Consider the following 144,179-nt stretch of genomic DNA (forward strand, 5'->3'; position numbering starts at 1 on the left):
TATTTGTCTTTGATGCACTGTGGTGTACGTCGTGTTGTCATTTGTGGAGATTGAGAAATTGGTGCCTTGATATAAGAGTGTCTTGACTTCAGAATTTTTCGAGATATAAACCGTCGTTAGGCCGATTTAAATTTCTTTGCTTTGCCTTGCACGCACAAGCTTGAGATTCGAGTCAGTAAACAACTCACTTCACAACACAGAGGACTAATGAAAAATTCTTCAAAATGGAGGCTTCAAGCTGTTTATTGACAAACTAAATGTAAAACAAAGCATTACGCATCTTTAAAAACAACCACACAGCTTTGTCCGCTCGCTTAATGCTGATTTAATGCGCAATGCAAACTCCATTGACTAATGCTAATGGTAGTGCTAAATACTATAGCATCTATGTTGCGGTGTTACAACCCTTCAAACAACTATTTGAACACATGGAGACAGTCAAGGGGTGCACATAAGTGGTGCGCCTGTGCACAGAAAATATTAAGTGTGCACCCAATTTGATTGTATCAGTGCATTTAGTTGAGTCCTTGTAAGAATTGTGCCCCTTACTCATCTGCGGTGCACATAGCAGCCCTTCACCTCTTTTGTTAGTTTGATTTTTGACTGTGTTGGTTGTGTGAACAGAAATAATTATATACGTTTGATATTTTTTTTAATTGTATAAATCATTTTAGCGATTGGTGCTGTTTATTTTTTTTCTTGGCTTGAGCACCTGCTAAGTTATATTTTCCTTATCCTCTGTGAAGAACAACTAATATTAATAGCGTATTGAGGAGCTCACACGTCCATGTCGACGACAGTACTGTACAGCTACATCTGTTTGTCTGGCTTGTACTGCCCGTAGATGCCTGAGGCAGGTTTACCAGAGCAGCAGCGCAATGGCCAAACAATTGAGCGGGAGTGAGACAAAAATGGTTCATTTCTTTGTAATTACTGTAGATATAATTTATTACTTTGGGTGGGGGGGGTGGCTGAAGAACGTTATTGGCATTTGCATGTAATTCAGTGGGGAAAGCGCTTTTGAAATACAAGTGTTTTGAGTTACGGGCTTTGTCAAGTAGTGAATTAAACTTGTATTTCAAGGCATCAGTGTATCTGTTATTTATAGTAGGTGGAAAAGTAAAAAGTTGTCAAAAAAATAAATACTCTAGCGAAGTACGGAATGAAACCTGAATCTATTTCGGACAGTGATGAAGCATTTGTACTTCGTTACTCCTCACAACCAGTGACAAAGCAATACTTTTATGACAGACGTAGCAGGCTCTAAAAACAAAAAGCACTTTGCAGGTAGTGTCCTTTGGACCCCTCCTCCATTGAGCCCACACCCTCCCCCGCTGCCTCTCACCGATCTCACCTTACAGCCGCCCTACTGACACATGACACTGCACGCTGACATGGAACCAGCGTACCGGGGTCTGGGTCGCTGTGTCTGTTGTTTCTGGCTCGCCGTGGCCTTCGACATCGTAGGACTGCTCGTCCTTCTCATCGGGGTGTTCGTCAACGTATTTTTCTACGACCTGCTCATCTACGCCGGTGCCATTGTCATCTTCCTCAGCCTCGTGTGGTGGGTGTTTTGGTACTCCGGCAATATCGAGGTGCTCTCCGTGGAACTTGAGGATGACGTGGGCCTGGTGAAGAAGGACAAGGGCGCTCTGGGTGGCATCGGCGGGGCGGTCCGGCGCCTGTCCAACCGCGTGTCCAGCGGCATCAGGAATTCGTTGCGCAGGAACGGAGGCGCGGCACCCGGCAGCCGGCAGGGAGGCGCGCAGAGGTCTTCTGCGGATCAGACTGTGGGCCCGGTGGTCGTTGCCATGGCAACCTTGACGCCAAATGAGCCAACTTTTCAGACTTGTGCCTCTTCGGTGGAGTGCTATGATGCGGAGATGCCTCCCACAGCAACAGAGACCTCCCCTACATAATGGAAGACCAGTGGTGAGGTCTTTACCATGACTGCATTATCAATCAATTATCTTGTATTATAAATCAGAACATGACTATAGTAAAAAAAAAAATAAACTGGAGTAATATTTTGTGTTTGTATATATAATTTACAATAATGTTAATAATATGGATGGTCGAGTATTGATGGGCGATACCAGGCTTATTACAAACAAATTCTGACATTAAGTCAGCCCTCCTCGCCAGTAGTTGATTTGCTGGCGTGTCAAAGCGCCATGTGCATCAGAAAGAAAAGTTTTGTTCACAATCACTGTACATATTGTTTGAATTGAAATTTGATGTATCAAAACTACTAGTCAGTGTTCTGTATCGGTATTGGTATAGCTGGTCACGCAACCCCACCGCAACTTTTTATCGTTTTCAGTTCAAGTCCGGTAATCAATCACTTTCCGCCACCCGGAAATACACCGGTGCCTATTGCTTACAAACATTATGGAAGGCTCGATACTGTACAATACTCATTGCCCCATAATTGATTAAGATGAACAATATCTCATCCCTCAAATATGTATTCTGATAAAATGAATGTTAATAATGTGTTATTTTTATTTTGTGTTGTTGTCCCTGTTACTGTGGCCAGCAGCACACTTTGCATCAAGTTCAGATTCATTAATATGTCCAGTAACTCTCATTGATACCAAATACATTAGCTTCACTAATTTATTACACAATACAGTATGGATTAAAAAAAAAAAAAAAAGATTCCATCCTTGTAGTAAAGGCAATATTCCAATCTATTAACCAATCCTTTTTTTAAAATTTATTTTTGCTATTCCCACCAGTGTATTTTTGAGTAGTTTCCCCCATATTTTAATGGATCTCAAATGTAAAGCTAAATGCTCCAAGCGCTTTCTAGATCACAAACCACAAAGTATTATCAGTAGCTAATTATTAACCTTAGTTCGTTACTGACTGAAAGAACACACCAGTTCAAATAATGGAAACCTGATATGTACTTCCTTACAATAGAAATCAGATACACTCTGGTGCAAAAGTCATGTGTCAACAACTTTTCCAAGTCCCTGATGCGATTTCATATTTGTTTCACTTGCAGAGACTCTTGTGCATTAAATGCTGGCCCAAGGAGCGCCTGCATGTGCTTTCTTCAACTTAGCTCATTGAGTTTTGTTTGGATTACAACATCTGTGTTGAATCAAGAAACTGGAAAGCTGGATATTCATGTACAATTGTAGTTATAATGATCATGAATGATTTCTATTTTCAATAAACATGTATTTACAGTACCTTGGAAACATGAATTTAGTATGATTGCGAGTTACCACCAAGCTTTCAGCCTTGAAGCCCCTCTTCCTTGGATCTCACTCCCTTAAACAATCTAAAATATTGACGCTCACAATTTTTAGATTTGCATGCTCCATCTGACTCTAGTAACCAATACAGCATGGTGGATGACTAGTTTGCCTCACAAGTCTGAGGACCCGGTTTCAAATCCGGCCTCACCTGTATGGAGTTTGCATGACGTGCTAAATTGCACCTAAATAAAATTTTGTCTTTGATTTGATTTATTTTACAGACATACAAGTGAAGTCACACTTTCTTGACCGTCTTTCGTGTGAGGAAATATTTTTGCCGTGTCTTTGAAGATTTTAAAATTAAAAGGTGATACAGTGGTTACGGAAAGTATTCAGACCCCCTTAAATTTTTCACTTTTTTTTTTTTTGTATTGCAGCCATTTGCTAAAATCATTTGTTCATTTTTTCCACAATGTACACACAGCACCGCATATTGACAGAAAAAATAATTGATATTTTTGCAGATTTATTAAAAAAAGAAAAACTGTCATATCACACAACCATAAGTATTCAGACCCTTTGCTCAGTAGTTTGTAGAAGGACCCTTTTGAGCTAATACAGCCATGAGTCTTTTTGGGAATGATTGAACAAGTTTCTCACACCTGGATTTGGGGATCATCTACCATTCCTCCTTGCAGATCCTCTCCAGTTCTGTCAGGTTGGATGGCGAACTTTGCTGGGCAGCCATTTTCAGGTCTTTACAGAGATGCTCAATTGGGTTTAAATCAGGGGTCTGGCTGGGCTATTCAAAAACAGTCACGGCGTTGTTCTGAAGCCACTCTTTCGGTATTTTAGCTTTGTGCTTAGGGTCATTGTATTTTTTTAAGGTGAATCTTCGGCCCAGTGAGGTTCTGAGCACTCTGGAGAAGGTTTTCGTCCAGGATATCCCTGTACTTGGCCGCATTCATCTTTCCTTCAATTGCAACCAATCGTCCTATCCCTGCAGCTGAAAAACACCTCCACAACATGATGCTGCCACCACCATGCTCCACTGTTGGGATTGTATTGGACAGGTGATGAGCAGTGCCTGGTTTTCTCCACACATGCTACTTAGAATGAAGGCCAACAATTTCAAGCTTGGTCTCATCAGACCAGAGAATCATATTTCTCACCATCTTGGAGTCCTTCAGGTGTTTGTTTTTTATAAACAAACTCCTTGCGGACTTTCATTTGTCTTGCACTGAGGAGAGGCTTCCATCGAGCTACTCTGCCATAAAGCCCCGACTGGTGGAGGGTTGCAGTGATGGTTGACCTTCTAGAACTTTCTCCCATGTCCCGACTGCATCTCTGGAGCTCAGCCACAGTGATCTTTGGGTTCTTCTTTACCTCTCTCACATAGACTCTTCTCCCCCGATTGTTCAGTTTGGTTGGACGCCCAGCTCTAGGAAGGGTTCTGGTCGTCCCAAACGTCTTAAGGGTTATGGAGGCCACTGTGCTCTTAGGAACCTTAAGTTCAGCAGATTTTTTTTGTACCCTTGCTCAGATCTGTGCCTTGCTACAATTCTGTCTCTGAGCTCTTCAGGCAGCTCCTTTGACCTCATGATTCTCATTTGCACTGACATGCACTGTGAGTTGTAAGGTCTTATATAGACAGGGGTGTGGCTTTCCTAATCAAGTCCAATCAGTATAATCAAACACAGCTGGACTCCAATGAAGGTGTAGAACCATCTCAAGGATGATCAGAAGAAATGGACAACACCCGAGTTAAATAGATGTCACAGCAAAGGGTCTGAATACTTATTTATGGCTGTGTGATATTTCATTTTTTCTTTTTTAATAAATCTGCAAAGATTTAAACAATTATGTTTTTTTTTCTGTCAATATGGGGTGCTGTGTGTACATTGTGGAAAAAAAATAAATGATTTTAGCAAATGGCTGCAACATAAAGAGAAAAATGTAAGGGGATCTGAAAACTTTCCGTACCCACTGTATTTATGAATTTTAAGGTTGATCCCAACTGTACAACTACAGTGTTAGTGTTTAACATGCAGCAGGCGCACCTTGACTTCTTTCGAAGTTCAAACCAGCATTTTAAAATCCATATGCATTTCCTTCTTTAAATTTTACGACAGTGATAATTAGGCTTGAAATAAATGACAAATGGGGCATACGCAGCAAATATTCACTAATAAGTAATCAGTACTGATGCATTATATAATAAGTACTGATATATCATATAGTACTAAATATGCCTTGCAGATGAATAAACTATTTAAATATATATTATTTTAATTTCAATCATTATTACAAACACAGAGTCATGTGCAGAGGTTTTAATTATTTTCTTCTGAAGCTACCAAAGCTAACAAATCTATCCATCCATCGATCTATTAAAAAACTATTTATTACAAAAATAGTCATTCTTAGGTTGCTGTCTACTGCTCCAAAGGCTACACTGTACAAGTCGCTGAAATACTCAACATATGCACTCACTACTGGTTGTTTGTGTGAGAACTGACTGGACAAAAGTACAATATCTTTAAATACAGCATTATGTATGGTAATACACACGCACTGGATAGAATACTGCTGTGAAAAATGTCGAAATTGCAGCAGCTTCCTTGTTCCCACCCAGAGTGATAACAAATGTCAGTGAGTAACCTTTGGAATGGGTAGGCTTTATTGCGCTGCTTCAGTATGCATCCGAGTACTTCTACATCATTGCAAACTACAATTACAACAATAAACAGTACAGTAGACAGAAACAGGTTCCTGAAACAATTAATATAATTACTGTACAGTGGGCTATATGTAAAGCATTGTTTATTATTGTAGTTGGAGTCCATTTTTTGTCACATTAAAATTATGTAAAGGTCTCATTGTTAGCTCATCAGAGTGTGGTGGCCGGTTACACAGGTTTACGTAATGTTGTGGTTAATTATTTGTATACATTTGATACACACACACACACCTTTATGCGGTGCAATTTTTCTAGACTAATTTCAAGAACTCCATTTAAGAGAGTAAAACACACAGAGATCACTAATCTTGACTAGCAGTGCAACAAGAGTATGCTAGCACAAGTTATTTTTAGTCGCTGATGGTGTAGGGCAGGGGGTCAAACTAATTTTGGTCGCGGGTCACATTGTAGTTACGGTTTCCCTCAGAGGGCAGTTATGACTGTGAAACCATAAAAACCTTTAATCGCCTCATTGTATTTACACACGAAGTGTATGAACTAGTTTTGGAATCAGAAATCAAGGGTAATGGGTTTTTCAACTATTATGAATGTTTGGTAACACAAAAATGCTTAAAATCTCAACATTATCATTTATGATATATGACGATTTGAAATTTTGGTACAGATTTTAACAAGATTCATGGAAGTTGACATGTTTTTTGCCTCTGGGGTCAACATAAAATCATGTGGTGGCCCGGAACTGGCCCCCGGGCCTTGAGTTTGACATCTGTGGTGTAGCGGTACACTCGCCTGACTTTGGTGCAGGCAGCGTGGGTTCAGCTCCCACTGAGTGATGGTGTGAATGGTTGTCCATGTCTATAGGTGCCCTGCGACTGACTGGCTACCAGTTCAGGGTGTAGTCCGCCTTTTGCCCGAAGTCAGCTGGGATAGGCTCCAGTGCCCCGTGACCCTAACCAGGATAAGCGGTGTTGAAAATGGATGGAAGTTATTCGTACGGTGGCCCTGAAGTTCAAAACACAACAGTAAATAACTAAACAACATCAACTCAAAAATCACAACAGAAAATAAAACAAAATGAAATTAAGTTACCGGAAAAGGTAGGTAGTGGTGGGGGCTAAGACTCATCGCTGATAGGACGAGAGAGACGACTTGATTGGACAAAGCCGTCTGTGCAGCCCAACCTCTTTTAAATGCGTTGTCGGCGTCCACATACTTATTTGAATGTCGTGATTAGTCTTCAGCATATCTATCCAGTGTCACCTCATAAGTACGTGTAACGGGAGCAAGCTAGGCTGTGCGGATGTACGTTAAGAAACCCCACTCCCCAATCACTTCAAGAGCGTCACAGGACCCCTGCTGGACCTCCTGCAGTTTGTCTACCGAGCAAACAGGTCTGTGGATGACGCAGTCAAATGGGACTGCACTTCATCCTAGAACGCCTCGATGGCGCAGGGACCTACGCGAGGACCCTGTTCGTGGACTTCAGCTCTGCATTCAAGACCATTATCCCCGAACTCCTTTCCTCCGAACATCTCCAGCTCAGCGTCTCGCCTGCCATCTGCCAGTGGATTTACAGCTTCCTGATGGGCAGGACACAGCAGGTGAGGCTGGAGAACACCACCTCATCGACCCGCACCATCAGCACCGGGGCCACCCAAGGATCTGTCCTTTCAGAATCCTCCTTTAGAATCCTCTTTATTTGCCAAGTATGTCAAAAACACACAAGGAATTTGTCTCCGGGAATTGGAGCCACTCTAGTATGACAATAGACACACATTTTGACAATAAATACTTGAGACATAAAAACACACTCTCTCCATAGTGTGTTTACCCCCTAGCAATTAAATGGCAAGAGGAAAGAAGCTGTTGGAATGTCAGCTGGTTTTAGTTTGCTTTGATCGATAGAGTCTACCTGAGGGGAGAAGCTGGAAGAGGTGGTGACCAGGATGTGGAGTGTCCAAGGGGATTTTGCATGCTCTTGTCTTAGTTCTGGCAGCGTGCAAGTCCTCAAGGGCGGGTAGGAGGGTACCGACAATCTTTGCGGCAGTCGGAGTTTGTCCTTTTTTTTGGCACCACCAAACCAGACTTTGATGGATGAACACAGGAGTGAATCGATGATTGCTGTATAGAACTGCCTGAACAGTGCTTGTGGCAGGCCATGCTTCCTCAGAAGTCGCAGGAAGTACATCTGGTGCTGCCACAAAAAAAGCACAAACTCCATCTGCAACAGACAGTCAGGACTGTAGGCGCTATCAATCGATGCAAACTAGAACTAGCAGACAGTCCAACACCTTCTTCCATCTTGCCATTAACTTGTCTCGTCACTCTGCACTATTTGAATATTTGTTGTTGACCAATACTGGCCACTCATGTGCTTGAGAACTATGTACACCATTTACACAATTGTCACTGTTCCACATTATCGGACTACTAGTCACTTTAAACTGTTGACATTTCTTGAAAACTCTGCATCATTTGCACAATTGTCACTGTACCAGATTATCAGTCTATTAGTGATTTCAAACTGCTCTAAATTGCTATAGGACTCTGCATCAGTTGCACAATTGTCATTGTATCAGCATTACCACATCGCCATCGCTGGAGTCATAGGCTGTTTCGTACTCCTTGAACGCTGGCAGCTAGAGCCATTCCAGACACAGATATAATTGCGATTATTACTCTGCGGCGGACTAATATGCGAGCGCATTGGCCTGAGGTTCCGCCTGTGCGCTCGGTACCTACTTTGGATAAGTCACAGGAGTTGATGTGACCAGGAAAAAAAAACACTTCCGCCGCTTCTGCTGTTAAGAAGTAACGGTACTTTTACTCCATTACAATGATCTAAATGTCGCTCGCTACTTTTATTTGTCAATTATTGCTTATCTATCAACTATTTAGTGCGAGTTACAAGGACTCCGACCTCCGCTTTGGGCGCAGTTTGCTCCAATCCAATTTAAGCACTAGTAACATTTAAGTCCAATTCACCAATCAAATGACACTAGAAAGTCACATGACATCACACGTCTTCTATTGGGCCTCCCGGGCATGGGTATTAACACTAGATGAGTCAGCCCGGCTGATCGTCGTGCCTACATGCCCACCATGTTGGGAAGGTGGTCTGTACCATGAAAGCAACGGCACGCTACTCGTGTATACATTTAGACGAACAAAAACAACAGCTTTTATGTATTGTAGTATTTGTCTGGCACTGTCTTCCCAAATGTGGATATTTCAGCCCACTTATAACTTGAGAAAACACCTTGCAGTAAATTGCAGCTGTAGTTTTGGCTGTATACACACACACACACACAGTAATAATCAGAGTTTGCACATTCACATTTTATTTGGTCATTTTTATTTTAGTGATGTTCATGCTGTGGTTAAAAAAACAAACAAAAAAAAAAAAGAATCAAGATACTCAATATTTACTCTACTTGAGTAATTATTTCCCTGTGTACTTTTTACTCTAACTCGAGTAATTTTTTGAAGGACTACTTTTTAGTTTTACTTGAGTCACATTATTGTCAAGTAACAGTACTCTTACTTGAGTACAATATTTGGCTACTCTACCGATCTCTGGAGCGGGTATCCTCGATTGCTACTCTTACGTTTAAGCAACATTTTTGCTCATCAGAGTAGCCAGTGTTGTATTTGTTGCACTGGTCTTTTGTATTTTTGCATTGAGGTGCTGCGGGTCGTGGCCCTGGTTGTGGTCCCAGCAGAACCGCGAAGCACACGCAACATCAGTGACAAGAGCTCATCCGCTAGTACACCTTGTATTAATTAGGAAACCATCCATCCATCCATCCATCCATTCTCTACCGCTTATCCGGGTCGGGTCGCGGGGGCAGTAGCTTCTGCAGCTTCCCTCTCCCAGCCACTTCATCCAGCTCTTCCGGGGGGATCCCGAGGCGTTCCCAGGCCAGCCGAAGGATGTAGTCTCTCCAGCGTGTCCTGGGTCGTCCCCGGGGTCTCCTCCCGGTGGGACATGCCCGGAACACCTCACCAGGGAGGCGTCCGGGAGGCATCCGAATCAGATGCCCCAGCCACCTCATCTGGGTCCTCTCAATGCGGAGGAGCAGCGGCTCTACTCTGAGATCCTTCCGTATGACAGAGCTTCTCACCCTATCTCTAAGGGAGAGCCCGGACACCCTGCGGAGGAAACTCATTTCGGCCGCTTGTATCCGGGATCTTGTTCTTTCGGTCACGACCCACAGCTCATGACCATAGGTGAGGGTAGGAACGAAGATCGACCGGTGAATTGAGAGCTTCGCCTTTCGTCTTAGCTCTTTCTTTACCACAACGGACCGATACAAAGTCCGCATCACTGCAGACGCTGCACCGATCCGCCTGTCGATCTCCCGTTCCATTCTTCCCTCACTCGTGAACAAGACCCCAAGATACTTGAATTCCTCCACTTGGGGCAGGATCTCATCCCCGACCAGGAGATGGCATGCCACGCTTTTCCGACTGAGGACCATGGTCTCAAATTAGGAAAACACTCCTACAATTATCTAATCAGTTTACAGATGTGAATGTTCAATGTATTAAGCAACGCAGCGATGTTCGGGATCATGTCACAACACCGAATGAACAAACTTCAAATTCACAAATGGCCAACAAAAACCTATTATACTTAATATTTTCCTGCATTTGGGATTAGCCTTTGAAGGTGGGAATAGTGAAAAATGAAGTTAAACAGAATGATTTTAGTCAATTCTTTATCAGAATGAGAGTGTGTAAAGAGGAGGATGCTATTCATGTGGCACAGTTTGAAGGAGGCATCAGGTGCATGTGGCGATGGGCCTGGCTTGAGTCGGAGGCCAAAACAAAAAAAAAGCAAAGAAATCAGGCAAATTGAATTATAATCTTAAATTTGTACATGTACTTGAGCAGTGTAAATGTTTATATGTAAATCATTTGTTTATTTTGCCTTATTGTATTTTCCAGATTCTCTGAACCTTTTGATGATATTATGGACCGTAGATGATGAAATCCATAAATTCCTTGCAATTGTACGTTGAGGAACATTGTCCTTAAACTATTTGTCTATTTTCTCACGCACTTGTTCAGAAAGAGGTGAACCTCGCCCCAGCTTTGCTTGTGAATGAATGAGCAATCCAGGGAAGCTCCTTTTATACCCAATCATGGCACCCACCAATTAGCCTGTACCCCTGTGGGATGTCCCAAACAGGTGTTTGATGAGCATTCCTCAACTTTCTCAGTCTTTTTTGCCACCTGAACATTAAATATCTCATCTTTGTAGTGTATTCAATTAAATATTGGTTAAAGATGATTTGCAAATCCTTGTATTCTGTTTTTATTTATGTTTCACACAACGCTGGGATAGGCTTCAGTACTCCCGTGACCAGAAACTGGATGGACAACGTCCCAACTTCATTGGAATTGGGGTCCACTTCAATGCCCTGAGAATGTAACATCACCCAAATAACTTCAGGGGAAACAGACTGTTTTGTTTGCATTGTTATTCTTTGCAAACCAGACATATAGAAATTACATAAAATAAACTGTTAATATAGCATTCCACGAATCAAAAAGTACGCTAACAGCTATGTATGAAACTGACAAAATATTAGTATAGTAAAGAAAACTTTTAATATTGAGCTTAGCAGCCGGCTAAGTGACAGCGACGTTAGCATGAGTTGCATCTGAGGGACCTCACAGACACTCCGCGTTTGTATTTCATTAAAAGGCACCTTCCCGCGGACATTCAGGCAAGACGAAAGTACAAAAAGTGGTTCGGGGAAACGCTGACTTACCTTGTGAGACAGTACAACAAAAACTGTCGCTGAAGAAGTTGCTGTTAGCAAGTCCTGCGGTGAGGGGGGAGGGGGGAGAACAAACACCTTCTTCCTAGCTGCATATAAATAGGCAGGTGGTGGCGGGATGCCGACGGGTGAGGAATCTCTCGTGATTGGTCCGTTTTAGTCAAATGCTGTGATGACGTACCAGTGTGCACCTGCGGTTCTACATACAATCTATGTCGCCGCCTTCGCGATCGATTTTGCAGCATAATTAAACGTATCATCTGGTCACCTAGGTCCATTTGTTCTGTCGCGGTCGCCATTGTTGTTGCTTTGTTCCTTGTTACTGAAAGGAAAGTTAAAAAAACGGCTACCGGAAATGGCAAAAAAAAAGGAAATGCAGAGGAAACTCCACTCTGTGGTGTCCTATCCAATACCAGCTGTGGCGACACCCCCGACGTGGAGAAGAACTGCAACACACTTTCAAAACAGCGCGCGTGGATTGCGTTCGAAAGTTTTATCTTTGGGGTGACCAAGGCTATTTCAGGGGGTCCCAGACTATGACAGTGAATTTGTTTCTCGACCAATGAATTGCAATCCGAGTCTCAAAATGTTGCAATGTACATACTAAGCACACAGAAGATGAGGTTTGTACTCAAATTTATTTCACAAAGAAATAGCCCAGTAATACAAAAGCCTATATGCACTGTTGAAAACATGAAAATAGTTCACGTGTGTGTGTACATAACAAATACGAAATAAAAAGGCACACTTTTTATGAAGTAAATAAAAAGGCAGACTTCCTTTTTGTAGTTGAAAAAGGCAAGCTTCTTGAATCAAATATAATAAAACGGACAAAATACTTAAATAAAAAGGCAGAATTCACTTGAACTACAGTTAGGCTATACCTATTTTAAACAAGCTAAACCGGTGATACTGGTGAAATTGCAGAAATCAAACTCTGAAATATAAAGGCAGAACTACAGCATTAACTTGAACTACAGCATTTATGCTTTTTAAACAAGTTACACTTGTGATGCTCATTAACAGCACTTTTGTGATGCCCTCAACTCCTGTGAAGTTTGTCTTAAATGTGTTTTCAGCTGGCCGGTTGTGCAGTACAGTACCTTCCGCATGAAATAAGATGGTGCCTCGAAGATGGGGGGGGGGGGGGGAAGCAACAACAATACTTTAGACACTGTAGCGGTGTCGGCTTTAAAGCTTTTATACAAACATATCAGGATACCAACAGTTTAGAGACAGAACAAAGGGCAAAACGTTAAGGATAATCCCGCACCCGGTTAGATTTCATGTAAACCACAGGTGACAAACTGGTGGCCCGGGGGCCAGATCCGGCCCGCCACTTCATTTTATGTGGCCCGCGAGAGTGTGCATCGACTTTGTGTTTCTTGCTAAAATACCAAAATTCCAAATTAGGTTCACTTTTAAAAATATTGAGATAATGCAAACTTTTTTTTTTTTTTTTTTTTTTTACCAACACGACTTTTAAAATGAAATTGATTCATACTGTAGTTGAACAGTTTTTACTGGCTTTTGATTTCAAAACTAATTATCCATAAATTTGCATATATGTAATATGAGGCAATCATGCATTCATATGAGATGCTGTCCTCCTCCTGCTTTTCTTAAATCCACTTCTACTTTTCTGTTCCATTTATCTGCTAATCCTATGTTCCTTTCCTCTTCATTTTCTTATCTTCTCTACAATTCTCTCTTTTTCTGTTTTGTTTCACTCCTCTTAATGCACACAGTAGAGCTGTCCAAATAATGATTATGATTTGAATATTTAAATGTGGGCGCGGACAGCGAGACGTCAGCTACTCCAACATGTGCGCTCATTTCCACGTTGATGGGAATGTACGAAGGAAATGTGCTTGGATTCACGTGTACGCACAGATCCATACATCTGGATATTTTTGCGCGCACGACTTTTTTCTGGATTTGAGCGTACGCCATGTTTCAGTAGGAAATCCACGCAAGTCTTTCTACATGAGGCCCCAGATGTATGAATCTGTGCGTACGCATGATTCCAATCAACATGGAAATGAGCGCACATGTTGGAAGAGCGACCCCTCCCTCTCCACATTTAAAGAAGCAAATCATATTTAAATGAACTCTTCTCCTTAAAAAATAATAACTAACAGATTTTAATCATATGTAACCAATGTAAATGTTCAAATTAAACTCAAATGATTATTTTTTACAGTGCTGGCGTCACTGGTGTCACTGACGCGGAGGATTTGTCCCACGTTCCTGGCATCTCCTCCGCCATCCCCAGCGTCCGCCCGACTGGTTGTGTCCTCACCCATGCGGTGCTGGTGTCACGAGATTGTGAGGGCTATAGGCGGCATAAATGATTGCCTTCATCAATTAATAGGGGTCTTCAAAAACAAAAAACAAAACAAAAAGTGATTCATTAAATACACTGGTTAACAAGTGAATTCTGAGTCCTTGCCTCGTTTACATTGCTGAAATCAAATGTTGCCGAGCATTACTTAAGTCATCAATGCAAATTGTTTGTGTCTCTGATATGCAGATTTATTATAACGGTTTCCCATCATCACCGCGAAGTGACCCCAAAGTGAAGCCAACAGCTGCAGAAATGTGCGTCCGCCAACCATGAAGTTGCCGTGACGCACCGCACATTTCCACGGTCATTTCACTCTTGGTACATCTGAACTTTGCCGTGAAAAAGAACGGACGCCACGTTTTTGTGCGTAGGCAAGCTATTTTATATTTGCCTGACTGACAGAGGGGGCTGTGATAAAAAGTGAAGAGTCACAAAATGCATATTTTCCATTATAGGCATGAGGTTGCCCTTTTGCTCGAGCCCAGACTACCATGAAAACGCCAGATCTCGTTCGATCTCTGAAGCTAAGAATCACAAAATGCTTCTCCATTTCAGGCATGAGGTATCCTATAAAGCAGTCGTCCATGTTGTTGTTTTTTTGTTTCTGATCCCTTTTTGTTTGCGACTTTTGCCTCCTCCCAGCTTTCCCGCTGTGGAGGAGTGTTTTTTTGTTCTCTCCCCTTCAGGACAAATTTGTTGCTGATCAGGACAGGCTAAAGGACAAGAGGCAGGACAACGGCATGGATCTGGGGCGAGGAAAAGGTTTGACGGATTGCAGTAGTATACGGAATAAGAGCGTACAGACGACAAGGTATGAGACAGATTTGACTTTGGTTCTTGAACTTATGCCAATGATGTTCATTAAGGGAACAGCTGGAGTACGTGGGAGCATTAAAGCATGCAGAGTAATTACAAAAGACAAATGTGAAATGACTGGTAATTCTGTTCACGCCAAGGAAAGACTGTTGGATGGATTCCGCATTGGGAAGACCAGGGTTCACGGCAGCGCAATTGCTAAGGATGAGCTGGTCGTCTCTTTTTTGGGCCTGCCAGCTTGCTTGGAGGATCGCGATATCCTGGAGAAACTCCAGGCCTGGGGGGGGGGGGGTCTCAGCGGTCTCAGAGGTGAGGAGGAGAATAAGGCCGGGGACGGACATCGCAGACGGGACGAGGCTTGTGAAGGAGTACCCGGAGTACTTCCGAGTTATTTACGACCGGCACGTGTAGGAAGTGTGGTGTCCAGGGGCATCGTGCGCGTTAGTGTCCTGTGCCGGCGTCACAAAAGTGCGCTACATGCAGGCAACACATTCATTATGGTCTGTGAAAAGGGGGACCCAAATGAGGAGACAGAGGGGATGCCTAGCGCTCAAGTCTGCTGCTGCAACGCCCTCCATCCTCCCAGATGAGGTAAGTTTAATAGTGGAGGCGCCTGTGAAGGAGTGAGCTGGAGGGGGTGGTCCTCGTCCTGCTATCAACGGCGCCCAGGAGAAGTGAACCCTATCCCTGGGGCCTTGGTGACAGAGGCTGAAACCTGAGAGGGGGTGAGCGCTGGGCTGTCTCCACTCTCTGCCCCTGAACAGGAGCCGGGCGACTGCTGAGTTTTTATGTCCTGAGCGGGGGAGGAAACAAGTACGATCTTTAGTTTTTCCTCAAGGTACAGATACCTTGTAGGCCTGTGGGGGAAGAAGCTCGGACTGTGCATGCAGGAAGGGATGTCTCGACCGACCAGTTGGCACGTGTCGCAGCGACAACTCCCTTTTGCATTAGCCTTAAAGACATTGCGATAAAAAGGGAAGAATTACGAAATACATTTTTCCCAAGGCATTTAGGTGATGTGGTCACCTGTAACGTTTTAGGCCTCCTGGACAGTTGTAAATTGTAGCATCAGTCATAGTTCCAAGGGATTTACTCCAAAATAGTAGTGATCATAGATTTGGTTTGGTCATGAGACATAGACAATTTGCTCATTTTTTTATTGTACAGTCACAAAATGTCCTCATTTTTATACATTTCTAAGTAAACTAACACTTACTGGAATGGTGTTATTCATGAAAAGCCATTATCTCAGAGACCATTTTCAAACTGCAGGTTGAACAAAAGTGGAACTGTAAAGATCTACTGTCGGGTTCTTTGATGGGATGGATGGGACTTGAGAAACCATTTAAAAGTATTTGATCAATGACCCCCATGACCTCCCTGAAGTGATATGTCCAAATGGCAGCTGAGACAACAGGCTATTAGTGTTCGGGTTCAAAAGGAATCAACGTGCAAAACATTTAAATACATATATGCATGATTGATTAGCTTATTTGAACAAATGGAATGTGATGAATTACACCCAATCAGGCAATTAACAACAACAACAAAAAAGGCATACATTGATATTAATGCTATGTTAGCGTTTGTATTCACACACAACTTTCAAAAGACTTTCACCACTAACCACGTTTTTTTAAAGCGATTAAAACGGATACACCAGTGAATCCGTACAGATATGCGTTACTCTTAAACAAAGCATTTAAAAAGGTTCTAAAGATTCTTTCTATGCGTTTTGCACAATATACTGCATTGGTGGTGCATGCCGACCCGATTAATGGCCGCATGACTCATGAACCATTATTCCATTTTAGTGCACACTTTAGTCTAAATGTAAATATTAAGCTGGACATTGATTGCTGCCAAAGCACAGGGACCCACAGCAAAAAGTGCAACTTAATTAATCCAGGGAAAACACGGAAAGAGGACTTTAGCTACCCCTTAGCATTATAGAACAGAACACACCAAGTGTTCCAAGAGTCTCAGGTTACACACAGATAATAGCAAGAGATGCGCAACTTCGTACAAATGAAAATAAAACATAAGATTTACAACTTTCCATGGTGTAGCTGAGAAAGTTTGGAAACATCCTGTTGGTTAGTCCGATGGCAATTCAGGAGAATGAAGTGAAATCTGGGGGTGATTGATGCAAAATACCAGAACATTTTTGATTTTGTCAAAAGACATGCAGCAAACTAAAATGAGTACTGTGTAAAAAAATTTAACCGAGATTAAGCTTCAAAATATGTGTATGGGTTTCCTGTAATAGACTAACCTGCCAATTTGCAAATTGTTTCGTTTTTGGTCCAGTTTGTACCCATGAATTGCTGTAAAATTCCTATAATTCTCATGGAAAGTTAGCCATTTTGAAAATGTCCCAAATTTTGCAACCGCTACAAGCGAGGGAATACATTAACCTTTAAACTCATGTCTGCCAATGGAAATTAAAATAACTCCATAATATATTTCCCTTTCCACTATGCATTTCCCTTTCCGTTATTTTCACCTGAGTCCAGAGATTAGCATTCACCACCAAAGATGATAAATAGACGAAACATTGCTTGAACATAAAAAAAAAAAAAAAATAGCTTTCAAACAAAAAAAAAATTAACCATACATTCATGGAGAGGTATTAGTCAGTATTGTGAAATGCAAAACACATCAGAGGAATGTCGACCCGCTGCAAAGCCCGACAGGGAACTGGCAAACCCGTCTGCCGCTTCTAACTGGCGCCTTCTGACGACCATGCAACACTGACTGGCTTATGAATATCTACAAATAAATAAGAGCATGTCCTTCACACTTGTGGTTTGTTTGGGTCTGATGTTGACTGATTAGAAAGGTCTGTAGTTCCAGAAACTGGAGAAGACAGATATCTGCAGGTACAGGAGGACAATCTGTTAGTCACACCTCTCGGTTTGTCCATAAATTAAACACATCATATTGAAACTCATGTTGTATAGGCTCACTACATACACTATATTGCCAAAGGTATTCGCTCACCCATTCAAATAATCGGAATCGGGTGTTCCAATCATGGCCACAGGTGTATAAAAAATCAAGCACCCGGGCATGCAGACTTGTTTTTACAAACATTTGTGAAATAATTGGTCAGTCTCATGAGCTCAGTGAATTCCAGTGTGGAACTGCGATAGAATGTCACCTGTGCACGAGTCCAATTGTGAAATTTACTCACTCCTAAATATTCCCCAGTCGACTCTCAGCTTTATGATTAGAGCGTGGAAGGGTTTGGGAATGACAGCAACTCGGACACAAATTACCACTTTGGATACCACTGGCGAAGTGGTAACCGACTTTCTGCCGAGTCAGTCGCCACAGACCTCCAAACTTCATGTTGCCTTCAGATTAGCTCAAGAACAGTGCACAGAGAGCTTCATGGAATGGGTTCCCATGGCCGAGCAGCTGCATCCGAGCCATGCATCACCAATCCCTAGCTATATGCATTCACTACACGCTCATTCTACCAATCTCACATCACAAGTCAGTTTCCTTTGCCAATGTTCGTATGTACTTTGTTTGTTTTGTGTTTTTCTGTCTTCTTTCCCTAAAGATTCCCCAAGTTAGATCATAAGATTTTCCATAAAATTCACTACCTGCATTGTTGTGTGTTTTTGAGTTGAGGAAAAAAAAAAACCTCTGGACGTCTAGAACTCTTAAAGTTTCCTAAAGTGTAGCAACCTTCAGATTACGAGACTGATAAAAAGGTTTCTCGTTGTTTTCCCTAAATTTTATCCACATAAAAAGCGACGTGGTGCCCCTCTTATATATAAAATAGCTTGATTTATAACGCTGCAATTTAAAATTACGATAAACCGAAAGTGACCCTAAATTAATTACATTTTTATTTAACCCAAATACGCGACACTGGTGTGGACGAACTTAACTGGCCTGCACAGAGTCCTGACCTTAACCCGATAGAACACCTTTGGGGTGAATTAGAGTGGGGACTGAAAGCCAGGACTTCTCGTCCAGCATCAATGTATGACCTCACAAATGTGTTTCAGGAAGAATGGTCAGAAATTCCCATTAAAAACACTCCTAAACCTTGTGGAGAGTTGACGCTGGTATAGCTGCAAAGGGTGGACTGACGTTAAATTGAACCCTATGGATTAGGAATGGGATGTCACAATTCACATGTGAGTCAAGGCAGGTGAGCGAATACTTTTGGCAATATAGTGTAGCTACCAACAATTCAACTGGCAGAAAAATTCAAAATAAAGTTCATCTGATTCCCTGGGCATTTGTCAACTTTTTACAACATTTTGTCCCACAATGAGGTTTGGTGACATCTTGGTTAGGGCTCTTTTTGTTGTAGTTTGAAACGGGAGATCAGTTGAGGGTCAAATACTGTACCCGTCAGCACAAAACCTTTGGAAATAATGAAATTCTGAATCCACTTTTACAGCATGATATTGATGGCAACACTAACTTGGGGTTGTTTTACAGGAGCTGGGCTTGGTCCCGAATGCCTACATCAGATTACAGGATTTAAGCTTCAATGTTGGCCAGATTAGGTGTCGCGGGGAATTTCCCAGACCTATCATCACTCCGTCGCTTAACACATTTAAGATTAACATCCGTAAACTAATTGGGTAATTGTAGGCGCGTTTCCTAATTAATACAAAATGTACTAGCGGATCAGCTCGTCGGCGATGTTACGTGTGCTTCCGCTGGGACCACAACCAGGGCCATGACCCGCAGGATCTCAACGCGAAAATACAAAAGACCAGTGCAACAAATACGACGCAGGCTGATCCAAAATAAAAGATTGGCTAAAGTGACGAAATGGATAGATGCTATGATATATGATGATGACACTGCCTTGACAGGTAATTGCACATCAGTAACATTCGGGTTGATCAAAGACACTTTAAATAGTGTGTGTTGACTCCCATTTAACATGAATTCCAATGAGATTGGTAAATGCTGAACACAGCCATATTCCCAATTATAAGAGGGTGTGAAAACTTGTTCAACCACATTGTATCAGTTATTTTTACTCCCCCCTTGAAATGTTTTTTTTTTGCCAATTGAGTTGTACAAGTTATAGATCACATTAATGACCGAAAAAGTTTGGAAATGATTTAGATTTGTCTTGGTCTCATTTTTTACATCACAAATAGCTGGTATTTGAATAGGGGTGTGGACGTTTTATATGCAGTGTATGTGAAGTACAGTATAACATAGTAGCGGCTATGTGAGGTATATCATGTTTTTTAGGCGTAAACTGAATAGCGAATGCTCACAATAAGAGACACACACCTTGTCTTTGAGCTGCTGACAGAGCTGCAGTGAGATGGTGAAAAACACCAGTGTATCATTTAGCCAAGGGACGACACACTCCACCTTGTGGACATGGCTCACCTCAAACCGGTTGTTGTTGAGTTCACTGTGGAGGGAGGAAGAAGCAACACAGAAGATTAATTCACAATAAATACATTACAAATTACCGTAATTTCTCATGTATAATGCGCACCCATGTATAATACGCACCCCCAAAGTTGACCTCAAAATTCTGGAAAACCCTTCTACCCATGTATAATGCATTTTTACAATGCATGATTTTGCTTCTACCCATATGATTAAAACAAAGTATGTCATATTGGAACGAACGTGTAGGCTACACCTTTTTCATAACCTATAGGGGGCTGTGGCATATTGGAATGAAAGTGTACAGCTTTTTCCTAACCTCTAGATGGCGGCATACATTTATAAAATGTGAAACTTTTTTTTTTTTTTTGTTTTGTTTTTTATTTCCCTCAGAAGCCAGCCAAATTCTGCCTGGCTTCTGTCCATATAACGCGAATCACACACAAAGCACCTCCCACTGGCCAGGAGGTGAATCAAGTCAGAGGATTTACAGAATTGGTATTGAATTGGGGTTGGAAGTATTGCACAGACATGCAAACACCAAGGGATGAAAAAGGTGACCGAAAAAATTATATTTTTCCTTTACGCAGAAAAACATTTATTTACACCGCTCAAGTACATGTTCATATACAAATTTAAGATTAAAATTAAAATTGCCTCATTTCTTTGCTTTTTTTGCTTTGGGCTCCAACTTGAGCCAGGCCCATCTCCACCTGCCTGCTTCAAACTGTGCCATATGAACAGCATCATCCTCTTTATGCACTCTCATTCTGTAAAATAATTGACTAAAATCATTGTCTGTTTCACTTCATTTTTCACTATTACCAAATTCAAAGGCTAATCCCAAATGCATCCTCAAGGAAAATATTAAGTATAATATTTTTCAGTTTTTATTGGCCATTTGTGAATTTGAAGTTAGTTCATTCTGTGTTGTGACATAATCCCTAACATCGCTCCCTAACATTTACCATTAACATCCGTAAGCTAATTAGATAATTGAAGGCGCGTTTCCTAATTAATACAAAATGTACTAGCGGATCAGCTCTTGTCGCCGATGTTACGTGTGCGTCGCGGTTCTGCTGGGACCACAACCAGGGCCACGACCCGCAGCACCTCAAGGCGAAAATACAACAGACCAGTGCAACAAATACGACACGGGCTGATCTGATGAGCAAAAATGTTGCTTAAACTTAAGAGTAGCAATAGAGGATGTCCGCTCCAGAGGTGGGTAGAGCAGCCAAATATTGTACTCAAGTAAGAGTACGGTTACTTGACAATAATGTGACTACTCAAAAAGAAGTCCTCCAAAAAAATACTTGAGTAAGAGTAAAAAGTACACATAAATAAATAATCAAGTACTGAGTAAATGGCACACGAAAAGAAAAAAACATTTGCAATTTGTGTGTGTGTCTGTGTTTTCTCAAGTAATAAGTGAGCTGAAATATCCACGCTTGATAATAATTGATAAATAAAAGAAGCGACCGATATTTAGATCATAGTAACGGAGCAAAAGTACCGTTACCGCTAGATGCCAGCGTTCAAGGAGTACGAAACAGCCTATGACGACAGAATGGAATGACTTGCTACAAGATACAACAGACAAACTGATAGGTTTCATCTTACAACATGGCCCCAGGATTGTGCAGCACAGAGCTTCCAGATGGCTTGAAATTCTATCAGGAGGCAAGAACATACAAGCACAACAACCAACATTATAGTTTACACAACTTCATGTGGTAGAGTGATTAAATGCATCATGTGTTCAAACCTTGGTGGTATTTGGCGGCAGCACGTGAAGCTGGTAGACTGTGAGACACAGTTTGCTTAAGTTGATGTAAAAATTCACCATCACATCACCAGGCATGGGAGGAGTGAACATTTTCTGATGAAAAGGGTATCTTGTTAGGGGCTGTTTATCTTGTGCTTCATGGAAAACAATTGCACATTGTAGAGGCAAACATATTTGGCATTCTGTTTTCAGTCAATTAGGATTACCAAAATAATTTCAATTTGCTAAATGCCAGAAGGATTTTTTTTCCCCCAGACAATTTTTCATTACCTTCTTCAAAGTCTTAAGTTTATATATAGTAAGATCACTATGCCTTTAACAATTTGTGAAAACCCAGATGATCTCATGTCTTTGGAAGCTTCTGATAGGTTAATTGACAATATTTGAGTTAATTAGACACACACCAGTGCATGTATTTGAACTCGGCCCACCTGAAACACACCGATTCCTTTTGTAACATCATGGAAAAGTCAAAAGAAATCAGCCAAGATATCAGTAAGAGAACTCTGGACAAGTCTGGTTCCTCCTTGGGTGCAATTTCCAGATGCCTGAAGGTGCCAAGTTCATCTGCTCAAACAATTATACGCAAGTATAACTGTGTCTATATATAAAGTGTATGTAAACATCTGGTTTCAACTATACTTAAATTATTAGAATATATATAATATGCACTGAGGAGGAAAATAAGTTATTATAAAGACAATATAAGAGACACTGCAGATGGCCGCTGTGCCATCTGCTATCACATGAATGTGAAGACAAAGCCCCATTTTTGTTGTACTGCCCCTTTACACAGATCAGTCGTCCTGGTCCCTTTACAGAAAAACAGCCCCAAAGCATGATGTTTCCACCCCCGTGCTTCACATTAGGTCTGATGTTCTTTGGATGCAACTCAGCATTCTTTCTCCTCCAAACACGACAAGTTGAGTTTTTACCAAAAAGTTATATTTTGGGTTCATCTGACTCTATGACATTCTCCCAATCCTCTTCTGGACCATCCAAATGCTCTCTACCAAACTTTAGACGGGCCTGGACATGTACTGGCTTAAGCAGGGGGACGCTTCTGGCACTGCAGGATTTGAGTCCCTGGCGGCATAGTGTGTTACTGATGGTAGCCTTTGTTCCTTTGGTCCCAGCTTTCTGCAGGTCATTCACAAAGTCCCACAGTGTGGTTCTGGGATTTTTGTTCACCGTTCTTGTGATCATTTTGACCCCACGGGGTGAGATATTGAGTGGAGGCCCAGATCGAGGGAGAAGATCAGTGGTCTTGTATGGCTTCCATTTTCTAATAATTGCTCCCACAGTTGATTTCTTCACACCAAGCTGCAAACCGATTGCATATTCAGTCTTCACAGTCTGGTGCAGGTCTACAATTTAGTTTCTGGTGTCCTTTGACAGCTCTTTAGACTTGAGCATAGTGGAGTTTGGAGTGTGACTGTTTGAGGTTGTGGACAGGTGTCTTTTATACTGATAACGAGTTCAAACAGGTGCAATTAGTACAGGTAACGAGTGGAGGACAGAGAAGCCTCTTAAAGAGGGAGTTACAGGTCTGTGAGAAATCTGCCAGAAATCTTCCTTGTTTGTAAGTGATCACCATCATTTGCTAACAAATTCTTTAAAAATCAGACAATGTGATTTTCTGGATTTTTTTCCCCACTCATTTTGTCTCTCATAGGTGAGTACACCTATGTGATGCATACTCTGTATCGGTCTGTCGTGGTAAACAAGGAGCTGGGTAAATGGCCAATCTCTCAATTTACCGGACAACCTACAATCCTATCCTCATCTATAGCCACGAGCTGTCGGTAGAGACCCAAGGAACAAGAGCATATGGAAGTGGCCGTAATGAGTCGCTCTCTGTCTCGCTCTGGGTAGAACCACTGAGGGAGGAGCCAGAATTCAGATAAGATGGCTAAGGCATCTGGTCAGGATTCCTCCTGGCCACCTCCCTTGAAAGGTGTTTTCAGCACATCCCACTGAGAAGAACCAGGACACACTGGAGAGACTACATCTATCAGCTGGCATGGGAACGCCTCAAGATCCCCAAGGAAGAGCTGGACGAAGTGGCTAGAGAAACCCAAGTCTGGATTTCCCTGCTTAGGCTACTGCCGCTGCTACCCGACCCCGGATAAGTAGAAGAGGATGGATGGATGTATTATGATTATTGTTAATATTAGTAGCAGCCTCAATTCATAATTACAATTAAGCTTGAGGACACCATGAGAGAGATAATAAATAGTTTGTACCATCAGCCCACTGGTGGCCAATTCAGGCAGTGTCATTGACGCTGGGGTGGTGAGGCGGTTTCGTGCGCGTATTAGCTGGAGCATCACAGCATCCATTAACTACAACAACAACAGAAAAGTGAGGTTAGTATCACCACATAATGCATGATACATTGATACGTTGTTATTGACGGAAAACCTTGTTAACTTCTGCCCCTGTCTTGAAGTCATAGTTCTCATCATGGCTGCTCAGCAACTGAAGCGCTTGAGTCACATGGTTTCTTGCATCCTGGATCTAACAGAAGACATGCAAAAAGTGGAGAGGGATTTTTGTTATGTGGGAATAAGCTGTACTACCTGGAGAAAAACAATGCAAACACAGGGAGAACATGCAAACTCCACACAGGCAGGCCAAGAAGAACAAAGAAGGATGTTTTACTGAATTTTCATGTTCAGTGTTGCCTTTGGGCATATAATTATCTGGCTACTGATTCTTTACTCTCGTTGAGTTTTAACACAACCAGAGTTTGACAGTTCACCCACACTTCTGAAATTAAGAGCTTTGTCCAAAAATCCCTGGTGTCTTCAAACATTCATCATTTTGCTTTGAAATAAAAAGGACTATCTGTTAGGATTTGATAATTTGTAGTACTTAATAATTATCCTGTGGAAACCTTATGACTCTAGCCATTTACTTGCAGGTGAAATCCAAATGAATTACTTGGCCAGATACTGTGTATGCCGACTACAAAGTATTTTGAAACCAAAAAAAAGTCTTGTTAGATCGTAGTGGGGGTGAGTACAAAAAAAAAGTGTTGGCGATCCCCGAACAAATGGCAGGTACAAAGAGAAATGTGACAACGACCAAGGGTGTCGAGCTGCCACTACGCGCTCCACAGCCAATGCTGAGTGGACCACCATGCGAAGCGTTCTTTCTTGATGGTTTTGGGTGGCAGCTGCTGGACTTACCCCATAGATTTCCCGGGCTGACAGGCTATATATACACCATTATGTGCCCGCAGGCCCCCACGTCACATAATGCTCTAATGCCTGTGTTATACACTCTTCTAACTACAGCATGTTGAGCTTTTTCTGGATGTATGCAAATGCTGTTACACGAGTCTACAATGCTTTCTGCTTTGTGTACTTTGACAATAACGCTGTCTTTAGAAAGCGCTTCAGGAGCGTAACTACAGTATGAAACCGGAAGCTTGCTGCATCTAAAAAAAAAAAAGCCACAGCTATGACCAGGACTCTATGAACACTTACGATAATTTAAACATCTTCGAAAACAATCTTGGCATTTTCCCATGGGTGAGGTGGCAGTGGAATAAAACTTGTCTGACTGATTGTCCATGTTGCTCGACCTGTTCATTTAAGAGACATTGAGGACAATGTCATCAGAGCTGTTAGTTTCAAATGACAGTTTGACGTCTCCAAGAGCAATGTTCAGCAAATACATTAATATGAGATCAACCAAAATTTATAAGCAAACAATTTTTTATGACATACTCAAATTGATACAACTTATTATTATAATATTTAATATTTTTGTACAAGTAGTTTCATTAAAAAAGTTAAACTAAACAGATTCATTTCACACTGGTTGACATATTTATAGCTTGCAGCTAACCAAAACCCCAAATTCACTCCCTGAATTTTTACAAGCAAAAAAAATACAGTAAGAGCACTACTACTACTACTACATCTGAAAGAAAATCTGATTTTATGCATTTTTTGTTTTGTTTTTTAGTAAATACCCAAAATGTGCAACTTTGCTGGGAGCAAAACAGTGGAATGATGTTACTTGAGCCATGTAGACTGGTGGTACCTAGAGATACAACACAAAATTTTAACGGTCTCGTAATTTACAAAACCAACTTTTTTCTAGTATTTGGGATGTAATATTGGGTCTATGATGCCTCAGTGAACATGAAATATGAATTAAAATCGTCCAAGAATTCCTGAGTTCTAGACGTTTTTCTGCTGAGAGGCCTGAAATCAGGTCAGTCGAATTTCTCCAGCTTATCTACGTCACTAGCGAAGATCTCCACTTATCTCTCAAATCCGAGCCAGTGCTGTCAACATAAACACGTACTCTTAACAAGTAGTGAGGTTTGGGTCTTCTACATGGAGGCAACCAATCAGAAGAAAAAAGCCGATACAAACCTGGGTCAAACAGAAGTCAGAGGGGCCTTTTCTGGACATTTGTATGACAAAACCAAGGTGTTTTGTAAATGAAATTGACACTTATATGCTCAGTCCATGTTAGCGATTCACTCTGTGGAGGTCTAATAGCCAAAATATGGGAGCTTTAATCAGTGGACAAGAGATCCATGTGTGAGTGAGAGAGTGAGAGAGAGAGAGAGAGAGAGAGAAACAACATTTACAGGCACAGCATGCAAATGTATTACAGTGTGTGTGTGTGTGTGTGTGCATCAGAATTTTGGCTTGAATACACTTGGTAGGTGTGAATGTGAGTGCTTGTCTGTTTATATGTGCCCTGCGATTGGCTGGCGACCAGTTCAGGGTGTACTCGGCCTCTTGCCCGAAGATAGCTGGGATAGGCTATAGCACGCCCGCGACCCTAGCGACGATAAGCGGTACAGAAAAAGGATGGATATCTTTACATTCTCTACTATTGTGTTTTCATTACTATTTTACACAGAACATTTGCTTGATGATTACACTTCACAAAACAAGTTAATATCGTTGCGTTCTCGTCTACTGTGTTTTTATAACTATTTAAAAATATACTGCTAATTTTCTTAATTAAAAAAACGTAAAATAAATATTGTGGTGACGTTTGGCGGACTCGAACGGATTAATTGCATTTCCAGGAATTTTAATCGAGAAATCTGTTTTGAGTGCATTGCGATAAGAGCTTGGTCAAAGAACAAATTAAACTCGTATCGCCAATACTTTTGAAACGTGAAGACATTGAGAAAAACAGTCGCTGAGCAATAAAAGGTTGCTAGTAATCTGGTAATGCCGGTACAATAATTTATTTTATTCTTTTTTGACAATGGTGCAAAAAGATGCAGAGGCCTCTAGCACTTAGAGCAGTTTGATTGACTAATATAGGAATACTCCGGTGCAATGACCATTGTGCAAAGGGCGCAGAGACTTCAAGGAAGACTTCAAGTTTAAAGTGACTAGTAGTGCGATAATCTGGGACACTGTCTATTGTGCAAATGTTGCAGATACTCCTTAGTCAGTGTGTAAGTGGTACAGATGCTACTCTGGCATGATTGGCCAGTATTGGTCAACAACAGATATGCAAATAGTGCAGCGTGTCGAGACTACTACAGTGAGAGCACGAGAAATGTCTAATTGGCCCGACAGAAATGTGACAACAAACTCAAGATAAAAAATTGGCAGCATGTTGCAATGGAATACATTAGCTGTTTAAAAAGTTGATGGTTATAACTAGAAGTTAGTTATAGTTGATCCGCTGTAGTTTAATCCAGCCAGACATACCTGCTGTAGTTTCCATTGCTTGTCCTCCCTGAACTGGAAGTGTAGCACTTGACTACTCTTTGCAACCTTCAGATTGATGTCCTTTTCAAAGTAAAAACAAACTATTAGGTGAAACAAACTGCTCTTTCATTTTCACAGACGGAGAAAACCGCTACTTTAAGAGCAGCTGACACTCACTGCCTGAGTCAGAGCCTCTCCCTGTAGTGTCAGCACTCCTTTCACCTGATCCATGCTGCAAAACAACAGGATTTTTTTGTTTTTTTAAATTTCAACACAAAAGCAACATCAGATATATTTGTTCACCATGACCTCCACAGACAGAATACTGTCCATAACACACGAATACTAATTAAGAGGAATTTTAGATGGCATTACGTTGAGCTGCCCAGGATGAAGTTTTCCTGTTTGAGCGGACTCTCCAGGCCTGGTGTGGGCATTGTGAAACGTCTGGAAGCCTCCTGTCAAGAGCAAAACCAAAACAAAATGGAGACATCAGGAGAGAGATATGGGTTGTAGATAAAAACACCCGGGCGGCACGGTGGACAACTGGTTAGCACATATGCCTCACAGTTCTGATGACCTTGGGTTCAAATCCAGCCTCTCCCCGTGCCTATGTGGGTTTTCTCCAGGTAACCCGGATTCCTCCCACCTCCCAAAAACATGCATGGTCGCTTAACTCCCCATTATTATTTGCACCCGTAGGTGTGAATGGGAGTGCGAATGGTTGTTTGTTTATATCTGCCCTGCAAACGGCTGGCGACCACTACAGGGTTTACCCCGCCTCTCGCCCAGAGTCAGCTGGGATAGGCTCCAGCACGCCCGTGACCCTAGTGAGGATAAGCGGTAGGGAAAATGGATGGATGGATAGAAACACCCACCGTAGGCCCAGTCCCCTTTTTTTCCTCAAACATTTACCAGAAAATGTACGTGGGGGTAACGTAGTCAATTTTTTTGATAGTTGTACTCAAAATTATTCAACCAACATTCCAAATCATATTTACAAAAGCAAAACACACAACCTGAGTTCATCTTGTTATGCTAACTGAACTGATGTCTCACAAGTCTTGCATGATGCCGATTCAAACTTGATTTGTGCAACATTAGAGTGACACGTTTTCCCCCAAATTGGGTAACTTGTTCAAAATAAGAGAAACTAAAGTCACCAGTTGGTATAATGCAAGTAAAAACTCTTTGTACCTGTTAATAAATGTTTTGTCCTTCAAAATCCCTTTTCTTGTTTTTGGTTTCCAATTTCAAGCGCAACACTGACGTAGTCAAATTCTGCCATTCTTGCATACAATGCCTAAAAAAAAACCTGCCAAGGCACCCTTATATGGGCAACAGTGTCGTAAACATAAACAAAGCTTTCCAAAGACAATTGCCCTCTATGACTACAGTCTCCAGAGTAATTTGTGCCATGAGATTGGATTTGCCTGCAAATGAATCAACTGTCCATCATACAAAAAGCCTTTAAAAACGTCTCTCAAAACAACAAGATCTTGGTATTAAATCTCTCTGTGCTGGATGAACTTTTCTAAAACAAGAGTACATCATGATCATGTGAAACTGCATCCTACAACTAGTGTATGCTGTAAGATGATGATTCTTAGGAGAAAAATGAGACCGTAGCAAAGGGAGGGGAAAAATATAATTAGAGAATGGTAGTTACTTCATGACTAATGACTCAAGTTTCTGTGATGATTTTTGTGATGTAATGTCTGCAATTAAGGCTGTTTTGGAGTTGCTGCACAGGAGATTTGTTGCAACGTATACTCTCAGTCTGTTAAGGAAAATGGGAGCGAGCAGCCACTCCCTCCAGCATGTTTTTAAGACCAGCAACTGGCTCTGGATAAGATGCAACGACAACTGGGCACCAAGATAACAACAGATGTACGGTGGCAGACTGGGGCGAATGCGCTGCAAATGGCCATATGCTGCAAATACAGGAATGTCGCAATAAACACACAAGCACATAAAACAACAGCAAAATAAAAATTCTGCAATCAAAAAACAAAAAGAACAATGAATGCTGGAATCACAGAAAACAACTGCAAAATAAAAAAAATTGACAAACACTGACACACACACACACACACACACACACGCACACATTCAGTGGGTACGGAAAGTTTCTTTATCGTAATTCTGGGCCGTTTGACGCAACCGTATGCAACACAATGTACCGGCATCCTTGGTCTTTTGGTTTTTCTTGCCGTCCACACACGTGGAATGCGCTGAGGACTTTGACCTCCTAGCTCAGTGTCGCCGTTGGAATGGAGCTCAAAAATGTTCGTGTCATATCTACCTATACTGTACATATCTGTGGTGCCTCTGGTCTCACAGGACTGGTCCTTCCTGGGGGTCGCGCCCCCTAGTGGCCTAATGGACTTCTGTAGTGCAGCGTGAACACTCTCGCAGTTGTTTTAGGATTTGTGTGGGGTTTTTTTTGTTTGCAGCATTTCTCTTGTAGTTGCTTTCAGAGTTGTGTTTTTTTTTTGTTTCCGCAGCATTTTCTATTGCTGTTGAGTTGACATTACTTATTATATACACATATATATATATATATATATATACACTTAGTAGTTATCGCTTTTTGTTTATATCATGTAAATAGCTCTTTGTATCAAAAATAAAAAGGCAGGATTGGCTCCTCAATTATTCTACAAAAGAGAAATTTCCACCACACTGTTGTTTTTTTGTGATTGCAGCATTTTTCTTTTGCTGCTGTTTTCTGTGATTGCAGCATTTTCATCTTGCACTGTTTTTCTTTTGAAAGTTGTTTTATGTCCTTGTGTGTTTTCGCCGTTTGCAGCACGTTTGTCCCTGTCGGCCACCGACAAGGGAAAAGTATGCCCTTGCCAATGCAGAATCCGTAGGGGCACAAAGAGGTTATGGCATTGAGAGGGGTGTACCTGGGATGCTGGGTACATTGTTGAGCCCCTTAGAGACGTGGGCTTCAATCAACAAAACCTCAATCAAGCAGGATGTCCACCTGATGACTCCTATGATTTACTTAAACTCCCTTTCACCATTCCATGCCTACAGCTATCTTCAAGAAATATGTACTTATCTAAAGTATTGAAAAATCTAGTCCTGTTAGCTTCACAAGTCACCCTAAAAATAATTGTTTCTACTTCCATTATGTCCTCTGGTTTAAGCCACAGGTGTCAAACTGGTGGCCCGGGTGGCAGATCCGGCCCGCCACATCATTTTATGTGGCCCGCGAAAACAAATCAAAATTGCTCATTGTGTTCTGGTGTCATACCATTGAGATATTTGCAAGCATTTTTTTTTGTTACCAATACCACTTTGAAAAGAGATGTAATAGTCGAAAAACATTTTTTTATAGGCTTCTGATTTCAAAACTGGTTATTCATCAATGTGTTGTGTATACTGTATGTAATTACAGGTAGGTAATCTTTCATTTATATGGGTTCACAGTTGTAGCGGCCCTCCAAGGGAAGTCATAACTACAATGTGGCCCGTGACAAAAAATTAGTTTGACACCTTTGGTTTAAGCGGTTTCTAAATTCAAACAAAATGTCGGTCAGCCAGCATCCCATCATGGACATATTTGGTTCCATTACTTACATATACTTTTTATTTCAGTCTTAAATATGTCAGTACCCACAGTCAGCCTTAAGATGAGATGAGAACGAACTTAACATTGTTAGCTTATCAACTCTTACCTTGAGAACATCCTGCAGCTGCTTAAGAACAGCGTGAACTTCTTCTTTAAGAAGCCAGTTGAACTCTTCCTCCTGGCATACATTTTATGAAACAAAAGGCAATGTGATCGATTCAACAACATCATCATCATCATCATCATACCATTGGTATTTGTCAGCAGAAACAATCACAAAGAGCACTGTTAGGGATGGATGAGCTATTGTTTTTTTTATCTTTGTGAAAGCAATCGTCATGTGGCAATGACATGACCAAGCCTGGAAAACAGATTAGTAGACTTCCCAAGTATGCTGCGCTAAGGCTAATAACGATGCATTAATGACATGATGGTTTGAAGCTGAATTTGCTAAAATTTTGTTTTCTTTATGGCTGGTGTCTTCAGACAAAAGTTAAAAATACATGTATATCCTTTATTAATAATATACAGTTAAATAATATTTCTTCGCCAAAGTAGATTGTTGTGATTTTTAGCTGTGCTGTTTTGAATTAAACTAAGTAGTAAAATTTGAGTGTATTTAAGCGGATATATAGTTGATTGAGTTCGATGACTAATTCTGATTGCCTTCTTTTGTAGCTTCAAGATTGGATGCGTGTTGATTTTAGACGTGTTGCTCCGTATTTCCACGCAATAAGTCGTATATGGCAGCAGTGTATATAATGACTTTTTATTTCAATTACTTTGCGTTTGTATTAATGAGTCACGACGAATAAAGACAATCATCTTTTTCTCCTTGGTAAGTTCTGATGCAAATACTGTAGGCGTCCCTAACAGTGACAGAAATACGATTTTAAAAATAATAATAATAATAATAAAAATGAAATAAATACATTTTAAAAAACGCCGACTCGGGTTATTGGCTGCTTGGCGTGTCGCATGTCGCACTTTTCACGGCGCCTCTCGCTCCATTCAACGGATTGTTAGATTCGGTCGGGCCCGCCGCAACGCAGAATTGCCACCGCAAACGTTGCCAATACAGCACCTGCCCGCTATCGCCATATGAGAGCCGACTACGTCCTCCAGGCGAGCCTGCCAACGTAGCAACGCATCACTCATTAGGGGCCAAACTGCTGCGACGTCGCAATTTAGGTTGAGACCGTGACTGCTAGCTTCCCAGCAGACAAGAAACAAGAAACATCAGCTTACCAGCACTGTTCTCTCCACTTGACTTGCCGCCGACATCTTTGGTAGCTCCGACAGAGATCTCTGATGGTTGAGCATTCTGAGCAGGAAACGAGAACAACCTTAAGACACGTATTTAAGTGTCCGCTCTCGTGTATATACGTTTGCCTCCTAGCATAGCAGATGAGCTGCTGCATTGATGGCCAGTGAGGACTCGCGGGTGTCAAGGGGGGGAAAACACACACACACGCGCACACAATACAAATGGGAAAAATGAACGCCTTGACTCACGACAACAGCACATAGCATAACTGTAACAAAGTGGAAACATTACAACAGGACATACCTACATGGATATACAGTTTACACCTGCATATCAATTGCGATTTGAACTTGATAAGGTTTACTAATTTACTTTATTCGACCTCTCTCCGGAAACAAGCTGTTGTTTTAAAGCTTACAATACAAAATAATTTATCTGTAAGAAAACTGTTCAATGAATCGGCACGACGTAAATGTCGGTAGTGAAATTGCGGAGAGCCGTGAATGCAACGTATCTTGGTCACTCGTTCGGAATTAAGTGACCCCGCCCACTGAGACTTATTAGGATGACTTCCGTAGTCGTCTTTGTCTTGTTATGAGTAGCATTTTTTTATTATTTAAATTGTGTCTGCATATTTATATATGGTTCATGCCAAGACTTCTAAAAACATAGATACATGCTTTTTTTTTGTCTTGCAGCATACAAGTTTTGTTTCTTGAGTAGTGATCTAAAGCTAAATTAAAAAAAAAAAAAAAAAAAATGGTAAGAGAGAACTTGTAATTCATTTATTTGAAGCTAATATATCCTCCAGAAAGGGCATGATACACCATATGTGAAGCAAAACAAGACAGGCAGTAAAATAAAGGCGAGAACTGAGCTAAGACTACTGTAGTTTGTATACATGCATCCCCTTCCACCACTAAACCCAGAAGTCCTCATATTCAAACATACAGCAGTTGTGGCCACTTAAGCACTTAAGCAGCACCAGTTGGGCCCGAACAGTACTGACGATTGGGTCCCACTGGTTGCTGATGTATTATGCTAAGATCATGCAACCAACCTCTCGCCAGTGAAGCAAAGTGTTCAGCCCATTCTGCAACCAAGTTAGGGAAGTCCCCAGGACACAGAAGCAAAGGAATTACTGGCACCCCGGCACACTGAAACTGCTGGGAGCCCAAGAACCCGTCCCATCTGGCGCAGCTATAGCACTCAGGCACAACATAAGTACCGGGCACATCGCCTGAGTATCCCCCCCCCCCCCCCCCCCCCCCCCCAATCCCAATTTTTGACTCACCCCGAATGCTGGTAACCCACATGACACAACTAGGTAGATCTTCAGTCATATGCAGTCATTTTCAGTTCCATGCCCATCTCATAAAAGTACAATAAAGTCTGTGTACAATAAATCCTGTTTTTAGTATTCTTGAGTTACATATTCACACCGAATCATAAAGTTGCAACATACAGTGTGTATGGAAAGTATTCTGACCGGAGCGAAAAACATGTTGCATCATTCCCAAAAAGACACATGGCTGTATTAGCTCAAAAGGGTGCTTCTACTAAATACTGAGCAAAGGGTCTGAACACTTATGGCTGTGTGATATTGCAGTTTCTCTTTTTTAATAAATCTGCAAAAATTTCAGCAAATTTTTTTTTCTGTCAATATGGGGTGCTGTCTACACTTTACATTTGAAAATGTCGAATGGATGTGTAGGCAGCCATTTGGTGCGTCCAGACTCTTCCGGCTATACTTGTGACTATTAATGAGAGCATTTTTTTTTAATTCTGTATGGAATAAATTCAATACAAGTAATTTAATCAGAGTACTGTGCTTATGACTCTGCATGTTTGGAGGTCTATCAATAAAAAAGGGCGCATGCATGCCATTCTCTACAATAACCGTCCATCTTTTCTCCACCACCGACTGGTTTCACAGACATTTGACACACTGGCATACAAACAAAACAAATTTAAAACTTACCATAATGACGTTATGATGATGTCATTGTGTTTACTGGGTGTCCTGCGCATGTTTCCCTTCAACAAGCCAGTCCCATCTAAAGAAAACTCCAAAGGCTTGTCTTTAAATGCCGGCCGGAAACCTGTTTGAAGCGGAGTCGTTCCTCACATTTGTAGGTGAACGTCATAAACAAAAGTAAAAAAAACTTAAAAGTCCGCTAGAGCTGATGTTCTCCACCAATAAGCATCACTTCTATCTAAAATGCTGTAATCACAGACTCACATGGAGAGCCTCTTTGATCAACTCAAGATAGCTTTTTGTTCAGTAGCTCTGTGCAAGTTGAGGACCCTCATTCAAAATGATTGAAATCACAAGCACCAATCAGTGGGTGAATTGTATATATTGGCCAACATTGGCATACTGCTGCTGTAGAAAAGTTCACACCCAAGGAGCAGCTCTGGGAGGTTATTTCTAGCATTCCGCAAAGAAATTGAAGCAAAAACTCTCCAAAAGCTCACAAACTAAATAGATCATGGTGTAGAGTTGTGAAGCTGCTTTCAAATATGCAGCCATATGTTAAAATGAAACTTGTCCTATGAAGCTATGATTTCTGTAAATGACCTAAAGATGCAAATGCAACAAATGATTATTTTCAGTTCTTGACAAGCTATACAATGTTTAGAAACTGTTGTAACAATTGGAACAGTGCATTCTAAATTTTGTAATTTATGGGTCAATGTTGAAATGTTTAACAGCTTAGAGGCACATTCTCTTTTCTCACCCCAAGCTTCAGCTTCACAGATACCATACTTGCTGGGAAAGTGGTGCGTGCTGTGGTAATGATGTGTACCGCAGGGTAAACAGATGTTATAGTGAAGGTAATTCGATTAGTTCTTTTATATTCTTTTCATAATAAATGTGGAGTCCAGTTCAAGTGCGGCGGCACGGTGGGCGACTGGTTAGAGCGTCAGCCTCACAGTTCTGAGGACCTGGGTTCAATCCCCGGCCCCGCCTGTGTGGAGTTTGCATGTTCTCCCCGTGCCTGCGTGGGTTTTCTCCGGGCACTCCGGTTTCCTCCCACATCCCAAAAACATGCATGAATTGGAGACTCTAAATTGCCCGTAGGCATGACTGTGAGTGCGAATGGTTGTTTGTTCCTATGTGCCCTGCGATTGGCTGGCAACCAGTTCAGGGTGTACCCCGCCTCCTGCCCGATGACAGCTGGGATAGGCTCCAGCACGCCCGCGACCCTAGTGAGGAGAAGCGGCTCAGAAAATGGATGGATGGATGGATAGTTCAAGTGCACTACACAAACAGCATTTACATGGAGCTCTGCATCCAACTGGTGTAAAGGCCACCATTTGAGGGAATAGTTTTCCAGTAGTGAGTGGTGTGGAACATCCAAGTGCTCTTTGGCAAACTTCAAACATACAGCAGTTTTTTTTTGTTTTTTAAAGACAGCAACAGCTTCCTCCTTGGGGTTTTCCCATGAACCCCATTCTTTTTTAATGTTTTACGTATGGTGGATTGTCATCAAAGATGTTGGCATTTTCCAATGATTTCTGTTTAATGTTTTATGTATGGTGGATTTGTCAACAGCGATATTGGCATTTGCCAATGATTTCTGTCAGTCTTCAGCTAATACTAAGGTTCAGCTAATACTAAGGTTCTTTTGAGCGAGGCATGGTACACATCAGGCAATGCTTCTAGACAGGAGAAGATTCTAACCTGGAGTGTGTTTTCTAGTGGCCAGAGCAGCTTTAAGCCACCCTTTCAATGTTGTCTCATTGATTGGACTCCAGGTTGGCTCACATCAGACTGATTAGCTCTTGTTTTCTTTTGTAAGAATCAGAATCAAAGAGAAAACAATTCTGTCAGTAATGAGGAGAGGATTTATTAAACAGCACAAAAGCCTTGATAATTCCACATGTACACAAAATCATAAATATCCCCAGTCTCCATAAATTGCCTTCTTCCTTAAACGGTTTCCAAATTATTGGCGTGTGATTAGATAAACCAGATTAAATAATTATCAATTTACACTTCTAAAGTATTATGACAAAACTGTTAGCTAGTTGCTTTGAAGGGTCAAAATAGTTTATGCCAATACTTGAAGATATAAAATATTTTGTAGTCAAACTCATGGTGCTATTTACATTGTGGTTTTTTTTTGTTTGTTTTTTTGTTTTGTTTTTAAACTTCTTCAAACTGTGTGGGGGAACTAAAATGTAAAACCCTCGATAGTTGAAAACTTACTGAATGATATGATGGACTGTTAAGCATGCGCCTCAATTCTGTTTTGACATTCACAGCTAAACCAAATTCATAAAAAAGGCATTTTATAACAATGTTTTTCCTGCAAGAAAGCAATTCATTAAGCTATTCTGATTAAGTCTTTCTGCCATCTCTGATTTGTGTGTGATTATTTAACTGTCGTGAAATATCTAGCACTCCATCTGTCCTTTTGTTTCTCATATCATTAGCAGTAACCCACACTATAGTTAACCATTACCTAAGTGCCTGGTTCTAGGCCCTGATCTGCAAAATAACAAAATGTACTAAACTAGTGAGCTTCAGCAATGTGTGTGCTTTGCGTAGGGTGCCAGTGACTAAACAATGACGTTATATAACAAAAATTGGATGCTGAGAATTCTCCATTTATTCTTCAGCTTTCAGTCACTTACACATTTCTCAGCCATACTAAACTAATTCCTAAGGTTTTCCTTTCATTTTTCCAATTTGAGCAAGGTCCAATGTTGCCTTGCAGAACACAGACCATACTACCCCCCCGAAAATAAATGGAGCGAGAAGAGAAAAAAAATAAAAATAACATGCCTGACTGACAATGGGGCCATCTCATTTAACTCAGTTAAAATATAACTCAAACGTGGATTCCCCTTGCGCCAGGATTATATATATATATATATATATATATATATATATATATATATTAAAAAGACAAATAAATGAGAACTAAAAAATTAAGCGAATGTGGAAATCTCACATCTTAATGAGAACATCTAATTCTTACTGCATTTTAAGGCTGCTGTCCTTATTGTGGTCAGGAAATACAATAAACCCCCATTTAAAAGCTGCAATTGCCTTTGTCAAATGCAGAAATATGCCAAGAGCGAACTGCACAGAAGACCTCACAAATAAATAAATTCACTTAAAGATTTGAGGGAGTACTATATTAAGGCAATGCAGTGGCATGTTCTCTGTATTTCCCTCTTGGAATTTTAGATATTTAAAGAAAGGAGTAGAAGTGTAGACAAATTTAAATTAGCTCATTTGCACATAAAAAAATATTTGGGGTTACGCATTCAGAACCTGACAGCAATCCATGTGGCTGGGACTGGACAACCTGCTCTTCAATGGGTCTGGACTCCACAATCTTGCCCTCACAAAACAACCTACATTACTTTTACCACTAGTCTGATAAGATGCCTCCATTTGCAGTAGTAAAACCTTGTTTAGAGCAGTAATCACACATCTTCCCCTTCATTAAGTCAGTGCAATGTTCAATGTTTCCTACAATGAAGAAATTGCAATCCCATCAGTAGTGGGCATATAACCAAGCAGGTGCAAAAATGGAATAACTGCATGAAAAAAAAGAAGAATTAAAAATATAAAACTTGTTACATCAAGAGGTGGGAATAATGAGGGCTTAACGACTGTGTGGTCCAGACAGTTAAATCACACCTCGATCTAATGAATGTAGGCTCTGTAGACTGCAGAAATATCATTGTCTGACTGGTCCAGTGCCTTGGCCCTCTTGTACACCTGTAGAGGAAACAAAGATGAGCTTTTTAAGCATATGATAACAACATACAAGAGGAATGATTCTAGAGTGGCTCCATGGAAATTAGACCCATAAATTAAGATTCATTCTCCATCTCTTCTCTTGCCTTGCCACCCAATGTAGAAAGTAAGTAGAAAAATGCAGGCGGTGTCAATTTTTATTTGTATTTTTTTTTTTTTATTTTTTTTTTTTTTTAATATGCCGTGGGCTAGTGATGTGCGATATAGACAATTTCCTATCCCAATATAGGTTATTTTATATCTCGAGAATAGCATTTATTAATAATACATTACATACAGACAGCTGTGGCTCAGTAGGGAGAGCGGCTTGGCCAGTGACCGAAGGGTCACTGGTTCAAATCCCGGCTATGACTGTCCACATGTCAAAGTGTCCTTGGGCAAGACACTCATTTGCTCCCAGTGGGCCTGGCAGCGCCTTGCATGGCAGCAGTCACTCATTGGTGTATGAATATGTGGGTGCATGTGAGGCTTTGTAAAGCGCTTAGGGCACTGTGATGGGGTAGCTAAAGCGCTATATACTGTAAATGCAGTCCATTTACCATTAATATTAGATTAAATGAATGGCAATCCTTCTCTTATCTGTGTTTTATACAGTCGGTGGAAAAAATATGAACCCTTTAGAATTTCTTAACTTTCTGCATAAATTGGTCATAAAATACAGTATATAGTCTGATCAACTAAATCACAAGAATAAACAGATACTTTTTAAATTAATAGCACATAAACAACAATATGTTGTAATATTTTTTATAGAGCATAAATAGAGGACCCTTGGATTTATAACTAGTTGACCCTCCTTTGGCAGCAATAATAACCACATTTTTCCTGTAGTTTAGAAAATTCCTGAGATGTCTGGTGTGAATAGCTGTCTTAAGGTCATGTCAGAGCATCTCAATATGGTTGAGGTGAGAACTTTTGTCTAGGCCACTCCAAAATAGATATTTTCTTCTACTGAAGCCATTCTGTTGTTGATTTGCTTCTGTGTTTTGAATCAACCCCTTTTAGCTTCAACTGTTAGACAGATGGCCTCAAGTTCTTCTGCAAAATATCTTGGTAAATTTGTGAATTTATTTCTCAATTGTTGATAAATTTGTGAATTTATTTCTCAATTGATGACAGCAAGCTCTCCAGGCCCTAATGCAGGGAAGCCATGAATACACTGAAGCGCCCTCCACCATGCTTCACAGGTAAAAGGTTTTGATATTGGTGTGCCGTGACATTTTTTTCCTCCATACATGGCACTGTGAGTTTCTCCCGAACAACACAACTTTGGTTTTAGCAGTCCAGGAATTTTTTTTCCAGTAGTGGTGTGGAACATCCAAGTGCTCTTTAGCAAACTTCAAACATACAGCAGTTGTTTTTTTGTAAGACAGCAACAGCTTCCTCGTTGGGGTTTTCCCATGAACCCCATTCTTGTTTAATGTTTTGCGTATGGTGGATTGTCATTAAAGATATTGTCATTTGCCATTGATTTCTGTCAGCCTTTAGCTAGCACGCTCAGCAAACACTAAGGTTTTTTTGAGCGAGGCATGGTACACATCAGGCAATGCTCCTAGATAGGAGACAATTCTAACCTGGTGTGTTTTCTAGTGGCCAGAGCAGCTTTAAGCCACACTTTCAATGTTGTCTCATTGATTGGACTCCAGGTTGGCTCACATCAGACTGATTAGCTCTTGGAGAATCCGTAGCCTAGAGACTCACTTATTTTTTTCCTCCCTTTCCTGTGAATGTTTACAATACAAATATGAAAACAACTTTTTGTGGGGTATTAGTTTAAGCAGACCGATTATAATTGTGATTTTGATGAAGATCAGACCACATTTTATGTAGAAATTGAAGAAATTCGAAAGGGTTCACATACCTTTTCCTCTCACTGTAAATGAGAGCCTTTACATCATACGGTAGACGTTTTTATATTGCCACAACCATATATGTCGTTATATCGCACAGCTCTACCATGTGCCGCTAAAAGTGGACAGTGGGCTGCAAATGGCCCCCGGGCTGTAGTTTGGGCACCACTGTCCTAGCACAATCTCTGGAAGTTTGAAGATTAGACTGTCTACCTTTAATCGAACTTAATTTAGGATAAATACTGATCTTTCAGGGACTGGGTCAGTGAAGTCATGTTTGGGAACAATTATGAATACTGTCCAATTAATTAGAAAACAGCAACTTGTGTTTTCTCTTTTTTTAAGGTATAACAAGAGAATAAACTGGAATACAGATCAAATGAAGTCCATGCATCATGCAGACACCTCAAGTAAAAGTACCTCATTGGCAGCTGCAGCCATCGGGGTTGGATGGTTGGCCATATCACCCATGGAGATGGCTAGCCTTAAATCTTTCTGAATGTGCTTCAAATAGTAGTCCGGCTTAAAGTTGCCTTGTAGAATATCTAGATAAAGCAACAGGAAAAATCATGATCCAAATAATAACATCCTGTTATACAGTTTAAAAAAGAATTGTCATGTAAAATATTTCAGCAGTTGTACCAACGGCATTAAACATTTTTTATTTTATTATTATTATTTTTTTATATATAAATAAAATTCATGCCATGTGTCAGGAATATGCAGAGACAGAGTTGTGTTTGATGTCTCATGTACTTTACTTACTTTGGCATTTCTGGTCCACAAAGGTGCTCGCCATCTGGCCCTGGCATAGGATGTCCAGAAAGGTCTGTTGTGATTGGCCAGTAGCCTGAGCCAGAGTGAGTCCTTCTGCAATGGTGGCCATGAAGCTGCCCTGCACCATGTTGAGGATGAGCATCATTCTTGCTGCGTTCCCTGCTTCACCTATTAAATAAACAATAAAACAACACTTTTAAGGGGGGGGGGAAACACAATTTAAATAAATTCACTTTACAGATGTTGGGCTTTTAAGCAAATGTGCTTGTGATAATTACAGATTGAATGAACTTCAATCAATCAGCAATGTGGATAACTAACGCTTCTGTTTTTGTGCTATTTTTGTTTCTTTGGGTGAATTTTGAGAATCACCCACTTAAAATGTTCTTCCAGCCAAAAACAACAAGACATCTTACTCAAAAAAACAAAACAAAAAAACTGTAATGGGCCCCAAAATGATTTCACTAATTTCACCTTTAATTTTCTCTTTAAAATTAGTGAGACTGATGTGGCAAAAACACGTCATCAACTATTTATAAAGCAGCTGTAACAAAGTGAAGTACATACGACCCAATAAATAATCATAATTAAATAAAAGATAAATACATACATATATTTTCTAACTCAGCTCCCTTCACATTAGCATTTGGTATACAGGAGGTCCAGAGTTTTATTCCCACCAGTTGCATATTCTACATGCTGTGTGAAGTTGTTCGTTCATATGAGAGAGGAACGTCCCCACTGACTAGTATGAGAGCAACAGGATGCTGAAATCATACTCTTGCAATCGCAGTGTGCATGATGCCCCACGGGTTTTATGCAGACACTAAAGTTTCAATCTAAACAGCCAAGGCAGGCACGCTTTATTTTTTATTTTTTTAAAACAGCCATTAGTTAGCCCTACAGATGAAGTCCTCTTCCTCACGTTACTGTAAGTCATTTTAGCACCAGCTCTCCTCCCTCTCCGTACCACTTCTGGGATGCATTAGCTGCTGGCTAAATCCATGCTGGAGTGAAGCTCCTTGTGGTTGTAACATTGTAAGCGGTGGGGTGGGGGGCGGGGGGAGAATAAAAATTACAAAATATATAAAAATCCAATAGAGCCGATATTCTCCTCTAAAGCAGTATTACAGCTAAAACACTCATGGTGGAAACGGTTTAGCACAATGCTAAAATAATACTATATGGTAATAGAGGCTGAAAGATCAAATAAAGGAGAAAGTTAACGGCGCTGCTCTAATGAGAACACGCAAAACAACAACAACAAATATATTCTGTGGCAAATAAATTTCACGGCTAGAACGCAGTAAATAGTAAACGGTAAAATACAATAGGGATGACACAGAATTAATGATATCATGGCATTAAAAGCACCTCGATATCACCGTGGTCTTGTCACAGTAAAATAATGAGCAGTTATGCTGAAACTTTATTTTTTGGTTGGCTATAGCAACCTGTAGCAAAATAAACTATAAGAACCACGATCAAACTTCACTATCCAGCAGAAGTTAAAGTCATAAAAAGGTTTCCATAGGTAAATCTGCGGAAGGATCATTACCGAGATGCGGCGTTAGTTGCAGCCGACAGGCAACCGCCCCACCCAACCTACTCAGCCTGGTCCTGGCTCAGCCACGGCCGGTGGCTCCTCCCCATTATAGGCACCATTTTATTGAATAACTTGTATATCATCTTCAGAAATAAATGGAAATGTACCGGGGTTACATCATCGGGATCTTTTAATTGGAGGGCCAAAGCATTTTAAATAAAAAAATTTCTCCAACTCGGATTATGTAATTTCAAAGGGGAAAAAAACAAGAAAACAGCGTGTATATATTATATAATATTTTGTTGCACACCCTTTGGGAGCAATGACAGACTCCAAACATTTATTGTATCCATCTATAAGCTTTCTGCACTTATCAGGTGCTATTTTCTCCCACTCTTCCTTTGCCATTTGTTCAAGCATGTTTTCTTTCACTGGATAAAACATTTCGCTCTTCTTGATGTTCTGATTTCATGATGCCTGTGATACAGTCAAAGCCTCCAGTACCAGATGCAGCCCCACAGAATTATGGATCCTCCACCATGCTTTACGGTTGCCATGGTGTTCTTTTCCTTCAAGGCGTCATTGTAAACATGTTTGTGTGAATTGGCAAAAAGCTCAATTTTTGTTTCATCTGTCCATAACATGTCGTTTATCATTTGCTCTGTTGTATGAAACAAGTTTTTTTTTTTTTTTTAATAGAAAAATGGTTCACTTGATTTGTTTTCTTCAGGAGATATTTCACATTTAGTACTTAAACTTCGTGGGTGCCAATAATGGTGAGAAGGACTGTATAGTGGTGCAGCCCATAGACCAAATTTTATGGTATTCATATTCAACAGTAAAATTGAGACAAAGGGAACCACAAGATGGCTGGTATCAATACATCCTACATACCCAAGAAGAAGGAAGTCTTGCCCATGGCCTGAAAGCAGCTGCTGCAATCCTCATAAACTGTTCGGTCACCGGCTGCCAAGATGACCAACATCCCGTCATTAGAGAGCTGCTGACTTCCTGCCACTGGTGCCTCCAGGAAACGTCCACCCCTTGAGGTGATGACCTGATTAAAAAAAAAAAATGTTTTCAAAATTTAATAAAAAATGCAAAGGAACAAATTAAATGCTACAATTTTAAAGGTAATATAAACTTCATTGCCACTGGGGTGGTATGGTAAACCCAAAGTAAACTATTCTGTATATTAACGCTAAGACTTGACACACCTGTGAGAGTTCTGTAATGGTCTCTGGATCAACAGTACTGATCTCGACATAACACTTCCCCGGCCTGATTCCTTGCAGCACTCCACTGGGACCCAAAACCAACTGTATCAAAACACACAAAGACAATTCTATCAGCGAAACTGAGACATCGTTCAATCATCAATCCAGGAAGATATATACTGTTAAACTCACATCTCTGGCAGCTTTTGGGTCAGAAACACAAGAAAATGTAATGTCACACATTGAAGCCACTTCTGCAGGAGTCCGACCCAACCTGGCACCTTCTTGGATGAACAGGTCACACTGGAACATAACAGAAAAGGACTAGTTCTAAACTGCATCGTCAACTTAATGTTATAGGCGAACTTTTTTTGCAAGAATACGCTGTATGTTCCCCCACTAGTCTAAACACTGTATTCCGATGAATATTGATTGTGTTCATGTAATAAGAATGAAACTGATTAATTCATCCATTTGCATCCGTCTCAGGGGGCTGCCATGTTGGGCAATATCGCCTTCTGCTGTTGACCGAAATTAACGTCACAAGTGCTCTTTGCACTTGCGTTGTGAACATTATGTGACCAAACTTGGAAAACAAAACTACATTTTAGAAAGCCTGTGTTAAAACCATCATGTCATCAACCCGGAGTTATGCTAGTTATCGCAGCATAAACGGGGAGTCTGCTTTTTTTCCTCTAGGTTTGGTCATGTAACTTTCACAATGCAAAAACAGTTGTGACGAATTTTGGTCGCCAGCAGATCTCAATATTGCCAAACTGGCGGCCCACTGAGATGGATAAAAATTGCTGAATTAGTCTGTTTCATTCTTGTGCCACAAACATATGATTATTCAGAATACTGTGTTTAAACTAGTGGTAGCACAAACATATTCTTGCAACAATAACAAAGCAAACAAAAAAAGGGAGGTTTAGTTGCCCTTTAAACTTGAAAAGTAACACCTAAGAATTATTTTAGCATTAACAATCATTTTGATTAAAGAGCATTTTGTATAAAGCGTTAGAGAAACATGAGTTTCATAATTACCAACGCTGTTAATTTAGGGCAGCTATGGCATAAACCTTACACTCAGTAGTGAGCTATTAACTTTGTTGAGCCCTTACATACAGGTGTATGTGTTTGCACATTCAATACTTTTTATACTGTATATTTTAATTCGCTTTTTATATTGACATTATTTGTAGTCTTTTGTAGCACCGCGGGCCCTTGAGTACCGTAATTTCAACCCTCTGAATGTGTTGCGCATATAGAAGAATTAACAATAAAAGCACTGTGAACAGTCCACATCGGTAACTTGTATTTATTCGCAAGATTTCATTTTTCCATTTGAAAAGTATTCAACAAGCAGATGAGTCATCAAATATTTTATGTAAAAGCTGAAAACTGATTACACTGATTGATTATGGTTTTCATCTTCTGACAGTTTTATGTGATTATATGAAGTGTGTCAAACGTTCCAGGACTGGTGTCACAAAAGATATATTTTAAATCCGAACCAATCCAAGTTTTCTCCTTCAAAGTCACCCGCCTTGATTCGAATGCATTTTTCCAGCCTTTTCTGCCGCACCTTCACGTTCACCTGGAATGATTCTTCCAGGATCCTAGGCAGCTTTGTCGTCACAGCCATCTTGATGTCATCTAGGTCTTCAAAAATATTTTGTGACACCAGCCCCGGAACCTTCTTGACACAACTCACATGCATGTGTGATAATGACTTTGTCTTGTGATATAGTACCTTTTCTGCTGTGCGGTTCCAGACTGTGACAACATGGCCCATTTTCAACAGGTTGGAAACTATACCGCTACCCATCAGCCCCAGACCAAGGAACCCTATCCTGAAGGTAAAAGAGATGAAAAGAAACCTCTAGAAACTTTGTTCTGTTCGACTGATCGACTCTGATTCTGAATAAATTTAAATTATAATACTAAGAAACCACAGCGGACGCTTAACAACTCCACTGTGACACAGTAAAACTGTTCCTGCATAAAAGGTATACAGATCTTCCATTCTGCTTGGTCTAACAGGACAACGGAAATTGGCCGATCATGATCGGTCGCCGATGGATCGGAGAACCACTAATAGGAACAGTAAAAAAACAAAACAAAAACAAAAAAGTCCACTGAGAAGTTTGCAAATCAGCAACAAAGGAAGGAAAACATGCAAATAAGAATTTTTTGTTGTTGTAAGTTCTACATAAACACTTATGAAGGCCGTACTACAACATGCATCTAATGAATGGCTTTACTGTATGTTGTGATGCATCTAATCTGACCTTTGAAGCAGTATTATGCACTGCACTTATGGCACTTCAAAATGTGTGGACTGCTATAAATTACCTGTATTTGATTTATGGATGATTGGTCATTTGCTAGTAAGTTAATGTGTATGTGTGTGTGTGTGTGCGTGTGTGTGTGTATATATATATATATATATATATATATATATATAAAATTAAATATATTTTATTTTTAAATATTTGCTGCGTTTTTAATACACTACATATTGCTATTTGTTTTTTTATCTCACTCTCGAAATACCCCGTATAAAAAAACTAATACTGTAACTAATAAAAACTAAAATGAAGCATTTTTGAAAAGCACTTAAACCTGCTCTAAAAACTGAATTGGAAAAATAAAATTCAAAAACAAAATAAAAACCACCAATAATAGAAAATCCAAAACTATTATAGCCCTGGTATGCTGTGCCATAAGGGAAAATTATAATATCCCCATTATAGGTAATTTTATAACCCAAAAATGACATATAGCCCCCTACGGTAGTTTTACTTAAAATTACATGAAATGAATTGCAATTTTCTCTCGTCTTTTCACCATTTATTCATAAACACATTTTATATAATATCATAGCACCCCCAGTCAAAAACTCCAGCAGTCACCACTGTGCTTGGCATAAGCATATCACCAAGCGGAGGAAAATAAATTACGATTCCCTCAGTAGCGGCGATGGACCTGTAAAATATTGCTATAAAGGATTGGAGGGTTACATCGTATGGTAGATGTTTTTATATTGCACTGCAATATATAATATTGCACAGCTCTAATGTTAACTACACTTCAGAATCCCCCTGGAAGTGGGAAGTGGATGAAGTGGCTGGGCAGAGGGAACTGGGCTTCTCTGCTCAGGCTACTGTCCCTGTAGTCCAACCGCAGATGGGCAGAGGGATGGATTGGATGTTTAAAATAGTTAATGTGCCGATTTAATTATTTTTTTTAAAATAAATTAATACATCCGGTGCATGTACCGTTATATTTTGTCTACATTTTTTCCAGCAATATTGATTATAAGGATGACTGATCATTTTGGTCACTAGAATTGTGATATGAAATTTTCACATCAAGTTATCTTTTTTTAGATTGTCTAAAGACTTTCGGCTTCGAGCACTACATGGACACACCGCATGATGAGATGAAACCTTAAGTGTTGGAGAGGATTTAATCACATTTGTGTTGCTTGTTTTGATGTTGAATTCCTGAAAATTGACTGACCCAATGGTGGCATATCCCCATATTTTGTTCAGTTAGGATTTGATTAATCAATTTATTGCCCTCAATACATTCCTCTCTTTGGAATTTTAGCCTGACTAAAAATTTGCCACATCGCATAATACTGCAGTGAGGCGTGTTAATACCTTTTATCTGTGGGTGTGATGCTGCCATTAATGGCCGTGCTGTCTGCAGCTTGAATGGATGTTGATGCTGTGTCCTGCAAAAATCAAAAGCAATACCACTGTCACTTTTAGAGTGATCGAAATTTGAATTCAAAACTAGATTTATCATTTTCAGAGTCTGTTAACTATACCTCTTCAATAATTTTTAAGCGCTTGCTTATCGGTTCCATGGACGAGGCAGGCTAAGGGAATTAAGAACACAACAATACAGTGTGTATATATAAAGAGTGACATATTTGGCACAAAGCAGCTTCCCATTTTTAGATGCATTATGTCAATTACGGACCACACTATGCTAATGTGTCAGCATCAATATGATGCTTAATCATTGAAGTTTATGTGTTAGACAAACTGTAAAAGTAGGAAATAATTTAAATCGCGTCACAAACAAACAATACAGAGAATACTGACGAAACTGAAATCATTGGCCACAAAATATGTGGAAAAATGTGATACTGCTTACAAAAATAATATAATAAAGCCATATGAATATTACAGATTACAACAGAGAGTGACAAATTAATAAGTGGTGTGGCTACACTCTAGATTGGGTTTCAAGAGCAAACTGGGAGCTAGAAGTGTCAAAGGCCAAAAAACTTGAACACTGTGCATACTCTTACCTTCTCAGACTGGCTAAGCAAGAAGTGATGAAAATGTGGGTCATCCTTAACAGGCTGCAAAAGAGTAAGGGCTCAGAGTTGAAATGTGCTTTCTTTGAAATGTACCAAATTGAAGCGCATATTCTGCACAATGCAGCATGATCAAGGCATTAATTGTTCTCCTGTGACATTTCATTAGGAACTTTCTTGACAGAGCAAAATGCAACTTCTTTTTCCAGAATGTCCATCAATTTGCTTTAGCGTTTGTCCTCAGTGTCACGTCGCAACAACAATTTACACTCAAACCTACAGTTACGTAAAATTAAGGTTCTTCAATTAACCTAACATGCATGTTTTTGGAATGTGCGATGAAGCCGGAGTACCTGGAGTAAACCCCACAAAGCACCGGGAGAACATGAAAACTCCACACAGGAAGGCCTGAGCCAAGCTTCCAAGTGCTAACCACTATAGCGCGCGCACACACACACACGATTTATATGGACAAATACACAAAAAATAAATACAGCAAACACCAAACATAACGAATGGATTGAAAAACAAAAAGGGAAAAATAAATTCAATAACATTTTGGAGAGAAGTTTGTTTCACATTTTGAACAGCGGTGCACAGAAATCTGCTTCAAATACCATGCATAACAATAACTCAGTTAAAATTGGAAGTCACTGTGTATTTAAGGGGAAGTTGAAGTGTGCACATTTCACACACAAGATACAGGGGTGACTTGAGATACGAGTTTATTTCGTTCCTTGACCGCGCATATAACCTTACACACTTGTATCTCAAATTACAGGTATCTTTCCCCATTGAAATGAATGTGAACTAAATAATCAGTTTCATCTGCAACCAACCCTGAAAACACTGGTGGTGAATATCCCCCCCAATTATTTGCAAATTTTCACTATTCGTGGTCATGCCCTGTCCCTATCTCCCACGAATATCGGGGCACCACAGTTTTTTGCCTTCTGTTTATGAACAATTTGGTTGATGAATATTTTTTTGTTAATGGGGGAAAAAAAGAAGTCAAATTTACACACTATTTTCGGTTTATAAACAGACTTTACATGGCCATGCGAAGGCTCAGAAATGTTTGCTTTTTCTTCCGCTGCATAAACATCATTGATTCCGTGGTTCAGGTACTGTATCTTTGTTTTTGGCCTAAAATGGCCATTGCATCCCACAATGCTATTCAAAGGCTGTGCTGCATTCTGGTATGTGGTGGCCATTTAGGGCTAGCAGTAACCACTGTAAACGTAAATATTTGTAAACTGCATAGTGAGGCCTGGACTGTGTGAAGTTTGCATGTTCTCCACGTGCCTGCGTTTGATTTCTCAGGGTACTCCGGTTTCCTTCCACAGCCCCAAAACATGCATGGTAGGTTAATTGAAAACTCTCAATTTCCCGTAGGTGTGAATGTGCATGCGAATGGTTGGTTGTTTATATGTGCCCTGCGATTGGCTGGCGACCAGTTCAGGGCGAACCTAGTAAGGATAAGTGGTATGGATGTGTGTTTAGCTTTACAGTGAACTTCTAAAATTCTGCTGGAAAGTTAATAACATGATATGCGAATAAGCAAGCAACATTCACTCTTACTACTTTCTACAATGGTATGTTACCATCCGGGTGCTGCTGGATAATAGTGCTGGAGCGGAGCATGGAATGGACTACTTGTATAAGAGTGGCAAAAGCTGAGATTTATTTTTTTTTTTTTGCTGACAACGGACCAATATACAATCCCAAAGATCGAATCGGGAGACCCCTAGTGTATACCTACAACAGTCACCATAAAGTGACCAACTAGTGCTGTTTTTGTTAAAGATAACTTGATAGTTTGACAATGTTCTTTGTTCTTTTTATCAACTATTTAAGCACAGGTCGAATACAAATTGTGTAACGACAATATTCCAACCAAAATTCTGTTTTGCTTCTCCGTTTCAGCAAATGGAAAAACCAAGGCTGCTGTCACCTCAAAGGGTACTGATTCATGTCATGACATTTGACAAAGCTGAAGTATTATCATGACATTTGAAAAAGCTGAAGTAGTATCTATCAGCCTGAAAACATACAAACTGTTTTTTTATACCATTACATACCAATTTTCTCTTGTTAATCCATCTTTCAAGGTCAAGGAACAGTTCTGATTGCTCTTACATTTCCAGGAAACTATAAATACAATTATCAAAATATCTTCCCACTTACATATGGACAGCTGCCTTTACAGACAAACCGAACTCTGGTGATCAATGTGGTTAAAAGTGCACTTCATTTTCATGTACAATAACCAAAAAAAAGCAGTTGCACGGCAATTTCACCACTGTACTTACGAAGGAGAAAGGGGCACCCTAAACTTTAGCTGAAGATAATCTGAGGATTCAGCAGTCAGAATAAAAACACTACTGACTTTACTATTATGAGAGCACCAGATGGGAGGGGTCAAAAAAAATATATACCGTTAATGGAGGCAAATTTTATGTGCACATAAAATGGTCAACCAGTTTAGGACTTATCAGATCAGAAGTTCATTGAGAACAAAGAAACGACACAGATTTGACAAAGACTAATTTGACCATGGTGGTATTAAAAAAAAATATATATATATATATATATATATTTATTTATTTTTTAAACACTAGAAAGTAGGGGTATCCCGAGCCGATCACAAGATCGAAAATCGGGGTCAATCACATGATTTTCAGCTGGTCGAGGTCAGGTGAAAAAAAAGATCGGTTTTATTCATTTTCTAACATTTTAAATGTCACAAAGTGACAAAATAACCCAAAGGTACAAAGATCTTGCCAAATGGAACAGTAATGGCTTCTTTTTATATTAAACAATGTAACTTTCCAGGTATTTTTAGTACCGGTATAATATAAATGACAGTGACATGCAGACAGTGTGTTTGCGTGTGCGCGCGTGACACTCACATACAAACACAGTCTCTGCCCTCCCTGAGCGTGCTTTAAACTCTTTAATGACACCCCAAGTGTAGTTTACTGTTAAAATAACCACGCAACAAAAAGAAATACACACATTGTATTTTTCGATATAAGACATGATCGTTTTGGAAATGTTAACAGTAAATGGAAACCCCCATTGACGGGCTAGCTAGAATTAGCATTAGATCACGGGTGGGATTTACCTTTAAATAACGAATATTTATACACAAACTCCATAGTCACAAATGCAGACAAGTAATATAACAATACTCACAGGCACATATTCCTAATCTGGTAAAAAAAAACATTGTTTTAATTACTGCAAACATTTAGCTCCATACATGCATCACACCACACTGCCCAAGGCGCGCATAGCAGGAACAGCACATGAAATCAGATGTAGGTTAAATGGGATTACCAAAATTATTTCTATTTGCTAAATTTTTTAAATTTATATATTTTTTTATATTATTTTGTGTTACTAATTTAGTTTTGGGTTGTTATTTTAAATATTAAAAGTTTAGTTTTGGTAGTTATATGTATCAGATCGTGACTCTGTATCTCCAGATACTTAAAATTAAAAAAAGAAATTTAAAAAAATCAGACTCTGGTGCAAAAACATGTGATCGGGACAATTTGATATTTTAAAATGCAGAAATCCATTGTGCGTGGTACAGTTTTATCCAATGTTATGTCACAAACACTGTCAAATAAGGAAGAGAGTTTAAAACAGGAAATCTACTTCTAACTATAAAATGCTGAGGCCACATATTAGGTTCAACTAAACCCTCGAGCAGAGCTACAGCCCATGTTTTAAGGATATTAAATGCTTAGTGGTTAGGTAAAATAATATTTTCTGGATCAACTGAAACAAATCAGCCATTCTAAAGCTGCTGTACACTGAAATGTGTCGAAAACCAAAAGGGAAAACAGAATCAGTGGTCAAGTGCTAGCACCAAAAGGTCAGAAGGGAAAAGGTCTGCATAGTTGGTCATTAAAGCCAAGGGTTAGGGTAAGGTAGAAGAGCAAGGCAAGCTTGGTGGGAAGTAGGGGTGGGGTGGGTTCACCTACACTGCTTTCCCATTTGAATCCAGGTGCAGCCCCCAGCCTCTCAATAGTGGACGGCTCGGGGTCAGAGTCAGTTAAGTCCTTTAAGAAGGAGAGAGACACATATTCACCTTTAAAACAAAGGGTGAATTTGCTGAGGTTCCTGTGTTTTGCAGGGGGTACCCATTTCAGATATATAAAAACCAGGGGAGTTTTGAGGATTAAAGACACCAATCCTCAAATTAACCAGTGTGAGGGACACAAATCCAAAATATGAACAAAAATCGACAAACACATGAATAAATAGGTATGCGAGAATTCCCGACAAAGCTGTTTGAACAGCCAGTCTGGCATAAATCCATAAAACGTCACACCTAAAAAAAAAAGATCATAGCAGAGCTGCCAACCTATAGAAATTCACTTCCAGAACAATTTGTCCAAATTTGTCTGACTTTTCATATTTTCAAAATTTTGACAACAACATAACCACAGGACAGTTATTGCAGTATATTATGTGATAGGATAAAAATAATTCTGCATACTGTTTAATTGCACAACATAATCATGACTCAATAATTGTAATCATTATTAAATTATGGCTTCAATATTTGTTATTTTAATGTGTTTATTGCATCAACCTTGTAATGGCAGATCCAGTTGCAGCCTGAATCAAAGTATATGAGATGTCAACGTGCCATCGTCAAAAATATGTCTATTGATTAATTTGCCTTTACCAATCCTGTTTTCGACCTTGGTTAGGAAAAAGTTTGTAAATCAGATCTCAAAAGTCAATTAAAACTTAGCACTCTAGTTTGCAGAGAAACAAATAATTTGCTGATCGATTGAACTGAATAGTTTATGAATGGACAATAGTTTAGATTTCTGTGTTTGTGAATGTACTTGTATAGATGTCTTCTCTTCCATGCTATTTATGTTATGTATTTATATTTCCTACATCTACTACTGCTACTGATATGAAGGAAATTTCCCCATTATGGGACTAATAACAGTTATCTTATCTTACAAAGATGTATAATTAATAATAAATATAATTTTAACCTGACTCCGTTCTCAGATGACATCTCCAGCAACATAACTCATTTCCGGTTCAGAGGCCATTAATTATTTGACATTTATATCTCCAGACACGTATTAATTGCCTTGTGTTTTTGTAGTTTAGTTAGTCTCCGCTATAACATGGTTACAGCCAGACCTTTGGGACAATTCTACTGTATCACCCAATCACTTATTTCGGTGTTTTGAGACTTCATGACACGATAGCTTATCAAATAGCATCATGCTTTTCTATCTTTTTTCATCCCGCCCTCCCTTTGTGATAACATAAACGGATACATGTAAGAAGCATGGCAAGAAGTGTAGTTTATTCGCTACCTTAGAGGCAATGATTAATGACTTGCAATGCGTTGACACCGGACGCAAAGATAACTTTCGTCTCCGCGGCTTGGCAGCCGGGGGGTAATGAAATAGCGTGCCCCCAGGCAACTTTTTCCCCCCCAACAATATAGTGTTTGTTTCATCAAATTCGTTAATGAAATTTTCGTCACGGTGGCAGGACACAGCGCCGTACTGGCCAGTAATGCCGGACAATCCATTTGTTGATGACCGTCTTCCCTGTGTTCCATGGTATATTAATGCCGGGAAAAGTATTTTTTTTTACCCTTCTCCTGACTGATAACTTTGAAAAACGAGATCCCTGTTATGCTGTAGAAGGTCTCCGTGGAACATGGCTTGCGCTGCAAGATGTTATTTCAAGTCAGGAAAAGCCTACTAGAAAATCTGAACTTTATTTGGAGTTAAATCAAAGGCACTTCAGATGATGGCAGGTGTGTCCCGATTCCCATTCATATGTGGTTCATTTTGAAAACTGCCACGATAGCAGGGTGTACACACTTCTGCAACCACATTCTCAGTTTATTTTTTACTTATCCTTGCTAAAAGATGTCAGTTTTTTAATTAGGTTGTTGTACAGGTTATAGGTCACAATGGTGAAAAATGTTTTGATGCAATGAAAAAAAAAAACCTGGCAGTTGAAAACGGGTGTGTGTATACACATTATGTCCACTTGTACTGTATGTCTCAAGGCATCTACCATGTACCATACATTAAAGCAGAATATCTAGGCCTTTATTTATGTAAGGGTTACGTGTGAAATAACGAGTGGAATCTGGTTTGTGCACACAAACCAATGCTAAAGCTGATCTACAAACCCGTGGTAATGAAAATTGCACAATTTGCCACAGAGTTTATTCTGCGTGTTGTGGGATAAGTACATGGAAATAGATTTTTTTTTTTTTTTTTTTTTTTTTAAACAAAGATAAATCTAGCACATGTAATGTGATTTATTAAACCTAAGACAAACTGCCAGGGCTCGAAGTTAACTTTTTAGGGCACTTACCCGTGTGGCAAACTTGAGCTTGTCCTGTTCGGTCAAGTGTACCCAAATGTTTGCTGTATCTTAATGTTTGGTTTTACCACACTACTAATCTCACAGAATGATAATTATTGCGCTATTGTGGGAAAGCTCACGGTATTGCAAAAAGGTTGACGGTACAGGTGGGGCACGAGGTGAAAGCAGGATTACTGAAATCTTCACATCAAACATTATTATTAATTTTATGTTATAACATTAGAAATTGCTGCTATTCTAACTAACAAAACATTAATGCCAACTAACAGTGATTTATTTGCGTGAGTCAAAAAAAATAAAATAAATCAAGTCAAATCAGAAAGGCAGGAACACTCAAAGGCAACAGGTTTAGAAACAGCTATGTAACAATAAATAAAATCATGTGACTCCTACATAGTATATTTTCCTCCACTAAGTGATATTGGAAAAAAAAAAATTCTGAGCAGTCTCTGTGATATGTTTTTATTTGAAATGTAGACAATTTCATTTGAAGAGAGGGAAGTATGCAAAATGATTTATTTTTGCAGCGATAGAGTGGACCCGTTTTATAATTTAATTTTTGGGACTAATGGAACGTAATTGCGAAGGTATGTTTTACCAGGAGTTAGAATTGTTATTCCTTCTCCGTGTGATGTACATTCAACTATGACTTTCGACTCAATAGTACACTACTAAAGAGTGATACTGTTACGATATGCTTGAACAATTCGGCGGTGGTGACACACTGAGATACGACTCACGAGCCAGGATGCTGTCTGTGCGAAGCGGAGGACCACGGCAACCAATCCCAGCCCGTGAGCCGGCGTTTGCTGGGACAGAGGCCGACGTGTACAACAAGGCGCCTCTGTCTTGCCCAATTGATTGTGAACAGACTCTCTGACAGGCGAAGTACGCCGTAGAGTGTTGCAACGCTAATACACTCCTCTCAACGTTGCGGTCACGCGAGCCAGTAAGCAAAATCGGCCTATTTCTTTAGACGTACACACATGGTTATATGGGTTACACATCAAATGAGGAAGTGAAGCGCTCTAGCAGCCTGGCTAAGCGGCTTGGCTTCGTATCGATGGCAAACTCTTGCCCCGTCGGGACTGGTGTATGTTTTGCTCGCTTGCCCGTGACTATTTTTTAGTTGCCCTGGGCAAGTGGGAATTTTTGAGGAGGTACAGCATGGCCATGGCATACCATAGTTTTGTATGAACTATTTTATGAAGATTGACAGTGACTCGAGATATGATATTTGCTATATAGTTTGTGAACAAGAAGCTTGCCCACAACAAGCAGTGGCAGACAAAATGGGTCAATTAAATATAGATACACACACACACACAGTGGGTACGGATAGTTTTCAGACCCCCTTAAATTTTACAGTTATATTGCAGCTATTTGTTAAAATCATTTAAGTTATTTTTTTTCCTCATTAATGTACGCACATCACCCCAATTGTTGAAATATTTGCTGATTCATTAAAAAAGAAAAGACTTCAGAACAACTCTGTGACTGTTCTTGGATGGCCAAGCCAGACCCCTGACTTAAACCCAATTGAACATCTCTGGAAAGACCTGAAAATGGCTGCCCACCAATGTTCGCCAACCAATCTGACAGAACGGGAGAGGATCTGCAAGGAGGAATGGTAGACGACCCCCAAATCCAGGTATGAAAAACTTAATTCCCCAAAAGACTCACGGCTGTATTACCTTTTTTTTCTGTCAATATGGAGTGCTGTGTGGACATTAAAGTGGAAAAAAATGAACTTAAATTATTTTAAAAAATGGCTGCAATATAAAAAAAAATTTAAGGGGTCTGAATACTTTCCATACCCACTGTGTGTGTGTGTGCGTGTACACACACACACACACACACACACACACGCATATATATAAAAAGGCTTTACTTTTTTTTGATCATTTGTTTTATTCAGAGGGGCAAGTTTTCATCGTGAGGGCTCCTAACCATCTTCCCCTGGTAAAACCACTTAATTTTGAGCATTACCACAAGCATATGATTGACATACATTTAAAAATGATTGCATTGTGTACCACCACCATATAAAAGTACCGTTTATGTAGCAGAACAAACCAATTTACCCATTTAAAATCATAGTCCCAAACAGAACATGGATACATCATTACTACAGCAATCATTGCACTATATTTTAATGACAGTTTGCTATACAGTCTTGTTTCGAGTGTGGATTTTTTTTTTTACTTTGCACGTGTCTATGCTATAAACAGGGTAGAGCGAGAGAGAGAGAGAGAGCTAGCTTCATAACGTTATTAAAACATTTGCACAGGACTATTATAGTAAGTGAAATGAAAACGAGAGACAGTTTAAGCAGGCAATCTTTGCAGTTAGCAGTATAGCCCCCCTGCCCGCACGCACACCCTCGTAATATTTAGACGACCATACGTGACGTCGCTTGGGGAAACAACTTATTCCCGTGACATATGTAACAGCATGATAATGTGTGTAAAAAGAAAAGCTGTGGGTAACTTGCGGTGGGAGGAGTTTACCGGCTTACCGGACTTTCCAAGGTAGGTACGGGCTAGCTACCTTGCTCACCAGATGAGATGACAGCTCACACTTGTCATTTGAAATTAATAAGCAGGCCAGCGTCAATATAGGTATGTGGTGCCCACGCCACTGGCCAAAAAAACGGCATACTAGTACATGCACGCGACGGTGCTGTTGATAATAGCGTGTCCTATCTGAAAGAAGCAGTCAATTATGTTGCAGCAGGCAGCCAATCATATTGCAGCGGGGGTCACTTTTTAACTCAAATGGAATTCATAATGATTGAGACAGCGTCACAGCTCTCTCTCTCTCTCTCTCTCTCACCGTTTAGTGAGCGACTAAATTCCACAACATTAAAACATGCACTCGCCAAGTGTGACAAAATGAAATAAAGATCGCATATGTGACCAATTTGATCGCATCTCTAGCCCTGCGAAGTTATGCAAGATTCATTCAACACATCGTGGCAGATGATTTAGGTGAGCTAGCCAGCTACCACTAACGAGCAACGAGACTAGCTAGCTGGCTTAGTAGTAGCAGATGTTGCCAGCCATCGTGGGTTTCCACATTTTACGGCGCTGAGGCCGGCACAAAACAGACCACAGTCATCATGCGGCAAGGAATCCTGGTTAAAGCAAGTGATTCTAAACTAAAAAGAAGCGTTTTGAAAACAGGGAAAAGCAGTTGCTCAAGTGCACCAGCCAAAATGCATCCGCCGTCTTCTCCGGTGTTGTGTGTAAACAAAGGATTTCAAAGTGGCCCTTGCTAACTGTTTTTTTTTTAATAAGCAGTCATTGGAAGAAAGAAATTTGGACACTCTTGCCTTACAGATACAAATGGCTCGATCATTATAAGAAACTCACTGCTTGTCTGAGGCGCTACTTGAAATGAAATCACCACACGAGGGACAAAAACTGTGTTGATGTAGTTTGCTTGGACTATTTCAACTACAGTATTAACCCTTGTCTTTTAAATCCATTCTTTAGTGTTTCAGCCTTTTTGCACCTGCTGCCAAAAACACCACAATCTCAGTAAATCATGCGGACATCCAGACCAACGGCGCACAATCTGTTAGGGCAGGGTGTCACTATCACGGTCAGTGCACTCATGTAGCCCTCAAGGACCCGTACCTCATTAATGATGGGGCATTGTGATTTCCGAGGAATGTTGTAGAGAGGATCATTTGAAAATGTAAATACCTGCAGAGATTTATAGCTAGCGTTGCATATTGACAATTTATGTTTCCTACCTTGTTAAATCATTGTTACTGTGAGAAATCATTAACATGATCAGTGGCTTCACATCAATGAATATCATTGATATTAATAATTAAAAGGAATTTCACCAGATTAGTTTTTTTACAAGTGTGTATCAAACTGGCCCTAAATCCTTTCAGAAACACTATTTAAAAGACAAATGAGCCATGGCAATTCATCTCAGATTTGAAATAATCACACTGCGCATACTAAATTCACATTTTTACTTATACCCTTCCCACAGCGCTAGGAAATTTCTCGAAATTTTGGTCGTGCCTGGTTAGTGGATAAGCTTCTGCATCTTTTTGCGTGTACAATTAAGTTTGCGGCAACTTTTGCATGGACAACCCTTTAAGCAGACCTTGTTCAACATGGCCACCAACAGCGCACGCAATCAGCGCAAATAGGCAATTTAATGGCCACTATTTGGGATATTAGTAAATCAGGCTACTGAACAGCAGGGCTACATATTTCGATGCCAAACAAATCAAAGCGGGTGACATTTTACATAGCATACTGCAGTATATGTCTGTTTCTTATTCTTTCTCATGGCAGCTGCCATATTGATGTTCTGGCATGTGATTTACCTTTCATATTTGAAGGAGTGGACTGTTGCAGATGTCTGCACCATCTGAGTGAATTTGTGGTGTAAATCTCAGTGTGACTCCTTGATGAATAATTTGACAGCTGACATCTTTCTTTTCCTATTCTGCTATTGTCTTACTGACCTTCTCAGAGGGGTCCCTCAAGGCACTGAGATCCTCATCATCCTCATCCAGTATTTTTAGTGGTTTTTTAGGAGTCTTCTTTCCTTTGGAGTCTCCTTTACCTTCAGAGTTCTTGGGGGGGGGGGGGGGGGGGGGGGGAAATAAATAAAGGTCATCCGCATTTTATTTGCCGATAGCACATTAAAAATTGTACAGAGCAGTCCCCAAAATGAATTGTTAGGTACAGCAGTGCACGCCACGTGAAAGACATCAAAAAACAACTACTGCTTTAAAGAGCCCTAAAAGTGACAAAAGTTGTAACGCAAGACTAACATTTTTAAATTGTATCACTGTTTAAACTGTTTTAGCCGTAGATGGCATAACAAGAAATTGAGTGATCTGGGTGTGCTACCCATATGTCTTGAATTAACATGAGGTGCACTCTATTATATTTCTATGTTGGATTACAAACACAATATGGAGTAATGCATGTACAGGATATTAAATATGTTCTGAGACATTTAATAAACATGTGTTTCAGTACAAATGGCAACATACACCCCTGCTGTTGATTGTTTTTTTTTTTATACTACACCAATTATGATCCATGAAGAGAAATGTATGGAAATGGATAAGAAACAAATTACAGCATGTTAGCTTAAATCTGTGTACCACAGAGGCGCTTAATGCGTCTCAATCTTGTGCGACTGAGATCCATATTCACTTGGTGGAATTTTAACAGTATTTTACAACATCATGCCTTATCAGTATATTATTTTTATAAGGTGTATGGTAATACATTAGTACAAAAACACAGCGTTCCCTCAACTGTTTTGTAAGTATTAAGGCTTCTTTATACTGACGTCACTGCAGCTATCCGGTGCGTAGTTTGCGTTTATACTCGAGCGCAACCCACGCGCGCAGTTTTGAAAATGTACTGCAGTTCACCTCCAAGTCAGGGGTGTCGCTATGAGTGGTATTGGCTAGGACACCACAGGGTGGAGTTTCCTCTGCATTTTTTTGGCCATTTCCACTTTCATTTTAGTAACAAGGAACAAAGCAACAACAATGGTGACCGTGGAACAGTCTCTGCGAGAACAAATGAACCTAGATGACCAGATGATACGTTTAATTATGCTGCAAAATCAATCGAGAAGGCGCCGGTGTAGATGTTATGTAGAACCAAGGGGCAAGCTGAGTACTTCATCACGGCACGTGACTAAAACGGACCAATCACGAGAGATGGTAAGTAGAACCAAGGGGCACGCTGAGTACGTCATCACACCATGTGACTAAAACGGACCAATCACGAGAGATGATCTCCACGGCGTTCGACGCACAGCAACTATTTTTGCCGTGTGCGCGTCAAGCTACGCAGAGGGGCCACGCGGGGCAATTCGTCCGTCACGTGACGCAATGCGGGCGTTGTCGTCCGCGGGAGTATAAAGAGGCCTTCTTCCTCACCTGTTCTTTCCCCTTTGATTTTTTAAGAAAGTCTTCGACTGCATCAACTGCCTGCTGGAAGCGCTTGCCTTTATTTATCTTGATCATCTCCTCTTTGTGAGCATGATAAGGCTTTAGTTGTTCCACTTTGATCCAAGCACTGGGAGAGAAACATGATCATTCCCATTTGTTGAAGATGAACTAGTGAATACAATCACAACATTACACATTTCTACTTACTGGTCTTCAGTTCCAAAGAATTTCACAAAATGGCATTTTTTGCCCCTCGGTTTTTTTAGATCCTTGGGTGGGCTTACAATCTAAATTGGAAAAAAATAAAATACACACACACACACACACACACACACACACATATATATATATATATATATTTATATATATATACACATACACACACACACACACACACATATATATATATATATATATATATACACATACATACATATACATATACATATATATACATACATATACATATATATACATACATACACACATACACACACATTCATTCAAAACCAACAGTGGCATTGATCATTTGTATTCATTGGAGCCATAAATCAGGTTTTGCCACCCAATCATTTACCTTTCCTGGCCATGGTGGATATCGGCCAAGTTTCCCCCTGAAATTCGACAAGTATTTAGCCATAATATTATAATTTCTATGTATAGCAAGTGGCATGCAGAGAAGGTACTGTACAGAAATAAGGTACTGAAATGAAAAAGCATTTGTCACGTGATGTTTGGTAGATAGACGTATAGATGTATACATACACTATTAAAACCAAGGGAAATTTCAAACATGGTATGATGAACAAAATGAATGAACAAACATGGTAAAGTTACTTCAAATATATTTAAAAACAGTGCTTGTTTACTCAAACTTTTGTATGTTAATAAATAACCAATGCTTTTTTTTTTTTTTTTTTTTAATTAGATGACGGGTTTCTTTGTTTACAATTACATCCTCAAATGTTTTAGGAATAACAAGCAAACGCTTTTAACAACTATCAGCATGGCGTTCTGTCAAATCCATATTATTCTCCGTCAATTGACCATTTTCCACAAACACCCAAAAAAATAAAAAATAAAAAGAAACATCAGGCAAATATATTTGGAACGAAAAGACGTGTATTACATGTTGTAAATGGTATGAAGGGTTACCATTTAGCTATAAAACGGCTCCATAGGAAAATATTCGGTGCTTTACATCAGTTTTGTTCGCTGCATTACTGTGGAAGTCTAACAGTGGTGGATCATTCGCGACGACCAACGCAAACAAGTGCTCCGAGGCCAGCGTTACGAGCAGTTTGCCATTATATATATATATCCATAAAACATATATATCACATCGGTGAAAATAAACTATGCTATACGCAGGCAAATTGTAAAATGTTACGGATTAAGCAAGTCGACGAATTAAGAGTTTTCAGTGTTAACACCTCTTTGCTAACCCAGATTTCCGTTTAAAACAACGGCGCTAGAAAAGCCCGTCTCAAAGCAGGAAATTATACACGTCCACTGCAATATAAACGTGAACGGATACAAAGCACAACTGTGACATACGTGCTCCGAAGAATAGAATTGTACTCACAAAACAATATAATTTAAGTAAATAAAAACTCCGCATTATCTGTAAATCTGCTAGTTTTCCGCTAATGTTAGCAACGAGCTAGCGACGAATGTTGAGTCAGCTTGGCTAACAATTTGTTTGGGTTGTCCATCAACTAACCAAGTGGCTAACACTTTTAAGGATTAAAATTGAGTTCGTGGTTAATAAATTTATATGGTAGGCTAACTTAACTAGACTAAACTAAACTAATGAATGTAGAGACCATTACGAAGAAAACTGGCAGGCTTTAACGTTTAAAGGACATCTCACCACACTAGGTCCCCGATTCTCAGATGCACCGTCGCCATCTTGCAACTCTAATAAAACGTCGCAACGAATGAGAGGAAAAGACAACACTTCGCAAGCTTCACACACCCACTCATGACTAAAAGAAGACCCGCCCTCCCTACCCACAAAGCGCCTGCCATTGGCTCAGACGCACTTTACGCCTTTTCCGGTTGACAGGTCACGTGAACAAAGTAGACTGTTGTCAAAACACAAAAGACTATCAAATATCTGTACTGTATGTCATACTTGCGGCACAAAGCCACGAACGAGACGTAATCGTGTGCAATATGTGTATCATTTGATAAAATAAATGCAAAACTTTAAATGATGAGCTCAATCAATGGTTCTCAACTGTTGTCAGCCTGTGACCCGCATTTTTCCGACTGCTCAGTTGCGAGCCACTTTCACAGAAGTAAACAACAATTAGTCTTAATTATGCTATGAAAACACCAGTGGTATTCTTTAAATGTTTGAATTCCCCAAGCGATTGTTTCTGATGCATGCCTGTTAAATGTAAGTTTTTTTGTTTATTTGTTTGTTTTTTTTTTTCCAAATAACAGGCAAGTGGTTGCTAAATCTCCATTCCCTCAAGCTCTCCCTCTCGGATGACCGTTCCCGCTTGCATTATAGTTTCTGCTCAGAACACCCCCAATACTGCCCTTATAGATTCCGGTGCCGATGACAACTTTATTCATGAAGCAATAATTCACCAGCTCCAAATCCCTCTCAAACCACTTCCGTCCCCAAAGAAAGTCACAGCCCTGGATGGCCGAATCATCTCCCCGTTACCCACCAAACAGTGCCATTCACCTTGCTCATTTCGGGTAATCACCGTGAGAACATCTCACTTTTTGTCATCCCTTTCCCCTGATACCCCATTAGGCCTCGGAATTCCCTGGCTCAAAAAAACACAACCCCACCATTGACCCCACCACTTAGCCATCACTGGATGGAGCCTTCACTGCCTGCTCTCAGCTATACTGCCCTCTGATAAATCGCCACCCTATTCTGCGCCCCCGTTGACCTCTCCTGATTCCCTGAAGAATACCATGATCTCTCTTTGGTGTTCAACAAAGACCTGGCCATTTCTTTAGATGCCCTGTCTCTTACTCACCCCTCTCCGGCCCTGACAAACTGGAACTTTACGTTCCTCTCCCCAAACTACGATCTGCTTCGACACTGCTAACCTCCTTGTCCAACATGTCTTCCGACTCCACAGTATCTCCATCGACATAGTCTCCAACAGAGGCCCTCAGTTCTCCTCCCAGGTTTGGAAGGAATTCTGTAAAGCAGTGGGCGCAGCAGCTTGTCCTCAGGGTATCATCCACAGACCAATGGCCAGATGGAGCGGGCCAATCAATCTCTAGAATCAGCCTTCCGTTGTGTTGCGGCACGCAACCCGTCATCCTAGACCTCATTCCTCCCATGGATTGAGTACGCCCACAACTCTCTCACCAGGTCCCCGTTCATGGCTTCCACAGTCCCTGAAAATTAATTCCATCTCCTTGCTGAAGCCTGTCCCCACCTAACAGCTTTTCTTGTTTAATAGAGCTATGACCCTAGTATTATTATTCTTAGAATTATTATTATCCATCCATTAATCCATTTTCCGTACCGCTTATCCGCACAAGGGTCGTGGGCGTGCTTGAGCCTATCCCAGCTAGCTTTGGGTACACCCTGAACTGGTCGTCAGGCAATCACAGTATTATTATTATATCCATTTAGTCAATACATTATAAAAGTCTGGTTTATTGGCAGAAAAGCACAGACCTTTTGTAACAGTAGGAATACAATATACAGTAGTATTTCATCTCAGAGGAAAGTAATGTTAAAAACATTTTGGCTCGTCTCTAGCTCTATTAAAGTAGAAAAAAGTTGTCTGTAAGGTGACCTTTTGATTTGAGTAAGCGACAACACAGTGGGAAATGTAGTATATACAGTATAACAACTACACAAAAAAGAAACAAAGACAAAGTCATTATCATTGGCTGACTTCTTTAAAAAAAAAAAAAAAAAGCGTAAGTCCATCTATTGAAAAGCCGACATTTGCAAAAAGGGGTTCATAAGGTGTCCTGTTGTAAACTAGCATTAAATTAGATTTAGTACATATAGTTATGGCAATGAAATCCACCTGATACTGCCAGTGTTTTGTTTGTTTGTTTTTAACCGAAAATAACCGCCTGCAATGCAAAAACTCGAAAAAGAAAAAAAAAACCAAACAAAACAAAAAAAAAAGAACATTTTGTTTTATTCAATTTTCACTTGTTTCAATCTAGTTTTTACTTGAAATAAGACAAAAAGTTTGCCATGGGAGTATTTTTTTTTTATACTCCACTGGCATTTTTAAAAAAACGTTAATGTCAAACTAATTTATTTTGACTAAATATAAAATATTTTTGATAAGATTTTGAGTTTTTGCAGGGCATGTCAACTTTTTTTTGCCCCATTCTCAAAATAAAACAAAACAACAAAACCAAAAAAAAAACACAAAAAAAAACACCACGTATGAACACGCCCTATCTTGGCATAAGATACTTTACAGAGATATCATATCGTGTCAGATAGACTGGGCAAAAACTCTTTGCTATTCAATTAGCTAGCGATAGCGCCATTTGCCTAATTAGCTTATTAGCTAATCGCAACTACGCACCATTACAAGCGTCTGCCGCCAAATCAGTGCCAACACATTACAGCAATTGAAAAGGAGACATTGAAGCATCGCTGTGTGTTCCACTGTCATTTCATAGATTGTGTGAGGATTGTAAAGCAAGCATTACCTGGTCATTAGTGTTAACACAGCTGGAAATGTGTGTAGCGGTTCTGACATAGATATGAAGACTTTACGCGCTGTAGCAGCCCTGTTAATCGACGTGCCTACGTGCCAGCGATGTTGGGAAGGTCGATGTTCCCTTCAAAGGCAATGCATGGACATTGAAATGAAGTCATAACATCTTGCTCATTTCTCAACCGATTTTCACGAGGTTTACTTTTTTGTCAATGCCGAGGCATGTGCTATCACCACAGAACAAAAACAAACAAAGGACGAATTCATAGGGTGGGCCAAGGCAAGTTTTGGGTGGGTTTGAGCCCACCCAAAATAGGGCTTGTCTTGTCACTGGTAATAAATTTCAAACCACATCAGTGTTTACTTGCCAAATTGTAGATTAAAGAGGGAAATCTCAATTTCTACATGGAAAAATGTGTAATAGGCAGATATTAATTTGGAGGGAACTTAAATTGTGAATATAGTTACTAAATGGGTGTTTCACATGATGTGTTGTGCATCAATTTTTGATTCCTTTCCATCCGTCCATCCATTTTCTGAAATGTCCTATTATCCTTACTCGGGTCTTGGGTGTGCTGGTGCCGATCTCAGCAAACTTCAGGCGAGAGGCAGGCTACACCCTGAACTGGCGGCCAGCCAATCACACGGGACATATAGACAAACAACCATTTGCAGTCACCTTCCCACCTATGGACAATTTACAGTCTTCAATCAACCTACTGTGCATGTTTTTGGAATGTGGGAGGAAACCAGAGTACCTTGAGAAAACCCATGCAGACACAGGGAGAACATGCAAAGTCCAGTGTAGTGTTGCAGACCAGTTGTGTGGGATAACATAATACCGTGAAATAAAAGCATGTTTTAATAAATTCTAATTACACACAAAATACTTCTCAGTTTAACTGGACTTTTATTTAGACATAGAGCACAGCATACATTTAATTTCCTGAAGAATACCACAAATAATGGAAACATTCCTGTGTTCTAATGCATAATGTATTTGAAAAATCAAGGAAAAAAAGTTGTTGACCCCAGTATAGAAATAAAGCTCAGCAATGGGCATTATTATATATATATATATATATATATATATATATATATATATATATATATATATATATATATATTATAAGACCATATTTAATTGTAGTTTAATTTGTTTGTAACTGCATGTTCATTTGAGTACTAAAGAGTAGAATCTGAATAAGCAAATAAGTATATAGTCCATTTTGTCATCAAGGAAGTGGAGGAAAAAAAAATTCCAATTCACCACAAAATCAACAAAAAAAGATAGGAGCGAGTAAAAGGCAAGCACCTTTTAAACAATGTAATAATAAAATCATATTTTGTTGCATAAAATCAAACATGCTTTTGTAGCTGTTTTGAAGATGAATTTATTGGTTCTTTCCCGACACCATTACACCAAACTCCTGGATGGTTAATTGTTTGTTCATGTACTGCTGAAGCTGATGATTTGTGATATGCCCGAGACTCAAAGCATCATCAATGGAGAATTTTTTCCCTGATTTTCTATCATGGAGAACAGATGATTCTCCCTTGGGGCCCTTGACTGTGATCTCCTCCCAGTCACACTCCTGGCTTTGCAAATTGACAAACATCTTCCAGTCAATCAGCCCCAGTTTAAAGGCCTCCTCTGGTCGCATTTCTTTCCCTGTGTCCGGGTCAATAACAACAATAGACCTTCGCAGATGGCTCTCTCTCTGTTCTCTCTTCATTCTAACAACTGACAGATTTTTTTGTAGCCTAGCAATCTCCTCATCCTTTTTGATGGTGATGCCTCTGAGCTCTGCAAGTTCTCTCTGCAGTGAGTCAAGCCTCAACTCCATGTTCTTTCCATCCTCTCTTGGTGCAGACTCAGTGATAAGCTGAGTCTCTTTGCTAGTGATCTCAATCTCAGAACGAAGCTTGCGAATTTCATTCTGCAGTCTTTGGTTTTCGTGCTGCAAGCGATTACTCTCTTCTCGGATGTAGTCCAGCTCCTTACTTGACTTGCTGTTGGAAAATTCCATCTCAGAAAGCCTAGAAGTGATAGTTATCGACTCTTGGTCGAGGTCTCTCTTTCTCCTCTTCTCCTCTTCCAGAGTCCTCTTTAGATTCTCAATTTCAAGCTCAGCCTCTGGATCCTTCTCCACCTGGACCTTCTCAGTGCGAACAATTCTTTCTTTCACATCCATCTTCTCCAAGGTGACCTGCTGCTGGATCAGCGCATTCAGTTCTTTCTCAAGCAAGATGCGTTTATGCCTCTCTTCATCCAGCTGAAGTTTGAGAATAGAGTGTTCCTTCTCTTGTTGAGGATCCTGCTGCAGGACTACCTTTTGTTTGACAGTCACCTTCTCACGATTTTCTTTGTCTCGCATCTCCAGCTCAGTAAGTCTGACCCGAAGCCTCTGGATCTCCAATTCAGCTTCACGTCTTGCCCTACGTTCACGCTCAAGTTCCTCCAGCTGCATGTCCAAGTCGGCCTTCAGTCTCTGCAGTTGATAGAGTTCTGCTTTCAGAGTATCCTTCTGTCTCTGCTCATTGTTAATGTTTTGTACGAAGGTTTCACACTCTGATCGGAGCAGGGAATCCTCTTCCATCTTGACAACTTCCTGCTGAACAAACCTCTCACGGACCTGAGAGAGGTCTATCTTCCTTATTCTGATCTTTTCCTCTTGGGATGATTTTTCTCTCTCAAGCTCGAGACGTTTCGACTGTTCATCAGCCAGTTTTCTTTTAAGGATTTCAACCTCCTCTTTAGTTTTTGGATCCTCTCTATACTGCAGCACTTCATTGACAACCTCTTTAGTCTGGACTTGAGGTTTCATATCTTTCCATCTTTGAATTTCATCATTAAGTTGGCGGATCTCCATCTCAGATTTCTCAGTCTGGTGAGTTTTGTCAACAATTTCATTGCGAAGTCTCTCAAGTTCTCTTTCAGTCTGTGGATCTGTCTTGTACTTGATAACCTCTTTGATGATCTCCCTGACCTCCACGAGAGGTCCCCGGTTCTTGAGCATGGTCAGCTCATCCTGCAGAGACCTAAGGTGCAGTTCTGCATCTTTATAGCGTCTCTGCTGCTCGACAAGTTCAAGTCGGAGATTGGCCACCTCATTCTCAGCTTTGGGGTCAGGGCGGACAATTTCCCGCATCTTCTCTTGGATCACAACCTTGGACTTCTCCTCCTCTAGACTAGCAATTTTTCTTTGGAGGTCATTTTTTTCTCGCTGGGATGATCTCCGTTTGGTTTTCTCATCTTCATATTGGCTCCTCAGATTTTCTACCTCCCTTTCCAGAACAACATCTTTCTCTACTTTAAGAACCTCCTTAATGGAAATCTTCTCCTCAGCCATTGATTTCTCCTTCTCCAGCCTACGGAGCTTCTCTTGGAGGAATTTCAATTCATCCTCTAATTGCTTCCTTCCGTCAGTTTCTTTTTGCTTCCTGTTTAAGATAACTCTATATTCTGTTTCAAGTTGGGGGTCATTTTGTACTTTTATTACTTCCTCTTCTTTAATAACTTCTTGCTCTTTATTCTTTTCTTCAGCCAGGATTGTCACCTGCTTTTGTATCTGAATGAGCTCATTGTCTTTAATCAACTTCAGCCTTCTGAGCTCATCCAACTCATCCCGAAGCTTGCGCATCTCCTCCTCCTGACCACGGTCTCTTTCAATTCGGAGAACCTCTTTCACCATGTATTGCTGTGCCCCTTCTTTGACCTCGGTCTCAAGACCACGCAGCTTCAATTTTAGTACCTCAAGGTCATTCTCCAGAACATGGGTAATACGACGTTCCTCTGAAAGCTTCTGCTGAACCTTGTACAGTTCCTCATCGAGCTGAGGATCTGGAACCTTTTTGATTAGCTCCTTCTTGACAATAGTATCTTGAGGCTTCTGTCCTTCTAGGACATATATGTCAGTCTGGATTAGCTCAGTTTCTTTGTCTAACTGCTCTCTCCTCTGAATCTCATCTTGCAACTGCTTCCTAATTCTCCAAAGCTCCCCTCCTGGGGCACCAGCATTGACTGATTGGACATTTGTAGACTGGATCAAAGGGATATCTGGTTGCTAAAGAAGAAAGTGTACAGTAATAATGTAATTTATGGTAATTATCTTTATGGTTCAGTGTAATGCAGAAACTCACCTGGTTGAGGAGGCTATGGGTGAACTCGAGATTTTGAAGTCTTTGCTTGTTCAGAGCATTCACCTCAGTATATTTGGCCTCAATAGCAGCTTCCTGAGAAGGGACAAATAAAATGTCGTAGGAAGAGATACGTGTGAGGTCTTTTTTTCTTTCACAGACAGATGCTTACATCACGTGTGTATTTGAATGAATGGGATAGTGCGAGACACTACAAACAAATGAGATGTCGTTGTACTGATACACACTATTATTTTTCAATCAGTAATTTGCCATCTGACTCTGTGGACCTTTATTCAACTTTTACACACATCTACTTGGACTTGATCGGCTAACTTCAGTGAATGGATGGATATGCGAGTGAAGATTCATTATTTGTAGTAGTTTTTTAAAAAGTAGATTTGCACAGGTATTAAATTATTTTGTTTGTGTTATATAAATTACATGTGTGTTTAAGTCTTGGAGGGAAAATAAAACAAAAACCTACTCGACTTGTGCCTCTGAATTAGTGTTAACATTTTGTCATGGCTAAAGTCTGTTTAGGCAAACTCTTCTTTCGCATTATTAGGAAGTGTGAAATGCAAGCAATGGTGTAAATGGCAAATGGAGTGCACTTCTGTAGTGTGTGCCCAAAGCACTTTACAGAGGCTCACGTTTAAAAAATTACGCACACATTCATACACCTATGGGCGGCTGCTGCCATGCAAGGCGCTGCCAGGCCCACTGGGAGCAATTTGTGGTTCAGTGCCTTGCCCAAGGACACTTCAACAGCAGACAGCTGGAGCTGGGATTCCAAACGGTCGTCACTTTACGACCCCCTTTACCGACCGAGCCACAGCTGCCCCGGTGTGTTGGAGTAGTTTCTATATGAATCAAAGATAGACAAGCTTGGACATTTCAACATTTCAGGTTTTCCTTTAATTGCTTTAATTTCTACTGTGAGAATAGCTTAATGGGCTAAATCGATATGAAAAATGTTAACTGTGGAAAATTAGCATTTTGTCTACTTCTACAACTACTTAAATCCTCTTGCAGCTTCTAATTTAAGTGTCTTTATCCGATAACAGGGCTGGGAGAAGCTTCTGCTTTTCTATTAATTCCAGTCCTTATAAAATGAAAGCTGTTACATAAAAATAAAAATAAAAGAGATGGCACACTCATATTTTAAAAAGAACAAGTCAGCACTATTTTTGAGTACAATGAAGGTAGAAATTCTCTATATAATCCAGTCTACCATAATGGTCCTAATGAAATCAATGTCGTAAAATGATAAATTACCATATCTCAACTGACATTGGGCAAGAGTCAATGTAAATCCTGGACAGATCAATGCATGTTCTGTCAAAGAGACTACATTTCATCACACTTAACTATTTTTGAGGCATTGTGTTATTAGTCAATGGTGACAAAGTTTTCAGACTTTTTTTTCCCAGTACAGACAGGTAGAGAAATTGTGTTATGTTTTTTTTTTTGCATTCACTGGTTACTTTAAAGTACCTGCCCCTTTCAATAAACTAGTCTGGTCTTTCCCAACCTTTGCTGAGCCAGGGCACTCATTTTCCATTTGTCAAATGTCATGGCACACCACCAACAAAAATGTCACAAAAAGTATGAAAACTGAAATAATAATCCTGTCTCAATGTGCTCACAAACTGACTGACTCCGTGCAAAACCTGGGCCTGTCCAATTGGACACAAAGCTCCTATACTTGCAGGAAGAAAGGACATATTGGTTTGTATGTATGGTAACACATGCGTAAACCGTTTTTTGCAAATGTTGGCATCTTATGGAAAATCATTTAATTCTTCCGCCTGTAACAATATGTCAGTGGCATCGATTAGAGGAACAAAGATACATTTGTAATGACTGAATAATAATTTTTGGACAAATTAAGTGAAATTGGATACTTTCCGGAAGCACACTAGGGTGCCATGGCTTGTTGGGAATCAGTGTTCAAACAACCAAGCATAAGGTTACTGTTTGATTGCATTGACACAAACGTTGGCAACGTGCCCCACCTCTGCTTTGACTGCCAGTGCAGATGATTCCATTCGGCTCCGCTTGTACGTCTGAGGTACAAGTCCATCATCAAGGTCCAGTATGGATCTGAACTTCTCAGTTTCAGTCTCATAGTCCTACAAAGGTCCATTGGTAAGATTCAAACCATTACCATACTATTTTTTATTTGTATAACCTATGACTGGTGTGGAAAAAACTCTCTTACTTTGACAGCTTGTTGGTAAAATCGACCATTTTTGGAGAGATTGTTCATGTCGGATTCCTTCCTTGCAATATCAGAGAGCAAGTTCTGCAGACAAGGGAGTAGATTAATAAATCATGCCTTTGCCTATTGTAACCTTGCACCATAGTGAACGATAGTTTAGCATAGCCAGATTCAGCTGCACATTGCGCTCACCCTCTGATTTTTCAGTTTTGTCTCCAGTTGCTTTATGTCATCAGTTTCAGAGGGCTCATAGTTTGGGATACGAGAAAGCCAGTTGTTCATGTTGCTATAATCATTGCGATAATTATTGTAGGACATCTTAGCCCTCTGCAAACTTTGGGCCCTGTGACATAGTGTAAAGGGAAGCATTAAAAGTGATAGTCATAGGTTGGATTTTGTCTTGCTCATGAGAACACTCTGACCTGGTATCGATCTGATTGTTCAGGATGTTGAAGCGCTTGTTTAGCTTCTGGACGTCAGATTCCTGCCTCTCGATGTCAGGGCAATGCTCTTGGAATTTGATTGCCATTTGGTCAGAGCTGTTTTTGGCCGAACGCAGGTTCTGCTCAGTCTCATTGATCACTGCCCTCTTGGACCTTAGGTCTGAGGCAATATCCTGTCAGTGTAGACAGGGAGACAATAGTTGCGAAGACGATTAGCTTCAGAAACGAAAAATACACAGACATGAATCTTTGTTGGGAAGTGAAGAGATACATTTTAGAATCTTAATAGCAAAAAGGAGGAGAGAACCACACACTTTGTTCTTGATGAATGTTAAGAATGTGATATTGTTCGCAGGATGTTCTCAAGCAAAAATAATCCCACTAACAGTGGAGCATGCAATATTTGAAATCTATACATCCGTTGTAAAAAGTACCCTATTTATTTTGTATATTTGTATATTCTTTTATAGGTTTCACTATAATTCATTGTCTTGTGTGCTACAATCATTTTTTGTCTGTTTTCCAAAAACATTTGCAAATTGTAATTGTTATTTCCTGTACTTGATGGCACATTACTTTTTGGATGCTATTTGTTTGTTTTGCTATTGGTTTACTTAGCCAATTCCTTTCGAACACAAAATCATCTGCAAGTTATTTACAGTATGTGTATAAGGTACAGTACGCTCTTTGACACGCACATAACCAGACAAGATTATGCAACTTTGTTTCTTGTAACGGTCTTCTACAGTATGTCCGAGGGTATATATCTGTCTAGTACAATGGAAGGTTAATCTTACTGCAAGCTCGCGCTGAATTTTCTCCAATGAGGATATGTCAGAGGGAGCAACATCCTCCCTGGCCAGCCTGTTCTCATAGCTGGACAGTAAAGTCTTTCCATTTTGAAGTGAAGCCTCCAGCTGGTTGGAATTCTTCATTCTAAAGAAAGCAGGATTTAATTGTGAGTGTAGTGAAATTTAAACTGACTTGAAGAGGATTGGAAAGAACAGAAGCATATCAACAATACTGCTTTTAGATGAGGTAGAGAAATAATCAAGTGTTGAATAAACGAGTGTCATACTTTTCCTGAGAACACTGAAGAAGCTGTTCTATGTAGTTGTACTTCTTGTTGACTTCATCTGCTTTATTGTGAAGGTGAGGAGCACTGGCACATTTCGGGTTGGAGACCAAAAAGTTCTTTGCTTCTTGCACTTTGGCGGTCTTTTCTGGTTCAATTCTATGGACTGCAATGTCAATATCCTGGAGAAAAATGCATGAGTTGGTGAGTTTAAACCTGCATGAATCATGTATGCATGCTCTTGAGGTAGAATGGATAATAGCAATTAAGTACCCTCATATCCTGCAGGCGGTCCCCACTATCCTGCAGTGACTTCTTCAGCTCCAGTGGTGGGCGCAGTCGAGCTTGAACGGCCCGCTCTTGTTTGTCCAGGTCACTGGCAACCTTATCTAGTCCAGCCATCATCTGGCGGCACTGTTGCTCCTGCTTGTCTGATCACACAAAATTACAACCCAATCTGTTCATGATCATTTTGGGTGTCATTTTCACTGATGTAGAACTGAATTGCATCATACAATAAAGCCGACTCTAAATGTACGCAATACTTTAGATGATGAAACATGCTAAATAAGTGTTGACTTTACCTGCACCACCACTGGATTTTTTCAGCTCATCAAAGCGTCTCAGCAGTGCTGCTTTGCTGTCTCCCATCTTCTGCTTAAGCGAATTTTGCTGTCCGGCCAGGCTGTGAGCACACAACAGCTTACAGATTCATATCGTCATTCCAGGATATACTATGAATTTGCAAAAAATATACCAACTCACTTGTCAGCGATCGCCACTGCCTCAGTGTCTGTGGGGGGGATAATGAAACTGATTGCTGGAGCAGATACTTTTTGTCCAGCTGCGTCCTTCACGTCCCACTTGGTTCCATTGTTGCGGAGCAGAGTGTATCTGCTACCACGCAGAATTTGCCCCTGCACCCATCCAGAAGGTACAATATCTCAGTGTCATGGAATCCAAAGAAGTTATATTCAAGTGGCAACAAAAAAAATATATGGCTCTGACACTCCAATTAAGAGAAAAATTGACAAAAGAGAGACAAATTATTTTTTATTGGACGATAAAAATATGTCAGAGATATTATATAATAAATAAATAAATAAATAAATATTTCAGCCACCATGAAAGATTTGCTAGAAAAAGGCAACTGTGTCCAAGCACTAAGATCGGGAAGAGAACTAAAATATATCATGTCAAAAATAGCTGTGTATTGAGTTTCAAGAGTACCACAATACAAGTACTGTACACACAATCAGTGGCCCATCCCGTTTGTTCTATGCGGAGTGGCTTTTCATCTCGAGGGCAACCAAGATACCTATTAATGTGGTCTGCTGAATTTGAAGCCACAAGTAAAGAGACCTGACAAAACTTTACTTGTTAGGCCTTCACAAGAACAATTTCAGTACCTCATCTGAGTCGAAATCGCAGAGAGACTCAACAGGCAGAAGCTTTTGAGGGGTTTCCCGTCTGTACTTCAGAGGTAAAACTTGCAGGCCACGTTTCTGAAGAGACTTGACCCGTTCATCGAAGTGGTCCATAGCCTTGGTTTGGTCCTATAGAGGCAGTGTAGAAAGTTGAGAAAATGCTGGTAATGGTTGATCAGTCTAACAAGAAAAGCTTACATCCATCTCTCTGATCAGACTCTCCATCTGGTACACATCCTTAAACTCAGGGTTGTACTTCTGTTTGATATCCATGTCCAGTCGCTTCAACAGGTCCTGGGTGTCACGTGCCTCCTTGTGATACTACACACACACACACACACACACACACACACACACACACTGTTCTATTACAAAGTGTTTCCCAATTAACTGTGTGTGTGTGTACCCAACCCAGTTTAAACCCGTGTAAGTGTTTATATTTTATCAGTGTCTAACCTTGTGGTACTCGTCCATGTGTTTCAGATGATTTTCCTCACAGATGAGCAGATTCAGGTACTCCTTCCAGTCAGCATGCACGGCCTCCATATGAGCCTTGGAAAGAGTGTATGTAATTATTTATGATATGTGAAACAAATTGAAATAATTAAGTAGGTAAATAAATAAAACGTAACGTTCATATGAAAAGCACTGATAGTGTAGTGGTACATTCGGCTGACTTCCGTGCATGCCGTGTGGGTTCAGTTTCCACTCAGTGACGGTGTGAATATGACTGTGAATGGTTCTCTGTCTCTATATGCGCCCAGTGATTGACTGGCAAGCAATCCAGGGTGTAGTTTGCCTTTGGCCCGATGTCAGTTGGGATAGGCTTCAGCTCTATGCGACCTTGAACAGGATAAGCGGTATATAAAAAAAGAAATGGATGGATGATGGGCTGTGTGAAACTGAAATACCGATCATTAGAATTAATAATTAAATCGGAATATTGATCGTTTTGAACAAGTGAAGAGTAACTAACCTATTGAGATCCTGTCTAAATGATGAAAGTGGTCAATTGTGAGCGCTTAATGTGTGTGATTTTGAAGAAAGTCATGAAAAATTGTCTGAAACAAAACTGTCATTATTTTGGCATTTAAAGTTGAAAGTTTTTTAGAAAACATAAATAATTGTTTCACACTTACATTCACACCTACTGACATTTTAGAGTCTCCAATTAATTTACCATGCACGATTTTGGAATGTGGTGGGAGAAAACCCACCCATGCATGGGGAGAACATGCAAACTCCACAGAGGAAGGCTGGATTTGAACCCGGTACCTTAAAACAGTGAGGCGGATGTGCGTGTTCACCAGTCGGCCAGTGTGCCGCCCTGTACAGTGTGTATTTGTGAAAATAAATATTTTTATTTTTATTATGGCCTTTTATGTCCCACGTCATCTCACTGACTTTGTACATACAAGCTTAGTATTAGTATAGTATAGTATACTATAGTATAGTATTATATTGATGGCAATTATAATGATAATGATAATAATAATACTCATCATCATAATAATAATGTACACGATCAATGTAATATATGGTAACCTTTTTATTATTATCATTGCCTTAGCTCATTGCCTTAGCGACAATGAGGCGTGTGGTGTCTATTTGTACTTTAACATACCAAATATGTTTTAAAAAGAACTACATATACAATCGTGTATATGTGAACTTATCCCCAGAGAACACAGATCATTTAAGGAATACCTCAATAACGTTCGACCCTGGATGCTTTGAAGCAATCAACTTTTCTCCATCTTCATTGAGCTTGGTGATGGTCCCCTCCTTGGACTCCAAACATTTGCTGATGAAGGTCTGTTTGGACAAGAGTGATGCTGAGTATTTCAATTGAACTATACATGTTTTGCTTCTATTAGTGTACGGTACAGGCTCTGTAAATGTAATAAAGCATCCCATAATTTCTCGTGTATAATGTAATTTTTTTATCCCACAAAAAAATTGTCAAAAGTCAATAGTGCGCATTATACATAAGTATAGAGGAAAATCGAAAACAACTTTAACATTTTATAAATATATGCCACCATCTAGAGGTTATGAAAAAGTTGGACACTTTCTTTCCAAAATGCCACAGCCACCAACTGGTTATGAAAAAGGTGTCGCGTGCACTTTCATTCCAATATGACAGGGGTACGTATGACTGCATATATATGTACAGTTGTGCTCATAAGTACACATACATAACCTGGCAGAATTTGTGAAATAATGTTATTTTTAAATATGAGTGATGACTGAACAACAATCATCATTAATTTCTTTATGGTTATGTTTTGTTTCATGATAATGCTTTTCTGCAATGCTTGACCGTTTAATTTGAATCACATTAAAATAAAATGTGCTTTGCCTGGCGCTTCATGTTTTCTTTAAAGAATTGTACCCATCTTTCAAATTCTGCCTGCATAATCAAACATATGAGGACAACTGTTTTTTTTTCTTATTTACTAAGTAAAAGTAGGGTTTTGAATTTTAAAATAAGAGAAAGTAAATAAAGAAAGTATTACGTGTTCAAATAAAGTGGTTCACTTCAGAATAAAAAAAAAGCTAACAAAATACAGATAATACAACTGTACTTCGTTTTGATCATATGGGTAGAAGCAAAATCATGCATTGTAAAAATGCAATATACATAGGTAGAGGGTTTTCCAGAATTTGGAGGTCAACTTTGGGGGTGCGTATTATACATGGGTGCGCATTATACATGAGAAATTATGGTACATTTATTCATATACTGTCATTTGTTTTTGAAGGGGATCTAGATAGATGCTCGGAGTGGGAAACCACACAAAATTCTCACAATTATATATAAAGTGTTTATAGTGTGTACCTCATACTGCCTCTGGCGGGCAGGGTAATCTAGGTTGCCATCACTCCAGTCATAGTTGATTCTCTCCTCAGCCTGCTGGTCCATCCAGTAAAGCTCATTGGTGCAGCGCTGCATGTAGTCACGCAGGCTCCGCAAGTGGTGCTGGCGATCGCTGGAAAGGGCCTAGGGAGGGTGAGGAAAAAAAAAAAAAAAAATCAGTTTTCTTGCACTCAAACTTTGGGTAGTTCATGTACTAAATTAAAGACAGCTAGCAATTTATAGAGTTACACACTGTATGTATCATGTACCTGTGCTATTTTATTCAATGATTAAGATTACATTCACTCTGTGATGATATACAGTGGATACAGAATGTATTCAGAAATTACACTTTACACTTATATTTTTCACTCTTTTTTATATTGCAGCCATTTGCTAAAATCATTTAAGTTTATTTTTTTGCCTCATTAATGTACACACAGTACCCCATGTTGACAGAAAAAATGGAATTGTTGAAATGTTTGCAGATTTATTAAAAAAGAAAAACTGAAATATCACACAGCCACAAATATTCAGACCCTTTGCTTTGACACTCATTTAACTCGGGTGCTGTCCATTTCTTCTGATCATCCTTGAAATGGTTCTACACCTTCATTGGAGTCCAGCTGTGTTTGATTATACTGATTGGACTTGATTAGTAAAGCCACACAGCCGTCTATATAAGACCTTACAGCTCACAGTGCATGTCAGAGCAAATGAGAATCATGAAGTCAAAGGAACTGCCTGAAGAGCTCAGAGACAGAATTGTGGCAAGGCACAGATTTGGCCAAGGTTACAAAAAAAATTCTGCTGAACTTACAGTTCCTAAGAGGACAGTGGCCTCCATAATCCTTAAATGGAAGACGTTTGGGACAACCAGAACCCTTCCTAGAGCTGGCCGTCCGGCCAAACTGAGCAATCGGGGGAGAAGAATATGTGAGAGAGGTCAAGAAGAACCCAAAGATCACTGTGGCTGAGCTCCAGAGATGCAGTCGGGAGATGGGAGAAAGTTCAACCGTCACTGTAGCCCTCCACCAGTCTGGGCTTTATGGCAGAGTGGCCTGACGGAAGCCTCTCCTCAGTGCAAGACACATGAAAGCCTGCATGGAGTTTGCTGAAAAAAACACCCGAAGGACTCCAAGATCGTGAGAAAAAAGATTCTCTGGTCTGATGAGACCGAGATAGAACTTTTTGGCCTTCATTCTAAGCGGTATGTGTGGAGAAAACCAGGCACTGCTCATCACCTGTCCAATACAGTCCCAACAGTGAAGCATGGTGGTGGCAGCATTATACTGTGGGGGTGTTTTTCAGCTGCAGGGACAGGATGACCGGTTGCAATCGCAGGAAAGATGAATGCGGCCAGTTATAGGGATATCCTGGACGAAAACCTTCGAAAAGTGCTCAGGACTTCAGACTGGGTCGAAGGTTCACCTTCCAACAAGACAATGACCCTAAGCACACAGCTAAAATAATGAAGGAGTGGCTACCTAACATCTCCGTGACTGTTTTTGAATGGCCTAGCCAGAGCCCTGACTACAACCCAATTGAGCATCTCTGGAGAGACCTGAAAATGGCTGCCCACCAACGTTCACCATCCAACCTGACAGAACTGGAGAGGATCTGCAAGGAGGAATGGCACAGGATCCCCAAATCCAGGTATCAAAAACTTGTTGCATCATTCCCAAAAAGACTCATGGCTGTATTAGCTCAAAAGGGTGCTTCATCTAAATACTGAGCAAAGGGTCTGAATACTTATGGCTGTGTGATATTTCAATTTTAATAAATCTGCAAAAATTTAAACAATTCCGTTTTTTTTCTGTCACTATGGTGTGCTGTGTGTACATTAATGAGGAATAAAAAGAACTTAAATGATTTTAGCAAATGGCTGCAATATAACAAAGAGTGAAAAATTTAAGGGGTTCTGAATACTTTCAGAGGTGTGTGGTAACGCGTTACATTTACTCAAGTAACAGTTTCGATTAACTGTACTTGTCAGAGTACTTGAAATGCATCATACTTTTTACTTTTACTTAAGTATTTATGTGAAGAAGGATCAAAACTTTTACTCCATTACAATGATTGACATGCCGTTCGCTACTTTTATTTATCCATTCTTGTGTGTCCGTGTCTATTTTTAGACTCCATCTTCCACTTCCGTATAGGGCACCTGTTGCGCCAATCCAACGTGATCACTAATGTCATTTGACTTAAATTCACCAATCAGACGACACAGGGCAGTCACATGACCACGTACGTAGCCTTCGCGAGCCAATCAAAATGACTCTTTACGGGGGGGTGGAGTGCTAACAGCCGTGCGAGTGTGTTTACTCTACAGACTCCCAAAAACAACGGTTTTGTCATGCAGCTCTTAAATTGTGACTGCTCAAACTTGGATATTTCAGCCCACTTCTAACTTGAGAAAACGTCTTGCGGTAAGTTGCAGATGTTTCCATTGTTGTTTTGGCAGTGGATATGGCAACATTAGCCCTATCCTATGGTTTTACACAGGCACACACAATCACTAAGTCTGGTCAGCAAATAGCTTCTTCATGAAGTAATTTAAGCGAATAAAGCAAGTAATGTTTCCGTAGGACCCTATGCATGTGTTGCTGTTTTATTGGCAGTTAAAAATGGAAATGGTGGCAGGTGTGTGTCGACTCCCATGTATTATTATTTTTGTATTTGATTTGAGGTTCATGCTCGAATTTAAAAACAAAAAATCACCAGTTACTCACAAGTTACTCTTGAGTAGTTTTTCATTAAGTACTTTCTTACTCTTACTCAAGTAAATATTTGGATGACTACTTTTTACTTTTACTTGAGTCGTACTATTCTAAAGTAACTGTACTCTTACTTGAGTACAATATTTGGCTACTCTACCCACCTCTGCATATAGGTACACATGTGCAGGATAGTGTGTGACTTTCATTACCAACAGTTTGTTGTACTTCATCTGGAGCCCACTGATATATTCCTGTAGAAACACAGACAAAATGTAAAAAACACATTTTGCCAAGACATTTTAAATGGACTAAAAGTGTTTCATTACTTATACATTGTTGTAATATGTACTTTATCACAGAAAGTGAAAATCCTAACAGCTTTACATAGAACAATTGTTTTGCTTTGTTTGTTTGTACCTTGTCACCACCGGCAGAAATGTGAGGAGCCAAAGCCTCCACCTCACTATGGAAGATGTTGTGCTCCTCCACCTCATTCTCCACAGATGGCAGGTCCTGGGCAAAGCCCTTGTTGCTCAGCATGTCCTAAGAAACCAGATTAAAGCAAACAACTAACTTTACTCATGCATATTGCTGTAACTGATTCAAAGTAATTATAATATTTTTAAAAATGACTTTCTTTAGTCAGTTTGACCATAAAGATGCCTGCATTTTACAGTGTGTAATCATCTTACTCACTTGACTTGAATTGAATCCACTTTATGCGGAACTTTATGTGACCAAACCGAGAAAATAGGTTTGCAGACTCCCTGTGGATGCTGCGATAATTAGCGTAACCACGGGCTGATGACACGCTGGTTTGAATCTGAACTTGCTAAAATTTAGTTTTCTTTATGGCTGGTGTCTTTGGACAAAATGTAAACACCTGTATGTGTGTATGTGTCTGTGTCCCTGTGAAGAAGTGGTTGGGGGGCTTTATTTGAATTCATGTAAAGCACTTTGGGTTTCATTGCATGTATAAAAAGTGCTATATAAAAAAATGAATGAATGATTGAAATACATTGGTAGCATTTCATTTATACTGTACATATATGATATGACATGTAAACACGAATGAAATCTAAACATTGGATATGGTCATCTTTGGTGACTCTTGAAGACATCTTGTGTAAAACAAAAGACTGTACTGTAGACGTCGAATATTTGTAGACTTGCTTTAGACCTGCCATAGGGCTCCGCCAGTCACGTGAACTAGAAGGAAGTCATTCAACCTGTTTTGCCGAATGCCGAAGGTGGTGGCATATAAACCCTCTTCAAGAAGCTTAATTAGATACTTCTCACACAGTTGCAAAAAGACTATATAATGATATATTAACAATACAAATATATCATGCAAAATGTAAAGCATAAATCAAATATAACAATTATTAATTGTGAACACTTGCTAATCATTTTGAGTTGTCTTCACATTGTTTTGGCCCTTATTGAGTCTATTAAAATAAAACTGCCTGGCTGCTTGATTACTTTCACAAACTAAATGACTACCAAATGCGCATTATACACTATATCTGCTCCCTACCAGCTTCTCATCCATCATGTTGCCCCAGTTGATGGTGGGCACCCCATCTGTGCGAATGAGTTGGTAGATGCGTTCACGGTCCTCCCTCAACTTCATCACTCTCTCACGCAGCTGCCTCATGCTGTGTAAACAGACACACGCACGCAGTCATTGAGCCACTTAGGAAAACGTTAAATGAAGGAAGGCACAGACTATTACTCACTCTTGTTCAATCATCTCTGCCTGAGGATGCTGAAGGCGCTTGGCGTTGACAGCATCATCATCCAGGCCAACAAGCAGATCCAGAGAATTGAGGAGGCGCTTGTTGGTGTCTTCCTGATACAACGGTTGCTTGCCTTCATTGATCTTACTTACATCCTGCAGCAAAGACAAGTCAGTGTGAGACAAACATAGGGGGAATACACTCATTTCCCCCCCCCCCCCCACAGTGCATGTTCATTATGTGAAAAAACACATGCACACATGCGTATGCATGCCCGCGTGCGCTCACACACACACACACACACACACACACACACACACACGAAGGAACATGTAACTCTAAATAGCCTGTTAATAGTTTGTAAATAGTTCGTCTCTGTGTTTACATAGTCAAAAAACAATATTCTGTGGGCCTTTAAAGATGAGCCAGAATGCTCTAAATCAGCTGGCACTCAACAGGTTGTCTTTCCTGAAGACGACTGGCGTTGAAAGAGTTGTTGTTGTTTAACCTCTGAGCAAATTGTACCTTGTTGAGGTTCTGCTCCACATCATAGATGTTATTCTCCACCTTATCAGCATTCTTCTGCAGCTTCTCGATCAGCGCTGTCAATTCTGTGGAAGAAACCCTGAAAGAAAAAGCCAGAGTGAGAAACGGCTATTGCCTGACACAGCATTCAATGATCTGACAAAATGTCTTTGCTGCATATATCAGCAAAAACTGCGGCCGACTGTATATCATTTTACACCCATTGGCCCAAACAAGGATTCAGAATAATACATAAAAATAACTCAGGGAGTTGTTTATCTGTATTATCATGGATTTACTAGTGGTGTAGACTTGAAACGTGCCTAAGAATAACTTGAACAGCGCTTATATTGGATCGTATTAATCTGCAATTGTACAGTATGTTAATACACATTTAAGTATGGAAGTTGGCTTTCATCTTTTAGCAATTATTTTACTCCTAATAACTGGAGTTGAGTTTCCTGGATTAATATACTGTACAAAAACATAGTCAGATGGCCATTAAACTGGTGAGCCTCTCCCAATCAAGTAGGGTGTCAACTAAAATTATATAAACTATTAAGATCTCATATACTAACCCCGACCTATGCTCAATTAAGGCGCGACTGTGAGCGCGATGAGTGCTTGGTGGACTTCCGCCCTCATTGCAATCATAGCGGTCAAAGTGATAGCACGAGGTGTGTCTGCTCACAGACAGGAAAAGGAAGCTAAAAAACCAGCTGGGCCAGTTTGCTGTCAAAAGTGTTGCGTTGCTTTCATCTTTACCTCATAGGAACAATTAAAAAAAAAAAACACATCAAATACGTCAAACAGTAATGCACTGTAACATTTCATGTGTTTTCAATCGGAGACGCTTATAGCACTGATGAGACTAGAGCTTTTAGTAAAAAAGTTGTGAGTCACCAGACGACATACTGTTGAGTAGAAGCAGCTTGAATATGGCTAATTAGATATAGCAATTTTTACATTATATTCCTGCGTTTAAGACGAGTTCACGTTTCAAGACCAAATATTTCCCATTTAAACACAAATATGACTCAGTAGAGGTTTAGCTTGTTTCATTCCTCCTGAGGTGCTGTTAGGTACACAGTATATAAACTGATGAATCGTAAAAATGTCATCACGGCTGAATATTTATCGAATCGAATTGTGCGAGTGCAGTGACAGCGCGTGTTCATGTGTGTGCGTTTGACAAATTATGTACATGTCATTTTAAAACACTAGTTCACATTCATCTGCATAACAGCCTCTTTCATGTTTATTTTGTTTTTTTAATGTGAAACAAATCGAGAAAAAGTTTGGACTGGCGTGTGGCCTAATGTCTGACAATCTAACAGCGGCTGTTCCATCCAAACAACAACAACAACAAAAAAAACCACCCGATCATTTAAACACAAACCCGTAATTGCCAAGGTAATATTCTCTTAACCAAAAGGCCCTTGTGGAAGCCAAAATGTGGCTTTTACATAATTTCATATTTAACAAAAAAAAAAAAAAAAAAAAGGAGCAATCGTAATGAAAATGCTTTCAAAAGACAAACAGCAGGGTTGTGCAGTTGGAACATTTGAAGGAAATGTCATGTTTTCCTGCATGTTTTTTTCTTTTTTTTTCTTTAAGGGTGTTGTCAAATGTTTCCTTGGTTGCTCACTTGCACTAATTCAAACATGTGCTGGTTCGGGGGACGTTCCTGACACAAAAGCATTAGAAACACACAACTCAGATGTTTCCACAGAGCGGGGAAACCAATTGGGAACAGAAGGCTCAAATGGTAAAGTCATAGTGGGTGTGGTTGTTGTCATTTGTTGTGATCATCACAGTAAATCCTTCTACTGGTGCCTGGTCTCTGTGTGTACGTTGGGAGAGACATTATACCTTATCAGTAGTCACATTTGCCAACATTCTATCAAGAGGTTAGGTTAAGAAATACTTGTAACAGATCTAAACCCGTATATAAACAGTTTGAAGCTTTTTGTCACGGTCTTTTTTCCCCCTCTCTCTGTTCAGCAACCAAATTAAAAACAAGCGCAGCAATAACAGAACCAAGTGGGCAGGATTGCGTCACAGGAATTCCGCACTATTGGTGGCAGCTGGCCAACAGAGGGTGCAAGGGCGCCGCCCTGAAATTCACCAAGAAGACATAAAGAAAATAAATAGAAATGAAATCAAATAAAAACGACGTACGAAGACTTGTCCAGCACTGCAGCGCAACTCCTCGGAGTATAAGCTTGAAACCTTTACATCTCCTCGTACTTTTGCAATTTTGCAGGTAAGCTTGCTAACATTGGTATAGTCCACTGTAATAACGCTTGTTTGACTTGGTGTGGTGTAATACAGACATATACAGCTACGTATAGTTTATTCTTGTCTGCAGAGCAAAATTGAGACATACAGTGAGTGATGCCATGGTATGGTTTACCATTGTTTGGTGGTTGATGTTTGCATGCTGCAATTCTTGTCACTTCGTAACTTATTTATATAAATATACTACTACGACTGCAACTACTACTACTACTACTACTCCAACAAATAATAATAATGATAATAATATAGCTTTTTAGTACGGAGCCCCTAAAGGGACAACGAGAAACTTTCTCGTTTGAATGAGAAACGTCTACCTCTGAGTGCTATCTTATTTACCTGCTAGCGGTAGCTTCCTGCTTTCGTACAGTAGCTTATTTAAAACTTTCTTCCAGCGCATGTCAAGCTGTGAGAATGGCAACAGAAGGGGACTTGCTCTCTTTCCCCAAAACAAGGGATATACCTGATAGTGTCATCGACCAACTAAAAGAAGATAAGGTGAGTGTAAATGTAAACCTTCATCACACGAATATAGCAGTATAGGCTATAGAAGAGCTGAGCCATATTTTGCTATGTGTGCACTCACAGGTAGACAGAGAGGTTTACAGTTCTCATTCAAATGAGAAAGTTTCTCGTTGTAACGAGAAACCTTCTCGTTGTAACGAGAAACCTTCTCGTTGTAACGAGAAACTTTCTCGTTGTAAAGAGAAACTTTCTCGTTGTAAAGAGAAACTTTCTCGTTACAATGAGAAACACGTGTCTTTTTCTTTTTTTTCCTCCCCATGTCCCTTTAGGGGCCCCGTATTTTAGCTACGTATGTAAATGAGAAGAAATTATACAATGCTTGTTATCTGTCTATGGCAGTCTGGGAAAACTACTGGAAAAAAAATATGACAAACTCTTCTGTCGCCCGGGTCCCCAACCCTCCCTAAAACCTGCGGAATGACGCTCTACTCTTAAACACATCATTTCATCTCCGCGCAACTAAGCGACTGAGAGCAGGTCACTACGAGTACGGACGAAAAGAGAATATTTTGGAGATAATGATTTGTTTAACTTAATTCAGCTGCGCATAACCAATCCAAACGCCATCAGCCGCAGCTTGGTTCAGGGAGACAGTACTGTGGCGTGTGGGAGAGGCTGCAAGCAATTCCATGCACATTGTCTTTTAAAGGAGGCACAGGTGAATACCTATCAAACCAGTTACTACAACTTTACAACAGTGCCACACCCGCTCTTGAAAAGAGCACAAATCATGCAAACTAATGGACTGGTATTTAAATCTCACACCCATGTCTGTAAAGTGGTCATGCCTGCATGCACATATTTTGTAAGCGGACTGTAAATAATATATTGGGAAATGAAAACAAAAATACATTTAGTGAACCTGGTAAGGCAGCTATATTTCGAAGTCATCTTCAAGTTGTAACTTAATTAAGTAAGACGTTTTAGGGGAAATATGAAGGTGACTTTAAATGGTGAATTGCAGGAAGTCTGACCATTATGTAATGCACATGAATACAACGAGCCACATGGAGAATTGAAAAGGCTACTCACGTTTGCTTGACCGGAGTCACGATGGAACTTTTGCTCTTTTTTTTCATCATGGTGACCGGGTGAGCTTGTCCGCGTGTGTTTGCCGTGTGTCAGCTTCGTCCACACACCCTTCCGCCTATGTCGACGCTTCCCCGACCTGCTCCACTGCGATCATTACCCGGAGGAGTCCCCTTTTGAGTTGACTTTAGTCGCTCCACACCTGTCTAGTTGACAGCCTGCAGGGGCGGGGCTCCATGCAGCCGCGCAGGTATTGACAGCCAAAGGCGCACGCACGCACGCACGCACGCACGCGTGCGCCGCGTTGCACTGGCTGAACCGGTTCGACTTGACAATGTCTTTTGAGTACATGTGAACGCCAATGCACGAGGGCGTTATACATCGAGAATGTGACTTGACACACTGCAATTGCAGTACACCTACTACAGAATGCACAGCTTTTCTTTGCTGCTCAGCACCTCCCTGTGTGGAGGTTGCAAGTTGTCGCCGTGCTTGCGTGGGTGTGGGGTTTCTCTGAGTACTCCTCCTCTGTTCTAAATAAATAAATGAATGCAGACTCTAAAGTGTCCATTGATATGTACGGAAGCGTATTGCATTAACTTGGATATATTGGAAAAAAAAAAAAATCATGTTTTTCTGAGAATTTTTTTGAGGGCTTTGTTTTTTTTTGAATATTTTTTTCTGTTTTTCTGAGGTTTTTTTTCTGTTTTTCTGACAAATTATTTTTCTGAGTTTTTCTGTCTAAAGTTTAATGACTAATTCCCCCCGGTTTAGTGATTATTTCCCCCGTTTTTCTGACAATTCTTTTCCACCTGTTTTTCTGACAAATGTTTTTTCCCCACCTGTTTTTCTGAATAATTCTTTATCGGTACACATCGAACTCATGCGAGAACCTGCGAACTGCAGGTGACTCTTTGCGGACTCCGTAGTAAGCAACATGACCGGCTTATTTAGTTTGATCAAGTTTTATTTTTATATGGGTTTAAGACACTGGGAGATACTCCTGTCTTTGAGTCACATAGATGGTATTGTTATTAGTCATTAGAAAAAAATTAGTCACAAAAACAGAAAAAAATAGTCTGAAAAACAGGGAGGGGGGTGGTTAAATTACTCAGAAAAACAGGGGAAGGAAATATATTAAAATATTTAGTCAGAAAAACTGAAAAAAATACTCAGAAAAACAGAAAAAAATATTTAAAAAAACAAAGCCCTCAAAAAAAATTACTCAGAAAAACAGAAGTTTTTTTATTTTATTTTTTTAATCCAAGTGAATGCCATACGCTTCCATAGTTATGAATGCAGTGGTAGAAAGTAAAAAAAAAAAAAGTACAAATACGTTTTAACTGTGCTTAAGTGGATTTTTCAGGTATCTGTACTTTACTCAAAAAGTCCATAAAGTCATTTCTGTGTTTTGTTTCTAAATACTAGGGCTATGCACAAATCAGCGGTGATTCAAATTGGCATTCGAGTCTGCCGGAAAAAAAAAACGCACGCTGAATCAAAATTTTGTGATTCGATTCACAACGGATCTAAGAATAACGTACTACATACTTTATTCTGACACGTGCTTATTTCGCATTGTTACTTTGTGTGTACGCCGTTGTAACTCCACCAAGATCTCATAAAGTTTGTCAAGTGTGTGTGGATCGCCACATAACAGACACACTTTAACTGCTTATTAAACAGCGGCACGTGCTTTAATACCACAAGTGGTATGCGGGCTCCCTCTACTTGTATACAAATGAATCACTGCCTAAGTGCAGTTCAGTTGTATTTAACTTTAAGTTCAATACATTCGCATTTAATGTTTGAGAACGATTCGTTTTTAAACTTTTATTTTATTGACCTTTGATGTGCAATACATTTTAAAGAATCGTTACTTAAGAACAGTTTCCTCCCTCAATAACATTACAATATTTTGACTTTATTCCTGTAAAATTACATTATTTTCTGATATTTTGACTTTATTGTCATAAATGACAATTGTTTTTATGTAATGTAATGACTTTATTGTTTTTTTCTCTCTTATTGTACATTTTTTCTATTGTAAGACAAGGCAAGAAAATGTATTTACAGTATATAGCACGTTTCATACACAAGGTAACACAATGTGCTTTACATGATTAAAAGCATTTAAAAACAAAGAACAAAAGACATAAGACACAACAAGTACAGAAAAGGAAAGAGAGCTTAAAAGAATTAAAAAACAAAGAGACAAAATTTACAACAAAAAAAATAAATAAAAAATGTACAGTGCAAGAACGATCTTTTAAAAATGGAAAATGCTCCAAAATGTTCAATCATAAATAAGTATGAGAAAACAAATCATAGTTTTTAACCTGAACTTACAAAGATTTACACTTGGGGCTGACTTCACTTCTGTTGAAGTTGGGACGTTGTGTGAAACATAAATAAAAACAGAATACAATGATTTGCAAATCATGTTCAACCTATATTTAATTGAATACACTACAAAGACAAGATATTTCATGTTCTAACTGATAAACTTGATTGTTTATAGCAAATAATCATTAACTTAGAATTTTATGGCAGCAACACTGCAACGCTCATCAAACACCTGTTTGGAACATTCCACAGGTGAACAGGCTAATTGGGAACAGGTGAGTGCCATGATTGGGTAGAAAAGGAGCTTTCACATTCACAAGCAAAGATGGGGTGAGGTTCACCTCTTTGAGAAAATAGTCCATATCCAAGATGGCGCCTACCAGTGTGGTCGCCTCGGTAACACGCTCTCTCGTATTGTTTTTGTTTTTGTGTTTTTCGTCCGTCTTTGGAGACCTTACACGACTCACTTACGCAAGGGGAGACCTGCTAACCAACAAGGAGGCTACTCCGGACTTTCTGTCACCAACTTTCGGAGCGGCGTCCGCGATTTTCGGCGCATGGAGACGGAAGCGGCGCCACAGAGGGAAACGGGCCGGCATTCAGGTGAAACTCCGCAAGAGAGGACACAGATTGGCGCTCCCGTCGATCCACCTCGCGAATGTACGCTCCCTACCCAACAAAATGGACGAGCTTCATCTTCTGTTAAAGACCAGTAAAGACTTCGGACGTTCCGCGGCCATGTGCTTCACGGAGACCTGGCTTTGCGACGCTGTACCCGCCGTCATGCTTCCCGGCTTCCACATTCATCGAGCGGACCGCGACATGGAATCATCGGGGAAAACAAAGGGCGGCGGGATATGCCTCTATATCAATGAAAAATGGTGTACGGACGTCATGGTGCTCAGCACACACTGCAGCCCGCATTTGGAGTCGCTATTTTTAAACTGTAAACCATTCTACTCGCCACATGAGTTCGCATCATTCATACTGGCTGGAGTCTACATTCCGCCTCAAGCTAACACGAACGCCGCACTGCTAACGCTCGCCGAACAAGTCAACGAAATTGAAAAAAAAACACCCGGACTCACCCCTCATTATTCTCGGGGACTTTAACAAAGCTAAACTCAACCACGAACTCCCTAAATACAAGCAGCACATCGACTGTCCTACCATGGAAAATAATACTTTAGACCACTGCTACACTACGGTAAAAAACGCATACCGTGCTATACCTCGTGCAGCCCTGGGCTCGTCTGATCACTGCTTAATTCACTTAATACCGACGTACAGGCAAGAACTTAAATGCGCGAAGCCTACAGTGAAAACAGTGAAAAAGTGGACCAATGAAGCCAAGATGGAACTTCAAAGCTGTTTAGACTGCACAGACTGGAGTGTCTTTGAAAATTCAGCTGGCAGCCTGGATGAATATACGCACACTGTCACATCCTATATCAGTTTCTGTGAAGAGGTTTCCGTACCAACAAAATCTTTTCGCAGATTCAACAACAACAAGCCGTGGTTCACTGCTAAACTTAAGCAGCTTCGCCAAGCTAAGGAGGACGCATATCAGAGCGGGGACAGGGCCCTGTATAATCGAGCTAGAAACCAGCTGACTAAAGAAATTAACATTGCAATGAGAAACTATGCAGCAAAGTTGGAAAAACAGTTTAGCGCAAACGACTCTAAATCAGTCTGGCATGCATTCCAATCGCTGACTAATTACAAGCGACGATCCCCCCAAGCTGAGAACAATAGCACACTAGCCAACGACTTGTGGATGTCGTGTCCTACGGGCCAAAGAGGAAAAGAAACATCCGGACTGTTATGGACGCAAAGTTCAAAAGCCAGCATCTGTGATGGTATGGTGCTGTGTTAGTGTCAATGGCATGGGTAACTTACACATCTGTGAAGGCACCATTAATGCTGAAAGGTACATACAGGTTTTGGAGAAACATGTTGCCATCCAAGCAACGTCTTTTTCATGGACGCCCCTGCTTATTTCAGCAAGACAATGCCAAACAACATTCTGCACGTGTTACAACAGCGTGGCTTCATAGTAAAAGAGTGCGGGTAGTAGACTGGCCTGCCTGCAGTCCAGACCTGTCTACCATTGAAAATGTGTGGCGCATTACAAAGCGTAAAATACGACAACGGAGACCACGGACTGTTGAACAGCTGAAGCTGTACATCAAGTAAGAATGGGAAAGAATTCCACCTACAAAGCTTCAACAATTATAGTCCTCAGTTCCCAAACGTTTATTGAATGTTGTTAAAAGAAAAGGTGATGTAACACAGTGGTAAACATGACCCTGTCCTAGCTTTTTTGGATCGTGTTGCAGCCATAAAATTCCAAGTTAAGATTTATTTACTAAATGTTTCACACAATGTCCCAACTTCAATGGAATTGGAGTTGTATACTGGTAGAAGGATGATGAGGATGGAGTTGCAAGGCAAGAGAGCAAGAGGAAGACCAAAGAGAAGGTTGATAGATGTAGTGAGGGAAGACACGGGGGCAGTTGGTGTTAGAGAGGATGATGCAGGCTTACATGGGAAAGGATGACGCGCTGTGGCGACTCCTAATGGGACAAGCTGAAAGGAAAAGAAGAAGAAGAAGAAGATCATCAATGCAAACTTTGCAGGTTCTCACAGGATTCTCTCGTGTGGAATGCTGCTCACATAGGTGTGGCAGGTGAATGCAGAGTTGAGTAGTTTCTTACGCATACCTTATGTGCTCTTGCTGCATTAAAGTTACATTGGATGCGCTTTGGTTTTTATCCTTTAAACAGTCTCTTTCTGTCTCTCTTTTCTGTTACTCCTTTCGGTACATTTTGGGATGTTTTTAGTTACGGTATGCGATGTTTTATGCCTCACTTATCTTTACATAAGATGTTAAACAAGTTTGTTTGGGTTTTTCTTGTAGTTGGAAATTGTCAATTACAAAAGGAAACTAACCAGGAAAAATGCAGCTTTGTAGACTTTCTGGCAAAGGTTTAGTATACAGTCCAATGATTCCTTGAGATACAAGTGACACAAGTTTTTCGAGATATGGGCCGTCATTCGGCCAATTTTTTGCTTTGACTTACGAGCAAGAATTTGAGAGTCGTGTGAACTCAACTCACAACAAGCTGAACTATTATACTATTATACTATTATTCAGTGGGGAAATATAATTTGATATATGAGTGTTTTTAGTCACTTAACAAATTAAACTTGCATCTCAAGGCACCATTGTATACACTGTGCTTTTCAGTCAGCAAATTCATAACACTAGCACAACTCGGGTTGAGGAAGGCCTAGTATCAGAAGCTGAGCTTGTCATTGAAGTTGCCCCATAAACATGTCTCAGAAAGTCCTATGTATTTGTGACAGGTGGTAATGAAGGGGATAATCAGGAAGTCACATCAGTACGGTACGATGACTGGAACGTCTGCCTGCATTGTTGGACTGGTTTAGCAGCATTCTGAGTGATAATAACTCGTGTATCAGGAGAACAAGCACGACGTAGTACAACAGCTGAGCTTATTGAAACACCAATCAAATGCTGTATATCAACTTAAAAGGAGTTTTACTCAGGCATTCACTCTACTTTTCATCTACACCGAAGTGTGACTTGCAGCTGAAGTGTCCTTGAGCACAGTGGAGGCTCTCGGGTGCGGCCAGGGGGCTGCCCTAACATTGGGCTTGGCCCCGGTGCCCCCCACCCCATTGTCAAAATGGATAGGATGTGACCGGACTAGGCTGTCAAAACTTCCAATTCCCCCTTGATGATTATAGTCTGGTCCCCCTGCAAAAACACTTGAACCCAGTCTGGCTCCCCGCTAAAAACGGGCTAGAACCACCACTGCTTGGGCAAGGCCCCAACATTTCTTGAACACAAGTGCACTGTGAGGGAACTATAAAGTCAACCACATGGCCCCCAAGTATATTTTTAATGCAGTAGGCTACAGCAGAATAAAAAAAAGTGGGTGTCCAGGATTAAAGGTGAAGAACAAGAGCCTGCTTTGAGTGACCTCCAGGACAAGCAAAGGAGCGGCCGACCATCTTTAGCGGTTAATCGTGGGAATAGTGCTCGGGTCGACGCACTGATTAGAGGAGATCGTAGAGTCACCATTGATGACATCACCATCATGTGTTTTCATCGATGACATAACCCTAACGGCGTACACATTTTGCAACCTTTTGAAAATGTTTAGTGGCAGATCCCAAGCTAATGCAAGAAATTCAATCACAGCTCTCTGCTGCTGACAGGCTTCCAACAATGACGTCATATCCAAAATAGCTGACAGGAAGAGGACAGGCTTTCAAGCATTTTTTTGTGTGTTCCAGCATTGTCAGATTTAAGATTATTAGGATTTATTGACTTGTATGTGCTTTTTGAGATTCCGTAAAAGGCAATGATGTCACAAAACTAAAGTGCATTTGTCCAGAGTCATTGTTGCGACAATAACATCCAAAAACACACATTTCTGTGACCGGAGACAATCCTGGAAGGTGGACGACACCCTGCAGTGGTCTCCAGTCAATCACAGGGCAATTGTGAAAGGGACATGCAGCTGAATAATACCAAGGCCAATGTGTTCCCTAACTCAGCAACTACAATAATACATTTGAATGATATGGTTGCTTTTAATGTGTGTTCCAAAAAGAGGTTTTAATCTATTATCTGCATGTTTCCGCAAAAATGATCATTTTTAACTGGGAAAAGTCATTAACAACAACTCAGTCATAGCGATCCAGTTTTTGTACAGACATTGTGTATGTGACAATAATGCAGCCACGTGACTGAATGTGATGAGGTTGATGTTGCACACATTACTCCGCCAATGAATGGACACAAGTATGGTCTTTGTTGGGTTTCCACATTCCCTTTGGAGGTGGGACCTCAGCAGCTTTAAGGTGTGTTTGGCTGTCACTGAAGTTAATTACCTGGAGGAGGCGGGTCAAGAGTTGGTATGACAAGTATGGCACATTGTTGCCAAGGGTGTTGGCATACATCCTGAGTCTGAGGTGACTCTGAATGTTATGTTATGTTGCATTCTATGGCTCATGAGAGGTGTCAGCCACACTGCAAAAAAATGCAGCGATTGTCGTTAATATCGTAGTGTAGCCTTTTAACGTTAATTACCACTCACTACACGTAATCTGTCACTTCATTTGTGTATTTTCACTGTATTGTGAATACGTGTTTTTACAGAAGACAGGAACTTCTTCCCGAAGAAACAAAATGCGTTTTCAATTTAAAAACAACAACTTTCCATTGTCTGACACAGGTTTGTCAGTGTCAGAGACCGAACGATTCAGGGTATGGAAACGAAATGAAGTTATACAACCCCAATTCCAATGACGTTGGGACGTTGTGTTTAACAGAAATAAAAATGGAATACATCCATCCATCCGGGGATTGAACCCGGGTCCTCAGAACTGTGAGGCTGACGCTCTAACCAGTCGTCCACCGTGCCGCCAAACAGAATACAATGATTTGCAAATCATGTTCGACCTATATTTAATTGAATAGCCGTGTAATGTTCAAACTGATAAACTTTATTGTTTTTAGCAAATAATCATTAACTTAGAATTTTATGGCTGCAACAGGTTCCGAAAAAGCTGGGACAGGATCATGTTGAGCTTTTCTTTTAACAACATTCAATAAACGTTTGGGAACTGACGACACTAATTGCTGAAGATTTGTCGGTGGAATTCTTTCCCATTCTTGATGTACAGCTTCAGCTGTTCAACAGTCCGGGGTCTCCGTTGTCGGATTTTACGCTTCATAATGCGCCACACATTTTCAATGGGAGACAGGTCTGGACTGCAGGCAGGCCAGTCTAGTACCCGCACTCTGTTACGACGAAGCACATGCAGAATGTGGTTTGGCATTGTCTTGCTGAAATAAGCAGGGGCGCCCATGAAAAAGACGTCGCTTGGATGGCAGCATATGTTTCTCCAAACCCTGTATGTACCCTTCAGCATTAATGGTGTCTTCACAGATATGTAAGTTTCCCATGCATTGACACTAACACAGCCCCATACCATCACAGATGCTGGCTTTTTAACTTTGCGTCCATAACAGTCTGGATGGTTCTTTTCCTCTTTGGCCCGAAGTACACAACGTCCACAATTTCTAAAAACAATCCACAGAACACTTTTCCACTTTTCATCAGTCCATCTTAGACGAGCTCGGGCCCAAAGAAGCCGGCGGCGCTTCTCGGTGTTGTTGATAAACGGCTTGGTTTTAAGTTGCACTTAGGGATGGAGCGCCGAACTGTATTTACTGACAATGGTTTTCTGAAGTGTTCCTGAGCCCCTGTGATGATATCCTTTACACATTGATGTCGATTTTTGATGCTGTGCCGCCTGAGGGATCGAAGGTCACGGGCATTCAATGTTGGTTTTCGGCCTTGCCGCTTACATGCAGTGATTTCTCCAGATTCTCTGAACCTTTTGATGATATTATGGACTGTAGATGATGAAATCCCGAAATTCATTCCAATTGTACGTTGAGGAACATTGTCCTTAAACTGTTGGACTATTTTCTCACGCACTTGTTCACAAAGAGGTGAACCTCGCCCCATCTTTGCTTGGGAATGACTGAGCAATTCAGGGAAGCTCCTTTTCTACCCAATCATGGCACCCACCTGTTCCCAATGAGCCTGTTCACCTGTGGGATGTTCCAAACAGGTGTTTGATGAGCATTCCTCAAGTTTCTCAGTCTTTTTTGCCACCTGTCCCAACTTGTTTGGAACGTGTTGCAGCCATAAAATTCTAAGTTAATGATTATTTTCTAAAAACAATCAAGTTTATCAGTTTGAACATTTCAAATATTGTCTTTGTAGTGTATTCAATGAAATATAGGTCGAACATGATTGGCAAATCATTGTATTCTGTTTTTATTTGTTTAACACAACGTCCCAATTTCATTGGAATTGGGGTTGTATATAACGCGTTTCATACAGAATGTAACTCAATGTGCTTTACATAAGTAAAAGCATTTAAAAACAAAGAAAAAAACAGCTGAGGAAGCTGTTCTGTCTCAGCGTGATTGCAACAAAGCAATAGCATATCAGTGACAACTATGCTCTATTCAAACAAACATGTTTCATGAAATACACCATGTATCTATTTACAAACAAATGTGCTGAATCAATGTGGGGGTGGAGGGGGGAGGGGGGGGACATTCTTACACTGAGCCACCCATGTAAAATTTAGATGTAAGATGACTCCACCCTGGCCTCAAATATGTGATGCATTCTAAAACCTCTCCTGCAGCCACTGCTGCATCTGCCTCCTGTTGAGAGTTCTTTCTTATGCAGGCACATTATACTAAATCTCTATATTACATATCTTTGGTTGTGGACGTTTGCATCAAATGTAAAAGCACTAAAATTAAACAAGTAAATGTTTGAAGATGGCCGACTGGCACACACACCTCACAGTTCTGAGGACCAGTTCAGGGTGGACCCCGCCTCCTGCCCGCAGTTAGCGGGGAGAGGCACCAGCATGCCCCCCCCCCCCCCCTAGTGAGGATAAGCAGTGTAGAAAATGGATGGATGGATGATTGAAGATCACAGTGATTAGAACGCATCCTGTAATTAAATAGGATGGTCAGGAAATGTATGGCAGGTCACATATAACATTGAGTTTTTCATTGAGGTCCATTATCATTTCTAGTCGTTGGGGAGAGTTGTTATGATAAAAAAAAAAATAATTAAAATAATAATAATAATAATAAAAGAAATAAAACTGGTATCCGACATTTATTAAACAGTGGATGAGGTATTGCATTGCCTCTGTAACTTGATTGATTAGATAGGATTTTTTTTTTTTTCCAAGAACTTAGTTGACTTTTTTTGAAGGTTTGACATTTTTGCATGTTGCGTTTTGATAGAGTTGCTAACTCTGTGTTTTCGGCTGTCAAATAAATCCATGCCTTTCCGTACCGCTTATCCACCACACTAGGGTCGCGGGCTGTCAAATAAAAGAACATTAAAAAGTTCAACATTGCCACGGTTTTTAAAATGGATTTTTATGGTCTCAGTCTTGTCACTATGTCAACTTGTATCGGTCTTGGTCTCGACTCGCACAAATCTTGGTCTTTGGTCTTATCTTGGCCTTGGGCAAGTCTTGGCCTCGGATTGAGTGATCTTGAGCACAACACTGCTAAAAATATTCAAACCAAGAAAAACATTAAACATACCATGGATATGTATAAGTCTTTTAAAATAGAATATGTGAAAGTAAAATGAAACAAAGTAAAACAAAATCGATCCATCTATTCATTTTCTTTACCGCTTATCCTCACTCGGGCCACAGGCGTGCTTGGAGCCCATCCCAGCTGACTCTGGGCTAAAGGCGGAACTGGTCGTCAGCCAATCACAAGGCACGAAAAAACAAACAACCATTTGCACTAGCATTCACACCTACGGGCAATTTAGCATCTTCAGTTAACCTACCATGCATGTTTTTGGGATGTGGGAGGAAACCGGAGTGGCCCCACGCAGGCACGGGGAGAACGTGTAAACTCCACACAGGCGGGGATTTGAACCCAGGTCCTCAGAACTGCGAGGCGGATGTCACAAACAAAACAGTGGTCATAATTTCGAATAGAGGTAATTATTCCATTAGCACCACTAGAATAAATGAGCCTTGGCTTAGTTAATTCCATATACATAGTAGGGATGTTCGATACCACTTTTTTTTTTTTTTTTGAGAGAGATACCAGTAAAAGAATACTCGAGTGCTCACTGATACCGACTAACTGAAAATACCTTTTTAAAAGTTAGTTACAGTTAAATAGATGAGTAAGTGATCTAATTTGTGTGTCCATTTTGTAGCCACCTGTGAAGTGCATGAGCCCATACTGCTGGGTATTATTGCTTTTATGAATGGACAAACAGATGTTTACATCATGTGTGTGTCTGAGAATGGACAGTTTACAAAATGGTTGTGTGTGGATGAACAAGCAAACTCCAGATGTTACTACATATGTAGTGTGACGAGTCAAGCAACTGTGATGGGACCACTCTGTGTGCAGTAGTTACTGTATAATCTGCTGGTACGGAAATGTGAGTCACATTCTTTTACATGACATTCCAGTTACTGTAGCTGAAAGATGAAAGCTTGGCATTTGTGCTAAAAAAAAAGGGGGGGGGGGGGGGGGGGCACCACACCTTACGCAGGTATGTCATGTGACAAGTGTGCAGAAGCACGGATGACTGTGAATATATTCTCGCAAACCATGTTGTCTGTTCCTGAATCTTCTAACAACAAAACTACTCCATCAATCACAATAGTAAATTGTCTGAATAATTCTGTACATCAAGGGAAACGGATGTGGCGTTGGAAGTGGGAGACGGTTGCATGTGAGACTGTCCAGATGAGGGCAGCATGTGTTCAGTCACGAGCGCATATTGTAGCCAAATATTGTACTCAGGTTGGAGTACTGTTCCTTTCGAATAATATGCCAAATAATTACTTAAGAGTAAGAAAGTACTCAGTAAAAAAAAAAAAAAAATTAGTTGAAAAAATATTCAAGTAGTAACTCGTGAGTAACTTCTGATTTCTTTTTTAAAATCATAGGATGAATGTCAAATAAAATAAAAATAATGAAATAAAATAATGTGCAAATTCAAATTTTGCTGAACAATATCACTTCATCTAAAACAAAATATTAAAAAAAAAAATCTTAAGAATGTAAGATAACAAATTAAAGCAAATTCAGCTCAAAGAAATGATCTGAGACTATTTTGTTTCCACTTGTTAAAAAGCACAATAGTGTCGGCTCACCAGGCAGATTACAAAAAAGGAACAAGGCTGCAGTGGATATAAAAAGTGCACTGCTGCCTGATAGCCAAATCCCCCCCACTCAAGACCCGCCGTCCCCCAGAGATGGGTGTATGTGATGCATTAAAACGTGGGGAGTCTGTGTCATTCATGCATATGTATACATGCCCAGAGTCAGCTATCTACGTATATATGTATTTGATTTTTTCATTCTGCTGATATTTTTTCTAACACAATATATTCTATAATGAGATTTAGCCAGTGATTGATGTTAATAGCGCGTTTGTTTTTCCAGTTTAATAGACTTTGTAATGATTGTGAATATTTGTTAGGGATGTCGATTATGCTTAAGTCGCTAAGTATGCGCAATCTTGGGGAAAGTGGAATCCTGAAATTCAAAATAAGAGTTTTTGTGTAACCGAAGACCAGAAGCATTGAATTGGTGTGCATTCCCATATAGCATGAAAATAGGTGTCTGGAGTATTTATGGTGCATTGCGCGTATATGTTAGCTGGAGAAAAGCCCATTTTATGCATAGTGTACTGAGTAAAGTGTGTACTCTGGAGCACTTTATATTGTATAAGCTGTAGATTTGTGTGTGTTTTTTTTTGTCACGCTAAACGTATTGTTACATATCTGTATCCAGTAGTTACGGTCAGCAGACATGGAAAGGTCTTCTTCCCATTTGGTGATTGGTAAGTGCATTGATTTAGTACATGAAATTAATTCATAAACCTTTGAGAGATTTATTTTACTTTGCGGGAGAAGCTTCACTATTTGCTTGACAAACTCCGGCAGTTCGAGGGTGCTCTGGAGTGTTGGTATTCTTTTTTTTATTATTTTATTATTGCTGCTTTTAATTTATTGTATTGGAGAAAGTTTCCGCCTGTTATTTGGAATTCTTGGAACAGTTCAGCCAAGAATCACACTCCTCATTGTGATGCAACCATTTGATGAGGTATTGGAATTGGTTATCTTAATAATAGTGTTTAAAGTTTCCCACCTGTTTACTTTTCTGAAGATTGGATAGACTAATTCTATTTTTCTTATTTTTTGAATAAAAATTTACTACAGCAGAATCTAAAGTTTGAAACCATTTAAATGTGGTCTTAAATGGAATCATTGGAAATAAATTATTTGAGGTAAGGTTTTCATTTTTATTGCGGCTATTCTTCCCAGTAGTGATATAGGCAAGTTATTCCAGCATCTTTAATCATCTCAGATTTTTTCCAGAGTGGACATCCTTGTCTGGTTCCTCTTTGTAATGTAAAAGTTTGGCTTTTTGCTTTCGGCGAATTGTATAATGCTGCTATCCAATGTATAAATGAATCTCCAAAGCCAAATTTGCAAAGTACTGCAAAGAGGAAAGCCCAGTTAACTTTTTCGAAAGCTTTCTCTTCGTCAAGTGACATGATGATTGCGTTTAGATTTTTATGCTGTGACATGCTTATTAAATTTAACAGACGTCTGACATTATTTGTGGAACTTCTACTTTTAATGGAGCCTGTCTGGTCATATTGGATTATCGACGGGAGTACCTGGTCAAGTCTCGCTGCGAGGGCTTTCGAGATAATCTTGCTATCTCCATTAATCACTGATAAGGGCCGATAATTAGCCAGGAGAGTAGGATCTTTACCGCACTTTTGTACAACCCCAACTCCAATGAAGTTGGGACGTTGTGTTAAACATAAATAAAAACAGAATATAATGATTCGCAAATCATGTTCAACCTATATTTAATTGAATACACTTCAAAGACAAGATATTTAATGTTCAAACTGATACAATTTATTGTTTTTAGCAAATAATCATTAACTTAGAATTTTATGGCTGCAACACTTTCCAAACAAGCTGGGACAGGTGGCAAAAAAGACTGAGAAAGTTGAGGAATGCTCATCAAACACCTGTTTGGAACATCCCACAGGTGAACAGGCTAATTGGGAACAGGTGGGTGCCATGATTGGCTATAAAAGGAGCTTCCCTGAATTGCTCAGTCATTCACAAGCAAAGATGGGGCGAGTTTCACCTCTTTGTGAACAAGTGCGTGAGAAAATAGTCCAACAGTTTAAGGACAATGTTCTTCAACATACAATTGCAAGGAATTTAGGGATTTCGTCATCTACGGTCCATAATATCATCAAAAGGTTCAGAGAATCTGGAGAAATCACTGCATGTAAGTGGCAAGGCCGAAAACTAGCATTGAATGCCCGTGACCTTCGATCCCTCAGGCGGCACTGCATCAAAAATCGACATCAATGTGTAAAGGATATCACCACATGGGCTCTGGAACACTTCAGAAAACCAATGTCAGTAAATACCGTTCGGCGCTACATCCGTAAGTGCAACTTAAAACTCTACTATGCAAAGCAAAAGCCATTTATCAACAACACCCAGAAACGTCGTCGGGTTCTCTGGGCCCAAGCTCATCTAAGATGGACCGATGCAAAGTGGAAAAGTGTTCTGTGGTCCGACAAGTCCACATTTCAAATTGTTTTTGGAATTTGTGGAAATCGTGTGTATACATTTATATATACATACATACATATATATATACACACACACACACATATATATATATGTATATAATAGTCAGGGGCTTTATGGCAGAGTGGCCCGACGGAAGTCTCTCCTCAGTGCAAGACACATGAAAAGCCCACATGGAGTTTGGTATAAATACAGTCCAATACAGTCCCAACAGTGAAGCATGGTGGTGGCAGCATCATGCTGTGGGGGTGTTTTTCAGGTGCAGGGACAGGACGACTGGTTACAATCGAAGGGAAGATGAATGCAGCTAAGTACAGGGATATCCTGGACGAAAACCTTCTCCAGAGTGCTCAGGACCTCAGACTGGGCTGAAGGTTCACTGTCCAACAAGACAATGACCCTAAGTACACAGCTAAAATAATGAAGGAGTGGCTTCAGAACAACTCTGTGACTGTTATTGAATGGCCCAGCCAGAGCCCTGACTTAAACCCAATTGAGCATCTCTGGAAATACCTGAAGATGGCTGCCCACCAACGTTCACCATCCAACCTGATAGAACTGGAGAGGATCTGCAAGGAGGAATGGCAGATGATCCCCAAATCCAGGTGTGAAAAACTTGTTGCATCATTCCCAAAAAGACTCATGTTTGTATTAGCTCAAAAGGGTCCTTCTACTAAATACTGAGCAAAGGGTCTGAATACTTATGGCTGTGTGATATTTCAGTTTTTCTTTTTTAATAAATCTGCAAAAATTCAATTTTTTTTCTGTCAATATGGGGTGTTGTGTGTACATTAATGAGGGGAAAACAAAAAACAAATGATTTTAGCAAATGGCTGTAATATAACAAAGAATGAAACATTTAAGGGGGTCTGAATACTTTCCGCACCCACTGTATATAGTAGTTCACTTGTCTGACGTTTGTTGAGTGAGGCTTCAGTTTTCACTTCGTGATTGTGTGAATGCAAGTGGGTTGTCTGTCTCTATTTGTGCCATGTGATGGACTAGTGCCCACGGGCCACACGTGGCCCAGCCAGAGAAGCAGAGGCCAACACATTTTTGGGCTTTAAAAATATATGCACAAATTCCTACAGTAGTACAGAACATGAAGGTAACACTGTGCATACCGTACCAACCTCCAACCCACGAATAAGGTTCAGTGCTTTGTGTCATGTAGCAGGTAGTGAGGAGTGCATGGCGGTCCTAAAAGATTACAAGGTACATGTGGCACATGAAAATTTAGTTTTACTTAATTTTTATTATAGGTGTAGTTGTTTACCCATTCACATTTTAAACACAAACACCAATTCCAATGAAATTGGGACATTGAGTAAAATGAAAAAAAAAAAAACATTTGCAAATTGTTTTCAACCTACTGTATATTCACTTGAATACACTGATTGAGCAAGGTTCACCATTTTGTGAACAGCTATGTGAGCAAAAAGTCCAACACTCAGGACAACATTTCTCAGCCATACAGTTGCAAGGAATTTAGGGGATTTTATCATCTACAGTCCATTATATCATCAAAAGATTTCGAGAATCTGCAGAAATCTCTGCACCTAAGCGGCAAGGCTGAAAAACAACATTGAATGCCCGTGACATTTGATGCCTCAGGAGGAACTGCGTTAAAAAAAAAAAGGCCTCATTATGTAAAGGATATTGCCACATGACATTAGGAACACTTCAGAAAACCATTGTCAGTTAACAGTTTGTCGCTACATCTCCAAATGCAAGTTAACTCTACCATGCAAAGCGAAAGCCACACAGTATATCAAAAACACCCAGATCCAAGCTCATGTGAGTCAACTAAATCTGCGTCAGAGTCAGAATCAGAAGGGAGGTTAACTCAATCGGGGTCATCTTCACAATGGGAAACATTTGAATCTGAAAGAAACGTGGAGGTATGAATAGCTAGGAAAAGTGGGGGACACTAATAAAAAGGTCAAAGAAAAAGGAACGATGGGGCTTACTGGAGGACGGTAGGTATGGTTAGCAGGCTGAGAGCAGTGGGAGGCAGAATGGTGGCATGCAGGGCAACGCTGTGAGCTTCCTGCTGGGTCCTTGTGTGGTCATATTGTCACAAACGTGGATGACCCAAGTGCAGGGAAGCAGGGAGGTAGGTGTGCACGGCAGGAGTGCAGTAATATCAAAAAAAAATTGAATTTCCAAAAAAGTCAAACAAGGATCAAGGAGGTTACGCTAAATCAACAAAAGTCCAAACACCTGGACAAGACACGAGTGGCTGGAGGGAGCTGATTGGTCGACACAAGGTAGGAATGTTGACGAGAACAGGTGGATACAATAAATGAGCACACAAGACATGAAAAACATGGGACACAGGAAAACATAAAACAAAACCAAACACACCCCAAACCAATACACAGACCACGACAGAAAGTGAGCAAGGACGCATAAAATAAGATCAGTCTGCGTCTAAGGACGCAATGCTATATTAAAGTATTCTGGCGTGGTGCTGGAAAGCCGGCGTATACATTTTTTTGACAAGACAGGGCTGTAGAGTGCGACTAATTTGGTCACGTATGTGCCCTAACTTCTGAACGGTGTGGCTAAAAAAAAACAAGAAAAAAAGAAAAAATGATGAGCGAGGCCACCTGTACGCACAGGAAGATAAAAAAAAATTCTGCGACTTGAAAGCAGACACATGAAACCCATCTGGTTTCTAAACCAATCAGAAACTGGCACCAGATCCCTGGGTCAGGCAGGCTTAAATACAGGTAGTGATGAGTGCTGATTGGGAACAGGTGCGCAGGCAAGGAGGTGGTAATTCCTGGGGAGCGAGATAGAGCGGGGAGGGCGGGGCACAAAGCGCCATCCAAGCTCCAAAAGAGGAACTGCAGGGCACAGATTATGCCAAATATATCGTCCTAAAAAAAAATTGAAATTAAAAAACTAAACACTTTATATATTGCAAGAGAGCGCAATGGATAACAGAAACATATTGTACAGTGTAAAAAATGGAGTAACAACTAATAAAAAATTTTAATATTGCGTGACAGCGACGCAAGAACCGTGATATAGCGTAGGATTTCTGTATCTGTATTCCGTGATGATGAGTTGCAGGGGCTCATTGTTCAAGGGCTGGGACTCATTGTTTCAAGACATGTGCATCCTGGCACTCACATAGTTTCAAGTGTAGTTCTATGCACATATTGATATTGTTATATTCACAGGTTATTCAGGTTACCTTCAGGCTAAGGTCAAGTATGAAATGACAACAACAAAAAATGCATGCCTTAGCTTCAAAGCAGTCAGCAGAATACTGCTGAATTAAGACTTATGCAGGTATATGGGATATTAAATGCAGCACCACTGAACCCTCAGTCAACTCCACCTTGTCATCTCTGTGTGTGTGTGTGTGTGTGTGTGTGTGTGCGTGCGTGCTTGTGTGTGCGTGTGTTTTCACACTGAGCATCCTGTTACGGCCTACACTTTCCATCTCATTGATTCCAAGGGGAATGAGTGGTGACACTTTCACGCAGTCAGCGTTGAAGCGCAGGAGAGAGATGACGCATATCTCAGCTGCGTGTTTACCGTAAACCTTGGCCCAGAGCGGCACACCAGGATCATATTTTGTTACTACGATAATGTCTCTACTGAAACAAAGCGTGAAATAATACAAGCTTCATTGCTGGTATGTAAGCTGTTGCAATCCATTTTCTGTACTGCTTATCCTCACTAGGGTCACGGGTGCGCTGGAGCCTATCCCAGCTATCTTCGGGCGAGAGGCGAGGTACACCCTGAACTGGTCGCCAACCAATCGCAGGGCACATATGAACAAACAACCATTCCCACTCACAGTCACACCTACGGGCAATTTAGAGTCTTCAATCAACCTACCACACATGTTTTTTGGGATGTGGGAGGAAACCCGAGTACCCGGAGAAAACCCACACAGGCGGGGGCGGGATTTGAACCCCGGTCCTCAGAACTGTGAGGCAGATGTGATAACCGCCATGACACCATGCCGCCTTCATGAACATTTAAAGGATTAATGCCAGAAGTATGTTTTGCTTTTTCGGTTGGATTTGAATATTTTGCGATACCACCCTAGTTTTATTTACCAACGTCTTTGTTTTACACTGATAGAACAGTAACAAACAATTGGCTGTATACTTAATAATCAACATTTCTTTTATCGTCATTCATTAAATTTTCATTGTTTCAGATATATTTATTTAAATAGATTTTATATGTGTTGTATTTACATAATGGTGCAGAACCCATACAGATCAGAATTGAATTAAATTGAAGACTGAATCACTCTCACACTCACCTAAACTGCAATAATCTCAAAAACATTAGCTTGCAAACAACTCTAAAGGCTAATGCTGCCCTCTATGGTAACTGAGGTGGGAGCGCATAAAGAAATAAAGACTAACATTACTACCATGGAAAATAGGTAAAAAATAAAAACAACAACAAAACAGGAGGATGGCTGCTCATTTTAATGTACGACTATATGTACACCTGAGTTTCATTTCTGTGCGATTTTGCTTACTCATCCATTTAATTGTTTGTTTTTTAAATGAAATCTTTTTTCATCGCTGTTGGGAAATACATTATCAAACAAATGTCTACCACATGGATTTTTAAAGTGTGGGAAAGAGGACCTCAGTTCAAAGAACATTAAACAGCTGCGGCCTTCCCTACTCCCTGCCCTCAATATACACAGTGTTATTTTTATATATTATACGATATATTGTTGCTAGTTTCGCTGAGCGCGAAATACACCAAGGTGAGAGATATTGTTTCCAACCCCATTCGTTGGTTGGTTTGTGTGTTAAGTTGATATTTTTAGTGATCATTGGCATGATTAAGCTAATGTAGTTTTACAGGGCAGGCCTAGCTTCAAAGAAATCTTTGACAAATGCTGGGTTACAAATAGGTTACCGTAATTTCTCGTGTATAATGGGCATTTTTTACCCCCAAAATTGTCAAAAGTCAATAGTGCGCATTATACATAGGTATAAGAGAAAATAAAAATACTTTTACATTTTATCAATGTATGCCTCCATCAAGAGGTTATGAAAAAGCTGTACACTTTCATTCCACTATGCCAGCGCCCCCTAGAGGTTATGAAAAATTTGTACACTTTCATTCTAGTATGCCACCTAGAGGTTATGAAAAAGGTGTAGACTACACTTTCATTCCAATATGACAGGGGTACTGCATAATATGTACAGTTGTGCTCATAAGTTTACATACCCTGGAAGAATTTGTGAAATGTTTTTTTTTTATAAATATGACTGATGACTGAATAACAACCATCATTAATTTATTTATGGTCATGTTTTGATCATATGGGTAGAAGCAAAATCATGCATTTTGAAAATGCATTACACAAATTACACGCATTTTGAGGTCAACTTTGGGGGTGCGCATTATACATGGGGGCACATTATACACACGAGAAATTACGGTAAACGTTTTTGAATGTTTTAGTTACATAATTTCTGCTAATTTATTTTCACTACAGGTTGAGCGGTTAGCACATCTACCTCACAGTTCTGGAATTTGGGGTTCAATTCTAAGCCGTGGCCTTCCTGTGGGGAGATTGTTGTCCAGACCAGGGTGCACCCTACCTCTCACCAAAAGACATCTGCGATAAGCTCCAGCTCAACCGTGAGCCAAATGAGGACAAGGGGTGAAGAAAATTGAAAAATTGAAATTGTAAAATGTTTGAATAGTTCGATTGCAGATTTTGTATAGAACACGCAAAGGTTTAGTTTGTAACTGCGCTAACATAATGAAATTGACATTGCCGTTAGACAAGGAAGTGTCCAGGTTAGACCACCAATATTAATGAAAGCTAAAGTCAGCGAGGTAAAATGACCACAGGACTTTTAAACTGCCTGTAAACATATTTCAACCTGTTTTCATATGGTTCATGTGGGAATTTCATTTTATTTATTTTTTTGCCAATTTAATTAAAAAAAAATCAGCGATTTATCTAAAAATTGAACTGACATGTCCTTGAATTGATTTTCTTAGCATTAAAATGGCCAAAGGCAAGGAAAGGTGTTTTGTTGGATGCACCTTGACTTGACAGGCTAACTCTAATCCTTTCCTTTGGAATTCAGGCCTCTGGTGGCTCTCTCTTTAGTTTTGCTGTCACAGAGGACATGCTCTCATTAAGTCACCTGGCCTCAGCATCTTTACCTCTCTGTGACATACTGTTATCATGTGCCCCTTCACAAACCCCATACCCACTCCCAACGTACAGCAAGGGTTGAAGCATGTGTTCTACTCTACGTGTTTTGCGTTTAGGCTGCCTTAACTATGAAATGAACTATAAATTGACATTTAACTGACCAAGCTGTTAAGATCCATTTCTGCCACATATCAGATAGATGTTCTCCCTTGTGGGTTAACTACTTCCATCAGCAATGTGGGAAAACAACTGTGGCAGGCGTTACCACACCCCCAACCTTCGGGTTACATTTGAGGTTAAGCAGTATTAAGCAGCAATAACGAAATACATTTTGACTTAATGGGCTTTACAGCATTTAAAACCATTAGGTTTTCCAAAGAATCTAACAATATACTCATATAATACATATTTTAAAAAATTTAATTTAAACAGTAAAATGCAGTTATGGTACTGATTTTATATTTTTTACATGTATAAGAAATCAACCGGCAGCACGGTGGAAGACTGGTTAGCATGTGTGTCTCACAGTTCTGAGGACCCGGTTTTAAATCCGGCCTCGCCTGTATGGAGTTTGCATGTTCTCCCCGTGCCGACGTGGGTTTTCTCCAGGTGCTCCGGTTTTCTCCCACATCGCAAAAATATGCATGGTAGGTTAATTGAAGACTCTAAATTGCCCGTAGGTGTGAATGTAAGTGTGAATGGCTGTTTGTTTATATGTGCCCTGCGATTGGCTGGCGACCAGTGCAGGGTGTACCCGGCCTCTCACCCATAGTCAGCTGGGATAGGCTCCAGCACGTATGCGACCCTAGTGAGGATAAGCGGTAGGGAAGATGAATGAATAAATGAAGAAATCAACCCATAGAATAATATACTATTAATATTGTTTGAGCTTTCATATTACAGGTATGTATTGTATTATAGATACTCTTTTAATAACCACCTTAACATGGTGACTATCATGTCCTTATCTCCCATGAATTGCAGGGGTCCACTGTACTACCTCATGGTGTGAGAGCGTAACCAAACAATTTACCTTAGTGCCCGTATTAGTCAGGGTTTAACTGGGTTTGGCGCAGAGTACATTCTCTTCTCTAATGAGTTCAATTTTTTGAGTAAATAAATCCTAATCCACCTCTTAATAACATCATCACATCGGAAAAATAATGTACAAAAACGCTACACGTATAACTGTGTGTGGCATTAAAGAAAAGACAGAGGCATTCCCCATATTTGAGGATGAATGCCATTATTACTAAAGCAAGAAACACAGTTACATTGATATTCCAATACATCAATTCCAAACAACTCCAAACCGCTATACTGTAGTTATTGTAATGTATAAACTATGATATTGCAGTTCACAATCAACATTTTTCGAATAACATGACAAATAATAAAATAAAATACATCGCACTCACCGGAGATGTTGATGGAGATGCAGCAGACCTCCTTTCTTTTCTACTGCCTGTCTGTGTAAGCGAGCTCATACATGCTGCTCTGACAGTGCCCCCAAATCATTTTCTGGGTTGAAAACAAACCAGATAGTAATATGTTTGTTTGACCTGTTGCCTCGCAAAGTTCAGTTTTTTTTTTTTTTTTTTTTTTAAAGGGACCTTGAAAATGAATTTTTAATCATGTCCAAAATCATCCTCTTCAGTCAGTCATGCACATATTAAACTCAACCAATCAGAGCACTGTACACGACTGGAAGTTGAGGAAATTCTCAGCTATGAGCTATGACATGAAGACAAAGGACTTGGAAATAAATTAATATATATATTATTATATATGCTATTATATACATATATATTTTGTTATCTTTAATCCTAACTATTCTAAATCATTATTGAATTACCGTAAGTTGTAATTGTAGGTCAGTGATTTTGATATTGTTTAGGCCAGCAGAAAAGGCTCTGGAGGCCCTCACACCATTGGTTTATGTAATAACTGCATGAAGCCAAAAACTATCAGTTATTGTCTGAGACACCTTGCTAAGAGGTTCATATTTTGAGTCCATATGAATATTAAAGTCACTCATGATTAATACAGTATGAGTCACCAGGTCAGAAAACATCCATCCATCCATTTTACGGACCGCTTATCCTCACTAGGGTGTGTGCGTACTGGCGCCTATCTCAGCTGACTCTGGGCGAGAGGCGGGGTACACCCTGAACTGGTCACCAGCCAATCACAGGGCACATATAGACAAACAACCATTCGCAGTCACATTGAAACTTACAAACAATTTAGAGTCTTCAATTAACCTAGCATGCATGTTTTTGGGAGTTTTAATTGTTTTTTAGAGCAGGTTTGTTAGTTTAATTTTTTTTTTTTAATGCTGGGTTTTAGTTTAGCAGAAAAGCAAAGCAAAGCAAATTTATTTACAACCCCAATTCCAATGAAGTTGGGACATTGTTTTAAACATAAATAAAAACAGAATACAATGATTTGCAAATCATGTTCAACCTATATTTAATTGAATACACTACAAAGACAAGATATTTAATGTTCAAACTGATTCACTTTATAGTTTTTAGTAAATAATCATTAACTTGGAATTTTATGGCTGCAACACGTTCCAAAAAAGCTGGGACAGGGTCATGTTTACCACTGTGTTATATAACCTTTTCTTTTAACAACATTCAATAAACGTTTGGGAACTGAGGACACTACTTGTTGAAGCTTTGTAGGTGGAATTCTTTCTCATTCTTGCTTGATGTACAGCTTCAGCTGTTCAACAGTCTGGGGTCTTCGTTGTCGTAGTTTACGCTTCATAATGCGCCACACATTTTCAATGGGAGACAGGTCTGGAATGCAGGCAGGCCAGTCTAGTACCCGCACTCTTTTACTACGAGCAGAAAGACGTGCAGAATGTGGTTTGGCATTGTCTTGCTGAAATAAGCAGGGGCGTCCATGAAAAAGACATTGCTTGGATGGCAGCATATATTTCTCCAAAACACGTATGTACCGTTCAGCATTAATGGTGCCTTCACAGATGTGCAAGTTACCCATGCCATTGGCACTAACACAGCCCCATACCATCACATCACAGATGCTGGCTTTTGAACTTTGCGTCCATAACAGTCCGGATGGTTCTTTTCCTCTTAGGCCCGGAGGATACAACGGCCACAATTTCCAAAAACAATTTGAAATGTGGACTCGTCGGACCACAGAACACTTTTCCACTTTGCATCAGTCCATCTTAGATGAGCTTGGGCCCAGAGAACCCGACGACGTTTCTGGCTGTTGTTGATAAATGGCTTTTGCTTTGCATAGTAGATTTTCAAGTTGCACTTACGGATGTAGCGCCGAACTGTATTTACTGACACTGGTTTTCTGAAGTGTTCCTGAGGCCATGTGGTGATATCCTTTACACATTGATGTCGATTTTTCAGATGCAGTGCCGCCTGAGGGATCAAAGGTGATTGACTGAGCAATTCAGGGAAGCTCCTGTTATACCCAATCATGGCAGCCACCTGTTCCCAACTAGCCTGTTAACCTGTGGGATGTTCCAAACAGGTGTTTGATGAGCATTCCTCAATTTTGTCTTTTTTGCCACCTGTTCCAGATTTTTTGGAACGTGTTGCAGCCATAAAATTCTAAGTTAATGATTATTTCCTAAAAACAATCAAGTTTATCAGTTTAAACATTAAATATCTTGTCTTTGTCGTGTATTCATTTAAATATAGGTTGAACATGATTTGCAAATCATTGTATTCTGTTTTTATTTATGTTTAACACAACATCCCAACTTCATTGGAATTGGGGTTGTATATAACGCGTTTCATACACAAGGTAACTCAATGTGCTTTACATGAGTAAAAGCATTTAAAAACAAAGAAAAAAAACAGCTTCAAACATTTAAAACAAAGAGAAAAAAATTATTAAATAAAAATACAATTAAAACAGCATACAGTGCAAGGAATATAATTTAAAAGTGGAAATGCTCTAAAAAGCATGAGAAAAAAGAAGAGTTTTTAACCTGCACTTAAAAACATGCACATTTGGGGCTGATGTCACTTCTGTTGGCAGCTTATTCCATTTGTGTGCAGCATAATAGCTAAATGCTACATCACCATGTTTGCTTTGGACTCTGTGCTCCACTATTTGACCTGAGTCTGTCGATCTCAGAGCCATTAGCCATTAGCATGTCATTCATGTATTCAGGACTTAAACCATTTAGTGATTTATAGACCAGTAGCAGAACTTAGAAATCTATTCTAAAGCTGACTGGAAGCCAGTGTAAAGACTTTAGAATTGGAGTAATATGCTCTGACCTCTTTGTTTTAATCAGAACCCGAGCCGCAGCATTCTGAATGAGCTGCAGCTGTTTAATGCTCTTTTTAGGGAGTCCAGTCAGAAGACCATTACAATAGTCAAGTTTCGTTTTTTTTTCTTTAACCTTTATTTGACCCGGTTGGTCTCATTGAGATTAAAAATGTCTTTTTCAAGAGAGACATGGAGTTTTTAATTATAATCAGTATTAGATTTAGTTTTTTATTCAGGGTATTTGTCAAGTGTGAGATAAAGATCACAATAAGTATTGTGTTATAAAAACTTAACAAAAAAAATATATATTTTTTTTATTTTATTAGCTTAATAACAGATGAACAACCATGCACAAATCAAATACAGGTACTGTATGAAGTGCACTAAGTTCAGTGCATAATACTGCTTCTAAGGTTATATTAGATGCATCACAACATACACTGAAACCAGTCATGAGACACATGCTGTAGTATGGCCTTTTTAAAAATATGTTTGTATGTTTAATTTACAAAAAAATCTCGTTCTTATTTGCATGTTTTCCATCCCTTGTTGTAAAATTCTCTCTTCGCAAATGACAGAGATGAAAGGCCACCACAAGAAACATTATCCATGCCTTGGCTACATCAACAAATTCTGTCCACACAAACCATGAATAGAAAAAAAATTGGTCAGCGAACAATATTTTTCCTTTCAATAGGCTGATTCATGGGTCACTGGAATTTAACTCCTTGCCCAAAGGTCCAAAATGGCATGGTATTATGCCCAAGCATCCGTGTTATCATATGTACATCAAGAGCTTTAGGATTAATTTCACCAGAAACAGGCATCTAGAGCAAAATATATATTACACCACGATCAATAACCTCACCCCAAAAATTATTTTATGCAGAAGGTTGGTTTAAGGTCGATTGGAACCATTTCACAACACCTTAAATAGTGGTGTGCATCACTCTAACACAGTGATTCCCAACGTTTATAAACCTTGAAGCTGAGAGAAGTAAGTAGAATATAATGTTTATTTTGGATGACGCAATATCTCCCAGAGACAGTTGGGTAATTAGAATTTCGTACATCCTGAAATGTTATCAACTCTGGTTGAAATCCCTGTTCCAAATTCTTCTGAGCCCCTTCCATATATGGTAAACGCCAGCTCCATTTCTCACAGGTAAAGTCAATGACAAGTCACGGGATTCCAATTAAACCTCTTCGGGGGGATTGTGGTATTCATCCCCTCTGGAGATGTTTGATTCAATAGGATTGACTTCCTTGCAGTTGTGTTTTCTCTCCACTAAAGATGTGCTCATCAAAGCAAAATGCTGACTGGAGTTGTCTGTCCCAGAGAGGTTCGCTTTTAGCTCTCGTTCTGCTCTTCCCAATCAACCCATTGAAGTTTCTGCTCTGTACTTGCATAGCTAACTGGTCTGATGGGGATATTTAAAAGCCATGTGCGTGCGTACGTGTCAGTGATAGAGAGAGAGCGATGAGTGCAATGTATCTCTATGATTGGGTCCCAGCCCGTTTGATTTCTCAGCGTGGAGTGGATAATCCCATAATCTGATAATGACACACTATGCAGATTTAGTGATTAAAGATCTGAGGCAAATGGTCGGTACTATGGCTGCCAAATAAGAGCAAGCAGAGAATAAATTAATGGGTTGGAGAAGAAATCATTTTTTGTGCGACGAAATCCACATTGTTCAAATGTATTTTGGTGATATTTAAAGCGAAACAAACAATAGAGTCCCGCGACCCTTGTGAGGATAAGCGGCTCAGATAATGGATGGATGAATTGTTTCATCCATCCATTATCTGAGGCCTAGATGCATCTTACCACCAGCCATTGACGCATCCACTATGTTTTTTCCCCGTCCAAAGTTCATTTCAATACTCCATCGTCAAACAGTTACTAAAACTGAGTGCAGGATGGGTATAAATTAAGTTTCATTTATATATATATATATATATATATATATATATATATATATTTTTTTTTTTCCCAGCAGAGGCTACCCAGTCAAATCCCATTGAACGTGGTACAGTTTGGAGTTCAATTTAACAAAGTATATATTTATTATTGGAGAGTTTAACATTTACAGTTTATTATGCAGCTATGATGATAAAATTGCAACGTGATGGTTTGCATAATCAATAGTACACTTTAAACGATTATACAAACACACACACATATATATATATATATATATATATATATATATATATATATGCAAAATACAACATGAAGCTAAAAGTAAAAGTCTGTATGTTAACTTTATCTTCAGCAAAATAGATCAATAAACTTTATCCATCCATCCATTTTCTGTTCCGCTTCTCCTGACTAGGCTCGAAACGAAACATCAGAAGTCACTTCATGCACGATCACTCGAGGCGTCTGTAAATCTCTCGAGATTTCAGCAACTGAGCAACAAATGATGAACTTCCTAAGTGTTTTGCTTTTTCCTTTGCTTTTCGTGATGCCACCACAGAATGGTACCAGTGAGCGCAAACAGGGAAAGCGTCACGAGAAACGCACAGCAATTGAATTTACTTTAATTTGGGACAGCACCTGACAGGATAGTGTTGACGTAGTAACAGAGGTGCAATGCTAACGGTATGTACGAGAACAGCAGGGAGCCTACTCCCAAGTTGACTACCATGATCTTTGTTTGTGTTTAGATTTGTTTTAATGTTTTGTCTTGTTTTCCTGTGTCCCATGTTTTTGTTTGGTCTTCCTCATTGGGTTCTTGTCTTGTGTTCTCGTTAGCCCTGTTCCTTGTGCCTACCAATCATCTCCCTCCAGTCACTTGTGTCTTTTCCAGGTGTGCCTCGTTGTCTCATCCGTTAGCTTATGTTTAGTTCCCTAGTTTCTTTCAGTCTGTGCCTGTTCCTTCATGTTGCTATGTTATGCCTGGTACACACAAAGGTTTTTCTATTCTTAAAATATTTTGTTATCGGCTACAGACCCCACGCATAAAGATAAAAAAATCGGGCATTCAAGAGTTTTGGTCGTCATGTGTGTGGTGCACCTCCGAGAATCTCAACACAGGAGACCACACACATAAAGATTCGAATGCACCACCAATCTAGAAGTCTCGCACGATCACACGTAATCTCACAAAACCAACAAAGAAGAAACACTTCTGGTTTTGCGCCGATGTTTCCCGAACGTTCCCGGAGCAGAGAGCCTTGTAAAATTTCCAAAAAAACATTTGCTTTGTTGTCTGAGGAACCCAGTTTTATAGGTAAAACGACATCGGGTAAGAAATTTGTTTTCATTTATGGTCGCCTCTGTGTGCGTCGGTCTGGGTGCTTCTTTGATTGGCTACATTCTGTTCCACCTCAGCATTCTCAGCGTCATGACTCCGGAGAACTCGGCATTCCCCACACACAAGTTTTGGTCGTAAATATTGAACACGTTCGTTATTTAAGATTGTCGGCCCCGACCTGTTTCGGACCCTAAAATTGGGACGAATCCACTCTTATCACACACCAGACCAAAGAACAATCTTATAGGATAATCTTATCAGATTTAAGATTGCCTGGCATTTGACGTACTTGATCGTCACAAAAACGGGCCAATTGTCTTTATGCGTGTACTGGCCTTAGTCACAACCTAGTCATGTTATGTTTCCTTTTGTGGTGAGTTATTTCCTGTGTTTCTTTGTTATTTTGAATCTTGCTTTTCTGGATTTTGATGATTTACTGTTCTGATTCTGTTACATACCTTGTTTGTCTTTTTTCGTTTTTTTTAAATTAAATACCATAACACCATCCTGCACTCCGACCTTGCCTCTCTGCTTCCCTGCATTTGGGTCCTCCACCTTTTGCCTCAACACCACGAAAACCTGCAAACTTTGACAAAAGGTATTACTCTATATCATAATGGTGCAGTTACCATGGAAATGGACATTGAACCCTTGGTTTGCTCAACTTTGAATCACTTTAAAGTTGCAAGCCATCACAGTAGGTGGAACTACTGTATTTCTGTCGCAATGTAAAGTTAACATACATAAATCTTTGGTTTTATATTTATTTCTCGCTTTGTCCACTACACAAATAGTGGTCCCACTTGCTCTAATTTGCAAACGAGGTTTCCATTAATCACGCAAGCAACCACAGTTGTAGTTTTGTCACGGCATAGCTGCATAATAAGCTGTTGATGTGTATATTTTCATAATAATATATGAAGTCAGGGAAAGTGGAGGACTTATATTAGGAGCAGAGGACTGACTGTTTTTTTTTGTTTGTTTTGTTGTTGAAACCAAATGTTGGAGCTCTTTTGTAAAGAAATTATGTCATCCGTTTAAAAGAGCAAGGGCAAAGGTTCATTCAATTAAATCCACTAATCACCACACATCTTTGTAGGAGTGGATGTTGTCAACAAAAAGGTAGAAGACACAAAACTATGCCCTTTGGATAAACCCACTGGTTGTTTGAAGACTGTGCGAGTTAATATTTCACAAGGCCAGGCTCACTGAGCTCAGCCCTGCTGTGCACCACGAAACATCACATTACAGACATCATACCCATGTAATTGTGTGTGTCCAAAATCGTTATTGTGATTGTTTTATTATCCAGTTTATTAGTCCAGCTGAAATGTTTCCTTTGAAGTATTTCACATATTGATAATTAGTTTTTGCTTGTAATGTTGTATATAATGTAAAGTGATGCCCTGTTCATCGCAGGAGTTGCTGTACATTCTAAACCAATTTAGGCCTAAAAATACCCCGTCACATGCTTCAAATTTTTTTTTAAACTTATTAGAAAATAGGCTTTCAACACATTGTAAACATATTTGAAAAATGGCATCTTGAACTTGCTCAGCCGTCTCCTTCCTGCCTGCGTTGCGGCTGGTCTAACCTGGCGCATGCAGGTGACAAAAGGCTGGGGAGTGTGTCATGCCCGTAAGAGATCGCTATAAATTGCTATCGCAATCATTTCCTCGATAAAAAAATGTTCAACAGAAAAATCTGCAATTTAGCGGGACCGCGATAGGTGCGATTGGTATAGTTAGCATTGCTGGCTATTTGACTATTATGTGACAGCAATGACTCACATAGGTACAAATGGGCTATTTTGCTTTGCAGAGAAAGTACCTTACTGATAATTTTCAACTCACGCATTTGGTAAGGCGGCAAGTTGCTTTGTAATGCAGTTAACATGACTGGAATGCCAATGCTTAACACACAAGCCACAGGGAGAGTTTCCTGAAAGAAATTCTCAAATAACAACCTCGCCCGACATACAGTGTAGATAATGCACACACTCAAAACAATCTGGAACAAATGCAAGTAAAGAGCAACGTTTAGCTTGATTTTCTACAAACTTTAATTAAAAAGAGCATCACAAAGAATTCTGGGAAGCAGTAGTAGCGAGCACTTTTTTGCTTTGCACTGCATACAACGCATAGACCAACACTTTGATGCATTGTGCCGAATGGTTTAATCAGCAAAATACCCGTCTTTCGTATGTCCGCATGGAGGGACATGCACAATTAAGCCTGATAAGCCTGGTCACACACTGTTGTGGGACGGCACTGTACTCCTAAAGTTGGAGTGATCGCTAGTCGGCCAATGGCGCTGTGATGATCACTCGAGCAGAATAGCTTTTGCACGTTCATCCCACAAGTGTTCAGTTGGGTTGAGGTCAGTACCTTTGGCAGGTCACGTCATTCTTTGCACTCTCCATTTCTGGAGGTTATCTCTGATAAACACCACTTTGTCGGGAAAGCATCATCTCGGAGGACGGAGTGTGCCTTAAATGAGGACAAGCCGCGTTTTGCCAGGGATTGAGATGCTGCCCCACACTAAAACACTGCCTCCACTGAAAAGTGTCATGTACAGACTCAGTTGTGCTGCTCATACCACTAATGCATGTTCTTTAAAAATGGGACTTCCTTTAAAAGGGAAACAAATTGACTTTCCGGTGGTATAATATTTATTCCAATCCAATCCAGTATTCTTTCCAACATTTCCAAAGCTCATTTCTGATCTCACCCCAACGACTGTTGCTGACTGGCAGAGGCCTCTTTCCACTGTATCTTAATGATTGTCATTTTGCATCCCAAAAGATTGAAACCATTAATGGCTGAGGTGTTCCTCTACGTCAGAAAATAAATATACCATCCCCTCAGACTAGAGCCGTCCTGTTGTTTTTGAGCATGAACTGATGAAGCCTGCTCAGATGAGAGGCGAAACGTCAAATAAGACAACCTGAGCAGTTTTGTTCAGTTTCGAATATTCTACACTTCACTGGACAACATAAATTGAAATAAATAATAAACATGATTCATTTATGAATACATAAATAAAGAAGGAATTGTTTTGATCCTGGTAATCAAGTTATTACGCCAAGGTTCTCTGTCAGATCTGCAAATGCGCTTCGACACTCACCGGTGCTATTTTGCAGCTGAAAAGATTTCGTGTGTTAGTGTGCCTAAACGAATCCAAGAGGCACTGTTGTAAAGAGCACCCTTCAGTTCTGAATAAATGTTGCAAAGAGGCTTTGAAGAGCTCCTAAGCTTCTTGAGGTATTAGATTTTTTTTAAATGTTGGATTTCATGTTGCGTAATCCAGTGGCAGCTCAAAGTAAACACAAGTGACCCAAACCAAAAGCTCATGGAAAGCATTTAGTTAGCAATGCAGCTGGAAACCAGCAAAAAAACAAACAAAAACAAACAAAGATTGATATTCTTTATCAATCTGCAGCAGGTTTAAGGGCTGGGGTCACCAAGGCAACGACGGAGACACTAGTCAACTCTTCTCTCTTTCTCCATCCAGTTTGCCATTTTTGTTTGTGAAATATCATGCCATGTAATGTGGAAATTTGAACCATGGGCCCATAAATATGTGTCTGTAATAATTCTAATATATAAAGCCCAAATTATAGACCCTTAGCCCTGTGATTGGCTCGCAATCAGTCCAGTTTGAACCCTGCCTCTCGCCCAAATTCCGATGGGTCAGGTTCCAGCTCACTCACGACCCTAGTGAGGATTAACGGTAGAGATGGGGGATTGATTAGAACTTAGCGGTTCCGATTTCATTATTAGTACTGCTTATCCGTCCGATTCCTTATCAATTCTCCTACTGATTCTCATGAGGTGCACAAATGAATTAATACAAGTGATATATTTCATTCTTGTCATTATCATTATATGTATCATTATATGATATGCTAATACAAAAGATGTTTCTGCATAGTACTGTGCAATATGGACCAAATTTTAAAACCCATTATTCAATATTGGTAATTTTATATGCCGATAATGATATGTATCCAATTATTGTGTTTTTCCTTAACATTACATGAAATTAATAGCAATCTTCTCTGCTCTTTTCTCCATTTATGTATAAAATACATTTTCCATAGAAAAACAATTCGAGGAAATATTTCCTGGCTAGAAAATGTCACCTAACTCCTAACAATATAAAGAATTTGCTATGTTTAAATGCAGTGCATATGAGCAATGTTAATGATAGGAGTGTGTTGGTATTGAGTGGAAGAAGTTAAGAAATGGATTAAGACAGTGTGTGTGTGTGTGTGTGTGTGTGTGTGTGCGTGTGTGCATGAGCTAATTTTGCCACATCCGATGCCAAAACAACAGCAAAAACGTCTGCAATTTACCACAAGGTGTTTTCTCGAGTTAGAAATGGGCTGAAATGTCAAAGTTTGGGCGGTCACAATTTGAGAGCTGCATGACAAAGCTGTTGCTTTTTGATCTGTAAGCACACTCATGCAGTCCCCCCCCCCCCCCCCCCAAAAAAAAAAAACGAGTCATTTTGATTGGCATCCGTCATCCGAAATTAAGATTTACGGTGGTGTCCTAATGAGTCTAGGCTTTACACGATCAGGATTTTCGGGGCCGATCAGCGAGTTTAAAAAAATGATAACCGATCCCCGATCAGATCACAAGATGGAGGAATGTGTCTATTTAAATGACCTGTTCATTGACTGTATATACTTGTGTACTTAATTGCTCAATTTTTTTTTATTTACAATAAATAATGTATCTTTGTTCATCTATTTATGCCAGTGAGGCATAGTGACAGACAGAACAAATGAATGGTCTTCTATTGGATGGCAGGAAGCAAATACAGTAATTAATGTATCCACTTTTTGTGACATTTTTGTTTGTTGGTATGCCGTGAGATTTTTCAATTGTAAAATATGTTCCTTGGCTCCATAAAGGTTGGAAATCACTGCTCTCGTCAGATCGTGTATTCTAATCAGTCAGGTCAAACCAACGCTACATGATAGAAATAATGGGTGCAAACTTGCTGTAATGAAATTACTTTCTTTTTAATTAAATGACTTCACCCACACCGAACCTTTAGAGCATGATTCGACAGAACGGCGGCATGTTTACGTCCAACCGTTCGTGGTACCGCTAGCTTGCTAGGCTACATAACGTTTTTGTTGCCTGCTTGCGAGCCGTATCGTATTGAAAGTACGGGAACATACCTCAAGCAAGCCTTAAGCAAACGTCCTTCAGCTTCCAACAGCCACTCCACGTTAATGTCTGCATTTAATTTAGATTGCTGCTTATATTGACGTGTTTCTCCGATGATTTGAGAGGAATGAAACTAGCAGACAATCGGCCAGCTAGCTAGCTAGTGGGGGATTATCCTTAACGTTTTGCCCCTTTGTTATGTCTCTAAACTGTTGCTATCCTGGTATGTTTGTTTAAAAACTTTAGCAGTGTCGAACGTATTGCTGTTGCATTTTTTTCTCTCTTCGATGTAGCATCTTATTTCGTAATGTACTGCACAACCGGCGAGCTGAAAACACATTTAAGACAAACTTCACAGGAGTTAAGAGCATCACAAAAGTGCTGTTTGATAATGTTGTGCAATTCGAAGTGATGCTAAGAGTAACAAAAGCGGCCTATTTATTTTATTTTATTTTTTTCATAGGGTCTGTTGAGAAATTAAAAGACGGGGACAAGATATATAACTTCTTTTTAGAGAGGCAAGTCAGGTAAGGTGGACAGAGAGTGAGTGAATTGTGATTGAATTGCTCGTGCGTGTGAGTGTATGTATGTGAGTGAGTAATTGTGTGTGAGTGTATAACTGTGTGAACTGTTTGTTGCAGTTGTGTTTTTGTGCACATTGTGTTGTAAACATTGTTAATAAACTTTCATTTATTACGCACAAACCTCATCTTCTGTGTGATTAGTATGTACGTTGCAACATTGAGAGATTCAGATTGCAATTCATCAGTCGAGAAACAAATTCATGGTCATAGTTTTTGACCCCCACCCCCCGCCGAAATAGCCTTGGCCACCCCAAGGATAAAACTCTAGCTCCGCCACTGGTTACAAGTAGTGGGATTCCATAAACGCCACCACACTGAAGTCACATACTCCTTTTCCTGTATGGGAGAAAGAGGGCGTTTCCTACAGGGATACAGCAGCCAATTATATTGCAGCGGCACAGGTTAGGGTTAAAGGAGAGATGTGAGAGATGAGGTGGAACAAACAATTTCTGAGTATGGGGGTGGGGGAGGGAGGGAGGGGGTCCCCTGTATTTTTGTGGTTAAAATATTACGTTTCAACCAAGTGCTGTGCCCCCCCCCCCCCCCCCCCCTCAAAAAAATGGTCTGGAAACAACGATGCTCTCCGATTAATCAAGCAAGGAGTGGGGGCATTTTCTTTTTCTTTTTCTTTTTTTTTTTTTTTTTAACCCCAGGAATAGTAGCTAACATCCCACTTTATACGTAGTTGCATAAGGATTTAATAGTGGGTCATAATAATCCTTCATTCAGAAATAATTTATTCACTTATATAAAATAATATATAGATTGTAGTAAACACGTTTACCCCCCCCACCCCCACCCCCCCCCCTCTTAAAATGAATGTACTATTTCAATAAATATTAAACAGCCAATGCATCATGGGGTGAATCTAATTGCCTCCCACGCCATTCACGAGTATACTGTCCTTGAGTTTTTGTTTGTTTGTTTGTTTGTTTGTTTTTTTTAAATAAATAAATTTTGCGCTTTAATGACGTAACAGATTCAAAGTGCGGGTGAAGGTGGGAGATGTTGCCAGTGCGGTGGTGCGATGCTGGTGAACCGGAATAATAGAGAGGCAGTGGCATGCGGTGGCTGGTCGGAAGCTGAGGCAGGGGAAGCCCGGCACACCGAGCGACCGTCCGGCGGAGAAACTGGGCTCCATGACAAGATGCCAACCTTTTCCGTCATGTACAAAGGAGCTGTCATCATTAGCAGGTAAACTAAAGTACTGCTGATGTGACTGAGTACTTTTAGGGATGTACTTTTGATAAACAACTGCATGTTTGTTCTGTGGTAGCATATATATATATATATATATATATATTTCCCTTTTGGGAAATGAACAGTGCTTTTGTAGATGTTATTATTTGAGGGGATTTGAGAATAACATGCAAAAACAGCAGCTCGCCTGCTCGTTCTCTCCTCTTCGCTTGAACTCTTCCATCTGTCGTCTCTCCGCACCGCCGCCGCGCGCAACCGACAACTGGGTGGATTTACGCGACCTTGTCCGTCAAAAGACCTTTTTTTTTTTTTTTTTTTTTAGTGGATTAAAACCATGTCTGTTATGTTTTGGAAAGTTGACCGGACGTGGGTTTGAGTCATTATACATTGAGGGGTTGTAAACTGAGTCTTGATTCCAACCATCGCCGAGCTGCTTTAACTCAAATCTGGGGAGTCATGTACACTATTTTATTTGAGTTGACATATTTAAAAATGTACTATAGTATATACTAAGTGTCAAACAAACAAACAAAAATGTAGGCTCACATCACCAAAAAAAAAAAAAAAAAAAAAAAATCCAATTCATATGTGAGTCTAAACATAAATACTTTTGTATATTGTTGTTTGTTGGAGTACTTTATCGGTAATATTTTGTGTCTCTATTGTATTTGATTGGTGTTGCTCAATGTGTAGTGACCGCACGGCCCTATTTGGAATGTTAATTGCCTAACAAGCAGTAGAAAAGCAGAAATAGACAAAAATAAGTGAAAAACCTCAACTAAAATACTAGAATATTAGAATACAATCAGTAAGCAGGGGCAAAGCTGGAGGAGGGGGGGGGCTCAGCCACCAGAGACTGAAGGGTGTCGACCTCAATATATATACTGAATATGTTTGTGTGTCTACCTCTAAATATACTTTAGCTTACTTTGGCTTCTCACGCTCATGCTCGTGCAGTGGTAGCTCCCTAACTGCCAAACAACATTTTTCTGTGTGACTGCCAAAAGCCTGACGAGGAGAATTATCAATATTTCAGCTGCGGAGTGTTTATATCTCGAAGTCTGATACTCCCACGGCTGGCTGTGAAACAATGAGGCTAATTGAGGACACAATGAAATGGCAAATGAAAATGTATTTCTGTTAAGAAGCATCACTTTCCTTAACATTTTAAAATCAGGAGCAACTTATAATACAGTGGAACCTTTAAAGTTAAAACAAAATAATAATAATAACCTGAGGTTTAGAATTCCACACCCCAAAATGTGAGAAATTTTACCAATAGGTCCATTTGTTCTATCAGACTCTGTTGCACGGTCGCCATTGTTGTTGCTTTGTTCCTTGTTACGGAAAGGAAAGGAAAAACGGCTACCGGAAATGGCCACTAAATGCAGAGGAAACTCCATACCAGCCCTAGCGACACCCCCGACTTGGAGGAGAACTGCAGCACCCTTTCAAAACAGCGCACTGGAGTATAAAGGCAAATTGCGTGCAGGATAAAGAAGCCTTAAGTCTCAGTTCAGCAGGCATCAAAGGATGATATGATGTTGATTTTATGCAACTTATGACAGAAAAGGACCAGCATTATATTAAATAGGGTTAGGCACCGAGTATCGAGAATCGTTTGCAACCGGGATGTTCTGATTCTCCTGGAATCGTTCAAATGTTAAGATCTTAACGGTGTTAAAATAAATGGCCAGTCGCCTCAGTGCAATGCTTGAAATAAAAATATCTTGTCAGAAGGAGGTTTCACGATTTGTAGACATAACGGGGTGTCGTCTATGAAGTGTTCCTTCCTGTTCCGAGCCTCAGCCTCCACCGGGCTGAACTTTAGTGACATCATCATCGGGTGAGTGAAACAATAAAATATGTCTAATGCCAACAATGAGGCAGCTAACGTTTGACTGTGACTAAAATGGTGGGTCAACATCAACACAAATAACTAGCTAACATTAGAGCGTATGTATTTTCTATTCTATTTCCTCCAGGAAAACAAAACAAACAAACAAAAAAAAAAACAGTGAGGTAAACAAGCAAAACATCAATGATTTTTCAGGATTCTGGGGTGCGCATAGGCACAACTCAATCATGTGTAGTTGTTTAAAAACAAGGAAGTGAGAGGTGAAAACAGACTCCTCTTACCTTGCCACCCAGTGTTGAAAGTAAGTACTGTAGTACAATACAGACAAACGACAAGGGCTGTGTCAAATGTTCATTTTAGTCTGTGCTGCGGGATGCTAAGAAAATGGATGGCCATAATGTGGACACCCCTTATTTAAACCATGCAAACTTTTTGGACCCTGCCCCTTAAAAGAATCCTAATTGAGAATCGGTTGGAACCGCAATCGAAACGAGGAACCGGAAATTCACTCAAATTCAAACGATGCCCAACTCTAGTGTTAAGAGTGTGTGTGTGTGTGTGTGTGTGTGTGTGTGTGTAAAACGTATATATGTACAGTACAATTGAGGGTCATATCAACAACAAAAAGGGATAGCATAAATGTAATATATGCTGATATATGGCATAATCAAAATCTGCAACTCATCTGCACTGCTCTGATACAATACTACAACTATGTTTTAGTATGATCGGTGTGTGGGCACTGATCATTATGGTTTGTACCAGAGGGGGGATAAAATATCGATCTCACAATACTACTTTGTATATCATGGTATTATCGCTCACGGTACAGTCTCGGTACACTATCATCATCAGAAACATCTACCTTTCTCGTAATAATAATGATAATATAGCGCTTTTCAAGGGAGTGAAAGATGCTTTACATTTGCACGCATTAATATTTCACTCCACAATCACACCCTAGTGATGGTAAACAACTTGTGTAACCACGGCTTTCCCCTATACCTATGTATAATGCGCACTATTGACTTTTGACAATTTTTGAGGGGGAAAAATGCGCATAGTTTTGAGTGTGAAAAGACACGTTTACATTTCTGGTCATCTGTGTTCTGTTCATATAGATTACTCATGTATTACTTACCATACATTTTATGTAAAAACATTGCCTTATCACCATTTGATCAGACTGTATCCATCCATCTATTTTTTTCTGTTTATGCAGTTCAGGGTCACGGTTGAGCTGGAACCTATCCCAGGTGACTGTGCGCCAATTGTCGACCATTCATACTCTATTTCACACCAAGAGGCAACACAGAGTCTTCATTTAACGAATGTGGGAGGAAAGCAGTACCTGAGAAAGCTCATGTAATAATCATGGCTGGCAAAATCTTGTGTTCATATCATCACAAGTCCAATTCATAATTTATACTGATTTTGGATTTGTCTTTAATCCCTTTTTTTTTTGAATCCCAAAAAAATCAATAAATCCAAGCAAATCTGATATAAATATGCTCTACATGTGATTAAATCAATCTTATTGCCTTCCTTTATCCTTCCTTTATAACTGCAAAGCAAATTAGCCGTATCATTGTTTGATGCATCACATCAATAGAGATACATTTGAGTTGTATCCACAGATTACAACAAATACAGTAAGAGGAGGGGTGGGACCTTAGCCTACATAATATTAATTCAACGATTATGCATTATAACATTCAGCATGGTCAGCCAGTGGTTAGGATTATTGTCTCGGTTCCATGTGGGTTTAGCGTGTGGTTGCTTGTTGTTTGTGTGGGTTTGCTATGGTAAGGCTAATTAAGATTTAAGGGCAGGTTTTCTACCTGATTGGTTAATTGGCAACAATAAATTACCATTTTTTTGGGGATTGGTCTCTATTTGTCAGCCCTGCAATTGTCCAGGGATGTACCCCCCTCTAACTCAATGTTTTCATGGCTTATGTACTTTGCTACAGTCCACACTGGTAAGAATACAATTAAGAGAGATTTATTTGATAGTTTTCCTGCAAATGTATTCTTAATGCACTCTTTTGTCCTCTGTTTCTTTATTTTGAACCAGGACACTCATGGGTTCATATGGTGTCGACAGAACTGTTCATTCCATGGACTTTACAGATTGCGAGAATGGCTTGGGTGAGTAGTGACATCAGCGCTTGAAGAGAGTTTGAGAAGAGTTACAAAATGTGTTTCGGAAAAAAATATAATTCAAATGCAAAAAAAAACAAAACACACTTGTGACTCGCACCAGGGGTTTACGTGCCAGTCGACTTATCAATTTTTTTGACTTCACTAATTTACAGCGACATTAATAGCGTGATGTTGACTAGTGGCCATTCATGTTTTTTGGCATGAGGAGGACGCTGAGCCCCTTGCAGCACTAGATGAGGATGCTGATTCCAATTTGTCCCCTGAATTGATGGAAATTGTCTTCTATTTCTCTTTTTTTTTTTTTTTTTAGAATAGTATTGTCTTGAAATGGTTTCTGCGTGGCAGTTGAAAAGTCGATCACATGTCGGTGGGTTGAAGTGCTTCAGTGGTGTTAAAACACAATTTGTACAAAACTAAGGCTTCCAGCCGGTAGTTTTGTTTTTAAGAAATTTGCCTCCCTTCAGTCTTAGCAATGCTGTTTCATCCAATTCATCCATTTTGGTAGCCGAGCTGTGACATGTGCATCCATAAAATCGGTGTGCCAGGAAATCCTGCACTGATAAAGGTTCCACATTGTATGGAACACAAAATGTAATTAAAATACGTTAATTTTTCAAGATCATTATATTGTTTGTTATTAATTAATCCTGATTAATGCGATGTGATTAATGGTTAAAGTCGCACCCCTAGTTTTAACGTATGTTCTGTGGAACTGTACTGAAAAAAATATCATCAGCGACTTGTTGACATCGAGTTCGTCTTTCATCACAGTGGTGACTCAAAAAAATCGGAGGTCATGCACCCCCTTACACACAAAGTTCCAGAGCCAAACAACCACTTCACCACGGTGGCCAAAGCGCTACCCTGTCAAAGCCGAAAGATAAGCAGATCTGCAGTGTTAGCACAGATTAGTGTTAGCCAACAGTGTTAACAGCGTTAGCTTCTGATAATAATGTTTTCTTTTACAAGTGTATTTCGGTGGCTTCTTAGCTGCCATCACAAGTGATAATGCAATGGAATCGCTATGGGTGCTCGTTTGTTTGTGAGGGGTGATAAGGTTAAATTAGCCAGTGGTGGTCTTCATGCACAGTATGAAATGATTGCTCTGTGTAGTTGTTGACAAAGTAATGTTTATGTTTGGGTGATGTGAAAACCCATTGTCTTGAGTGCTTGCTTTCTTTCCACACGCTGGGCTCTGCCCCTGCTAGTAGAAGCAGGCAACCAGCCGCAACACTCCAAGCCAAGCCAGGTGAAAGATGCCAAATGCCAGCAGGAGCTTACCGGTTGAGATCCGGCCCGCTGGTTGTCATTTAACGAGCACCGGACTTGCCACTGGCCATGCAATATATAGGGAGGGATGAGGACTGCATGACACAGATCCGAGCCAGTTTCACCATGCAGACACAGTATATTTATGTAGTGTATCACTAGGGTTGGGCATCGTTTGAATTGGAGCGAATCCGGTTCTGATTCCGGTTGCTTAGTTCGATTCTGGTTCCAAACGATTCTCAATTCCGATGCCCAACCCTATGTATCACTGAGACATAAACATATTATAATGGATAATAAACTAGGAGTACTGTGACATGGGTTGAAAAGAGAGGATATACTGTACACCCCAGGGTCCTTGTACATTCTGGTGCATTATTGTAAAATCAAATCATCAATAAGTCACTTATTTTTAAGAATAATACTATAAGATGAGTTTAAATTCATGTCAGTCTGTTGGGATCATACTGTAGTTTCAGGCATATTTAGTGTTTAAAAGTCAATTCTAAACGTTTTAAAAGCAAAGCGAATGGATTTATCGAGCACATTTGATACACAAGGTAACGCAGTGTGCCTTACATGATTAAAAACATTTTAAAAAGATGAGAAAAATAAAATAACAAATGTACATTGCAAGAAAGATCATTTCAAAGTGGATATCGTCTAAAATAATCATAAGCATGAGAAAAAATTGTTTTGCACTTAAAAACATTGAAACTTGGCGCTGATTTCACTTCAGTTGGCAACTTATTCCATTTGTGTGCAGCATAACAGCTAAATGCTAATGGGTTTATATGCCATTAGCATGTCTTTAATGTATTCAGGACCTAAACCATTTAGTGATTTATAGGCCAGTAACAGAACTTTAAAGTCAATTTTATAGCTAACCGAGAAACCAGTTTAGAGACTTTAGAATTGGAGTAATATTGTCCGATCTTTTTGTTCTGGTCAGAACCAGTGCTGCAGCATTCTGAATGAGCTGCAACTGTTTAATGGTCTTTTGGGGGAGTCTAGTCAGAAGACCGTTACAGTAGTCAAGTCTACTTGAGATAAAAGCATAGATGAGTTTTTTTTTTTTTTTTCCTGAGGCATCAATATGCCTCAGCAGCCATGTTTGTTAGGGATTTGTTTGTGTCTTTCGTCTTCTGTTTTTTTGAATCACTATCCCACCTTTGTGGAGTTCTGTATGAAGATAAATCATTTCATCTTCATCTTTTTATCTCAAAAAAAAAAACACATGAGGTGGTTTAATTTTCTGGTATGGCTCTGATGGCTATTTTGTGCGAAGCTACTAATGGAAGTACCCAATAAACTGGATCAGAATCTGCGTGACATGCTTCTGCAATAGTGTGCTGTACTGTATATTGTCAATGATGCCTGCAATAACTACAGGAAAACAAGATTGAAACAAGAACAATTGGGCTGCCCAGTGTTACATTCATTAGCATGCATGCAAGACGGTTCAAGGCTGTAAGGGCTACAGGGCTGTGGCATTTTCAAACCTTTAATACAGGTACATCTCAATAAATGAGACTATGATAGAAAAGTCCATTTATTTTAGTACTCATATACTACATAAATTCATTAAACACTTGGGAAAGTACTTTTCAGAGGGCAAATAAAAATAATTTTCATTGTTTCTTGATTGATTGTTATGCAATATTCTAGTTTCTAGAGATGGTGAATTTGGTGAATTTTGGTGTTATTGTAAGCTATAATCATAAAACATATACATTAAAAAAATATATGAAATATAGTATTTCACTCTGTGTGTGTAGTGCTTCCATATAATGAGTTTCACTTTCGAAATGAATTACTTAACTAAATCTATTGAGCTGTACCTGTATTGTATGTGAGATTTAAGAACAAAATTGTTCCTAAGAACAATTTGTAAATGAGGCCCAATAAATATAGTACTTTTTATTATCATACTGCAGTCATTTAAACAAACAAATGCTGCTAACAAATAACTTTACAATAGGAAGTAATGAGAACACAAGTTCCATTTACCTTCTGCGATGCGAATGTACTGTATGTATGCAAGTCAGCTGTTGAACATGTCGAATAATGTAAGTACTACTTTTGAAAGGGATTTTCTCTCGAGAGGAGGTATCCCTGCTCAGTATCAGTGTGTTTGCCTGTGAGCCAAAGTAGGTCATGTGTTAAAGCCCTAACCCACTTAACTTAGCTGGGTTAAGAATACAGAAAGCTGAGTGTTGTTGTTTGTATCTGTACGTCACTTCCATAGCACTACAGTATACGCATGCAGGTTGGGGCTACTCACCATTTAGTATTCTACTGTAGTTCTAAGGCAGTTCACAATATTTTGTTCAAACTTTTTATTCAAAGCATTTTCCCCAAAAAATCTGAAGTACTAATTGCTCACTAAAGCTGTTTGCAACATTTTTTATTTATATCTCTAATGTGTTTGTGCGGTTCCTTTTTCTGTTTTCTCCATTTTGTTCTTCTTCCAACATTGTCAACAAGTGTCATGTATAAATGAAAGTTGTTTTATGATGATGATTATTGTTATTATTATTTTATATTAGGTGAAAATCAAACATATAATTAAATATATATACTAAAAACAAATTCACAATTTGTGGACCTACATTATATACCGTAATTTCTCGTGTATAATGCGCACCCATGTATAATACGGACCCTCAAAGTTGACCTCAAAATTCTGGAAAACTCTTCTACCTATGGAGAATGCATTTTTTCAATCCATGATTTTTCTTCTACCCATATGATCAAAACATGAAGTATTATCTGTATTTTGCTAGTTTTTTTCAAATAATGATTCTGAAGTTAAGCACTTTATTTGCGTAATGCTTTTTTTTTTAATTTACTACCTCTTATTATTAAATTCACAGCCCTAATTTAGTAAATTAGAAAGCACACAGTTGTGCTAATATGTTTGATTATGTCATGAGTGTGATTACCCAGGCAAAATTTGTAAGATGGGATCAATTCTTTAAAGAAAACATGAAGGACCAGGTGAAATTTTTATTTCAATGGAATTGAAATTAAACGGTCAAGCATTTCAGAAAAGCATTATCATTAAACACAAACATAACCAGAAAGAAATTAATGATGGTTTTTGTTAAGTCATCAGTCATATTTGAAAAAAACATTTCACAAATTATGTCAGGGTATGTAAACTTATGAGCACAACTGTCCATATATGCAGTCATAGGTACCCCCTGTCATATTGGAATTATAGTTATGATAATGATATACTGATAGTGATATAATGGCAATTGTGCAAATGATGCAGTCCTCAAGCAATTTAGAACAATTTAAAGTGACTAGTAGTGCGATGATCTGGTACAGTGACGTAGTAGTAATCAACAACAGAATGCAAATAGTGCAGCATGATAAGTGTGCAAATAAAGTCGAAATGTCCCAACATGTTGCAGTGAAATTGTAAGTTAACTTTTTAAGAAGTTAATGGCAAGAGGGAAGTAGCTGTTGAAATTTCTTTGGGATTTAGTTTGCATTGTTGGATAGCGCCTACCTGAGGGAAGGAGCTGGAAGGATGTGGAGGGTCCAAGAGGATTTTGTGTGCCCTTGTCTTAGTCCTTGCAGTGTACAAGTCCTCAAGAGTGGGAAGGTGGGTACCAGTAATTTTTTTGACAGCCTTGACTGTCTGTTGCAGTTTGATCATGTCCTTCTTTGTGGCAGCACCAAACCAGACTGTGAACTAGAACTACCGCAACAGCTTCTGTGGCAGGCCGTGCATCCTCAGAAGCCATAGGAAGTACATCGTCTGCTGGGCCTTTTTGAGGATGGAGTTGATTTCAGGTCCTGAGAAACTGTAATTCTCAGGAACTTGAAGGTCTTGACGGTTGACACGCGGTGGTTGGACAGCATGAGGAGCGAAGGATGTTTCCAAAGTCCACGATCATCTCTACCCTCTTGAGCATGTTCAGCTGCAGGTTGTGTTGGCTGCATCAAAGCTCCAGCCACTCCACTTCCTGTCGATACTCACACTCGTCACCGTCTTCGATGAGGCCGATGACTGGGGTCCCATCTGCAAATGTCAGGAGTTTGACAGCCAGGTGTCTTGAGGTGCAGTGGCTCGTGTAGCGAGAGAAGAGCAGCAGATAGAGGACACATCCTTGGGGGGCCCTGGTGCTAAAGGTGCATGTGGATGAGGTGGTGTCCCTCAGCCTCACCTGCTGTGTCCTGCCCTTCAGGAAGCTGTAAATCCACTGGCACATGGCAGGCAAGACGTTGAGTTGGAGAAGTGAGGAGGAGAGGAGTTTGAGGATGACGGTGTTGAATGCAGAGCTGAAGTCCACCAACAGGATCCTCGCATAGGTACCCTGTGCTGTCGAGGTGTTCCAGGATGAAGTGCAGTCCCATGTTGACTGTCTCATCCACAGATCTGTTTCCACGATAGGCAAACTACAAAGGGTTCAGCATGGGACCTGTGATGCTCTTGACGTGGTCCAGCACGAGGCGTTCAAAGGACTTCATGACCATTGATGTCAGGGTGGCCGGTCTGTTGTCATTCAGTCCTGAAATTACAGGTTTCTTGGGGACTGGGATGATGATGGAGCGTTTGAGGCGTGATGGGACTTCACAAAGATCTTTTGAAGATCTGTGTGAAAACTGGAGCGAGCTGGTCCGCACAGACTTTCAAGCAGGAGGTGTGATGGTGGTCGTCGGCGGTGTGGCTGTGTCGATGTGGGGTTTGAAAGTGTCCTTTTCAAATTTAGAGTTGAAGGTATTCAAGTCGTCAGCTAGTCCTTTAGTGATTTTCAAAGCATTATAAACATCTTCAAACATTGCTGTACCTTTAAAAATGCAGTTCAGTAAAACAATGTACAGATAAACAAATATATACACAATATACATTATTATCTACAGTATACATACAGTATTTTAAAGCTGTATGAACCAGCCCAGACTCTTATTTATCATCCCCACACCCCTATTAACCTCTACCACATGCTCATAAACACTTTCTATACTATTAAACACCTTTTACACTCTTAAACATACAGCAATGCACAGTAGTACTGCACACTGTGTACATTTTAGTCCTTGTAATATGAGTTTTAATTCTTTTTACAATTTTAATGTTTTAGGCTAGGAAGCATTTATTTTGCCACAAATTTTTTTTACATCATACATTCAAAATCTGTGATATGGTGAATTATGTGTGATATGAATATGTAAAAAAACCAAAACAAAACTGCAATGCACTGAATCCGCAATAGGTGAACTGCGATATGGGAAGGGAACACTGTATTGAAAACTTAGTGTAGTGGTGCAGTCTGCTAGTGGGAAAATGCCATTATTTCGTAGGCTGAGGTTGCATAGAATGGCTTCCACTTTGGGGTTTACTGACCCGAAACCACTGGATTCACATAAACTGGCGGTCCTAGCTAGTTTAAACGATGTTGCTCTAAGCATTTGTTATGGATTCCACTGGTTTTGATGTCATGTTTAGTCCTAGTTTGGCGAAAATATCGTGAGCCGAAGCAGTCGTAGTAGACATGGGTGCCGCTATCTTACCCATCTTCTACTCCCACTGACCGTCAATCACAAATCTTACACAGGGATTTGCACCTTCTGCCTACCACCGCGGTGGTTTGTTGAGCGGACAACAGGGTCTTTTTTGGCATGTTCACAGCTGACAGTAACCATTTGTTTTCTCAATTAAACATACATGCATACTGCAGATTTTGGACTTGTTTGCAACATTACAGAAAATTGTGAATAGTTGAGTTTTGTGTCCTACATTGACTGGAAATAAAGGTATTTTGTTCGTCACACGTACAATGTACAGCAAACTTGGGTAAGCAACTTGATCAAGGGAACTGACTGGAAATTAATTTCATGTTTCTGTTTGAAAGAAAAGCCCCAAAGTCACGTGTCATCCAGAAGAGTATTTTAAGATCAGACACTAAAGTTGGACGAGCAGGCGTAGCTTTCAATAGCCATTCCAGTTAATGCCAGAAGTATCTGACAAGGTATAGGTATTTAATAATAATTATTATAATAATAGCAAGAATAATAATAATCTTCCCGAGCTTGCGTGTGTTTCCATCCACATTACAAAAAAAGGTCAGGTTTATTGAAGACTCAATTGAGTGTGAATGGTTGCTTGTCTATGTGTTCCCTGTGATTGACTGGCGACCAGTCCACGGTGTACCCCGCCTCTCGTCCAAAGTAACCCGGGATAGCCTGTGACCCTAATGAGGATAGGTTCTATAGAAAATGGATGGATGGATAATAACAACTAAAAAAGAAAATGCAGCACATTTACTTTTGTACTGACTGTTGGTGAAATATTAACTGCCAAGATAAATAATTTCAAAACTCACTAAGGGACCTATCTAAGCTTGTGAATATTGGCACTTATTCCAAAGTTCTGGTCTTACAAATGATGTCTTAAAAATTCCGCCCATATAGACTCAATAGTAATTTTAGGCTCATTTTCTAATTAAATATTTGATTCTCAGCCAGATTTTGGCCCGCCCACATTTTACACACAGCCTGTCACAGCCTTAGTTTCACTTAACGAGCAGGAGCTTTTTAACCACCTCAGTGACCTCAGCCACAGAGATAGGAGAGTCCGCCTCAGAGAACCCAGACTCTGCTTCCTCATAGGAAGATGTGTCGGTGGAATTGAGGAGGTCTTCAAAGTATTCTCCCCACCGACTCACAACGTCCCGAGTCGAAATCAGCATCGCCCCATCCCCACTATACACAATGTTGATGGTGCACTGCTTCCCCCTCCTGAGTTGCCGGATGGTGGACCAGAATTTCCTCAAAGCCGTCCGGAGGTCTTTCTCCATGGCCTCACCGAACTCCTCCCATACCCGAGTTTTTGCTTCAGCGACCACCAAAGCTGCATATCGCTTGGCCAGCCAGTACTCATCAGCTGCCTCCGGAGTCCCACAAGCCAAAAAGGCCCGATACTCCTTCTTCAGCTTGACGGCATCCCTCACCGTTGGAGTTCACAAACGGGTTCGGGAATTGTCGCCACGACAGGCACCGACTACCTTACGGCGACAGCTCCGGTCGGCCACCTCGGCAATGGAGGCGCGGAACATGGTCCACTCGGACTCAATGTCACCCGCCTCCCCCGAGACGTGGGTGAAGTTCTGCTGGAGGTGGAAGTTGAAACTCCTTCTGACAGGGAATTCTGCCAGACGTTCCCAGCAGACCCTCACAATACGTTTGGGCCTGCCACGTTGGACCGACATCTTCCTCCACCATCGGAGCCAACTCACCACCAGGTGGTGATCAGTTGACAGCTCCGCCCCTCTCTTCACTCGTGTGTCCAAGACATGCAGCCGCAAGTCCAATGACACGACCACAAAGTCGATCATAGAACTGCGACCTTGGGTGTCCTGGTGCCAAGTGCACATGTGGACACCCTTATGCTTGAACATGGTTTTCGTTATGGACAATCCGTGGTGAGCACAGAAGTCCAATAACAGAACTCACTCGGTTTCTGATTGGGGAGCGTTCCTCCCAATCACGCCCTTCCACGTCTCACTGTCATTGCCCGCGTGAGCATTGAAGTCCCCCCAGCAGAACGATGGAGTCGCCGGTGGGGGCGCTCTCCAGCAGCCCCTCTAAGGACTCCAAAAAGGGTGGGTACTTTGAACTGCTGTTTGGTGCATAGGCACAAACAACAGTCAGTACCCGTTCGCCCACCCGAAGGCAAAGGGAGGCTACCCTCTCGTCCACCGGGGTGAACCCCAATGTACAGGCGCCGAGCCGGGGGGCAATAAGTATACCCACAACTGTTCGGCGCCTCTCACCATGGGCAACTCCAGAGTGGAAGAGAGTCCAACCCCTCTCGAGAGGACTGGTACCAGAGCCCAAGCTGTGTCTGGAGGCGAGTCTGACTATATCTAGTCGGAACTTCTCGACCTCGCACACCAGCTCGGGCTCCTTCCCTGCCAGAGACGTGACATTCCACGTCTCTAGAGCCAGCTTCTGTAGCCAGGGATCAGATCGCCAAGGTCCCCGGATTCGGTCACCGCCCAGCTCACAATGCACCCGACCCCTATGGCCCTTCCCACAGGTGGTAGGCCCATGGGAAGGGCAACCCAGGTTAACCTTTCGGGCTGTGCCCGGCCGGGCCCCATGAGTGCAGGCCCGGCCACCAGGCACTCGCCTTCGAGCCCCACCTCCAGGCCTGGCTCCAGAGGGGGGCCCTGGTGACCCGCGTCCGGGCAAGGGAAAACGTTTTCCTCTGTTTTGAATCATCATAGGAGTATTTAGAGCCGTGCTTTGTCTGGTCCCTCACCTAGGACCTGTTTGCCATGGGTGATCCTACCAGGGGTGTGAAGCCCCAGACCACTTAGCTCCTAGGACCATTGGGAAACACAAACCCCTCCACCATGATAAGGTGACAGCCCAAGGAGGGGATATATAATAATATAAACTCCCTTGATGTGAGGCAGCTGTTCTATTCATTCAGTAGCTCTGGTATCAATCCCTTCCATCATATTACATTTTAACCATCTTTTTCAGAAAATAGTTAGAACATTAATCTTTGGGAAGCAATGTCTTTGAAAGATAACAAGCAGACAACATGATTTGGAAAACAAAATAGGAGATAAAACACAAGTAAATTCATATTTTTTTTTATATTTGCTCCAGTTACTTCTACATTAAGTGGGTAATGTTATTCTTCTTCTCTGATGTTAGTTGGGAGGAGAATGCTTTCAGGCTGAACACAAGAACATGGAAGTGTTTTCCTTAGAGAAGGGTGAGAAAGGGTGGAGGACTAGGATGGGGAACGTTGTAATCGCATTCTTCTGAAAGGCAATAATTAACATGCACCCCTTTGCATCAGACCCAATTAAGGTTTCAATTTATTCTGTGGTAACAGGCTAATAGCAGTCTTAGGCTGAACAAACCTTGATCTACAGATTAAATAAAACACTTTCAGGGATAGGGAAGACTTTAGTGCAGGTGTGTGTGTGCGTGGGTTGGGGGAGTCATTAATGGAATGAAGCCAGCTTTAGGAATGTTGAATTTAATGGAATCCATCGTATGAGACTAAGACGAATTCAAATTTGAAAATAAACGAAAAGACTGCTACCGCCTCAAGGGTGGAAAAAAAAACGCAAAATCAAAGACTGACCTGAGTTGATTCTCATGACCCTGCCATTCCTCTTCAGTAAACAGTATACCAATAAAATGGTGGATGTCAACAAATGACCTTCCACCTATTCCCAGGAGACAATATTCAAAACTCCATCTGGTGTTTCTTATTATTATTCATAAAGCAATTAGCATTCACAAGCTTTTGGTCCTGAGGCTTAGGCAGCTAGTGGTAGGATTGGGAAGTAATATATCATAAAGATGCTGTGGCAGATCACTTTTTTACACGTACAATAACAGCAGGGAACGTGTGGATGTGGATGGGTGTTGAACCCTCTCACCAGCAAAAATGTGGGTGTTGATTGAAACATACCTTGAAAGTTATGTAGATGTGTGACTTTTCGCCTTTTTCTCGCTCGCTCTTCTCCACTCTGGACATCACACCCACCCTCGCCAACCAACAGACATTACTATCCAGTCAAAAGAGGACGAAAGTAGTAAACACAACTTGATCCATTTATGTCTTGAGAAAATGGCGCTTCATAGTGAAGGTGTTGAAATTTAAAAACTAATATTGTTGAGAGTGGATAACTAGAGGAAGGTGATTGAGCAATTTGAGCTGGTAACAAGTTGGTGGAGAGGCCAACCTAGATGTGTGCTGAGATAGCATATGCCAATTTTAGAGCGTCATAAATTGATCACAAGACCACTCCAACACACAACAGTGTTGCTGTTGTTCCACCTAGGTACAGTAGCTAGCTACTATGGAACACTAACTGGTACTAATGTATGTAATGTAAAGCGTAATGTAAAAGAGCTTTATATGCTAACAAGATTGTGTTCATACACTAAGAGCTCAGTGTATAAACATGGTACTGCATATGCGTACAAATTCCCCTCCATAAATATTCCTTTATTGTTGCTGTAAACTCAGAGTAAAATATTTGGCTTTGATGCCAAAAGATGAATATGAGACAAGAGATAAATATTTCAGCTTTTTGTTCAAGATATTAACTTTACACCTGACTTTGATAAACAATATCTAAATTATCAAAGCAGATAGATTGTAGAATGTACCCTCTATAGGATTTAAATCTGGAGATTGTCTTGGTCAGACTAAAACCTACATCTTTCCCCTGATGAACCGCTTTGGTGTTTTGGGTCATTATCTTGCTTCATGATGAAAGACATCACAACCTGTTTGGTTATATCTTTATTTAAAAATTGGCAGACACAATGTTTCTGGAGACTTCTGAGCCGAGATGGGGATTATGGTCATTGTGACTCGGACTCGACTTGAATCCCTGGTTTATTGCATTGTGACTTGACAAAAGCTAAAGCACTTGAGCACTGAGTTGGACTTGGGAGTTAAGAACTCATGGTGTGAAGGTGGAATCATTAAGTGGCCACAGACAAGACCCTTTCAAATCTCATATTTTGCAAATGCAACATCTTGGAAAAAGGAAATTACCTCCTATCCTATTTAACACTTCCCATATCATTTGCCATTTTAATTGTTTAATTTTCTGTTATTTTTTTACTGTATTGCTTGATTTCTTTGAGCTATGTTTGTACGGTGACCTTGAGTGCGTTGAAAGGCACCTATAGATACTCTGGCCGAGAGGCGGGTTACACCCGGAACTGGTCGAAAGCCAATCGCAGGGCACATATAAACAAACAACCATCCACACTCACATTCACACCTATGAGTCTTCAATCAACCTACAATGCATGTTTTTGGGATGTGGGAGGAAACCGGAATTTTCCCTGGAGAAAACCCATGCAGACTCAGGGAGAACATGCAAATTCCACACAGGCGAGGCTGGATTTGAACTTGCGTCCTCAGAACTGTGAGGCAGATGTGCATACATTGGTGAATAATACATTATTTGACCTGATTGACCAAAGACCTAATACTTGAATTGCCCAAGACAAAATGACTTGAAGACTTTGGACAGATTTTAGTTCGGTACACTCACAAAAACAATTGGGATGTTTTGCCCTATCCGACCAAGGACGTTAATTGCCAGACTATTTTATAGCTTATAAGATTATTCTATAAGTAGAGGTGCAACAAATAATTGACTAATCAACACCTAATCGATTATCAAATTAACCAACAACAATTTTGATAATCGATGAAACATTTGGAGACTTGTTTAACTTCAAATTGTCCAAATCCTCAGAATTTGAAACTCTCACCAGTCAATGTTCTCTGATTTCTTTCATCCTTCATGAAAGCAGAGTGATTATATTTATTTTTAATCAAAAAAAGACTTTTGCAAACATTTATTTTTCTTTGGGAAGCAATAATCAACATTTTCCCCTATTTTCTGATGTTACGAACCAAGCCAATAATCGAATCATAATTTATTTATTTGAAGAAACAACCATTCACCCTAACATTCATACCTACAGACAATTTAGAGCTCTTCATCCTCGGCAGGGTCCTCGAGGGTGCATGGGAGTTCGCCCAACAAGTCTACATGTGTTTTGTAGACTTGGAGAAGGCGTTCGACCGTGTCCCTCGTAGAGTCCTGAGGGGGTGCTTCGGGAGTATGGGGTACCGAACCACCTGATACGGGCTGTTCGGTCCCTGTACGACCGGTGTCAGAGTTTGGTACGCATTGCCGGCAATCAGTCAGACTCGTTCCCGGTGAGGGTTTGAGTCCGCCATGGCAGCCCTTTTTCACCGATTCTGTTCATAACTTTTATGGACAGAATTTCTAGGTGGCGGCACGGTGGCCGACTGGTTAGAGCGTCAGCCTCACAGTTCTGAGGTGCGGGGTTCAATCCCCGTCCCCGCCTGTGTGGAGTTTGCATGTTCTCCCCGTGCCTGCGTGGGTTTTCTCCGGGTACTCCGGTTTCCTCCCACATCCCAAAAACATGCATGAATTGGAGACTCTAAATTGCCCGTAGGCATGACTGTGAGTGCGAATGGTTGTTTGTTCCTATGTGCCCTGCGATTGGCTGGCAACCAGTTCAGGGTGTACCCCGCCTCCTGCCCGATGACAGCTGGGATAGGCTCCAGCACGCCCGCGACCCTAGTGAGGAGAAGCGGCTCAGAAAATGGATGGATGGATGAATTTCTAGGTGCAGCCGACTCGTAGAGGGGGTCCGGTTTGGTGGCCTCAGTATTGCATCTCTGCTTTTTGCAGATGCTGTGGTTCTGTTGGCTTCATCAAGCCGTGACCTCCAACTCTCACTGGAGCAGTTCGCGGCTGGGTTGAGAATCAGCACCTCTCAATCTGAGACCATGGTCCTTAGTCAGAAAAGGGTGGAGTGCCCTCTCCAGGTCGGGGATGAGATCCTTCCCCAAGTGGAGGAGTTCAAATATCTTGGGGTCTTGTTCACGAGTGAGGGAAGAATAGAACGGGAGATCGACAAGGGGGATCGGTGCAGCGTCTGCAGTGATGCGGACTTTGTATCGGTCTGTTGTGGTGAAGAAGGAGCTAAGCTGAAAGGCAAAGCTCTCAATTTACCGGTCGATCTACGTTCCTACCCTCACCTATGGTCACAAGCTGTGGGTCGTTACCAAAAGAACAAGATCCCGGATACAAGCGGCTGAAATGAGTTTCCTCCGCAAGGTGTCCGGGCTCTCCCTTAGCGATAAGGTGAGAAGCTCGGTCAACCGGAAGGGGCTCAGAGTAGAGCCGCTGCTCCTCCGCTTTGAGAGGATCCAGATGAGGTGGCTCGGGCTTCTGTTTAGGCTGCCTCCTGGACGCCTCCCTGGTGAGGTGTTCCGGAAACGTCCCAACCTACCATGCATTTTTTTGGGTTGTGGGAGAAAACCCACACAGGCACGGGGAGAACATACAAACGCCACACAGGCGGGACCGGGGATTGAACTCCGGTCCTCAGAACTGTGAGGCAGATGCTCTAAACAGTCGTCCACCATGCCGCCTAATACATAATAATAACATGATAATTTTAGACAAAATAATTAGCAATAAGGTCTGCTGAGGCCACGAACTAGGTGGGTCTGAATTATTGCGCCCTCTGCTGGTTGTTGCCAACTTGTATCATTGAACAAGCCAACATTTGTTTGAATATTTTTATGTACAAAGGCTAATAATAAAGGGGGCACATTTAAATTTGTCTGTATCTCTTCCCTTTAGGAATTAAAGTGATTGGCGGCGTGAAGGAGCTAACTGGAGAAGAGTTTGGAGTTTATGTTAAAAGGATTTTACCTGGTGGCCTTGCTTCAAGTGATGGTAAGCATAACTTTAGAGTGCATTTCTTGTCATTTCATGCATGAGGTTTATTTTTTTAAACTTGTATAACAAGGTCACTACTCCTGTTTTAAAACTTTATTATGAGTACAAATTGAGTTGCAGGTTTTGTTCAGTCTAGGCATGCACCTAAATATGCAATCAACAACATATACAATAATGGCGGCCCTGAAGTAAATGTCGCCCTTCTCATGGGCTCACCACCTGTGGTGAGCTAGTAATACCTTGTTCCAATACCCAGCTAAAAATGCTAGCTCTAGGAAAGTGGAACATCACCTCTCTGGCACTGAAAGAGCCTGAGCTGGTGCGTGAGGTTAAGAGGTATCGATATAGTCCGGCTGGCCTCGACACGCAGTTTTGGCTCTGGTATCTGTCATGGGTGTGGCTCAGATAGGACTCACCGCCGCTGTCCACCAACAAGTACAGGTATTACCACCGCAACAGGCACCGGTCACCTCATGGCCACTGCTCCGGTCGACCACCTCAACAAGGGAGGCACAGAACATGGGCCACTAGGACTCAATACCCCCTGGCTTCCCGGGGATGTTATCAAAGTTCTGTTGGAGGTGGGAGTTGAAATTCTGTCCACCATCCAGCATCCGAGAAAGAGGAAGCTGTGCACCATCAAAACTCTGTATAGTCAAGATGGGGAGATGCTGACCTCGACTCAGGAGGTTGTGAGTCGGTGGGGAAAATACTTCGAAGACCTCCTTAAGTCCACGGACACACCTTCCTATCAGAAAGTCTGGGGACTCAGTGGTGGACTCCTCTATTTCTGGGATTGAGGTCGCCGAGATTGTTAAAAAGTTCCTCGGTGGCAAGGTCCTGGGTATCAGTGAGATCCACCCGGAGTTCCTAAAGGCTCAGAATGCTGTGGGACTGTATTTGTTGACACCATTTTTAAACTGGGGTGCCATGGTATGTATTACAATTTATAGGGGGATCACACTTCTCAGCCTCCCTGGTAAGATCTATTCGAGGGTTTTGGAGAGGGAGGCCCGTCAGGATGCCAAATCTCAGATTCAGAAGGAGCAGTGTGTTTTTTCTCCTGGTCGTGGAACAGGGGACCAGCTCTACACCCTAAGCAGGATCCTGGTTGGTGCATGGGAGTTTGCCCAAACAGTCTACATGTGTTTTCTTGAGATGCTGTTTGACCATGTCCCTAAGGGGTTCTTGTGAGTAGTGCTCTGGGAGTATGGGGTACCAAACCTCGTAATATGGGCTGTACAGTCACTGTACGACCTGTCTTTCTCATCCAAGACCCTTTTTCACAATTCTGTTCATAATCTTTATGGACTGAATTTTCGAGGCACAGCCAAGGCCTTCATGGGGTACAGTTTTGGTGACCTGAGTATTATGGCTCAGATTTTTTTTTTGCAGATGATGTGGTTCTGTTGGCTTCATCAAGCCATGATCTTCAACTGTCGCTGGAGTAGTTACGCAGCTGAGTGTGAAGTGGTTGGGAAGAGTATCAGACCCCCCAAATCTGAGGTCATGGTCCTCAGTCAGAAAAGGGTGGCGTGTCCTCTCCAGATTGAGGATGATATCCTGCCCTAAATGGAGGAGTTCTTAGGGTCTTTTTCACGAGTGAGGGAAGAATGGAGCAAGAGATCAACAGGTGAATTGTTGGACCGTCTGCAATAATGCGGACTCTGCATCGGTCTGTCATCGAGAAGGAGCTGACTTCTGTATATAGGCAAGGCTCTCGATTTACCACTCGATCCCTCACCTATGGTCACGAAGTGTACGTTGGGACAGACAGAACAAGATCAGGGATACAAGCTGCAGAAATGAGCTTCCTTCAGACTCTCACTAAGCGCTGTCATCCTTTAGGGGCTCAGAGCAGAGCCGCTGCTCTTCCGCATTGAACGAAGCCAGATGAGGTTACTCTGGCACCTGGTTAGAATGGTCTGGAAATTACTCAGGTTTATGGTTAGAGTTAGGGTTAGGGCTGGGGAGAGGGAAGTCAGAATTTCCCTGCTTAAACTGTTGCAGCCACGACCCAACCTCGGATAAGTGGAAGAAAATGGATGGATGGATTCCACTAATAATAGCAATATAATAATAGGAGTCCTGACACGGTTCATTGTTAAACAACTTTAAACCGTGACATAAGAACATTGCACCACAAAACTGTTATTGTATTGCACAGGGAGAAACCTTGGGAATACTTGCACAGAACACAATTATAACTAGAGACTGCAACTGAAAAAGTGTTTAAATTGACACATTATCTGGCAGCATGGTGTTGTACTGGTTAGCAGATCTGCCTCACAGTTGAGAGGTTCTGGGTTTGAATCACAGCTCAGTTTCATGTTTTATGCATGTTCTTGTGTTTTCTCTGCTCCGTGTTAATTGAAGGCTCAATGGTGCTTATAGGTGTGAATGGTTGTTTGTGTGTCACCTACTGTATGATTGACTGGTGACCAGTCCAAGGGTGTATGGTACCCCACCTCTCATCGAAAGTCAGGTGAGATCCGCTGCTGCTCATGGACTACCCTAATAAGGAGAAGTGTTGTACAAAATGGATTGGATGGATATTATTTATCAACCTTACACCTTTCTAGCATTCAGTGCTATACTTTAACTGCCACTTAATCAATGCCATTTTACATGTTGTATTGGTACGTGGACTTCTTCACCCCCAACAAGATAAAAAGGCTTTAATCACATGCAAATCTCGTCCACACTTCCAGCACGGAACTCCTGGTTTACCCTCCCCTGCATGCTTTTGCATGAGCAGAAAAGCACAATTTGCTAATATGTTAGAACGTGCCCTGGAGTGCGCCTTCCAGCTGCAGTCAAAATTAACAGCATGACCTGTCGGTGGTAACAGTGGTCTGCCTGACTCGATTTGGAATGGCAGATCAAGTATTTTTGGATTTTCTCTCGTGAGAGTAAGAAAACATAAATAAAACAGGCCACAACAGAGTCATGACCAACTTACAGTATGCTTTGGCCTCAAACAGCAGCCTGGCGATGCACTCTCTTTTTGCACCACATTTTTCTTTTGGTTGGAGCTTTTTCACCATCTCCAAACTCCTTGGAACTCTTATTTACATCTGTGCACACTAATACAGTACATAAAAGAAGATATTACTGTTGCCAATAATAGCACAGTTGGACACCCTGTATTTTACTTCTGACAGGAAACCTGTTACCAGGAGACCAAATCTTGGAGGTAAATGGAGAAAGTCTAATCGGTGTCACAAGTGAAAGGTAATGTCATAAAATCTGACTATTCCCTTTTATACAGTATTATTATTTACACTTAGTAATAATGTCTTGTTCTCATCAGAGCTGTGGACGTCTTGAGAGCGGCTTCAGCAACCAATCACATGCGACTTCTCATAGCCAGGGACGAGGAGGCAAAGTAAGTCGAGCTCCATGCAGTTGTGTATGATATTTGTATTCATTGGTTCTTTATGGTGCTTGTGATCTCAAAGTTTAAATAGAAAAAGGTTTTTTGAACTGTTTCAAGGGGGATTCATTTAAGGTGGTCTGTAACAACACAGACAAATAATCATCGACATCGACATGCATCAACAGCATCTACAATGTTCACAATTGTGAAACACAGATGAAAAGTGTTTTGTGTTTTCTATCAACCAACACATCTGTCCTTCCATTTTAGTTACCGCTTATCTTGTTCACAGTTGCAGGGAGTGGGAGCCTGGGGAAAAAACGGAGAGTACGACCTGACTGGTCGCCAGTTAATCACAAGGCGCATATAACCATTCACACTTCCATTCATACTGTATATAACATTACTGTGTGGGAACTGAAGCCACACTTCCTGCACAGAAATCCAACAAGTGAACCACGACACCATCAGAGACTACTCGATTAGAACGTTATGTCTGTGCAAATCGTGCATTTTACGCATCACCTTTAGCATAGTGTAAGAGCTTAGCATAGCAATATAAGTACAAGACGTTTGGGTGAAAAGATCGCGCGACTAGCAGAGGCACGGGCCTTCTCTTCCACAACGCCTCCTCATGATCGCTAACTGTGAGTTGAAAAAGCACGGATTTGCATACTTAAATATGAGAAGCTTACAGTACCTCAGTACGTCTGGGCCAGAAATTTCCTAACTGCTCTATCTTGCCGGTACATGTAATCCTCAGAGAAGAGGTTCTGACAGAACGT

General features: G+C 40.4%; 5 protein-coding genes and 2 long non-coding RNA genes across 15 annotated transcripts in view; 3 read left to right on the plus strand and 4 right to left on the minus strand.

Annotated features, from left to right (window-relative positions):
• Window positions 1-3,481, plus strand: part of si:dkeyp-72e1.6 (transmembrane protein 238-like) — a 3,694-nt gene extending 213 nt beyond the window's left edge. The window contains exons 1-2 of the mRNA XM_061749802.1: window positions 1-1,932; window positions 3,014-3,481. The exon at window positions 1-1,932 is cut by the window's left edge and continues 213 nt beyond it. Coding sequence (XP_061605786.1) covers window positions 1,377-1,919 — 543 coding nt within the window. The 5' untranslated portion in view covers window positions 1-1,376 and the 3' untranslated portion in view covers window positions 1,920-1,932; window positions 3,014-3,481. The remainder of the gene's footprint in view (window positions 1,933-3,013) is intronic.
• Window positions 3,482-4,421: 940 nt separating this feature from the next.
• LOC133466266 (uncharacterized) lies at window positions 4,422-12,050 on the minus strand. The gene is made up of 2 exons (XR_009784905.1): window positions 11,694-12,050; window positions 4,422-6,915 (listed from the first exon to the last, which is right to left on the minus strand). It is a non-coding gene; the product is annotated as an uncharacterized LOC133466266 (long non-coding RNA).
• A 3,955-nt stretch (window positions 12,051-16,005) lies between these two features.
• rogdi (rogdi atypical leucine zipper) lies at window positions 16,006-35,535 on the minus strand. Of its 4 annotated transcripts, none has more exons than XM_061749629.1 (12): window positions 34,582-35,535; window positions 32,582-32,657; window positions 31,440-31,511; window positions 28,126-28,208; window positions 27,928-27,982; window positions 27,751-27,831; window positions 24,470-24,565; window positions 24,292-24,390; window positions 22,025-22,138; window positions 21,880-21,929; window positions 20,149-20,275; window positions 16,006-17,741 (listed from the first exon to the last, which is right to left on the minus strand). In XM_061749629.1, exons 2-12 carry the CDS (start codon window positions 32,654-32,656, stop codon window positions 17,700-17,702), a joined length of 894 nt encoding a protein of 297 aa, XP_061605613.1. In that variant the 5' UTR covers window position 32,657; window positions 34,582-35,535; the 3' UTR covers window positions 16,006-17,699. The 4 variants fall into 4 exon arrangements, with proteins under 4 accessions (XP_061605613.1, XP_061605612.1, XP_061605611.1 ...); XM_061749628.1 differs by lacking the exon at window positions 34,582-35,535 and adding an exon at window positions 33,895-34,127; XM_061749627.1 differs by lacking the exon at window positions 34,582-35,535 and adding an exon at window positions 33,661-33,817.
• A 1,100-nt stretch (window positions 35,536-36,635) lies between these two features.
• Window positions 36,636-62,454, minus strand: glyr1 (glyoxylate reductase 1 homolog (Arabidopsis)). Of its 4 annotated transcripts, XM_061749621.1 has the most exons (16): window positions 62,331-62,454; window positions 61,035-61,071; window positions 60,665-60,744; window positions 60,446-60,584; window positions 59,003-59,113; window positions 52,104-52,181; window positions 48,100-48,153; window positions 47,611-47,661; window positions 47,441-47,514; window positions 45,526-45,625; window positions 43,965-44,075; window positions 43,773-43,874; window positions 43,450-43,612; window positions 40,998-41,177; window positions 40,653-40,777; window positions 36,636-38,343 (listed from the first exon to the last, which is right to left on the minus strand). In XM_061749621.1, the coding sequence occupies exons 1-16, from the start codon at window positions 62,366-62,368 to the stop codon at window positions 38,269-38,271; spliced, it is 1,518 nt and encodes a 505-aa protein (XP_061605605.1). In that variant the 5' UTR covers window positions 62,369-62,454; the 3' UTR covers window positions 36,636-38,268. The 4 variants fall into 4 exon arrangements, with proteins under 4 accessions (XP_061605605.1, XP_061605607.1, XP_061605608.1 ...); XM_061749623.1 differs by lacking the exon at window positions 47,611-47,661; XM_061749624.1 differs by lacking the exon at window positions 52,104-52,181 and having other exon boundaries at window positions 62,331-62,453.
• A 3,569-nt stretch (window positions 62,455-66,023) lies between these two features.
• ppl (periplakin) lies at window positions 66,024-86,357 on the minus strand. The gene is made up of 22 exons (XM_061749620.1): window positions 86,145-86,357; window positions 82,290-82,389; window positions 81,765-81,919; window positions 81,563-81,683; window positions 80,443-80,568; window positions 80,235-80,276; window positions 77,285-77,446; window positions 76,150-76,257; window positions 74,899-74,994; window positions 74,641-74,763; window positions 74,425-74,571; window positions 73,781-73,932; window positions 73,600-73,700; window positions 73,289-73,446; window positions 73,019-73,197; window positions 72,738-72,876; window positions 71,920-72,113; window positions 71,690-71,840; window positions 71,498-71,581; window positions 71,292-71,408; window positions 69,277-69,369; window positions 66,024-69,200 (listed from the first exon to the last, which is right to left on the minus strand). Exons 1-22 carry the CDS (start codon window positions 86,192-86,194, stop codon window positions 66,528-66,530), a joined length of 5,271 nt encoding a protein of 1,756 aa, XP_061605604.1. The 5' UTR covers window positions 86,195-86,357; the 3' UTR covers window positions 66,024-66,527.
• Window positions 84,176-106,682, plus strand: LOC133466176 (uncharacterized). Its single transcript, XR_009784871.1, has 3 exons — window positions 84,176-84,555; window positions 84,983-85,085; window positions 106,249-106,682. It is a non-coding gene; the product is annotated as an uncharacterized LOC133466176 (long non-coding RNA).
• Window positions 106,683-121,110: 14,428 nt separating this feature from the next.
• Window positions 121,111-144,179, plus strand: part of si:dkeyp-72e1.9 (syntaxin-binding protein 4) — a 53,445-nt gene continuing 30,376 nt past the window's right edge. The window contains exons 1-5 of one of the 3 annotated variants that reach the window (XM_061750530.1): window positions 121,111-121,416; window positions 125,357-125,430; window positions 139,917-140,012; window positions 143,180-143,249; window positions 143,329-143,403. In XM_061750530.1, coding sequence (XP_061606514.1) covers window positions 121,250-121,416; window positions 125,357-125,430; window positions 139,917-140,012; window positions 143,180-143,249; window positions 143,329-143,403 — 482 coding nt within the window. In that variant the 5' untranslated portion in view covers window positions 121,111-121,249. The remainder of the gene's footprint in view (window positions 121,417-125,356; window positions 125,431-139,916; window positions 140,013-143,179; window positions 143,250-143,328; window positions 143,404-144,179) is intronic. The other 2 variants (XM_061750531.1, XM_061750532.1) reach the window with 2 other exon arrangements.

The sequence above is a fragment of the Phyllopteryx taeniolatus genome, chromosome 16 (genome assembly GCF_024500385.1).
Source record: "Phyllopteryx taeniolatus isolate TA_2022b chromosome 16, UOR_Ptae_1.2, whole genome shotgun sequence".
Classification (NCBI taxonomy): domain Eukaryota; kingdom Metazoa; phylum Chordata; class Actinopteri; order Syngnathiformes; family Syngnathidae; genus Phyllopteryx; species Phyllopteryx taeniolatus.

Excerpts from the sequence above, each read along its gene's own strand:
- rogdi (XM_061749629.1), bottom strand. The coding sequence starts at position 32,656 with ATGCTCAACCATCAGAGATCTCTGTCGGAGCTACCAAAGATGTCGGCG. Across the intron at positions 27,983-28,125 it reads TTCATCCTGGGCAGCTCAAC|CATGGATCAGGTGAAAGGAG; the intron begins GTAATGCCATCT and ends GTTGTTTTGCAG. Across the intron at positions 21,930-22,024 it reads TGCCGCCAAATACCACCAAG|AATTTCAAGCCATCTGGAAG; the intron begins GTTTGAACACAT and ends GCCTCCTGATAG.
- glyr1 (XM_061749621.1), bottom strand. The coding sequence starts at position 62,368 with ATGGCGACGGTGCATCTGAGAATCGGGGACCTAGTGTG. Across the intron at positions 60,745-61,034 it reads ATCCACCATGGCCAGGAAAG|ATTGTAAGCCCACCCAAGGA; the intron begins GTAAATGATTGG and ends TTTCCAATTTAG. Across the intron at positions 40,778-40,997 it reads TGTGGACCAGAAATGCCAAA|ATATTCTACAAGGCAACTTT; the intron begins GTAAGTAAAGTA and ends TGCTTTATCTAG.
- ppl (XM_061749620.1), bottom strand. The coding sequence starts at position 86,194 with ATGATGAAAAAAAAGAGCAAAAGTTCCATCGTGACTCCGGTCAAGCAA. Across the intron at positions 80,277-80,442 it reads TTTCTGCCGGTGGTGACAAG|GAATATATCAGTGGGCTCCA; the intron begins GTACAAACAAAC and ends GTGTTTCTACAG. Across the intron at positions 73,933-74,424 it reads GCGATTTCGACTCAGATGAG|GGGCAAATTCTGCGTGGTAG; the intron begins GTACTGAAATTG and ends GGATGGGTGCAG.